Raw genomic sequence first — 144179 nt, 5'->3', positions numbered from 1 at the left:
CTGCCCTGCGCCTGCGCAGGGAGAAGGAAGAAGAAGGGTGCCGCCCCACAAGGCATCGGGTGGCGCCATCTGGGAGGAGGGGCGGCCGTGGAAGCATGGCTGCCGAGAAGGGGAGACCCGAGGGCACTCTGCGCCCATGCCGAGCTTCCTTCAGGGGTGGCGGTGAGTCCGACCAGCCACCCTATTATGGGGGCATCGGAATTAGGCCTACTGCGGCCGCTCCCCTGCCAGGCCAGCAAACCACACTTCAGCCCGAGGGGTGACCGCATTTCCCCCTTCTTTTCAAATAAGGGCCAGGATGGCAGCAGCAACAAGTAGCCGAGGCCCAAGAGGCAGTAAGCAATGAGGGAAGCGGGGCTGAAGAGGGAGGTGAGTATGACGGGGATACAAATGTACAATTTGGGGGGCAGTATCTTGCCATTGCAAGCAAGGGTGGCCAATGTCCAATTCTTGTTGATCTCGGCGGCTATAAGATCCATCTGTTGTTAAAAGTCCAGGATGATAGCGCGTTACAGGTGGTTGATCTCTTCTTGGCGGCGAAGAGCGGTAGAGGCAGACTGTGTGATGGTCTAGAGGATCGCAGCGGTGAGGACAAGTCGCGTCAGGGCACCAGCGACGGTGGTGGCAGCAGCGTCAGGAGTGGTGGAGACATAGGCGAGGGCAACAAGAAGGCCAAAGTCTCCATGGGTGCGAGAGAGGCCGATGTTAACGGGGCGGGCCGACATGGGGCGGCCCAATCTGCAACGCAGTAGGGGTTCAAGCGAAAAAAGGAGGGGGGCGGGGGACGAGAAAGGACGCTTTGGATGGCTGAGAAGAGGAGTGAGGTCGAGACAGGAGGAAGCTCCGCAGAAGTATGGGGAGCTGTTAAAAGCAGAAACGTTATTAGATGCTAGAAAGCAGGCCGCAGGCCGGGGAAAGCAGGTTGCGGGCCGTTTCGCGGGGCTGGAGCTGCTTGAGAGCGATGGCGGCATGGGGGGCCATGGTTACAATCTTCTGGGGTGGTAGTGGCTAGACAGATGGCGGAAAATATTATCAAGAAAGCAAAGGTTATGAGGAAGAAATAGAGTATTAAAGGCTGTGGGGGAAGTGAGAAGATCATTTAGAGGATAGGGTTGAGAATGGTATGTTTAAGACAGAAGCTTTGTGGTTTGTAGGAGACTGCTTTATAAATGAAGGAGAATGAGGGCAGTAAGTATAGTAACGATAGATAGGAAGATGACAGTGAGGAGGAGTCTTTGTTTAAGGTTCCAATCGTCCGGCGCAACAGTGGCTAGGCCGATAGCGAGGGGTGTTGCTAAATAGACAATGGCTGCAAAGACAAAATCATCCTCTGTTTCCTTAAGAATAACTTTTCTTTAAATACTTAGTAGCATGCAATATTAGAAACCGTTTCCTAAAAGCAAGTTGGCAGGGGAGCTTGGTTGCTGTTAATCTTTCCTGTTATAAAATTACCTTTTATTATTATTATCATCAATTCAGTTTTATATATATATATTTAAGAATGACCTTTTGGAATTAGCCATTTAATACCTTAATGTAAACTATTGAAGCTAAATTTTATCTCTACAGAGCACATTCCCTTACGTAAAGTTATCACAATACCTTTTACACTTGCCGCATGCAAATTAAGTTTCAAGAGTTTATGAAAAATTAGCCATCTTACTTTAGGACAAAATACGTCTTTTTGCAAAACTTATTACATTTCCGTTAGCATTTTTACAAACTTTTAACCTTTTTAATATTCATATAAGTTTTACATTCTTTATATTATCCTGTGAAGAAAAATAAGTTATTCATTTTAATCTAGGCAAGAACAACTTTTTATGACGTTGACATTGAACGAACAGACAGACAAACACAGAACAATTACAACACATTAACAGAAATATATAATTTATTTACAGTTGACTCATAACTCTTACTTTCTTGGTATAGCTGCTTTTAAATCCTTTTTTATATAGCATATCATAGATTATACCCTTCAAGATTTCTTCTGGACTTCATGTTGCCTATAATATGCCAGGAGGGAATCTTTTACCTTCCTGCTCCACAGCAAAAGTGACCCTATCTATAAGGCGAGTATAGGTGTCCGGGTCCCAAAGCTGACACGTGGTAAGCCACGGATTAAAGGGGAGAAGAAGGTCCCAATATACTTGAAGCTGTTTGAAAGAGATCTTACACCGGTGAGTGTCTAGGAGACCGGCGAGGGCCTGAACTTGTGGGGCTTGCTTAGCAGATAGGATGTTACCCATTGCTAATGGCCTTTTGGAGCCGATAAGAAAAGGGGCCCTTACCTTGAGAGCGTGGCGATGGGAGCCGAGGTGTGCGGTGAGACGAGGGGTCGGAGCCGGTGGGGCTCCAACGGTGGTCGCGGGCCAAGAGAAGGCCCCGACGAGGGGAGGGCGGGACGACGAGCAGTGGAGCAAGGCAAAGGGGAGCAAGCGCAGAAGGGAGGAGGCAGAGGTGAAGGCAGGGGTGGAGGTGCTCAGGCACGCACTCCTGAGAGTTTTATTGGCACCTCTTAATCATAGCGGGTCGGTATAAGCCCCCGACATGGAAGGAGAAAGCCATCCAGCGATTCTCCAAGACTGCCGTGGATCATATGAGGTCACCAAGGTTCAGGAGCAGCAATGCAGAGCGAAAAGATAGGGGTGAGAAGAGAGGAGAGTGTAGGGCTATGGTAGGGTTACTTCAGACGTGCAAGCGCGTGCTCCCAAGAAATCCAAGGCTCCTCTTAATCATAGCGGGTCGGTATAAGCCCCCGACATGGAAGGAGAAAGCCATCCAGTGATTCTCCCAGACCGCCGTGGATCGTATGAGGTAGCCAAGGCTCAGGTAGCAGCAATGTTGCACGAGAGAAGTCCCAAGGTGAGAAGAGAGGAGGGCGTAGGGCTGTGGTAGGATTACTTCAGACGTGCAAGCGCGCGCTCCCGAGAAATCCAAGGCTCCTCTTAATCATAGCGGGTCGGTATAAACCCCCAACATGGAAGGAGAAAGCCATTCAGTGATTCTCCCAGACCGCCGTGGATCATATGAGGTAGCCAAGGCTCAGGTAGCAGCAATGTTGCACGAGAGAAGTCCCAAGGTGAGAAGAGAGATGGGGGGGCTGCCAGGTTATGGAGTGAGGCTGTGGTGGGGTTGCCTTGCCCCACGTTGGGCGCCAGCTGCGGCGGCTTGCTCAGTCGGTGGCGGTGGGGGTGCTCTGCCCCACGTTGGGCGCCAACTGCGGCGGCTTGCTCAGTCGGTGGCGGTGGGGGTGCTCTGCCCCATGTTGGGCGCCAGCTGCGGCAGCTTGCTCAGTCGGTAGAGGTGGGGTCTGGCTGCGGACGAGGGGTCGGTCCAGCTCTGGACGAGGGGTCGGTCCCGCTTGGGACGAGGGGTCAGTCCCACTTGGGACGAGGGTTCGGTCCGGCAGCAGACGAGGGATCGGTCTCATAAGGGGTTGCGCGGTTCGGCTGACGGGGTCGCCCGGCGAAGCCGGCGACGAAGGGGTCGCCCGGCGAAGCCGGCGACGAAGGGGTCGCCCGGCGAAGCCGGCGACGAAGGGGTCGCCCGGAGAAGCAGGCGACGAACTGGGGACAAGGGAGGCCAGGCCCTTGTCGGGGGCTCTCAGGACTGGAGGGCGCACGGCAGAAGAACTACCGCGGAGACAAGGTAAACACGCAAGTCCACTTTACTGAGGGAGAGGCAACAGTTTTATAGGGGCTGGGGAAGGCTGATTGGTCGAAGCCACGCCCTGTTCTGATTGGTTGCCGGCGAAAGGTCAGTGGGCGGTACTGGACGGGGGAGGGGTGGTGGTTAGGGATTGGCTGTCGCTGTTGCTGGGGGAAGGGGCAGGGTTTAGGGATTGGTGGCTGCTGTTGCTGGGGTGGAGGGCAGACTTGAGTTTCCCGCCCACGCCTGGCTGTTGCTGCTGTCGGGGGAAGGGAAAAGGGCGGGCTGGATTTTTCTGCCCACACCTGGCTGTTGCTGCTGTCGGGGGAGGGGAAAAGGGCGGGCTGGATTTTTCCGCCCACGCCTGGCTGTTGCTGCTGTCGGGGGAGGGGAAAAGGGCAGACTGGAATTTTCTGCCCTGCGCCTGCGCAGGGAGAAGGAAGAAGAAGGGTGCCACCCCACAAGGCATCGGGTGGCACCATCTGGGAGGAGGGGCGGCCGTGGAAGCATGGCTGCCGAGAAGGGGAGACCCGAGGGCACTCTGCGCCCATGCCGAGCTTCCTTCAGGGGTGGCGGTGAGTCCGACCAGCCACCCTATTATGGGGGCAGCGGAATTAGGCCTACCGCGGCCGCTCCCCTGCCAGGCCAGCAAACCACACTTCAGCCCGAGGGGTGACCGCACAACAAGAGATATCTGTCAGTGGTATAAGATTCTATAAGAGTCTCTCATGCAGCCATGGGGATACACAAGTCCAGGTTCTACAGGCAGGCTGCAACCAGGGGCTGTGAAGAAAGTCCAATGAAGGTTCTTGATGAGTCCTGGGAGATATTGGATGTCCAAACATGAGCTGGAAAATTCTCTCTCAATGCTGGAATCAATTCCCCTTTTAAGGTATTCAACTGATTGGGTTAAGCATCACTCATTGCTGATGGCAATCTCCCTGACTGATGTCATTATAACCAGCTATCCATGATTTATCACTGCAGTAAAGTCAGTGGTGACTAAAGTCCATAAATGCCCTTGTATTACAGTTATCCCAGTGCTTGCTTGACCAAACAACTGTGAAGGAATTAATGACTTGTTGGCTGAAAAAAATAAGATGTGGTATAACCTAGGAAACAGAACAAGAAAAGAATGTTCTTTGATGAGACTCCCTTAGCCAACAGGACAGGAATGTCTCTGGTTAAGAGCTATTAGGTCAACAGGCCAGATTAGAAAAAAGAACAAAGTTGCCTTAAAAAGTTAAAATAAAAACAGCCTGTTCCTGTTTATAATGATAAGATAACAACAGCAAATCTGTTTCTACTTTGTGGGTTTTTAGTACACAAGCTTTCTCTATAAATATGCAGCTGAATGGAAATAAACTCATCTGTGGGCATTGAATCACAGGTCCCCGTACCCTGTCTCTCTTGTTATTCATTCCTGATACACTTCAGGCTTGGTGCAACATCTGGCATCCAATGTGGGGTCTGAAGAAATGTCTTCCGTACAGTATTGAGGAACTAGTGGAAAGGATTCCCATGAGGGTCATGAGCATCATCCACTAAGTTTTTGACTCAAGTGTTATGGTAAGTAACATTTCTGTGGATCATCAAGGTAATGGGTAATCAACTGGGACATTTGGAAGAATATTCTCAGGTCTTAAAAACCTTACTAACAACTACTGGGGTGCCTGTAAAAACTTCAGAATTGCTAGAGCTCTTTGCACTGGTTCAGAAACATTGTTATTGGTTCCAGCCACATTATCATAACATTTTAAATTTGAAACAGTGGAATGTGTAATGAAAGCTTTACATAGAGCATATCAAAAGGGAGAATCTATTCCATTATCAGTATGGGCTTTGTGTCATCACATAGCAGCAGCTCTAGACCCTTTACAGTCAGAAGAAGATGAGGAAGAGGAAATTACTATATTCTCTAAACCAATGAATAAATCAAAGCAGAAAGGAAGTGAATCTGAACAGAAGCAGGAGCCTGAGGATGATGAGCCTGTTTTTTTTTTTAACCTCATCCTGACACCAATCCCTTTCTTGACAAAAAAATCAATGATGTCTCCTAATGACATGTCATATATGTATCCAGTACAACCCACTGCACCCACTGAGTTACTGTCTATCCCTGAGCCTGAATTAGGAGTGTTTTCAGATGCCACCGATGCTTTGCCTTCTGTTAATAAGATTGTTGTTCCCAACCCAGGTCCTCAAATGCCTATGAGATGTGCTGTTTATTGCAAGGGTCTCAACAAGAGGACCCTGAGGCAATGCAATTGTTATCAGCTTTTCCAGTTATATTACAGCCAGCCCCACCAGATGCTCCTAATCCTCAGGGTGGAATTGAGTTCCAGCATGAGCCCACTCCATTTAAGTTATTGAAGGACCTCAAACAGGCTTGTGCTCAATATGGGGGTTAACTCCCCTTATACGTTTGGGTTAGTTCAAGGAATGGTGCAAGTAGACAAATTCCCTGGGACTGGGAAATGTTAGCCCACACTGTCCTTAGTCCTGCTGAATTTTTGCAATTTAAAACCTGGTGGACTGATGAGGCTAACATGACACATGGTGAAATGCTAATCAGAATCCTCCCATGCTCATATCTGCAGAACAATTATTGGGAATAGGAGTTTGGGCAGGAGTGCAAAGACAAATGCAGTATGATGACATAGCAATAGTTCAAGTTAGAATGTCTTGTTTAGTGGCATGGAGAATAATTTCATCTCCCAGAAAACCCATACAGTCTTTTGCTAAAGTTATGCAAGGAGTAAATGAGTCATATGTAGAGTTTGTAGCTAGGCTATCGGATATTAGTCAAAAAACTACAGAAATCCCAGAAGCTAGAGATTTAGTCTTACTGACTCTTGCATTTGATCAAGCAAACAGTGAGTGCAAAAAAGTGATAAGACCTATTAATGCTGCTGGAGGGTCAGTACAAAACTATATTAAAGCTTGCCAGGACATAGGTTCCACCACACATCAGATGGCAGTATTGGCTGTGGCCATGAAAAGCACTTGAATTAAGTTGCCAGAAAAGGAGGAAAACATTGCAATATTGGTGTTCTGTTTCGTTTCCATTCTAATTCTGATTTGGCCTATTTAACCAAAATAAAATTAGTACAAAATTTTTTATCAAGGTGTTAAAAAGAATTTTTGGTTTTAAATTAATAGTTTACTCCTGAGCTTCAAGTCTCAATGTAGTCTTAAAAAGTAGTAATCTAAAAATTTTTTGTTAACCATCTGTCTAAACTGCTAAATAAAAGGCTTAACTACATTTATGCTGCTCAAATTGTCTTAACTGGTTGCTGATAACTAATAAGTGTTTCCAAGCACAAGCTTGCATGTTACAGGCAACTTGGATTCCAGAAAAAATCTTAAAAACAGTAAAATCTAAGTTGTGAAATAATGGAGAACTTGAAATTAACTATACTGAAAATGTAAGAAAGTAAAAATTATGAGTCAAATTGTAAACTTTATGCTTCTATGGGTGTGTTGTACGTGTTTTGTGTTTTGTCTGTTTGTTCAATGTTGGTGTATATTTTGATACCTCTGGATGGTGATATAAATTAATAAATAAAAATTTCTAAAAGAGCTCTATTCAAATGGCCAAAAATTAAATAACCACTTATATTAATACTTAAGTTTAAATGTTAATAAGATATCTACAATGATAAAAATTGTAAGTCTTGATTAACAATATTACTGTGAGTCCTTTCATAAAAAATAGTTCTTGCCTAAATTAAAATGATTTATTTTTCTGCACTAAAGAATGTAAATTTTAAATGAATGTTTAAAAGGTAAAAGTTTGTGGGAATGCTGACTGAAATTTAAAAAATTTGTTCAAAACCATTACTCAAATTGAAACTGCTAATATCTCTCTAACTGATGAGCTTTCTCAGATGTTCCTGCAATTGCAGGCCCTCATTCATCAATGAGTAAATTCTCTGTACATTACCCATATTCAATCACATTCTGCTTTACATGGTCCCTTGTCCACACGTAATGCACAAACAGATATTCTAGTAGGGCCTGTACAGGATGCTGCCAAATATCATGATCTAACTCATATCAATACTAAGGGATTGTGACATAAATTTCCATCTTTAACAAAATTGCAAGCACAAGATATAAGACATTGTTCTACCTGTGGCCCTATCATGTCAGCACTGTTTGATAAAGGCACTAATTCCTGAGGGCTGGCTCCAAATCAGATCTGGCAGATAGATGTCACACATGTTCCAACATTTGGTAAATGTTCATGTTTGTACTGACACTTATTCTCATTTCCTCTGCAATATAGTGCATAGTGGGGAAAGATTTTGTCATGTTCATTCACATTTGTGGTCTGCCTTTGCAATCATGGGATGCCCTGCACAAATCGAAACTGATAATGGTCTGGCTTATTCTAGCAAACAATTTGCAACATTTTGCTCTAAATATTCCATTGTTTATGTCACAGGAATTCCTTATAATCCTACAAGTCAAGCTATAGTTGAATGGTCACTTCATACCTTTAAGCAAATGTCATTAAAACAAAAAGGGGGAGATGAAGGTATTATAGCACCAAAGGGCAAATTGGCAAAAGCTCTATTTACTTTAAACTTTCTCAGTGTTTATGACTCAATGACACCTGCTGAATGGCATTATGCTTTGAAAAAAGAAAAGGCATCGTGTGCTCCAGCTGAATATCAGCCAATATACTGGAAAGATGCCTTGACTAACACTTGGAAAAAAGGAAAGGTTAAAGTATGGGGGCGAGGATATGCTCTTGTCATTACAGAAAATGGGGAACAGACTTGGCTGCCAGCTTGACAGATTAAACCACGAACAGAAGAAAAGGAAGAGGGTTTTGATGGTGATTCTTCTCTTGATCATATTGATGGTAACCCTGAGTCATGCGGGTGAAAACCATACTTAACCATACTTATTGGGCTTACATTCCTAATCTACCTCTAATACATGCTCTAACATGGAGGGCTCCTTCATTTCCTATATTTTTGAATAAAACAAACATGTTTCCTGGACCTATAGATGATAGACTACCTTTAAAACCTGATGAAGAAGGGAAGAAAACATATAATCTTACCCTTCCTTTTGATCATAGACCATTGTGTATAGGAATAAGTCCTCCCTGTATTGCAAAAAACAAAACTGTACTATGATAATTATGAAAGCTAATGGTACCAAATTGTTTATAACGATATTTCCTTCATATAATTCTTCTCCAAACGTGTCACAAAATTATAATTGCCACCCCCTGAAAACCTGGAGAGAAAGAGAGATGGCAAGAATGCCATACAGAAAGAGGATCTGTCATTTTTGATGATTCCCATGGAATAGTTTGGGATAGTGCTCCAATGGGGACTCCCAGTAAGAGCAATGGCAGATTTTCTTGGTATGGACTTAACAATAAAAGTCAGGTAATCAGTAATATGCAACATCTTTTTTCATGGTCTGTGAGTGAATGAAATATATTTACTAATAAATGTATTGTGTGGAAATACAAAGGAAAATGGATACTGGTCCTTTGGGCTAATGACACTTTTAGTCATAATATACAGAAGAATGTGTGGAAAATATTTCTTGGAATTACCCCTACATATGAATGGTGGGGAAATAAAAATAATACAGTGCAGTATTTGACCATTAATCAAACATATTATTTTAAAGTCTGTGTTAGAGATCCATTTGTTTTCATAACTGGTAAAATAAGTTTTAAGAATGACTCACTGTTTTATGAAAATGGTACTTTGTATACTTGTCTATCAGAAAGTGTGTTACAAGATGGAGAAACAATAATGATGGCAAGAAGAAGAAGAAGAGGCATTTGGATACCCGTGAGGATGACATGATCTTGGCAATCATCCCCTGAAAGTCAATTACTGCTGCATATGGCACAGGAGTTCTTGAAGCAAATGAAACAATTTATTGGACTTCTTATCATAAGCAGTTTAGGACTAATTGGAATAATTATAGCCACTGCTACTGCTGTCATAGTTGTGCATGAAACAGTACAAACAGAACAATATGTATGTGATTGGCATAAAAATGCTAGTGCTTAGTGGCATAGTCAAGAGCATATAGATGAAAAGTTAAATAATCAAGTAAATGATTTGGAATCAGCTGTGCTGCATATTGGAAATCAATTGTATAATTTAAATCTGTTAAGGAGATTGAGGTGTGATTGGAATGAGAGTAATTTCTGTATAACTCCACTTGCATATAATTCTTCACATATAGAGTGGGAGAAGGTAAAAAATCATTTAATAGGCCATAAGAGTAACATTTCTCTAGAAATAATTGAATTATGACAGAAAATATTGGAGACGTCTCACAATCACATACATGTGGCTAATGATAAAGATGTTTTTTTTGGAAATGATTTCACATATTACAAAATTTAATCCAGGTACTTGGTGGAAATCACAGCATTTTGTATCATCCTTAGGAATAGGGATCACTGTTTTAGTAATACTTCTTATTATAATGGCCTTTTTAAAATGATATGTTACACAGAGATTACAGAGCTCTGACCAGATAGGATGAGCCAACAACCTTGTTCTTGGAAGAGCATTGCAAAAAACCCTCTAAATATCATGCCAGAAGATCTTGGCTGGTAGTCAGTGACAAGTAAGACTCTTAAATTGTGATAAAACAAAAAGAGAGATATGAAGGGAGTAATGACTTGTTGCCTAAAGAAATAAGATGTGGTGTAACCTAGGAAACAGAACAAGAAAAGAATGTTCTTTGATGAGACTCTCTTAGTCAACAGGACAGGAATGTCTCTGGTTAAGAGCTATTAGATCAACAGGCCAGATTAGAAAAAAGAACAAAGTTGCCTTAAAAAGTTAAAATAAAAATGACCTGTCCCTGTTTCTAATGATAAGATAACAACAGCAAATCTGTCTCTGCTTTGTGGGCTTTTAATATGCAAGCTTTCTCTATAAACATACAGCTGAATGGAAATAAACTTGTCTGTGGGCATTGACTCACAGATCCCCTGATCCCTTCTCTCTTGTTATTCATTCCAGATACCCTTCGGGCTGGATGCAACACAACTGGGCACAATTACCTGGCCAAGCTGGCACAATAGCCTAACCATCACACATGCCCCAAATGAGCAATGATGTACAGCATCTTTTCATGTGTTTAAAGGCCATTTGCATATCTTTAGAAAAATGTCTACTCAATCCTACTAATTGCTTTTCTGATCAAAAGCAATATATATCCTTTTAAATTGCCATTTTTCTTTACATCCAATATGAAAACACACTCTGTTAGTATGAAATAATACTAGGACCTTAACATGTAGAACACGGCAAAGAAGCATATCCGTCTTAAATAATGGGGTACCACTACTCAATATGTTAAATGACTAGTCATTTGTGATCATGATATATCTAAAGGCACAAAGAATATTTATTTATTGATTGATTTATTTATACACAGGATGTTATATGAAAATACTATTCCTCATGCAAAGATGCAGACACAGTTCTGAATAAATCATCTGTTAATTGCAAAATCAGTGGTTTTCACTCTTCTTCACTGCCCCTGAAGGCAAGGTGTAGCTTTCTCTCATGGTTTTTCAGTGACACCATGTGCCTACCAACATGCCAGATGCAACTGGTATCCCAGCAGCACCATGGTCCCTGCTAAATAAAAATCAAATCTGAAGACTTGGAACTGATAGTATACTTTAGGGAAGTTTAATTCACATGCATTTCAGGGACTTTAAGTCAGTCAATTTTTACCATTTGTAGCCTCTTTGTACGCAGTAATAGGTTGGGTGGAGAAAAAATACACTAATAAAAGGGCTAAAAGGGGAAAAAGTTGATGTGCCTTCTTAGGTGTTTTGATGTGTACTACTCAGAGAGAATCAGATCCTCACTGGTTAGTACTAGGAAAGGATACAATTAAGTATTGAGTTGCAAGGATGAAATTATGAGAAAGCAGGGAGTTAAAAGTGAAGGAAGAAATCAGACCTCAGGGATACAAGAATGGGTAGTTGAGATCCAGCACCAATGCTGTACAGTAATTATACATGTTTTATTTTCAGCCCAGATAAGTTTTACCTTTTTCTGAGTAATAGAATATGAAAGTATATCCTTTAATACTTTTTTTGTTTGGCTTTTCTTCATTCCATTATTATATAAACAACCCACTTATATGGTTAATGTGTAGACATACTTTTTCTCATTTTCTTTGCTGTATATGTTTCCATTATATGGATACACAATTAATTAAATTTATTATTGATTGAAATTTCCATTATTTCCTTTCATATCTATTATTCATAAAGTTTCCATGAGAATACTGTATAGTCATATGATAATTTGGGTTTCAATTTGTATTTCTTTGATGACTAAAGTTGTTGAAATTTAATTTTAAAATGATGGAAGGGAATAAAATTCAGCAGAATCATTATCTGAATCAAATTAAGTATTATATAATATCATGCAATTTAATATTTAAGGAATATCATTTAAAATGTAATTTTTTTTTTGCTGGCTTCACCATTGTTTTCATAGAAATGGACTATATAACTTATTCAGCCATTTCTCAGACATTCCTTTATACCAATCTGATTTTTCTCTCTTTCCTCTTTAGTATTGGAGATTTTTTTCATAATCAAGATTCAAGTTGATACCAGTGACACTTGTTCTTATCATTATGTTCTTTCACAAAGTAGAAGAGAAAAATTACAAACATAAAACAACAGACACCAATTTTTAGGGACCAAATAATTTCACATTTTAATGATGTTGTTCTCTATGCAGTTGTGGAGATGATAAGACATACTTCCTCCCCAACAACCAGAGTATTTTAAAGCATTGGGAGGTTACAGGAAGTCAATTTGTACTTGTTATCAAGATTTAAATTGTTTGTATGGATTAAAACAAAGATTTTCATAAAAATTAAATATCTAAAAATTAGGTCATATAATTGAAAAGATTGATTATTTACATATTAATAATCACTATAATAGTATAAATTTACTTCAAGTAATAGGTTATATAAATACACTTGTTATACATAGGTAAAATAGCATTATGATGTGAGAAAATTTATTTTCTAAGAAATTTTACTGACAATGTTTATTTGTCTTTCCCTAAATTTCAACCTAATAAAGGGCCTTTTCACAGTTAATTTACTTTAAGTTATTCCTGGGAACATGTCTGGGAACTGAGAGGAGTGAAACAATACGATAGGAAGTAATAAAAGCACTAAGAAAATTATTGATCTGGTTAGGCTGTGGGTAGCTGAAACAAGATATAAGACTAATATAATAAAAAGCAAATTGATTTCCATGAAAATACATCAAAATTTAGAAGGAAATTAGGATTAAATTTAAATTGAGCAAAAGTAAAATCAAGGTTAGAAGACTAGGACATTTAAATTTAAAGAATTACATTTAAATTTAGAACAAGTTGAAAGTAGATTTAATTTATTAGTCAATTTGTTTTAATTTATTTTATTTATGTAAAAGTTAAAAGATGGAAATACAAAATCTGATTATGAAAGAAAGGTGGGTTTTTCATAATGCTGTTTCTTAAAATGTCATCATAATATACTCTTAGTTAATGTGTAATGACACCTACACTATTTGACTCCTAAAACTGTCATTATGTAATTAGATGATGGGGAACTTCTGCTAGAAATATATTATGGCCATAAATTATCTCAAATACTATCTGAAAGTAATATTTTCAAGGCCACAGTAGAGGAACTAATGTTTTTATAAAACTTAGCTCTCATAGCATATAAAAACACTCAACAATATAAAAAGTGAAAGAGAAAAAGCAATCTCAGACTTAGAATATTCATTTTCATTTTAATTGCTGCAAGAATAAAATGGGGAAAACACTCTTAGCTATTGAAATAAAATATGTTAACTTTGAAGCTATTATAAATTGTCCCAGGTAAGAAAGAGATTGGTGTTTGTGAAGATCAGTGGGAATTGAACAATAATCCCCAAACCTGTGGCCTGTTGATAAGAACATAATAAACCTTTGAAATTTACCAGTGGTTTGGAGGTTGCCAAGATTCTCATAGAAATTCAGATGCATTTAACATTATAAAATGTGGAATCACATGTAGCAGCAACAATGGAATCATAGACACAAAATGATTTTAAAATAAATGAGTATATACAAATAATTAGATATGCTATAGTAGTTAATGGAGTCATGGATATTTTACACATTTAAATCTTTGAGGCCATTATTTCACCAAACATTTTGACCAAGGCCTTTTTTATGTCCCTGTTTCTCAGACTGTAAATGACAGGATTCAGGGTGGGAGGTAGTAGAGAATATAACACAGACATAATAAGGTTCAGGAATGATGGGGATTTTGAGGTGGACCCTAAGTATGCAATGAATCCAGAGGACATGGATAAGGTCACTACAGTGAGGTGGGCATACATGTGGGGAAAGTTTTAAACCTGCCTTGAGCAGATGGAATCCTAAGAACAGTGGAGAAAATGTGAACATAAGAAACAATCATTAAAATAAAACATACAAAATCAAAACAACAGCTAGCAATAATAAATGCGTATTCTAAAGTATTTTCTACAAAATAGGTAAGTATAAGCAATGATAGAATATCACAGAAAAACTGATGCACTATGTTGGAGCCATAGAAACTGACAGAGAATGTACCTGCTATGTGAATGGAGCCATTGACACACCCACTGAACCACGATGCTGTCACCATCTGAACATAAGAGCATCTATTCATAATGGCCTCACAGTGCAGAGGATGGCAGATGCCATCATAGTGACCATAGGACATCACTATAAGAAGGGCATATTCTGTGCCAGCAAAAACAAAAAGAAAAAGAAAAACCTGTGAAGCACATCCTTGGAAGGAGATGGAATATCTGTTTGTGAACAAGTTCATGATGGATTTGGGAACAGTGAGAGAGAGAGAGCAGATTTCAATGAAGGACAAATTTTTCATGAAGAAATACATGGGAACTTGGAGATGCTGGTCAATGGTAGTGAGGGTGATAATGAGGAGATTCCCCATCAGTGCTGCCAGGTAAATGAGGAAGAGGAGTGGGGCATAGAGTTTCTGTAGCAACCAGTCATCAGGGAATCCCACGAGCAAGAATTCTGTTATGAGGGTCATGTTGGTAAATTTCTCAGGCATGCTGATTCTTGGCTATGAACTGTAAGAAAAGTGATGTTTTTCTCATTCAGTTACATTCTTAGAATCTTTCTCTTTCTGTTCATTCTACACAATTGGTCTTTTTTATACTGAGGAACATTTTCAAAATCATCAGAGGAGCCCTCTCCATACCCCAGAAAAAATCTTATGTTGCAAACTGTAAATTCATTATTCCTGTAAAGTAAATTTTATTAAGCCATAGGAATAATGTAGAATAATTTACAACAGAGTAGTCTGCAATTTATGCCTAAAATGAAAAAAAAAATTACCTCATCAGTACCTAAATGAGGGATTCTTCTTCATTTTAATAGCTGGAATGTAGTAGGAATACTTAATAGAATAGAGAAGTTAGTTATTGTTAATGATATTTTGGTTCAGCTTTAGTTCCCATGAACTGTTTTATTGATACATTTGGAGAAGCAATATTAAGAATTTCAGCTATCATTTCTTTTTCTACTTTAGTCTATTAGAAGAGAAGTAAGTGGAGTTAGCTGTGGAGGGTGCTGACATAGATTCATTCTGAAAACTTTTTCTGAGAGAATGATAGTGCCTATGACAATTAAATATAGCTTCTACTTATTCTAGATCATAACTAGATCACTGACATTTTAAAAGAAACTTCAAGCTAATCAGATGATATATTAACTGACTTTGAATACTTTGAATACTGACAAATATCACATATTCTGATTTAATTGTTCAGAAACAATTGGATTTGAAAAAAATTTTTTCTTCTATAGGGTCTGAGACTGCCATGGATCTAAAAATAAAATAAAATAAATAAGCATCATTTTATTTTTCTTAAAGAAAATGGAATTGAGCAAGTGAAATAAATTTATCTACTTAGACATTTCAAGAGACCTAGTCTGAACAGGGTAGTAGCAAAGAGAAACTTAAACTGGGATATGTATAGGTTTGGGGAAATTTGCTTACCTAAGAAAAACCCAAACTCTCTAATTTCAGAGGTGCACTCAGTAAATTGTTGTGGAACTTAATGGCAATGAGGCTGATAAAGGTCTCTTTCCCCAAAAGGAATAAAGCCTTGGAGATATGGGTCACTAGTCCCACAGGCTGAATGTGTCTTCTATAGCTCTGGCTGCCTCTTGCAGTCTGTTGCAACTTTGCTAAGTAACTTCTTCTCTTCTACTGGAAAGCAGAGATTGAAAGGATAATTTTGAGGTCTTGAATTTTGTGTGAGGGTACAAACTGTCCAATTAAATGAGAGTTAATTAAGTATATTGGCAAAGAATACTGAAAGGGAGCTCACTTCCTTGAAAATGATGTCATCCTGTACACTGAGGGTTTGAAGTGCTAATAATTAGGTCATAGATAATTTGTCTATCCCTTAGGTTTCCAGCCATAAGTCCGATCTCATCAATAATATTTTGTCTATTTTTATTATAGGCATCCGAGTGGATTTGAAGTGGTATCTCATTGTGAGGTTTTTTCCTTATTTTTCTTTCTTTTTTCCTTTTTATTGGAGAAGTTATGAGCTTACAAAACAATCATGCATAATATGTAGAATTCCCATACATCACCCCACCACAAATACTTTGAATTATTATTGAACATCTGTTATTGAGTCTTTTCCCTCAATTGTTTTTTGTGAAACTTTACTTATCAAGAAATAGAACAAATTAAATTCATGAAAGTATATCTAGAAAAATCTGATCAGATATGTGATAGTTTTAATACTTATTAAAATTTTTTTTTAATCAGAAGAAGAATGATTCCTTCTACCATCAAAACAAAACAAAACAAAACAAAGCAAAGCAAAACAAAACATACCAGAAGATGCAGAAGGACAAATTTCCTCTTTTGGTCTCCTAAATGAATTTTCCTATCCAGGGAGAAATTATTAAATATTTTTCTTTGTTTTCTTTATGTCATTTCACTATGGAGTTTTGACATATAAGAACAAAAACCATATTTTGACATAACTGAGGTCCTACAATACTATGCTTAATTTTTGCTTAAAATGTTAATCACAAATTTTTGAATAAAGTTAGATATGCTTAATACTTGCTGTTTAGTATTTGCATATTAGTCACATTGTTTCTTTTTTCTTTTTAAAAAGGTTTTAGATTATATAAATGATACCACAAAAATATAAGGTTTTTCTCATATACCCCAACCTGTTCCCTTCCAACCCTTTTCCTCCTTAACATCTTTGATTAGTGTGGTACATTTGTTACTATTTATGAACACATATTGAAGTATGCTATTGGTTACAATCAATAGTTTACATTATAGTTTATACTTTCAACCACCCATTTTTATAGGTTTTAATGCAATGTATAATGGCTGTATCCATCATTGCAATGTAATTCAGAACAATTCCAATTTCCCAAAAGTGCCCCCATGTTATACCTATTCTTAACTCTCCCTCCCCTCAGAAATTCTGGCCACTCCATTTATATCAATGTTATATATTCCTCCAATGCTAGAAAAATAATAAGTATACTTTACTCCATACTTCCCTTCCCCCTTATGTTTGTTCATTCCTCAATATTGAGGATTTTAGGACGGTGATGCCTGCTCTGCTTTTGATTGAGAGGGGGCTTAGCTTCCATGATGCAGAAAGATGGAACTGTCTGGCCTGCAGTTGTAGATACTCTCTGTTGTGCATCTTCCTTCTTTTGTAAGTTGTCCTGGCCAAAGCTGATGAAATGTAGACTGGGTGTTGTAACTCTGTTGAGATTCAGGGCTCAACCAGAATATTAAAAGACCAGACTGAAGTCTTTTGAAATATATTTAATTATTATAACATTAATTACAGTTTCAAATAAAAGGGGCAGAAAAGCCATGTCAAGGGAAATTTAAAATGAGTATAACTCTGTTACACTGGGGAACATATATTCCAAATTAAGGTCCACTGATAGGGTACCTAATTCCTGAGATGATCTGCCCTGCCTATAGTGTCTAGATGCCTCTAGAGCACACAGGAGTCCCTCCACTTGAGGTACTGTTTTCAATGACATTCAATAAGATCCTCCTGAGACATGCATAAGCATTACCTCTGGTATGACCTCCTCTCTGGTATGGCCATAAAACCTCATTTATATTTAATATTTCCCTGTTTTGGTCAAGGTTTATTTCCAAATACATCACTAGTCTGTGCTTGGTAATAACCCCTCAGTGCCAGGGAAGCTCATTCCCAAGAATCATTTCCCATGCCAGGTGGAAGACACTGAGTTTATATGATGAGTTTGTCTTAGAGAGGAATGACATTTGGGCAACAAGGAGGCTTTCAGGAAGTAACTCAGGCAATATATAATACTAAGATAAGCTTCAATTTCACACGGACAAGGTTTATAAGTACAACTATCAATGTCAGAGACTTGGTACATTGTCTGACTTCAGTAGACAAATCCTTGCACTCAGGGGATTCTTGCCACACTATTAGAGAATGTGGTGCTACTTCCCAGAATGGGAATTCAATATTCTTTCATTTATTGTGTAGGTCTCCACTTACCAAGACAACACCCCACGACCACTTGAACTTATTAATATTCTGTAAATTCATGCCCAACGTGGATCATTCTTTACTGGCTTCTGGTGTTTGATGTGGGGCATCTGGCTCAGGGTGCACCTAAGGCAGGCATCTAGGGTGTGTGTGAGTGCTCATCTTGTCATAATGTTATATCAGTGGGTGGATACTCATACAGTGAGTGGGAAGGTGTACCCCCATCCTGGGGAGGCCTGGTGTTCTCAAACAGAGAAGGGAGGTTGTCTCTTGAGGGTGTGGGTGACTCCCAATAGGGGAGGACAGACTATGGCAGGGGAGGAGCACTGGTGTGGGGTGTCATTGATGGGGGATGCATGGGTGGGTGGGAGTTCACCAAGGCATGCATATAGGGTATAGAGTTATGTCTGGATGTTTGTTGTATATTAACATAGTGGCTAGATTTTCACACAACAACTGAGGGAGTGCTGAATTCCCATCCTGGGGACATTGTCATATCCCCTAATGGAACAGCAAAAATCTCACAAGTGCAAGGGCAAAGACCAGTGAAGAAGGGTGGTCCAGTGATGCACCCTTGATACTGATGACAATGCTTATGAGCCTGTATGCTGGAAACTTCAACTAGGCATAGAGCTGCAGGATGACTAAGAGTTACCTCCCGAGAGACTATGGCCACTCTCTAAGCCAAACTCAGCATATAAATGCATCACCTTCCCCTCAGCATGGGGCATGATTCCTGGGGATGAACCTCCCTGGCCCCGATGGATTATTACCAAGCACTGACTGGTGATGCAACTAGAAAAATACCTTGAATAAAAGGGGGAAATGGTAAAGACAAATGAATTTATATGGCTAGGAGAGTACAAAATGAGTTGGGAAAACATCGGAAGGGTTGCTCTTATGCACATCTCAGCAGGATCTCAGAGACAGCCAAAGTAGCTACAACCCCAGGTAGTGGTGCTACTGAGGACTACGGAGACACTCAGGTCCTACAGTCATGGCAGATGGGTCTGGAATTCAGGGCCTTGCCAGTGGGCCCTACTTTGGAATTTGTGCACCTGAGTGTGATGGAGATAGACTCAGATGTTACTTCTCTACACATGCTTCTTCTATAACTTTTATTGAACCTGTGGTTGGTGCTGAAGTTGGTGTATATTCAGGAGATTTGAATCTCTGGACTGTCCATGTGCCAGCTGGTCTCTGAGCCTAGACAGGGTTGCAACACCTACTTTCCAGTTTGTTGGACTTACCAAGGTGGGCTAACAAGGAGGTGAGGATGGTCAAACACCACACTAAGGAACTGAGAAAATCTACAACTGCCAGCAGGAAAATCCTGTGGGATATAAGCTCTCTCTTGATTTAGAGGTGGAGTGGACATCACCAGACCAGAGTCCTCAGGGTGGAAGAATAAATTATGTATTAGAGTGGATTTACATGTATTCTACTATGGAATTATTATGACTCTGGCATTGGAAGAAACGATATCATTGATGTGGAGACAGTGGCCATAGGAGTTGCTGAAGTCAGGGAGAGGGAAAAAGAGGTGTGATGTAGGGGCATTTTCTGGACCTGAAATTGTCCTGAATGACACTTCAGGGACAGATGCAGGACATTATATATCTTGCCATAACCCATTGAATGGAATGGATAAATAAACTATAGTCCATTCTGTGTAGCAGTGCTCCAAAAAGTATTCATCAAATGCAATGAATTTACCACACTAATGAAAGAAGCTGTTGATGTGGGAGGAGTGGGGATATGTGGAGTGGGGTAAATGGGAACCTCTTATATTTTTTAATGTAACATTTTGTATGATCTAAGTATATTTTAAAAATAAATAATTAAAATGGTGAAAAGAGAAAAAGAAAAGAAAATACAGGATATTCCCCAATACCCCACCCCCACTGCATTTCACATTTTCCCCTATTGATAATATCTTTTGTCAATATGGTACATTTGTTACAATCGTTGAACAAATATTGAAGCATTGCTACTAGCCAAAGTCAATTGTTTACATTATGGATTATATTTCACCCTATACACTTTTACATGTTTTGACAAAATTCATAATGGCCTGTATCAGTCATAGCTAAGAAAATGCAAAACAATTTCAATGCCCTAAATATGCCCTATGTTCCATCTGTTCTGTTCTTCCCTCTCCCTTTCTGCTTGACATTCTAGTCTGTTATCTTTTATTAGGCACTGCATTTGTTCATTGAGAGATTTTTCCCCTCTAATTGAGAACATACCAAGAGTCCCCAAATAGGCATTCAATATTTTCTTGTTTATTGTGTGGGTCTCCACCTACCAAGATAACACACAGTGACAATATAATATTTTTCATTCCATAAATGCATGCCCCAGTTCCACCCTATCCCACATATCCCCCAGCCCTGACACCATTCACCAGTAAACTCTCCCCTGAATTATTTCATAAAAGACTATTCCCATCATTGTAATTTTAATCACATATATACAAATCCCAAGAGTTCACCTGCTCCTTCCTCCAACCCTCAGTTCCATGGATAAGCCAACCTAATCTCCTCAATCTACTCCCCCTCACATTCCAGCACTGTCACCTCCCCTCATATTCCTGCACCAACATCACCCCTGTCCACTGCCCAACCACCCTCTTCTACCTTATTTTAGGTTTTGTCTTTATTTGAGCATTAGCTCACTACATTTTATTCCCTTTCTGTCTCATGTTAACATATCTTCCAGACCCTAGTTTTGTGAGTCTGCTCAATTTCTTAAGTCATATGAGTGAGGTAATGTATTTATCCTTCAGTGGCTGGTTTACTTTATTCAATGTAAGATCTTCAAGATTCATCCGTGTTGTCCTGTTTGTTAATACTGCATTCCTTCTTACAGCTGAGTAATATTCCAATGTATGCATATACCACAATTTGCTTTTCCATTCATCTGTTGATGGGCACTTCTCTTTGAGACCCTGTTTCCAATTCTTCTGGATATATAACCAGTAGTGGGATTGTTGGATCATATGGCACTCAGATAGTTTCCTGAGGAACCGCCAAACTCTCATGCATAATGGCTGCACCATTCTACATTCCACCAGTGGTGGGTGTGTGTTCCCATTCCTCCACATCCTTTTCAACATTTGTAGTTCTCTGTTTTTTTAAATAGCCACCAGTCTAATAGGTGTAAGATGATATCTCATGGCAGTTTTAATATGCATTTCCTTAATAGCTAGTGATGCTGAGCATCTTTTCATGTACTTTTTAGCCATTTTTATTTCTTCTTTGAAAAATGTCTATCAAAGTCTCTTGCCCACTTTTTAAATGGGTTGTCTTTCTTTATATTTTTGAGATGTAGCATTTCTTTACATATGCTGAATATTAGACTCTTCTCAGATAAATGATTACCAAATATTTTCTACCATTGAGTAGGCTGTCTTTTCACTTTCTTAACCATCTTCTTTGAGTCACAAAATATTTTTTAAAAATTCGAAATGGTTCCATTTGTTATTTTTCTTTCATTGCTTGCACTTTGTGTATAAAATCTATGAAACTATATCCTACTACTGTACCTCATAGATGCTTCCCTAAATTATCTTCTAGGAGCTTTTTGATCTTGGCACTTGTATTAATATCTTTACTACATCTTGAATTTTCATATATGGCATGAGATGGTGATCCTCTGTCATTCTTTTGGATGTGTATATCCAGTTATCCAAGCACCATTTGTTGATAGGCCATTCTGTCTCAGAATAGTGGGCTTGGTGGCCTTATCACATATTAGTGACCATATATATGAGAATCTAGTTCAAAACTCTCAGTTTGGTTCTATTTGCCAGTATGTGTATCTTTGGAGGAATACCTGACTGTTTTGACCACTGTAACTTTGTAGTATGCTTTAAAGTCAGGTAACATGATTTCTCCAATTTTATTTTTCTTTTTCAGTATGTTTTTGGTTATACAGGACCCTTGTCATTTCAAATAAATTTCATATTTAGCTTTTCAAATTTAGCAAAAAATGTTGCTGTAATTTTTATTGGTATTGAGATAAATCTGTAAATCAATTTGTGTAGAACACACGTCTTAATGATTTTTAGCCTTCTCATCAGTGAGCATGGAATATTTTTCAATTTATTTAGGTCTTCTTTGATTTCCTTTAATAATGCTGTGTAATTTTCTGTGTACAAGTCCTTTACGTCTTTAGCTAAGTTTATTACTAGATATTTGATTCTTTTTGTTGCTATTGTAAGTGGAATTTTTTCCTTAATTTCCTCCTCAGTTTGCTCATTATTGGTGTATAGAAATGCTAATGATTTTTGCTTGTTGATCTTATATCCTGACATTTTATTGAACTTGTTCATCAGGTCTAGAAGCTTTGTTGTAGATTGTTCAGGGCTTTTTCAGATGAGATCATGTTATCTGAAAATAGTGAGATTTTGTCTTCTTTTCCAATTTGGAAGACTGTTATTACTTTTCCTTGCCAAAGTGCTCCAACAAGTACTACTAATACACAGTTAAATAAGAGTGATGAGAGTGGGCATTCTAGTCTTATTCCAGATGTTAGAGGGAAAGTCTTTAACCTTTTACCATTAAGAAGTTACCTGTGTGTTTTTCATATATGTCCCTTATAATTTTGAGAAGTTTTCCTTCTAATCCTATGTTTTGAAGTGTTTTATTTTAATCAAGAAATATTACATGATTTTCTCAAATACTTTTTCTGCTTCAATAGATGTGATTTTTTTTCTTTTGATCTGTTACTGTGGTATATCCCACTAATTGATTTTCCTATATTAAAACATCCTTGCATAATTCATTCAATGGGTTGTTGGGTATGATTAGCAAGTATTTTGTTGAGAATTTTAGCATCCAGGTTCATTGGAGAGATCAGTCTGTAGTTTTCTTTTCTTGTGGCATCTTTATGTGGCTTTGGTGTTAGGGTGATGTTTGCATAATAGGATGAGTTAAGTATGTTCTCGCCACTTACATTTTTTGGAAGAGTTTAAGCAGAATTGGTGTTAATTCTTTCCCAAATGACAGGTTCAATTCACCTGTGAAGACATCTGTTCCTGGGCTTTTCATATTTGGGAAGTTTTTCATGACTAATTCAATCTCATTAATTGTGATTGGTCTATTGAGTTCATCAATTTCTTCTTTCATTAATGTAGGCTGCTAGATTGTTTCTAGAAATTTGTCCATATCATCTAAGTTTTCCATCTTGTTCACATATAATTTTTCAAAGTAATCTCTTAAGATACTCATTATTTCTATATATTAACAGCTTTCTCTTTGTTATTCTATGGACTTTTCAATTTTATTAATCTTCTCAAAGAATCAGATTTTGCTTTGTTAATTTTTTCTAGAGACTTTTGTTTCAGTTTCATTTAGTACTGCTCTCTTCTTTATTATCTCCTTTTTTCTGCTTGTTTAGGATTAATTTTTTTCTTCTAGCTCTTCTAGGTGTACAATTAGGTCTATTATTTTAGCTTTTTCTTTCTTTTTTTTTTACACTTGATCCTAGCCAACAGGCCAAGAAGAAACCTTTCTTCTATTTAATATAATTATGGCTATAAATTCCACTCCCTGCACTGTTTTTGCTGCATCCCATTGGTTTTGATATGCTGCATTCTCATTTTCATTCATTTCTATGTAGCTACTAATTTCTTTTGCAATTTCCTCCTTGACCCACTGATTATCTACAAGTGTGTTGATTTATCTCCATACATTTGTGCCTATTCTGGTTCTCTGCCTTTATTAATTTCCAGCTTCATTTCATTATGGTCTGAAAAGTTACTTTACATAATTTCAATCCTTGTTATGTGGCCTAGCAAGAAGTTTCTTGGAGAATAATCTATGTGTGCTTGAGAATAATGTATATCCTGCTGTATTTGGGTATAATATTCTGTATATGTCTTTTAAGTCTAGCTCCTCTAATATATTATTCAAGGTCTCTTTATTGACCCTCTCTTGAGAGGTTCTGACTAATGGTGATAATTCTTTAGTTCCACACTATGATCATAGATGCATTTATTTATCCACTTAGTTTTTCCAATGATTGTCTCATGAATTTTGGCACACACTGTTTAGGTGCATATATATTTATGATTCTTCTTTCTTCTTGACAGATTAACCTTTATATTAATATATAACATCCTTCTTTGTCTCAGAAATTTTGCATTTCATTTTATTTTGTCCTATATTATTATATGTACTCCCACACTTTTTGGTTATTCTTTGCGTGTAAAATCATTTCCAACCATTCACTTGCAACTTCTTTGTGACCTTGGGTATAAGGTGAGTTTCTTGTATACAGCATATAGATGAATCATATTTTCTTATCCATTTTGCCAATTTGTGCTTATTGACTAGAGATTTTAATACATTAACATTCAATGTTATTACTTGAAGGCAGTATTTACATTAGCCATTTTTTTCTTTAGGTTTGTGTATGTCATATTTTATTTTATTTCCCTTTTAATCTTTTTATTCTTATTAGTAACTTTACTTTCTAAACTCTCCTCCAACCTTCTTTCTCCTGTTTCATCCTTTCAACTTGCATAACTCCTTTTAATATTTCTTGAAGGACACTTTTCTTGTTGAGAAACTCTCTCAATTTCTGTTTATCTGTGAATATTTTGAACTACTCCTCCTTTTTGAATGCCAGCTTAGCTGAATATAGAATTCTTGGCTGGCAGTTATTTCTCTTAGCATCTTAACTTTTTCATACCGCTGCCTTCTCACCTCCATGGTTTCAGATGAGGAATTAATCTTATCTATCATCCCTTGTATGTGGTTAATCTCTTATATATTGCTGCTTTCAATATTCTCTCTTTGTCATGCACATTTTACATTTTAATAACTGTATCTCTTGTGGTAGGTCTCTTAGGATTTATACTGCACTTCTTGGACTTATACATACAAGTTTCACAAGAGTTGGGACATTTTCAGCCATTATTTCTTCAGTATTCCTTTCTGCCACCTTTCCCTTCTCTTCTCCCTCTGGAAGGCCTTTAATGCATATTTACATGTCTCTCATGTTGTCATTCAATTCCCTAAGTCCATGCTGAATTTTTCCTATCTTTTTATCTATCTGTTCTACTAACTGTGTGATTTCAGATGTGTTATATTCAATGTCACTAGTTCTTTCCTCTGCCTCTTCAAATCTGCTGTTATGTGCTTCCAATATGTATTTTTAAATTTTTTTATTGAAGTATATCATTCATACATGGACACACATAAGCAATAAATGTATAGTAAAGATTGTGAGATTACAAGATAAACATACATAACATCACACAGGGGTCTCATACATCACCCCTCCACCAACTCTTTGCATTGGTGTGAAACATTTGTTACAGACTATACAAGAGCATCATCAAAATATTACTACAAACTATATTCCTTATCTTGCATTTGGTGTATTTCCCCCCCAACCCACACTGTTTTTTAACGTACTTTGTTATAGATATTGTGAACTTGCAAAACAATCATACAGATGTGTAGATTTCCCATAACACATCACACCCTGGCATAACATGTGTTACAGATTATGAGATAATATCATCAGACTATTACCACCAATCATGGTCCATAGCATACATTAGGTGCACTTTTTCCATACACCTCCATTATCAACACTGTATACCTTGGCATTAGTGCAAGAATATTATAGTATTGCTGTTAACCACAGTCTATAGGTCACACCAATTGTAGTTTTCTCATGTTTGTCCATATTCCCATCACCCTGCTATCGTGATGTACATCTGCTCTAGCTAACAGAAGGACTCTCTTGCATTTGTACCCTTAACCACAATTCTCAACCACCTCTGGGTTCACTGTATTATTCAGTCCCTAGATTATTCTTTAGCTTTCTTTCTATTGATATTTACTTCCCCAGACTACCTTTTTCAGTCACAATCCCATTTAAAAACCAGTTGTTACTCACTATAATGCATTTCTATCAACTCTATCCATCTCCACACTTTTACAGTCAAGTTAATTAAAACTTCTATGTACATTAAGCATCCATAGTTCTTTTCAGCCCTCCTCTTACCTCCTTATAACCTATACTCTAGGTTCTAATTCCATGTGTTTATTATTTCTATTTAGTTCATATTAATGAGACCATGCAATATTTTCCTTTTTTGTCTGGCTTACTTCATTTAGTATAATGTCTTCAAGACTTATCCATGTTATTACATATGTCCCAATTTCATTTCTTCTTATTGCAGCATAGTATTCCATCATATGTATATACCAATTTTGTTTATCCATTCATTGGTGGATGGACACTTGGGCATCTTTTGGCAATTGTGAACAATGCCGTTATCAACACTGGTGTGCAGATGTCTGTTCATGTTCTTTTGGATATATTCCTAGTAGAGGAATTGCTGGAACATATGACAGTTCTATATTTAGCTTCCTGAGGAACTGCCAAACTGTCTTCAACAGAGACTGCACCATTTTACACTCTTACCAACAGTGAAGGAGAGTTCCTGTTTCTCCACATCCTCTCCAGCACTTATTGTTGTCTGTTTTTTTAATAATGGCCATTCTATGTGGTGTTAGATGATATCTCATTGTTGTTTTAATTTGCATTTCCCTAATAGCTACTGATATGGAACATTTTTTTCATGTGCTTTTTGGCCATTTGTATTTCCTCTTTGGAGAAATGTCTATTTAAATCTTTTGCCCATTTTTTAATTGGATTGCTTGCTCTTTTATTGTTGAGTTGTATGATCTCTTTATATAGAATGGAAATCAAACCCTTATCAGATAAATAGTTTCCAAATCTTTTCTCCCATTGACTGGGCTGCCTTTTCACCTTCTTGATGAAGGCCTTTGAATCACAGAAATGTTTAAGTTTGCAGAGGCCCCATTTATCCATGTTTTCTTTTGTTGCTTGTCCTTTTGGTGTAAGATTTAAGAACCCACCACCAACCACCAGGTCTTGAAGATGTTTCCCTACATTTTCTTCTAGGAGCTTTATTGTATTTCCTTTTATATTTAGGTCTTTGATTCATTTTGAGTTAATTTTTGTATAAGGTGTGAGGTAGGGTTCTTCTTTCTTTTTTTTGTCTATGAATATCCAGTCCTCCCATCACCATTTGTTGAATAAACTGTTCTGCCCCAACTGAGAGGGCTTGACAGGCTTGTCAAAAATCACTTGGCCATAGCTGTGAGGGTTTGTTTCTGAATCATCATTGGTCTATGCATCTATCTTTATGACAATACCATGCTGTTTTTTCCACTGTAGCTAGGTAATATGATTTGAAGTCTGGAAGTGAGAGTCCTCCAACTTCACTTTTCTTTTTTAAGCTATTTCTGGCTATTTGGGGCCTCTTACCCTTCAAGATAAATTTCATAATTATGTTTTCCATTTGCTCTAAAATGCTGGTGCAATTTTTATTGGGATTACATTGAATCTGTATATTAGTTTGGGTAGAATTGATATCTTAATGATATTTAGTCTTCCAATCCATGAGCATGGAATGTTCTTCCAATTATTTAGGTATTTTTTGATTTCTTTTAGCAATGCATTATAGTTTTCTGAATACTATTGCTTTGTATCCTTGGTTAAGTTTATTCCTAAATATATGATTCTTTTAGTTGCTATTGTAAATGGAATTTTTTCCTGACTTCCTCCTCAGACTGTGCATTATTAGTGTAGAAACACCACTGATTTTTGCATATTGATCTTGTATCCTGACACTCTACTGAAATCATTTATAAGCTCTAGCAGCTTTGTTGTAGATTTTTCAGGATTTTCTATATATGCAATCATATAATCTGTGAATAGTGAAAGTTTTAGTTCTTCCTTTCCAATTTGGATGCCTTTTATTTCTTTTTCTTGTCTGATTGCTCTAGCTAGAACTTCTAGCACTATATTGAACAACAGTGGTGACAGTGGACATTCTTGTCTTGTCCCTGATCTCAACAGGAAAGCTTTTAGATTTTCCCCATTGAGTACAATGTTAGCTGTGGGTTTTTCATATATGGCCTTTATCATGTTGAGAAAATTTCCTTCAATTCTGAATTTGTAGTATTTTTATCAAATACTACAGGATGCTGTATTTTGTCAAATGCCTTTTTTGTGTCAATTGATCAGATCATGTGATTTTTCTTCTTTGATTTATTAATGTGGTGTGTTATGCTGATTGATTTTCTTGTATTGAACCAGGCTTGCATGCCTGGTTTAAAACCTACTTGATCATGATGGATAATTCTTTTAATGTGCTCTTGGATTTGATTAGCAAGTATTTTATTGAGGATTTTTGCATCTGTATTCATTAGAGAAATGGATTTGTAATTTTCTTTTTTTGAATATCTTTATCTGGTTTTAGTACTAAGGTGATATTGGCTTCATAGAATGTGTTTGATAGCATTCCTTCTTGTTGAATTTTTTTGGAAGAGCTTAAGTAAGATTGGTACTAAATCTTCTTTGAATGCTTAGTAGAATGCACCTGTGAAATCATCTGGTCCTGGGCTTTTCATTTTGGGTAGCTGTTTGATAACCATTTCAATTTCTTCACTTGTGATTGAGTTGTTGAGGTCTTCTATTTCTTCTAGTGTCAGTGAAAATTGTACATTCCTAGGAAGTTTTCCATTTCATCTACATTGTCTAGTTTTTTAGCATAAAGTTGTTCATAATATCCTCTTATGATCTCCCTTATTTCTGTGGGGTCAGTGGTAAAATTCCCCTTTTCATTTTTTATTTCATTCATTTGCATCTTCTCTCTTTTTTTTTTTTCAATCTAGCTAAGGGTTTGTCAATTTTGTTAATCTTCTCAAAGAACCAACTTTTGGTTTTGTTAATTTTCTATATCGTTTTTTTTTTTGTTGTTGTTCTCAATTTCATTTACTTCTGCTCTGATCTTTGTTATTTCATTCCTTCTACTTGCTTTATGATTAGTTTGCTGTTCTTTTTCTAGTTCCTCTAGCTGTATAGTTAGGTCATTTATTTTAGATTTTCTTTTTTAATGTAAACATTGAGGGCTATAAATTTTCCTCTCAACACTGCTTTCACAGCATCCCATAGGTTCTGATATTTTGCATACTCATTGATATTTGTCTCAAGATGTTTACTGATTTCTCTTGAAATTTCTTCTTTGACCCACTGGTTATATAATAGTGTGTTGTTTAATCTCCATATGCATGAATTTTCCCTTTATTTGCCACTTGTTGATTTCCAGCTTTACTCCATTATGATCAGAGAAAGTGCTTTGTATGATTTCAATTTTGTTGAATTTATTGAGATCTACTTTGTTTCCCAACGTATGGTCTACCCTGGAGAAAGATCCACAAACACTTGAAAAGAATGTATATCCTGCTGTTTTGGGGTGCAATGTTCTGTATATGTCTATTAAGTTTAGTCCATTTATCATATTATTCAAGTTCTCTGTTTCTTTATTGATCTTCTGTCCAGATGTTCTATCCAATGCTAAGAGTGGTGTATTGAAGTCTCCAAATATTATTGTAGAGATATCTATTTCTTCCTTCAGTTTTGCCAGTGTTTGCCTCATGTATTGGTTAGGTGCATGTATATTTATGATTGTTATTTCTTCCTGGTGAAACATCCCTTTTATTAATATGCAATGTCCTTTCTTGTCTCTAATAACAGTTTTCTTTTTAAAGTTTGTGTCATCTGATATAAGTATAGCTACCCTAGGTTTTTTTCATTGTTTTTTTTTTTTTTTTTTTGGTTCCTGCATGATGGAATATCTTTTTCCAACCTTTCATTTTCAATTTACTGGTATCCTTGGGTCTAAGGTGAGTCTTTTGCAGACAGCATATAGATATATTTTTTTCATCCATTCTGCCAGTCTGTGTCTTTTGATTGGGGAGTTCAATCCATTAGCATTCAATTTTATTACTGTAAAGGCAGTTCTTATTTCATCCATTTTGAGTTTTGCATTTTTTCTGTCATTTTTATATTTGACACTTTTAGTTACTATTATTGATACAGTTGTCATTTCTAAACTCTCTTCCAGGCCTCTCTCCTGTCTTTCCTTTTCAGGTTATAACACTCCCTTTAGTATTTCATGCAAAGCTGGTCTTTTGTTATAAACTCCCTCAGTTTCTGTTTATCTGTAAATATTCTAATCTTACTCTCAGTTTTAAAAATTAATCTTGCTGGGTTTAAAATTCTTGGCTGGAAGTATTTCTCCTGCAGTATCGTAAATATATCACACCACTGTCTTCTTGCCTCTATGGTTTCTGATGAGAAATTGGCAATTCACCTTATTGGGTATCCCTTATATGTTAAGCATTGCTTCTCTCTTGCTGCTCTCAGAATTTTCCCATCTCTGACATTTGACATTCTGATTAGTATGTGTCTTGGAGTTGGTCTATTTGGACTTATTCAGATGGGAGTATGTTGTGCTTGTTGGACATGGATATCTATGTCCTTCACTAGGTTTGGGAAATTTTCCACCATTATTTCTTCAAATATTTTTTCTGCCTCTTGTTTTGTTTTCTTTTTTTTAATTTTTTAATTCATTTTTTAAAAATATTACATTAAAAAAAATGAGGTCCCATTCAACCCCACCGCCCCCACCCACCCCACCTCTCCCCCTATAGCAACACTCTCCCATCATCATGACACATCCATTGCATTTGGTAAGTACATCTCTGGGCATCACTGTACCTCATGGTCAATGGTCCACATCATAGCCCATACTCTCCCACGTTCCATCCAGTGGGCCCTGGGAGGATCTACAATGTCCAGTAATTGTCCCTGAAGCACCACCCAGGACAACTCCAAGTCCCGAAAACGCCTCCACATCTCATCTCTTTCTCCCATTCCCTGCACCCAGCAGTCACCATGGCCACTTTTCCCACACCAATGCCACATTTTCCCTGTGGACCTTGGATTGGTTGTGTCCATTGCACATCTATGTCAAGAGGAGGCTTAGATTCCACATGGATACTCCTGCATGCATGAGGATTGCATCCTCCTGCTTTCAGTGGCAGGCACTCTAGGCTCCATGGTGTGGTGGTTGACATTCTTCAACTCCATCTTAGCTGAGTGGGGTAAGTCCAATAAATCAGAGTGTAGGAGCTGACGTCTGTTGAGGCTCAGGGCCTGGCTATCATATTGTCAGTCCAGAGATTCAAATCCCCTAGATATATCTTAAACCCCAGCACCAACTACAATTCCAGTAAAGTAGCATGAAAGCCTTGTGAAAAGAGATCTCATCTGTGTCCAGCTCCATCACACAGAAACACCAGCTCCTAAGAAGGGCCAACTGGCATGGCAGTGAACCCCATTTGCCATGACCATAGAACCTGTGGGTCTCTTTAGCCCTCAAAAGAACCAATACCTGGGGTTGTATCTACTTTATCTGTCTCTGAGACTCTGCTCAGGTGTGCATAAGGGCAATCCTTCTGACAACCTCCAGACTCTTTTTTAGAAACTCATAGCCATATAAACTCATTTCTCCTTTCCATTTCCCCCTTACATTAGGTCAAACAGCATTTTAAACTCCTGTTATTATATGTAGACAGGGATATTCTGCTGGTCCACATTGAACCTTTAATTCAAGGTCATTTTCTAGTTGCATCATCAGTTGGTATTTGGTAGTGATCCCTCGGTGCCAGGGAGGCTCATCCCCAGGTGTCATGTCCCACACTGGGGGGAAGGCATTGCATTTGCATGCTGAGTTTGGCTTTGAGACTGGCTACATTTGAGTAACATGAAGGCTGTCAGGAGGAAGCTCCCACGCACAGTGCTGCTCTAGGCCTTGTTCTTATTTTAGGTGTATAGGCTCACAAACATAGTCATTAGTATCAGGGGCTCACTGTAGGACCCTCATTCCTTCCTGGTCCTTACCGTTGCACCTGGGGGACTGCCGCTGCTCCCCTAGGGACCACGACAGAGCACCCCTAGCCAGGAACCCAGTACCCCCCCAGCTGTTGTTTTTAATTGTTTCCACTATGTATATCCAAACATTACCATGCACCCTGGACATATGCCCTGTATAACTCCCTGTCAACCATATATCACCTGTCAATAACATCCTATACCAGTATTCCTCCACTGCCATTTTTGAACCACTCTGTGATCCATAACTTCCTGAAAAATGAAGCCCAATATAATGTCAGGATCCCTTACTAGTAAAATGGAATATAGCGATGGGTTTAAAGGTTAGATCTAGAATACGTATTGATTTGGAAAAATTCTACATACTATCTTTTTCTTTTCTTTTTTCCTAATTATTGAGCTTCTCTTCACAAGAGCCTTAGATCACAGTAATTCATATATACAATATATAGTACTCCCACACATCCACCATAAAACCTTTCCCTTCCAAAGCAATATTCTTATAACTTATTCATATCATATTTACTTAAACTGATGTACAGACTCTGAGACAATAGCTTTCAAACAAGGTGACATCTGTGCTTACATTGTGGTCCATACTTTAGGATATACAGTTTTCTAAATTCTTAGTTATCCTATGTTTTACATTATGGTTTGCATTATTAGTCTGTCATCCCCTATATGTTTTTGGTGTAATATTACATGTTTTATATCCATCCTTGTGTACTCTCGCGAAACTCCTCTGTTACCCCCACATTTACCTTGGTTCCATCCATTCAACATCCATTTTCCCCTCTCCTTGGGGCCCACAGTGACAGCCAATCTCCATTTCCCAAGGAGCCAAATTCAGAGATACTTGCAACAGTGCTCAGGGCCTGACTTGCTCAACTACACTAATGCCCTGGGAGCCATCCTTTCTCTCAAGAGATACAGTTCCCTCTTTCTTGATGGCATTAGTCCTCCCCAGGATGTGGGTCCACCCCCACTCTCACTACTTGGGTCTCTATCAAATGGTACAACCCATCCTGGCAAAAAGAGCATTCAGACATTCCCCAGGAGTCCGTGCCGTGTCAGACCATCCCCTCTGAGCATCCTAAACAGGTAACCCTTTTAATTATATTTTGATATGGTTTTCTCAGCATTTTACTCTCAACAAACATCTGACACTCTCCTATGTTCGTATTTTGCCCCTCCCTTCCCCCAATTTTTCGGGCACTATTACCCATCCACCCATCCGCAACCCCCCTCAAACCCGCAAAGCTCCAACCAAAGGCAACTCCTTGCCCCCATTTTATCTCTTCTTTGTGCTCATACTTACCACCAGCTCATCATAGATTCCACCCCTGCAGACGTTGGCTCACATCCTTCCTCCACCCCCCGATTTCCTGTAAGCCTATCTTCCAGTCTCTAGCTCTCTGAGGCAGCTTGCTTATTTCATATCATTGAGGTCATGTAGTATTTGTCCTTCAATGCCTGGGTTGCTTCACTCAACATAAGGATCTCAAGATTCATCCATGTTATCATGTGTGTTTGTAGTGTATTTGTTCTTACAGCTGAGTAGTATTCCATTGTATGTATATACCACATTTTATTGATCCACTCATCTGTTGATGGGCACTTGGGTCAATTCCAACTTTTGGCGATAGTGAACAATGCTGCTATGAACATTGGTGTGCATATATCGGTTTGTGTCCTTCTTTTCAGTTCTGCTGGGTATATACCAAGCAGTGGTATTGCTGGGTCATATGGCAAATCTATGGTTAGTTTTTTGAGAAACCGCCAAACTGTCCTCTAGAATGGTTGGATCCTTCTGCATTCCCACCAGCAGTGGATGAGTGTTCCCATCTCTTCACATCCTCTCCAGCATTTGTATTCTTCTGTTTTTTTCATAGCTGCCAATCTTATGGGAGTAAGATGGTAACTCATTGTAGTTTTGATTTGCATTTCTCTGATAGCTAGAGATTTGGAGCATTTTTTTCATGTGTTTTTTAGCCATTTGTTTTTCTTCTTTGGAGAAGTGTCTGTTTAAGTCTTTTTCCCATTTTTTAAATGGGTTGTTTATCCTTTTATTTTCAAGATATGAGTTCTTTATATATGCAAGTTATAAGTCTCTTATCAGATATATGGTTGTCAAATATTTTCTCCCATTGTGTGGGTTCCCTTTTTACTTTCTTGACAAACTCCTTTGAGGTGCAGAAGGCTTTAATTTTGAGGAAGTCCCATTTATCTATTAGTTCTTTTTGCTGATCGTGCTTTTGGTGTGCTATTCATGAAGCCATTTCCTATTACAAGGTCCTGTAGATGTTTCCCTACACTGCTTTCCAAGGTCTTTATGGTCTTGGCTCTTATATTTAAGTCTTTGATCCATCTTCAGTTGATCTTTGTATAAGGTATGAGATGGTAATCCTCTTTCATTCTTCTACATATGGCTATCCAGTTCTCCAGGCACCATTTGTTGAATAGGCCATTCTCTCCCAGTTGAGAGGGTTTGGTGGCTTTATTGAATATCATATGGCTATATATATGAGGTTCTATATCAGAACTTTCAATTCGATTCCATTGGTCTGTGTGTCTCTCCTCATGCCAATACCATGCTGTTTTCACTACTGTAGCTTTGTAGTACGTTTTGAAGTCCGGTAGTGTGATTCCTCCAATTTTGTTTTTCTTTTTCAATATGTCTTTGGCTATTCGGGGCCTCTTTCCTTTCCAAATAAATTTCATAGTTAGTTTTTCTAGTTCCTTAAAGAATGCTGTGTTCATTTTTATTGGTATTGCATTGAATGTGTAGATCAGTTTTGGTAGGATAGACATCTTAATAATATTCAGTCTTCCTATCCATGAACAAGGAATATTCTTCCATTTATTTAGGTCTTCTTTGATTTCCTTGAACAGTCTTGTATAGTTCTCAGTGTATAAGTTTTTTACATCTTTAGTTAAATTTATTCCTAGATATTTGATTTTTAAATTTACTATTGTGAATGGTATTTGTTTCTTGATTTCCTCCTGATCTTGCTCATTATTGGTGTACAGAAATGCTACTGATTTTTGCGCATTGATCTTATAACCTGCGACTTTACTAAACTCATTTATGAGTTCTAGAAGCTTTGTTGTAGACCTCTCAGGGTTTTCTATGTATAGGATCATGTCATCTGCAAATAATGACATTTTGACTTCTTCCTTTCCAATTTGAATGCCTTTTATATCTGGTTCTTGCCTCAGTGCTCGAGCAAGTACTTCTAAGACAATGTTAAATAGAAGGGGAGAGAGTGGGCATCCTTGTCTTGTTCCTGACTTTAGAGGGAAGGATTTTAGGATTTCTCCATTGTAAACAATGTTGGCTGTAGGTTTTTCATATATCCTCTTTATCATGTTCAAAAAATTTCCTTGTATTCCAATCTTTTGGAGTGTTTTTATCAAGAAAGGGTACTGTGTCTTGTCAAATGCTTTTTCTGCATCTATAGATATAATCATGTGATTTTTTTCCTTCAATCTGTTTATATGGTGTATTACATCGATTGATTTTCTTATGTTGAACCATCCTTGCATAACTGGAATAAATCCCACTTGGTCATGGTGTATAATTTGTTTAATGTGTTGTTGAATACGATTAGCAAGTATTTTGTTAAGTATTTTTGCATCTACGTTCATTAGAGAAATTGGTCTGTAATTTTCCTTTCTTGTGGTGTCTTTATTTGGCTTTGGTACTAGGGTAATGTTGGCATCATAGAGGGAGTTAGGCAATATTCCCTCTGTTTCGATTTTTTGGAAGAGTTTCAGCAGGATTGGTGTTAGTTCTTTCCAGAATGTTTTGTAGAATTCACCTGTGAAGCCATCTGGCCCTGGGCTCTTCTTAGTTGGGAGGTTTTTAATGACTGATTCTATCTCTTTACTTGTGATTGGTTTGTTGAGATCATCAACTTCTTCTTTCATCAATATGGGCTGCTTATGTGTTTCTGCGAATTTGTCCATTTCCTCTGAATTGTCATTTTTGTTGGAATATAGTTTTTCAAAGTATCCTCTTATGATAGTCTTTATTTCTGTGGGGTCAGTGGTGACATCACCTATCTCATTTCTTATTTTGTGTATTTGCATCTTCTCTCTTTTTTTCTTTGTTAGTCTCACTAAAGGTTTGTCAATTTTGTTGATCTTCTCAAAAAACCAGCTCTTGGTCTTGTTCATCTTTTCAAGTGCTTTCTTATTTTCTATTTCATTTAGTTCTGCTCTTATCTTTGTTATTTTCTTTCTTCTTCTTCCTGTTGGATTACTTTGTTGTTTTTTTTTCTAATTCCTCCAAATGTGCAGTTAGTTCTTCAATTTCTGCTCTTTCTTCTATTTTGGTAAATGAATTTATGGCTATAAATTCGTCTCTCAGTACTGCTTTTGTTGCATCTCATAAATTTTGGTATGTTGTGTTATCATTATCATTTGCTTCAAGGTAGTCATTGATTTCTTTTGAGATTTCCTCTTTGATCCACTGTTTTTCTAAGAGTGTGTTGTTTAATTTCCATATCTTGGTGTGAAATCTGGGCCTCTGTCCCTTGCAAATTTCCAGCTTGACTCCACTGTGGTCAGAGATATTGTTTTGTATGATTTAAATCTTTCTGAATTCATTAAGCCTTTCTACTTTGGAGAATGATCCATGTGCAGTTGAGAAAAATGTATATCCTGCTGTGTTTGGGTGTAATGATCTATATATGTCTATTAGATCCAGCTCCTCTAATATACTGTTCAAATGTTTTGTTTCTTTAGTGATTCTCTTTTGAGATGTTCTGTCCAGAGTTGATAGTGGTGTATTAAAATCCCCCACTATAATTGTAGATGCATCTATTTTTTCACTTAGTTTTTCTAGCGTTTGCCTCATGTATTTAGAGGCACCCTTGTTAGGAGCATACATATTTATGGTTGTTCGATCTTCTTGACAGATTGTCCCTTTCACTAAAATGTAGTATCCTTCTTTGTCTCTCACAATTTTTTGCATTTAAAGTCTGTTTTGTCTGATATTAATATAGCTACTCCTGCCTTTTTTTGGTTATTGTTTGCTTGTATGAATGTTTTCCAGCCATTCACTTTCAACCTCCATGAGTTTCTGGGTCTAAGATGTGTCTCTTGTAGACAGAATATAGATGGGTCATATTTCCTTATCCAGTGTCCCAGTCTGAATCTTTTGACAGGTGAGTTTAATCCGTTGACATTCAGTGTTATTACTTTCAAGGAATTATTTGTGTTAGCCATATTTTGATTGGACTTGTGTTTGTCATATTTTGTTTGCTTTTTTTCCCCCCTTCTCTTTTTGTCTTTTTTGTTGCTCTTACACTCTCTTCCAACTCTGCCTGTCCTGTTTTTTCCTTTCTTCCTGCAGAACTCCCTTTAGAATTTCTTGAAGGGGAGGTTTCTTGTTGGCATATTCTTTCAGTTTCTGTTTATCTGTGAATATTTTGAACTCTCCATCATTTTTGAATGCTGGTTTAGCTGGATAGAGTATTCTTGGTTGGAAATTTTTTTCTTTTAGTACCTTGACTATATCATACCACTGCCTTCTTGCCTCCATGGTTTCAGATGAGAAATCAGCACTTAATCTTATGGAGCTCCCTTGTATGTGATGGTTTTCTTTTCTCTCACTGCTTTTAGAATTTTTTCTTTGTCTTGAGCATTGGATAATTTGACAAGTATATGTCTTGGGGTGGGCCTGTTGGGGGTTATGACGAGTGCGGTGCACTGTGCTTCTTGGATATATACATCTGTCTCTTTCAGTAGATTTTGGAAGATTTCAGCCATTATTTCCTGCAACACTCCTTCTGACCCCTTTCCCTTCTCTTCTCCTTCTGGGATGCCTATAATACATATGTTTGAGCGTTTTGCATTATCATTCAGGTCCCTAAGTCCTAGCTGGATTTTTTGTATCTTTTTATTGGCCAATTCTACTATCTGTTTGATTTCCGATGTACTGTCTTCCACATCACTAATTCTCTGCTCTGCCTCTTCTAGTCTGCTGATATTTGCTGCAAGTGTATTTTTGATTTCTTGAACTGTGGTGTTCATTTCCATCATATCTCTTATCTTTTTGTGTATGTCTGCAATTTCTCCTCCAAGTGTTGTCTTTATGTTGTTAACCTCTTCCTTTACTTCATTAAATTTGTCAGCGATAAATGTTCTGAGATCTTTCATCACTTGTGCGAAGTTCTGCTCCCCTTCCTGATTTTTAGTTTGTTCATTGGATTCAGCCATATTTTCCTGATTACTGGTTTTGTTTGTAGATTTTTGTTCCTGTCTGGTCATCATTTTATCTTGATGGGTTTAATCAGTTCCTTAGCGTCTTTGTCTAGTCTTGGAGATTAATCAGCTGTTGTTTTTGTGTAAGTGCTATATCTTCTCTTTGTCACTTTGTTCTTCTTATTCTAATTTCTTATTGCTGGTTGAGCTCACTTTAAAGGAAAGTATTAGGTCCAGGGAAAGGCAATTGTGTAAGCAAGGAAAAAGTGTAAAGTAGTATTGGTGATATATGTTAACAGAACAACAATATGAGATCTGGGAGGATGGATGTTAGATTCATGTATGTTGTGTAGAGTTATAGCAGTAGGTAGAGTACCTATAATGACGTAGTCGACTGAATATGGGAAGAATATCGTATGAATTGAAAAGCTATTGTTTTCGTGATAGAGGGAAAGAGAAAAGAAAGGCAATAGTTTCAAGAGTGGATAACAGACAGAAAAAAAAACAAAGGTATTAGAAATTAAGAGTTAGACACTTTGTGGATCAAAGAAAGGGAGGTGGAATATAGGAGAGACAGTAGATGATGGAGGATATCAAGATGTAGGCGAAAGGGGATAGTGTAGGTAGCCAAAATCTATTTACACAGAAATGAGGCAGTGGAGGATGAGGAAACCCAGCAAATGTGAGGTGTTCCCTGCAGCACCTATTGTATAATTAAGATAAAATAAAATAAGAAGAAAATAAGGGATGAGAGAGAGAAAAACCAAAAAAAAAAAAAAAAAAAGAAGAAAGGAAGAAAGAAAAAGGGGGTGGGTTAAAGGGCAGGGAACAGGTAGGGAAAAGAAAAAAAAGATATACACCAACCACAACAGCAACAACAACAACAAAACTAAATTACTGAAAAAAAAAGACTTTGGGGGATACGCTGGGAGAAAAGACTAGGGGATAATGCAATGTTAGGAATCAGGACATTAAAAAAATAAAAAATAAGACAAAATAAATATAAAAAAACAAAACAAAAGAGAAAAGAGAAAATGCAAACGTTGAGGGCTAGGACATTCAAGGACCTCAGATGGACTTCAGGGCGTGATGGATTCAGGGATGGAAAGTCTGAGATATTGAAGACTCAAGAGGTGTGAGTCTCTGGGGTGTGGGCCACCAGGGTTTAGGGGACTCAGACCTGGCAACCGCGAGTCTGGTTAACAGGGAACCTGGGAGCACTGCAGTGCAACACAGCCTTCAGGGATCCCCACAGCTGGGTGCCAGCCCTATGGGTGAGATCACCTCCGCAAACTCTATCCTGTGTGTCTGAACTCCACAATTCACTCACTCACTGGGGTTTATTCTGTGGATGTATCACCAATTCAACTTCAGGACCCTTCCCACCCTGAAAACCCCCAGGACAGCCAGCTGGTGGCGCCTCTACACTGCAGGCAATTTAATGATGCAGATCAATAGCCAGGCCCGGTGGTGGGGCTCCAGCCAGAAACACTGATATCAGAGTCCAAAACCGAAATTCCCACGCTTCGCAAAATATTCCCCTAATCAGCTTCCAGACATCTCCCACCCTGCCAGACCCTGGTGGCATCTCTTTATTGCTATCAATTTAAGTCCATTGCAGATTGACAGCCGGGCTTGGGCTGAGCGGGGCTCTAGGCAGAAGCACTATTATTTGTGTCCGCAATCAAAAATTCCCCTGCTTTGCAATAAAACTCCCGTTTGTCTCCCTAAATTGGTCTGCAAAGGCCTCCTATCCTTTTAACCCCCCAATAGGCCGCTCAGGGCTTATGAATTCCCCAGTACTGCAGAGCCTCCAGATATTGCTGCCACAGTGCCAGTGCCATGGCTCTGCCCACCCCAGGAGGGGGCATGCCACATGCAACCCTGACCTCTGTGTAATAGAGTCTCAATTATATTTTATAGATGAGTCTTCTCTGTTACCTTCCCACCAAATTGATGTCCAGACACCTCCTGCTCTGCAAATATCCTGAAACAGCCTGGTCCCGAAGAACCTCCAATGCTGCCCAGCCGCTTCTTTGCCTTGCTTGTCTTTACATCGTTGAATTGTATGATCTCTTTATATGACATGGATATCAAAACCTTGTTGGATATGGGATTTTCAATATTTTTCAATAATTTCTCCCATTGAGTAGGCTGCCTGTGTATAATATTTTGTGTGTGTGTATAATTTTTAATGTGCCTTTGGATTCTGTTTGGAATTGTTTTTGGAACGTTGCTACATATATATTCATTATAAGTATCGGTCTTTAATTCTATTTTTTGTAGCATCTTTATTTGGTTTTGATATTAGAATGATGTTGGCTTCATAGAATGTGTTTATTTGTGTTCTCTCCTGTTTGATTTTTTGGAACATCTTGAGGAAGATTGGTATTAGATCATCTTTGAACGATCACTTGTTCTATCACGATGCCTCTTTGAGTTTTGGTTCATCTCATTCTCAGGCTTTTAAATTGCCAACCTTATGTAACCAAAACCACACAAGGGATTCACTAATGGGTTACAGATATTTTTTCCCCAGGGTTTTGGGAAAAAGTGACCTAAAAGCAGTTTTTCTCATTGCTGTTTCCCAACTGGCTAGCAGATGGCACTCGCTGGCAAACACTTCCAAGGAAGTGCCATGACCCTCAGGTTAGCCTAGCTTCTGGTCTGGCTCTGCTGGTCAAATTCACAGAAGAGAAACCACTCTATCCTCTGCCACACCCTCCCTCTTCCCAAGGAGGGAGATGGTTGTTCCCCTCTCAGTCAGCTGCACTTAGCCATGGGTTTTATCAGGCTTCATGCCTTGAGAATGGGCGCTGGGAGCCCTTTCCTCCTGCCGAGGGTGTTTAGTACCTCACAGTTGACATTTTGGGCTCTTTGGCTCTCTGTCCCTTGCCCTCCTGGGCCCTGAGCAGTACTGTCTGGGGTTACCTAACCCCCAACACAAGTCCCTCAGACATCTCCTGCCCTTCTCCATTGCTTGTGTGAGAGTTGAGCCCTGCTTGTGTACTCTGATGTCATCTTCCCCAAAGTCTCTAAGCTTTGCTCTTTGATGCATCCCATAGGCTGTGAAATGGTGTGCTATATTTTAGATCAGATTAAGGTATTTAGCAATTTCCTTGTAATGTCTTCATTGACCCATGTGGTATTCCAATGGTCATTAATTAACCTCCAAATATCAGGAGGTTTTCCGGACTCTTTTCAATTATTGATTCTAATTTCATTCCATTTCCAATGGAGAAAATACTTTTCATAATTTTAAAGTTATACAGACTTTAGGATTTTGCTTTGTTGTTTTTTCCATTTGAACAGCAGAGTTTCTATTCTGGAGAACATTTCCTGTGTACTTAAAAGGAATGTATATACTGCTGCCAATGGATGGAATGTTTTGTTCATGTCCGTTAGGTAGAGTTGTTGGAAAATGTTGTACAAATCTTCTATATCTTGCTGAATTTATGACTAGTTCTATATTAGTTCTATCAATTATTGGGAGTGGGTATGGAAACCTTAGACTATGATAGTTCAATGATCTCTTTCTCCTTTGAAATCTCTCAGCTTATTTCTTCAGGCATTTGAAGTGTCTGTTGCTAGGCATGAACATATGTTACAATTGTCATGTCTTTAAGATGTAATATCATTTTTAAAAATTTATTTAATTCACCCCCACTCCCCGTGTTGTCTGTTCTCTGTGTCTATTTGCTGTGTCTTGTTTCTTTGTCCGCTTCTGTTGTCATCAGCGGCAGGGCACGGGAAGTGTGGGCGGTGCCATTCTTGGGCAGGCTGCACTTTCGCGCTGGGTGGCTCTCCTTATGGGGTGCACTCCTTGCGCGTGGGGCTCCCCTAAGTGGGGGACACTCCTGCGTGGCAGGGCACTCCTTGCATGCATCAGCACTGTGCATGGGCCAGCTCCACACGGGTCAAGGAGACCCGGGGTTTGAACTGCGGACCTCCCATGTGGTAGATGGACACCCTAACCACTGGGCCAAGTCCGTTTCCCCTGTAATAACATTTTAATCATTATGAAATATTTCTCTTTGTCTTTATAAAATGTATTGCCCTAAAGCACATTGTCTTAAGTTTGCTAAATCTGCCAATACAAAGTTACTAGGAATGGGTTAATTTTTACAAAGGGACTTTAAATGCCCAAATCAAGGCACCAGCAGAGTTGTTTACTCAACAAATGTCATCTGCTGCCAGATCCTGGAGTCTTCCCACGTGGCAAGGCAAGATGGCAGCTGATCACTGCCATTCCTGAAGTCTTCTCTCTCATGTGGCATGCTCAAAGTGGTGGTTTCTTTCTGAGTATCTCTTCTTTCAGTTCTCAGTTTAAATAAAACCCAACAAATGGGTAGAGACCCAACCTGGGTCACGCTGCACTGATGTAGCCCAATCAAATGGCCCCACACTCATGGGAATGGATGGGTTCAAGAACATAACCTTTCCTAGCCTTCACAATATTTAAACATTTGCACTTAGTATATCGGAAAGCAATAGACACTCCACAACTTTTATGATTGCTGTCACATGATAATCCATTACATCCTTTTACTTTCCCCCTATTTCTTCCTTGAATCTAAGGCATGCCTTTGCAGATTACACTTTTAAGGATCTGGCCACTTTATCGAATGTATCAATCAGACCAATGCCTATTCAAATAGACACAGTTCTCCATTTATTCTGAATATGAAGTTTTCTTCCCTGAAATCATCAACCCGACAAAACTACCATCTGTGGACTTACAGAACATCTTATCCTTCATCTTGATATTCCACACAGCTTTGCTTCTGATCATGGTTAATGAAATGCAGTACTGGGCATATGCTAATGGAATTCCCTTATCTTACATTATCAAACTGGAGCAGCTGAATTGACACATCAGTGGATTGACCTTTGGAAGATTCAATTATGGAGTTAGCTGGGTGGCCATACATTGCAGGTCTAGATAAATGTCCTCCAGGAAGCTGTATGTACACTCAATTACAATCTAGTATATGGTTCTGCTTCTCCCAAAGCCATGATCTGTGAGTCCAGAAATCAAGGGATGGCAATGGAGATAACTCACTAGTGATCCTCTACCAAGTGTTTTGCTTCTTATCACCAAAATGTAAGATTTTCCTCCCGGAAAGTTAAAAATGATTTCATCGAAGTGGAAGTCAAAATTCCTGTGGACCACTTTGGTTTCCTCATGCCTCTGAATCAACAAGTAAAGACAGGATTGAATGTACTAGCTGAGGTTATTGCTCCCAGTTACCTAGGGGAAATTAGACTGCTACTTCAAAATGGAAGGAAGAGAATTACAGAATACAGTATATTCCTTAGGATATCTACTTGTATTTCCATTCCCTGTGATTAAAGTCAAAGGAGAACTCTAACAATCAATTTGCACAGGACTACTAATAGCCCATACCATTCATTAAAAAGGTATGGGTTACTGCATTAGGGAAAGAACCATAACCAGCTACTTCGTTTGTTGAGGGGAAATGAATTATGCATGTGTAATAGAAGTAGGTGTTTGTAATTACCAGTTATGATCATATGGCCATTTACCACAAAAAGGACTATAATAGCTATTAATTTTTATTTTGTTAGAAGCATTTTTGCATATGAATATGTTTGTGTATAAACAAACGTCTTTCTTTTCATCCCTCTCCTATCCCCGTATAAGATTAGTTGTATTAGCTTTGCATCATAGTACTTATGTTACAGGATAGCAAGGGTAAGAGTGAATATTGGTCACTCAAGTGCTTCCATACTATTTTGAGGAAACATTAGTGAACTTTCAGTAGTACACAGGATAGTTGTATCATGTCAGATGTAAATATGGTTTTGTTATTGTCTTTATTTGGAGATAAAGTATAGTTTATCTGAGATGTCAGTGGGTGTCCAAATGGCACTGGATAGACAGTTATGATTAGTTTTATGTGTCAACATGTCTAATTTGTGTTCAGTTGCTTTTCTCAAGCTGCCCTAATTGTTTCTACAAAGTTACTTCATAGATGGGATTAGTGCCTAAAATGATTTGACTCTAAGTGAAGAAAGTTACGATGAACAATACGATTGGGACTAATGCAATCAGTGAAAGGTCTCAGAAGGGAGAAGTGTATATTCCAGATATCATAAGGAGTACTTCCACAAGACTACACCTTCCACTGCCTCCTCTAGTTCCAGCATAAGGAATACAGACAGAAGATTTCAACTACCCTCATACTGGAATTTCCAGGCTCTGCACCCTCCTTTAATCAAATGAATCATTTCCTTAAAAGGAATCTCTTCCTCTATATATATTTCTGTCACTGGTGACCCCTGATTGACCCTGATTCTCTATAGAGCTTCCAAAGAAGAGGATGGGACCATGGAACTCTCTTTATTTTTCCATTTTTAAAACAATTTATTGAAGTATATCATTCGTACATGAACATACATAAGCAGCAAGTGTATAGTAAATTCGTGGACTTAAAAAACAAATATGCATAACATGACACAGGACTCCCATAGGTCATGTATCACAAACACGTTGCATTGTTGTGAAATGTAATACATTATGTAAGAGTGTGGTCTAATTAAAATTATACTAAGTATACTTTAAGTATAATTATAGTAAGTATAATTTGGAAGACTTTTCAGTGGTATAATAACCGAAGGAAGAGAAGATATTTGAATAGTGTTGAACTAGTTTTGGGAGGAGATCCAAGTTTTGGTCACATATTTGAAAAATAGTGCAATTTTAGTTTCCCAGCTACTAAAAAAATATCATTCAGTGGAACGGCTTCAACAGTGGAAACTTACTGGATCATGGATCTCAGGCTCGAAGTCAAAAATTGAGGTGTTAGCAAGGTGATGCTCTCTCATAAAGACCTTTGCCTTCTAAGGCTGGCTGCCAGGGCCTCTTGTTCATTGGCTTATCTGTCACATGACAATGCAAAGCACATCATCTTCCCTTTTGTTTTCTAAATTCAACTGACTTGCAGCTTCTGGCTGTTGACCATGGCTATTTTTTTTTGTCCATTTTCCTTTGCTTGTAAGGTCTTCGGCTATTTTGGAATAAGGCCCACCCACATTCACTTTGTATTCCATTTGGGCATACCTTTACTCATACCATCTTCAAATATACTAATTACAAATGGGTCCCCACCCATGGGACCAGGGGTTTGGACCTGAAGTTGCCATTTCTGGGGCACATGATTCAGTCCCCAATACCTTCCTTGAGAAGGAAGTTTCCATCCCATATGGACAATAATTCTATGGGAACCTGTGATAAGCAGAATTTTAGGATATCCCCAAGAATTCCCATCCTCTGGTGTATAGTATGTGCCTAAGCCCAAGCTCTGTGGATGAGATGAACTTTATTCACTTGATTATGCAGTGGATCACAACAAGGAACCAGGGACTCAAGGCTCCTAGAGGAATTGCTAAACCCCTGTGTGGTCAGCTTGTATCTTTGTTTTTTTTTTTTTTTTTTGTTTGAGCTCTTTCAGAATAAATTTTTTTTTTAATTTTTTTATTTTTTATTGACTTTGTAATAATATTACATTAAAAATATATATGTGAGGTCCCATTCAACACCCCCCACCCCCCCTCTCCCCCCCCCCCCCCAACAACACTCGTTCCCATCATCATGACACATCCATTGGATTTGGTAAGTACATCTTTGGGCACCTCTGCACCTCATATACATTGGTTCACATCATGGCCCATACTCTCCTCTATTCCATCATGTAGGCCCTGTGAGGATTTACAATGTCCGGTGATTACCTCTGAAGCACCATCCAGGGCAGCTCCATGTCCCGAAGACGCCTCCACCTCTCATCTCTTCCTGCCTTTCCCCATACCCTTTGTCCATTATGTCCACTTTTCCCAATCCAATGCCACCTCTTCTATGTGGACACTGGATTGGTTGTGTCCATTGCACCTTTATGTCAAGAGGAGGCTCAGATTCCACCTGGATGCTGGATGCAATCCTCCCATTTTCAGTTGTAATCACTCTAGGCTCCATGGTGTGGTGGTTGTCCTTCTTCACCTCCATCTTAGCTGAGCAGCTTGTATCTTTGTATCTGCTCCATAATAAATGCATAATGCAAGCTCTCTTTGGAAAAAAATGCCACCTGCTATAAAATCAGCCCATTCTGAACTTGTGGTAGTTTGGTCAGTAGGACAGAGAATCTTACAGAGGGATTTTCCTGGGATCCCATGACCATCAAAACTACCTGTGTTCTGAGATGGTTCAGCTAATCATGGAAATATGAAGAGATGCAATGAGGACACTTGTGTCATTGCCAATGACTTTACCTGTCCTTTTGTAATTGCCAATGACTTTGCAGCTTTTGTCAGCCTTCATGGTGAAGAGGCTGTGAAAGGGATATTGTAACACTGATTGCAAGCTGACTCCACCACCAAAGAGTTATACTCAAAAAGCCAGTGGCAGGGACCTTGAATGTTTCCTTTAATAGGTTTATTCTCTTACCAGAGCTGCCCCAGCCCCAACAATCCCCAACGTACAGCAGATCGTCAGAGTGACCAACACCATGGCTTTCCTTGAAAACTGATGGGGCATTCTGACTTCAAGATCCACCTTTAGAGTCCTGAATATCAACAAATATAAAAACATAAAACTTTTATTTTCAATTTGTTGAGTGCATTAAGCACTTCAGCCTTCCTTCCTAAATAAGTGATAAAGTACATATAGAACATGAAGTATATTATATATATTCCTTAAAAATTATGCTGAAGTTTTTGAAACAATTCACACTTTGTATTATTTAATCATTTGGATGGGTTGCATTGGTGTTATGTGGTTTGTTTGTATTTCCTGTTGACTTAAAATATAGCTCTCCTGTTTAATGTAGAGCATTGGTGGTCAGCTGTGTTTTCCCTACTCTTTCCCCAATACACATATGTCACTCCCACCTGTACCACTCATTGATAGTTGTAGTGATTCATTTGTTGTTGTTGTTGTTGTTGTGTCATCTTGCTGCATCAGCTCTCCGTGTCTGCGGCACCATTCCTGGGCAGGCTGAGCTTTCTTTTGCACTTGGTGGCTCTACTAATGAGGCACACTTCTTGCATGTGGGGCTCTTCTTCACAGTGGACAACTCTGCATGGCACGGCACTCCCTGTGGGCATCAACACTCTGCATGGGCCAGCTCCACATAGGTCAAGGAGGCTGGGGGTTCTAACTGTGGCCCTCCTGTGTGGTAGATGGATGCCCTATCCACCGGGCCAAGTCTACTTTCCAAGAAAATTATTTAAGATGTCTATGAGAAGTGTTATGTTACACCTTCCTTCAGCAGAAGGGAAAAGTAAGTGCAAAGTGCATGATATTGGAAAAGAAACTTTTAGATCAGTGATATGCTTGTACAACTATCCTGCCTCCTGTTGTTTTCTACTATTTATTCCTTAGTTTAAGTTCTGCCTTTTGAAGAAATACTGAGCAGCCAAACTCTCACTTTTTCGTATGACAGCCTTCAGAATATTTGAACTTCCTCATTTAGCTTAAGTTTAAACATTCTCTACTTCATTTATTCTGTATGTGCTCAATATGTATTGTTTCTTTTTTTAAAGTTTTTTTGAAGATACATAGATCACACAAAATGTTACATTAAAAAGTAGGTTCCCATATACCCCATTCCCCACAACCCCCACTTGTCCCACATTGACAACTTCTTTCATTAATGTGGTACACTTATTGCAGTTGATGAGTACATTTTGGAGCACAGCTACACAGCATGGATTATAGTTTATGTTGTAGTTTATGCTCTCTCCCAGTCCATTCATTGGGTTTTGGCAGGATATATAATGTTCTGCATCTGACCCTGCAAAATGATCAAGGACAAATCCAAGTCCCCAAAATGCCCCAATATCACACCTCTTTTCCCACTCCCTGCCTTCAGCAACTCCCATGGCCACTGTCTCCACATCAGTGATATAATTTCCATTGCTAGAGTCACAATAGTTCTGTAGTAGAATATAGTAGAACAGTTCTCTGTTATGAATTAAGCAAATCAAACTGTCTGAGAGAGTTTGAGGCTGGAAGATAGGCTTACAGGAAATAGTTGGTGAGTGAAAGGTTGTGAATTGTCACCCATATGGGGGAAACCTATGATAAATTAGAGGTAAGTAGTTGTGCGTGAAGGGATCCAACAGGGGCATAGGGATACTAACGGGTTCGGCTTTGCATGGTTGAGGTGAGGATGGGTCAGATGGTCCAAGGAATTGGGGGTGGGTGGGTGGATCAGGTGAACAGAGGAGATTGTCAGGTAGTGGTTGAAACTGTAATTTTGAGAAAACTCTTTAGAAAATATAATAAGGAAGGGTTACCGGTTTAAGGTGTTTGATGTGTCTTCTGGCACAGGGTGCCCCTGGGTCAGGCTTCTAGGGAGTTTGTAAGTGCTCATCATGTCATAGTGTGTTGTATATGTGAGTGGAGCCCCATACAATGAGTGGGAAGGTGTTATAACCCCATCCTGGGGAGGCCTGATATTCTCCCACAGAGGGGAGGCTGTCTCTTAAGAGCATAGGTGGCTCCCGGTGGGGGACAGATTAGTGTGTCAAGCCCTCAGCATTTTTGCAAGTATCTACAAATCTTGTCCTTCAAGAAGTGAAGTTTGGGTGTCAGTGTGGGCTCTAAGGGCAGGAGGATAGAGGAATAGAATAGTTGGAAAAGGGGGTCCTTTGGGGGCAAAGGGAAGTGTTCTGCATTATCCTAAAATGATAGATAGATACAGGGCATGTTAGATATCATCAAAAATTTATAAAGGTATATAGCTTAAAATGTAAAACATAATGTAAACCATAATAGAACCATGGTTGGTACCTAATGTTTCAACATATGTAATTGTATTTAAAAAAAAAAAAGGAGCACCCTATTGATGTATGCAACAGCCTAGATTTAACTTAAGAGCTTTATGCTGAGTGAAAGAATACTTAAGTTCTATAACTGTATATTTACATACAATTCTAGGGTAAACAATTGCAAGAGTTGTTTACTATGAAATATAATCCCTGGGGAGGACACTGATGGTATATAATGAGGTGGCTGTGGACAGTGGAATGTGTGTGATGTGTGGATGGGGTGTGTGTGAATTTCTGAACGTCAAGCAGACATGAGGGCAGCAAATTGGACTTCTCCTCCAAAGGCTCCCTCCATTCCTGACCATCTTGGAAGAATATTCAACACTTCAAGTCACAAACTCTGCCCTTCCATATGTTCCCAAAGAAGAGATAGAAACCAGGGGAAGAAGTAACAATTCAGTGGAATGAATGCCTAGTATGTGCCAACTCTTTTAGTGGGCTTTGGCACATGGTTGTCAGATGGTGGTCAATGAGGAAGTTCAGGCAGAATGGCCCTCCAGGCAGTTCTCACTCTGCAGGCTCATGGACATATTTTAGTGATTGGGCATGGAACAGTGTTTGGACAACACCAGAATCTCCCACCTGCTGTCAACTCTTCAACCAAAACAAGGATGGGAGATGGAGATGACACCCAGGTATGTGAAAACATGAGAGCAAAGCCAAAAAGCCCTGGACTAAATGTGATGATGAATTCCATCCCTGACTGAGAAGAGAGACCACAGGAGAGTTGAACTAGTTTCTTACAAGCAGGATTCATTTACTATTTCAAACATCCTGAGCTGAACTATGTTACATCCATTTTCCAATAAAGAACTTGGAATGGAAAGGACTTGGTGACTTTCCCAAAGTCTTACAGCAGTGAATGGTGGAGCCAGGACTCTGTTGTTCCCTCAATATATTTCATTTAATAATCTATCTGGTCACTGATTTAAACACCAGGAACAAGCAGTATGGGAACACACGATGAGGATGCTCTACCCAAGTGGACCCTGCATGACATGGTGCTTAGGAATCTTCTAGACATTAGGTGCTTGGTGCCCACCCCTTGTCATACTGCCTCTGGAACATACAGCCTATGAGTCCCACATCATTTTGCTGAGGTGCAGCTTGGAACAGAGAGAGGGCATCAGCTGGAGAAAGCATGGCCAAGTATAAAATTCCATTACAGAAAGGACAGTAGAGGGTAGACAGCCCCTGGATGCTGCTCACTTTGGAAAAAGAAGTAAAGGTGAAGGAGAAATTGTGGACAGAATTGTGGGTAATATGTGAAGATGACAAGAGGAGAGGGTCCTGATATGTGACTTTCTATCCCAAGCTCTTTGCCAGCAGGGAGCATGGGTGCCAGGAAACCTTGGTGAAAGGGCAGCCTTATCGCTATTTTGCCTACCTGATGCGACACCACCCTGCAATGCAACCTCAGCTGTGTGTGCTGATCTGTTGCAGAGGACACACTCTGGGAGTCATGGATTGCCTGAAACCACAAAGTCGATGGGGAAGGAATCAGAACATAGAACTTAGAGAAGGCAGCACTGGCCAGTAACAAGTGTGAGTGTCAGGTAATCTCAATGTCTGTTAGGGCTGACAGGATGAGTCGAGAGACTGGACCATGGACACCTCAATTTGAGAGGTTAGTTAGAGATTGGAGGGTGACAAAAAAAATTTCAGTACAAAGTGGGTGTGCACTGTGTCTCCTGGATCTCAGGTTTTTTCTTGATTGTATCCTCATATGAAACTTAACATCTTAATTCAGGTCCAGAACATGCCCACCCAGTGCTCAACTAAACTCTCCACACCCCCCAGAATCAAATCCTAGTCACTAAATCCCACATCCTCAGGCTGTCTAACTGTTCTAACCATGGGCCTCGACAAGAGCGCAGGTAGGGGGACGATTGAGTGTCTCAGCACTTCTCCACCTTCATCCCAAATTAAATATACCCTGCACATGCAGGGCAGCCTGTGGCATGCTAAAGAAATCGAAACATTTATTTTTCTGTTTGCTTTTTTTTTTTACCATGAAGTTGGTTTGAATTTCATTGGAAAGAATCAATTTTAGACATGAATATAATTTTCTACCTGTGTTCCATAAAAAAATTTCAGTCATTATTTAGGGAGGAGAGGGAGCAGTGCTTGTGGAGTGATCCTCAGAAGAGACCAAAAGTTCCTGAGGCCAGTCCCCTTGGCCACAAAAATTAATCCCTCCCCAGCTACTTGGACTCTTTCCTGCACCGAAATACACAAAGTGACTTCATATCCTCCGTCCCTATATCATATTGCATACAGAGAAATTTTGATGGACTTCTGTATCCTCTTTTACCCCACATTCTTTTCCTGTCCATATTAGCATTAAGAAATAGGCCAACTCTAATTACACATTTAGTAATCCTGAGTCTTAATATGCTATCTCCTCTATAGAGGTGGAAATACACAGATTCATGCCCCTGGGAAGCAGGCCTTGGGGTGTCTACTCAAACCAACCATGCAACACATGACCTGCATGTGCTAAGGACCATGGAAGCTCCAATGTCTACATCCTGTAGGTAAGGAAAGCAGAAGAACACTCGGGGAAGGTGTTGACTCACATATCAGTTATAGAAAATTAGCTGATATTCCAGAAACCAAAAATGTAGAAGAACAACTTTCCATGAGGAAAGTATTAGGAGATACAGATAATATCCTGATGGCCATCCAATGATGGCCACCCACAATGGAGCCAGGCCTTGTGAGAAGGCATAAGGAAAGAGACCAATGGGGACTTGTCACTAAACAGGAAGACCATGGCATTTCTATTTTCCCAGGAGCAGGCTGAAAGAATATAGACTGAAGCAGGACAGAACTAGGTCAGTCACCTTTGGATCCACCGAGACTGCAGCCATCCGTATCCCTCCACCTTCAACATCCCACCATCCCTGAAGTAGCGATATTGGACATATATAATATTGCAGAATGGAGAGCATTTTAAATCAAAACTAACTTTATATACATTTTCAATAAAACTCCCAAAACTACCACTCCTCAACCCCTACCAAAGGTATCATATTCACATTAGAAACTCTTTGAAGGCCCTCACTGTCCTCCCCACATTCTCTAGAACTGCCAAGGAATAACAGTAGGACCAGGAAGCAGAACGTAGACTCATTTTGTTAAAGCAAGAGGAAATCTACAGTGGGGGGGGGGGCCACAATGGAATGTCTGGTATGTGGAGAGTTTGGAACCCTGCTCCCTACTCTCCACACCAGGGCTTCTTCTTTCTAGGATCCAAAAGTTGGTCACATCTTCTTTTTTGAGATGAAGAGGATTGTCTTGCACCCAGCACCAACATTTGCCTCCCAGAGGCCCCAAAGTCAGCTATGAGGTGGGATTTTCTTCCAGCAGAAGGACCATCAACTAAAGTTGTGTTTGGAGACTTGGCATCAGGATGAGTAGTTTGATTTTGACCTCTTTTCAGAGACGATACAGACAGGGATTCTCCACGTGCTCTCTTGATTCCAGAGGTGTGATACACTCTTCACAAGTCCCCATGGCTGCAGTTGATGTGATGGCTTCAAGGGAATGCAAGGCTGGGGAGCTCCTCATCTCCTCCTCTTCATTGGACCCATCTGCGGGCTTGGATTTGGTACTTATAGGAAAGGTTTCTTGCAGAGGCACCTCATCTCTGCTTCCGAATCTAAGGGAAGAGTGTCTTTGGTGTTGGTGGTGATAAGACATTTATTTCTTTATGATTTGTAGATTGTCTTGACTCCTTGGACAGACAGCATTGTCTTTAAGGAGGTCCAGGCTGTTGTCTGCTCTGCCATCCCAGTGTAGGGCACTAGTACTGACTTGAATCCCTAGAAGTTGGCCATGCTCAGCTTTACTCTCTGCACCATTGCTAGACTTACATGTGGAAGTACATCCAGTTCAGATGTATCATAACTTGGAGGTGCTTCCATACCCTCTACATCTTTCAAGGACAGCAGACGCTTCTCAGCCAGCTGTGGTCAAGGAAATAGACAATTAATGACTGCAGATGTTTCTCACATGAGGTGGCTGAATGTGTGGCGAAGATGACTGCACTGGGCCAGAAGGCAGGTAGGTTTTGTATACATATATTATAGCTTATTCTGCCCATCTTCCTATGCACGATTCCCAAACTTGCAGTCCTAACCACACCTACCCCGTACCTCTCCATAATTTCCTCCCTACTGGTTCTCCATTTGCCCCTACACCTCCCCCTATTTTTCTCCAGATGCCATGCCACCCAAGACAAAGTATGTTAGACAAGGTCATGTAGATTACATGATGTGAGGCCCTCCCACACTTGGTTTACCTGGGTGGGCGTGAGTCCTTCCTCTTGCTGCAGCTCCTCTGTTAGGGACAGAAAGTCTACATGTGCTCCTGGGGAAAGCAATTCTGCCAGAAATTGTGGGTGAATGACAGCCTCCACCTGGGAAGAGTAATAAAAGGGGATTGAGCACACTTGAGAAAGAGTCACCTGTCGGTTTTGGAAGCAGGAGGGAAAGCATTGACCCGGCACCCCAATCTGCAATCTGTGGATGTTTGGGATGATGACCTCCAACAGCTACACATATACACACTAACACATGCACACACACACAAAGACTCAAATACACATACCTGTACCCACTCCACACTGCTCAGGAGATACGGAATAGACCCAAGTTTCAACAGACTGGGAAAGAAGCACAGACCTGAACATGCTGACAGTGCTAAAACTAAGGACTCTGCTAGACACCTCACCTAAAATCCACCCACCTTGGTGATGAAGTCTTCCTCTGCACACAGCTGGTGGATGTAGTTGAGGAGATCCGGGTCTGCATAGATTCCATCACCTTCCTGCTGTCCATGTCCTTCCTCTTCCGATTTTCCATCTTCCCCCTCGGAGGCTGAGTGCAAAGGCCCCACCAGCCCATCCATGAGGTCAGTGTACTCTTTTACGGCTTCAGGTGGGATCTCCTTGGGGGCCTTTGTCTTCAGAGCCTGCTGCTGTCTGCGTTGCCTCTGGCTGGAAACCTTGGCCTTGGGCCCTGACTTTTTTGGATTGGACATTAAAGGTAGGGACAGAGGTCAAGAAGTAAAAGTGGAATGAATCTCCAGCTTTTATTTTCCAACCATATCTTGGTGAGAGTAATATTTTAGGGATAGAAAATGCTTCCACTTGGTTCATGCTAATCTGAAACTACATGAACATTTATAGGATAAAATTTAAAAGATGAATGATCTTAGAGAAGTTTCTGTTCAAGAAAAAGAGGAACTTGTGATATTGGAAGCTATCCCTTCCCCCATCCCCTAATCATCAGGAATATTATATAAATGTGTCCCTTTTGACAGTCAAGATGAGAGTGCAGTTATGACAGCTGACAAAATTGACCTAGCCCATGACAAAGGGTAACTGAGAAACTAGGTTCTCGATGGGTTTCTCCTTTGGAAATACAGAAGGCAAATCTTGAAAGGAATGTAGCTCATGAGTCCTTTTGCCTTCTTTCAGTCCCCTTTGCACCTAGTCTTCTGTTGGAATGTGATGAGCCATACCTGGCTTCTGGCCTTCCATAGTGCCTGGGGACACCTGTGGATGAAGATTTGGAGGGACTGGTTGTGGAGGGCACTGGAAACCTTTCCTCTCCTCCAACATCTGAATCTGCCTCTCTTCTTCAATTTCAAACTCCTTGAACCTAGCATGGGAGGAAGGCACAAGCAGTGTTGACAAGATGGCCTGGCCCACTGTGATGCCTACAAAAAGAGATCAGCACCAACAATAGGGGAAACTAAGTGTCTTGGGAGGGATATCAAGGTCTTGGATAAGTGCTTTTCCAAGAGGCATTTTACTCCTGGCAGTACAACCACAGTTTGGAGGTACTTCTTGAGGTCCCCACAACATCCATTCACCTACAGCAAAACTCATCATCACTTAAGGGGAATGTGAAAGAAATGAATCAATTTGGTACTTGGCAGATTTCAAAGTTGAGACTACAAGTTGTAATTTCTTGACTATACACTGTTTTAACTAGTATCTAGTGGGCTTCAACAAAATTGGTATAGGTTCTCGAATTAAATTAGTCCGTGTGATACATGACAGGATCATAAAGGTGGCCATCATCCCCAATTCAAGGATGTCATAGCAAAAACTAGACAGATGAGCTAACAGTAATCACACGCTGGGATCTGAGTTGTTAATATTATAAATAAAGGAGGGATCAGTGCCCAGATCTAAGAATCCTAGAGCCTTGTCTGTAAACTGAATGAAGACATAGGGTGAAGAAATGCTTGGAAAGAAAGTAGAAGGAAACATTATGGAGGGGATTCAATTTCCAATGCTGTCCTTTTTATTTTATTTTTTGTCATTGCTTTGTGTTTTAGCCAAGAGTTTAACATGCAGTTGAACAAATTGTTCACAGGATATCTGAGATCCTGGCTTCCCCTAACCAACCTCCTCCACCTCTAATTATCTGGGATGACAGGGAGCCATTTGGACATTATCTCATGAGGAGAGGTGGGCCCAAAGTTCTATGCCAATAGGCTCCAGCTGCCCAGAACCCAGAGAGGCAGAAACATGCCTTGTCAAGCATATCACCCCTGCAAAGTACCTACAACCTAGAAGCTTAAAGCCATCAGGATCTGTAGGAATTACCCTCAACCCCATCCTAAGACCTTCAATTTCATGACATCTGCAGACCCAATATCAGAGAAGGGTTGATCATCCTATGGAAGAAAGGTGAAAAACTGTCCAGTACTAAAGGTGAAAGTGACTGCACAGAGGAGTTGGTCCTTCAATATCCAGGGAATAGTGACCTAGTTGACACCCCCTCTACAAGTATCCCTTCTATTGACCAGCAACAAAGCAAGACCCCTGCCTGGCTTCATCCTCCCCAATAACACCCAGCCACAAAACCTTGCAAATTAACAAGGATCCTTGGACTCACTTTGCTGCCATCTTGTAGTAGATCATCCGATCAAAGTTGCTTGTGTGCCGCCAGTCCTGCACGGCCCTCTGCAGTCCCTTGTCCAGGCTCATGGTAGGCTTCTGATGGGCCAGTGACCTAAGCACTGGGCAAAAATTCCCCATGTCAGTAATATTCTACATGCACCTTCTCCTACGCCTGTATGATACTACCCAGCCAACATCACCTGAACCCCATCACATCTATCCACCTTCATGATGCCCTTTCTGTGTGTACCCTGTGATTTTAAGTGCATCTCCCTTGTACAATCCCTGACTGAATATTGAATATCAATAAAAGAATAATTTCTAGAAGTCCAGCTCAATGAAATGATTCTTTGGAATCTCTGACTTCCCTTTGTATCTTCAATGGTACTGTGTAGTGAATGAACTGGGAGAACAGTTTAAAAGGAGATTCCGGGGCTATTCCCAGGGGTCAAAAGCTAAGTAAACAACTTCCCAGGTGACTATTAGGTGATTAGTGCTTTGGAAAACAGAGCATCAGAATACGAAGAGGAGTTAATATGCAAAGCCAAGGGTTGTTAAAGCCCACGTCCATGGACAGCCATGGGCTGCCTCAAGATACAGAAGGTCATGCTGCTGCCTGCATTTGAGAGTGCTCCAAGAGTGTTCAAGAATGTGGGAGATCAGCTAACATGGAGTTGAAGAATGTCAACCACCACACCATGGAGCCTAGAGTGCCTGCAACTGGAAGTGGGGGGGGGGGGGTTGCATCCAATATCCATGTGGAATCTGAGCCTCCTCTTGACATAGATGTGCAATGAACACAACCAATCCAAAGTCCAGAGAGAAAATGTGGCATTGGTGTGGGAAAAGTGGCCATGGTGGCTGCTGGGTGCAGGGAATGGGAGGAAGAGATGAGATGTGGAGGCGTTTTCGGGACTTGGAGTTGTCCTGGGTGGTGCTTCAGGGACAATTACTGGACATTGTAGATCCTCCCATGCCCCACTGGATGGAACGTGGGAGAGTATGGGCTATGATGTGGACCATTGACCATGAGGTGCAGCGATGCCCAGAGATGTACTCACCAAATGCAATGGATGTGTCATGATGATGGGGGAGAGTGCTGCTGTGGGGGGAGTGGTGGGGTAGGGGTGGTGGGGGTGAGTGGGGACCTCATATTTTTTGAATGTAATATTTTTAAAAAATGAATAAAAAATATTGAAAAAAATATATGAAAACAAGGAAAAAAATAAACATACTACAAATCTACAGTGGCGGAAACTGCATGGTATTAGCACAAAGACACACTGATCAATGTAACTGTACTGAGAGTTCTAATATAGATCCTTCCATATACACTCATCTGATATTCAACAAGGTCACCAAGCCCACTCAATTGGGAGAGAATGGCCTCTTCCACAAATGGTACTTGGAGAACTGGGTTTCCATATTCAAAAGAATGAGACTGGAACACCATCTCACATATTATACAAAAATCAAGACAAGATCGATCAAAGATCCAAAAATAAGAGCCATCGCCATAAAGACCTTGGAAGATAATGTAGGAAAGCCTCTAAAGGATCTTGTATTAGGAAATGGTTTTATGAACTTCACAGCCAAAGCACAAGCAAGGAAGAAAAAATAGATAAATGGGACCTCTTCAACATTATAAACTTTTGCACCTCAAAGGAGTTTGTCAAGAAAGTGAAAAGGCAACCTTCCTACTGGGAGAATAAAATTCAGAAACCATATATCTTATAGGAGCCTAATATGCAGCATAGATCAAGAAATCCTACACTTTGAAAATGAAAAGGCAAAAAACCCATTTCACAAATGGGCAAGTGCTTTGGATAGATACTTCTCCAAAAAACAAATACAAATGACTGAAAAGCACACGAAAAGATGCTCAACATCACTAGTTATTAGGGAAATGAACATCAAAACTACAACAAGATGTTATCTTATACCCATTAGACTTGCAACCATAGATGAAAAAAAAAAACAGAAGACGACAAGTATTGGGGAGGATGTGGGGGAATGGGAACCCTCATCCACTACTGGTGGGAATGTAGAATGATGCAGTCATTTGGATGATAGTTCAACAATTTCTCAAAAAACTAACTAGAGGTCTGCCACATGATACAGCAAATCCACTACTGAATACATACCCAGAAGAACTGAAAGCAAGGACACATCAGATACATACACAGCAATGTTCATTGTGGCATTATTTACTATTGCCAAAAGTTGAAATCAACCCAAATGCCCATCAAGAGATAAATGGATAAAAAGAATGTGGAACATACATACATTGGAATATTGCTCAGCTGGAAGAAAGATTATAGCACTGACACAATGGATAATACAACATGGATGAATCTTGAGGATCTTATGTTGAGTGAAGCAAGTCAGGCTTTGAAGGACAAATACTTCATGACCTGACTGATATAAATTAAGCAATTTGAGCTGACTCACAGAACAAGCGTCTGGAAGATAGGTGTACAGGAAATAGAAATGGATAAGAAGATTGTCAGCCAAAACCTATATGGGTGAAGTCTATGATGACGTGGAAATGTGTAGCTGTGCAGTGAAATGACATGGCACGGGTGTAGTGATACTATTGGGTTTGGTGCAGATCTGACAGGGGGTAGGATGGGGAGGGAGAGGTAGACAGTCCTTGGAACTGGGGGATGGCTGAAGAAGGTAGCAGGTAAACACTGGGGACTGGCAGGGATGTGATTAAAAGTACGATGTTGGGAATGCTCTTTTGTCAATTTTACAAGGAAGAGTTACTAATTTAGTGTGTTGGATGGAAGGGCATTTGGGGCAAGGTATACCTGGGACGGGCTTTTCAGGAGTGTTCAAGAGATCATTTTTATGGGTAAAGATCCACAGGATGTTGTTGGATTCCCATCGCGGGGAGGCCTGCTATGTTTTCAAACAGATGGGTGGGAGTCCCTTGAGAGTATGGGTGGTGCCTTATAGGGAAGGACAGACCAATGTGTCAAATCCTCAGTGTTATTGCAAGTTACTGAATCTTGTCCTTCAAGAAGTAAAGCCTGGTTTCCCCCATGGTCCTCAAGGGAAGGGGAGGAAAGAATAGAAGAAACGGGGCATTTGGGGAGCAATGGAAATGCTCTACATGATATTGCAATGATGGATACAGGTCATGTTTAATTCCATCAAATATTTATAAAATGTATGGTCCAAAATGTAAACCATAATGTAAACCATGGACCACCCTTAGTAGCTATATTTCAATATTGGTACATCAGGTGTAAAATATGTACCATCCACATATAAAAATGTTAGTCATATGGGAAGGGGTAAAGGGGGAAAGATGATGGTTATATGGGAGTCCCCTGTTGTAGTAGTTTGAAATAATTGATGGATTCCAAAAAGAAATATTGGATTATGCTTGGAATCTGATCTGTACATGGGCATGATTGAATTATCATTAGGGCATTGAGTCCCTACCACTTGGTGGGTGGGGAATCACAGATAAAAGGAATGGTGAAGAACAGAGTTCGAGATTTCTGATGTTAGAGTTTGATGCTGAAGACCTGGGAAGTCATTACCCAGAGGAAAGGGAAGCCAGCACCAGGAGGGAACCTTGAACCCAGAGAAAAGCAAGCCCAGGAACATAGGAAACTCAGAAGCCAAAACCCTCACAGACATTGTGAGACTTCTTGCTGCAATAGACTTCAGTGAGGGAAGTAACTTATACTTTATGGTCTGGTATCTGTAAACTCCTACCCCAAAATAAATACCCGTTATACTTCCCAGCAGATTTCCAGTATTTTGCATCAGCACCTCCTTCGCTGACTAATACACCTATATTCTGTATGTGACTTTACTGTGACCTAAAACTTCTTTGAAGACCAAAAAAAAAAAAAAAGACACTGGAGTAATGGAAGAAAATAAGATCACTGTACATGCAGGAAGATATATATTACAGTGATGAAAGGAAAAACACACAAAAGTTTTTAAAAATTATTTTTCAGTATATTTTTAAAATCCCAATTTTAAAATTTTAATTTCTCTAAATTATTATGTATTTTCTTTCTTACATTTAAACCTATCATTATTTCATTCTCCTGTTAATTATAGTTGGTGATATCCTTGGTTTCATTTTAAAGGAAGTTTTGGGTCACAGAAGGGTTTCAACTATGGTAGGGTAGGATCATTGTTGTGGGGTGTCAGTGTGGGGGATATATGGGAGGAAGCTCACCTGGGCATGCATATAAGGCATAAAATGTATTTTAGTGTTCATGGGGCATTTTTACAGTGAGTGAGATTCACACAATAAAGAAAGAATATCAAATTCCCATTGTGGGGAGCTCTGCCACTTTCTGTAATGGAACGGCAAGAATCCCCCAAGTACAGAGGCAATGACTAGTGAAGGAGGATGGTCCATTGATGGGCCCTTGATATTGATGGCTATGCTTGTGAGCCTTCACTCTTGAAATTGAAACTTAGCCTACTATTGTAGGGTGCCTAAGAGTTAGCTGGTGGGAACCACCCTGTGCTCAAAGGTGGCCTCTCTCTAAGCCAAACTCAGCATATAAATGCAATAGCTTCCCCCCCAGCATGCTTTATGACTCCCAGGGATGAGTAAACTCGTGGAAATAAACTCTGGAGTATGGGTTACTAAGAAATGGAATGAGGGTTGAGAATGAGAGCTGATGATTGATGTATGTAGTGATATAATTTGGTTAACTGTAATAGAGTGGAAATGAATAGGGTTGAGAGTAACACGTGTAACATATTATAGTAATGCTCAGAGGGAACATTATTGCTTAAATGCTCAAATCAGAAAATAAGAACCTCAAATCAGTAAGTTAAACTTCATCTTAAGATAGTAGAAAAAAGCAAACTAAGTCCAAAGCAAAGAGAAGAAATGAAATAATAAACATCAGAAAGGAAATCAATGAAAGACCAGGAAACCAATAAAAAGCAATATTATGTTGAAAAGATCAATAAAATAGTCAAATCTTGAGCTCAACTGAAGTAAAAGAGGGTTAAATTACCAAAACCAGGAGTAAGGATGGGAACATCACTACTAAGATTATGGAAGCAAAAAGCTTATGAGCAAAAATTGTCTCAGTGGGTCACTAGGGGTAAGAGCAAGTGGTGCCACTCCCATTTCCACCCCTTGACTCCTGGGATCCATGGATTCTGGTTGTGGCAGAAACAGCACCATAAAGTGGATGCTGATTTAAAGCATACACAGCCTCCTGGAGAACATTGCCCCAGCCGTGCAAGGTATTGCCACCTAGTTGGCACTGTTAATGAGTCTTTGACAGGCTACTCCACCATTCTATCAATCTAGCTGCTTCGGGGAACATGGTAAGACCAGGGAATTCCATAGGCATGTGCCCATTCCCGCACATCATTTGCTGGGAAATTAGTTCCTTGAGCAGAAGCAATGCTGTGTGCAATGCCAGGGCGGTAGATAAGACATTCGGTAAGTCCATGGATGGTACATTTGGAAGAGCCATTGCATGTAGGAAATGCAAACTCATGTACAGAGTATGTGTCTATTCCAGTTAAAACAAATCACTGCCCCTTGCATGGTGGAAGTAGTCCAGTATAGTCAACCTGCCACCAGGTGTCAGGCTGGTCACCTCAAGGAATGTTGCCATATTGGGGGCTGAGTGTGGGTCTCTGCTGCTGGCAGACTGGGCACTCAGCAGTGGATGTAGCCAAGTCAGCCTTGGTAAGAGGAAGTGCGTGTTGCTGAGCCCATGCATAACTTCCATCCCTTCCTCCATGGCCACTTTTTCCATGAGCCCATTGGGCAATGACAGGAGTGGCTGGGGAAAGAGGCTGAGCATTAGCCACAGAGTGGGTCATGTTTTCCACTTGATTATTAAAATCTTCCTCTGCTAAAGTTACCCGCTGGTGAGCATTAACATGGGACAAAAAGTTTTCATGTTTTTTGCCCACTGAAAAAGGTCAATTCACATAACTGTTCCCCAGACCTCCTTCTCACCAATTTTCCCATCATGTTTCTTCCAAGTCCCTGACCATCCAACCAAGCCATTGGCAACATTTCATGAACCAGTGTACAAATGCACCTCTGGCTGTTTCTCCTTCCAAGCAAAATGAAAAAGGTGCACTGCTCAAAGTTCTGCCCACTGGGAGGATTTGCCTCACCACTGCCCTTCAGCGATGTCCCAGAAAGGGGCTGCAATGCTGCAGCTGTCCACTTTTGGGCGGTAGCTGCATATCATGCAGAACCATCTGTAAACCAGGCCTGAGGTTTCTCTTCCTCAGTCAAATGATTGTAAGGGACTCCCCAAGAGGCCAAAGCTGTGGGCTGGGAAGGAGAAAATAGCATGGCAGTGGTGGTGATCATGGGCATTTGGGCTATTTCACCATAGACCTTTCTCATGCCTTCACGACCTGCTCAAGCCTTTCTCATATATACCACTTCCACTTTATTATGGAGTGCTATTGTGCCCTCCTGACTTTATGGTTTGGTAGGTCAGACAATACCCAGCTCATGATAGGCAACTCAGGTCTCATGGCACCTTGATGGCCCATAGTTAAGCATTCAGTCTCTACTAAGGCCCAGCAGGAGGCCAAAAGCTGTTTCTCAAAAGGGGAGGAGTTATCTGCAGAGGATGGCAGGGTTTTGCTCCAAAATCCTAAGGTCAGTGTTGTGATTCACTTATAAGGGTCTGCCAAAGACACCGGACAAAATGATGATGAAGGACAAGTGCCATGTGAAACAGAGTGTCTACAAATGCAAGCAAAACAGCCCTTTCCATCTGTCCCATAAGATCTAAACCGCTTCTGAATCTGAGACAGAGTGAGCATTAAAAACCCCCAAAATGTACGGTTTAGGGAAGAACCAACTTAAGGTGGTCAGCAACCATGGACAAAGTAAACATTAATGTTGTAACAATGGAAGAACATGTAACACTGATGCAAAGATAGTGCTTAGCAGAGGTTCTGAGGGGAGGGGCTGGGGATACTAGGTAGAAAATAGGGCATTTTTAAGGCACTGGAATTAAGTGTAAACTGCAGTGTAAACTGTTGGCCTTGGTTAGTAGTAATGCTTTAATGTTTTATTCATCAATTGTAACAAATGTACCACACAATTGTATGATGCTACTCAGAGGGAAACTTGTAGGAGTGCGAGGGGTCAGTTATATGCAGATCCCTTATACGCTTGATGAAATTTTTAAAAATATTATCCTTACAGAACACTCATCCAAAACAAAATGTTCATGAAAACACAAACAGATGAAAATAGCATGTGGTAACAGTTTCCACTTATTATCAATAGACCTTCCACAACCTAAAAGAAATACATCCAACAGAAATTAGAGCAAACATTACAGGTACCAGCGGCATGCTAGCACCATATCCCTAACATTAGGAAAAAGACAAAGAAGAGCAGTCATTACCATTTCTATTCAACAGTGCAATGCAGGTCTTTACAAGTGCAATTAAAAAGTTAAAAAAAGAAATGTGTTTTAAAGCTTGGAAATCATGTGCACAATCATCATATAGCCAAAGAAACCCTCCGGAATCTACCAGTGAATTATGAGAATCAATGAGGGGGTAAGTCTGTCTGTTAAAACATCAATCAACCAAAATCCTTTGCATGCATAAAAGGTAATTTAGTATGAGGCTATTTCAGTGTATGGAATATTTCTGTGATTTAGCCTCTGGGTTTTGGCATATTTTGACCAAAACGTACTCAAATTCATTAAATGTTCTTCGTATCGTGAATCAAAATTCAAAACACAATAATAAATATTTTTCTGTTTTCTAAAGTCTTCTACTATTTAGTACCCTAAATGTCCAGAGTCTCCCATTATACAAGATCAGGCAGAACAATTCTAATGCCCTAAAACTGTCCTGTGTTCCTTCTATTTGTTCTTTCTTCCCCCACCCGCAGCACCTATGGTACCCACTGTTTCACTTTCTGAAGAGTATGACTCATAATTACTTGCAATAATATCGAGTACTTGACATAATTGTCTCTTTTCTTTTTATTAGACACTGCCTATGTTCTCGAGAGACTCTTGCCACTCTATTTGAGAACATAGCATGACTCCCCCGGACTGGGATTTAATATTTTCTTGCTTATTGTGTGGGTCTCCACCCACTGAGATAACACATAATGACAAGATGAGCACTTACATATTCCAGAGAAACCTGCCCCAGGTACAACCTCTCCTGTATGCCACTCCCATCCAATACCTACACCAGTAATCTTCCCCTGCCATATTTGCTAAAACAATATTCCCAACACTGTAGTTTTAACCACACATCTACAAATCCCCAGAGTTCATCTGTTCCTGCCCATGACCCTCCTCCCAGCCCATGGATAGTCCGACGCCCCCACTCTACCCAACTCACAGAGCAGCACTGCTCATCTCAATATCATCACTGCACCACTGTCATCCTCATCCACTGCACAACTACACCCTTCCACCTTATCATACTTACTGCACATATGGGCATAGACTCACAAACCCTATTCCCTTTGTGTCCCCTGGAGACACTCGCTCCATGAGGCTGCTCAAACTGCTTAATTCAAAACAGTGAGGTCATGCAATATTTGCCCTTCAGTGCCTGGCCCACTTCACTTAACATGAGGTCTTCAAGATTCATCCAGGTTATCCTGTGTGCTAATACTGCGTTGCTTCTTATACCTCAGGAATGGTCCATGGTATGTATATACCACTCTTTGCTTATCCATCCTTCTATTCATGTGCACTTGGGTTGATTCTATCTTTTGGCAATAGCGAATAACGCTGCTATGAGCATTGGTGTGCACAGATCCATTTGTGCCCCTGCTTTCAATTCTTCCTGTTCTATACCCAGAAGTGGGATTGCTGGAGCAAATGGCAGTTCTATAGTTAGCTAGCTGAGGAAGTGCCAAACTGTCCTCCACAAGGGCTCCACCATTCTCCACTCACACCATCAGTTAATGAGAGATCCCTTTCCTCCACATGCACTCTAACTTATAGTAAAGCAGTTTTCAGAAAAACATATTTCACTTCTATTTATATAGTGGGGAATTATACATTGATAATACTTATTTTTAAAATGAGTCAATTGTGTTAATACATATGAACACATCATTCAATTAATCCAAAACATACAATCAGTGCTATTTGATACAATTACAAAGTTGTACAGTCATCACTTCGATCATTCTTAGAGCATTTCCATTATTTCAATGGTAATAATATTAAACAAAAAAGACACCCCGTGGCAGCAACTACATAGCAACCATCTACCCACAATCTGCAGACACACAAACCGCAGTCCCAAAACAACCAGACACATGCAAGACTTTCCCTTGCCTAATGGATATACATGGTAAGAATCACAAAAATGCACGGAAGCCTGAAGAATCTCTGACACTAATTATATATTTGCCAGACTTCCAATGTACACTCGGAGTCCCTTGTACAAAAAAATATGAGTTTATGTGGGTATGAGTCTCCAAAACAGAGTCAGGAGATCAACAGAGGGGTCACTCTTATGCATGCCTCAGCAGGGTCCCAGAGACAGCCAGGGCAGATACAACCCCAGGTATTGGTTCTTCTGAGGCCTCCAGAGACCTAGAGGTTCTATGGTCGTGGCAGATGGAGTTCAGTGCCATGTCTGTTGGCCCTACCTTGGAGTTGGTGTTCCTGAGTGGGATGGAGTTGAACTCAGATATGATCTTTTTTCGGAAGCCAATCCTGTTACTTTTACCTGACCTGTGGTTGGCACTGGGGCTTAGTGTATACTCAGGGGACCTGAATCTCTGGACTGTCCATGTGATAGCCAGGCCCTGAGCCTCAATAGACCTGCAGCTCCTACCCTCTCTTTTAATGAACTTACTCCAGCCAGCAAACAGGGAGGTGAAGAAGGTCAACCACCACACCAGGGAGCCAAGAGGGCCTACAACTGCAAGCAGGAGAATTGCATCCATCAACCATGTGGAACTAAGTCCCCTCTCGATATAGAGGTGGAGTGGACATAACCATCCCAGGGTCCACAGGATGGAGGAATAGAGTATGCATTAGAGTGGACTTACTGATATTCTATTCTGGAACTCTTGTGATTAGTAATGGAGGAAAATGTAGCATTAATGTGGAGGAAGTGGCCATGGTAGCTGCTGAGGGTAGGGAGAGGGAAGAAGAGATATGATGTGGGGGCAGTTTCCCTGGGTGGTACTGCATGGACAGTTGCTGGACACTGTAGGTCCTGCCATGGCCCACTGGGTGGACTGTGGGAGAGTGTAAACTACTATGTAAACCACTGTCCATGTGGTGCAGCAGTGCTCCAAAAAGTATTCACCAAGTGCAGTGAATGTGCCATGACGATGAAAGAGGTTGTTGATGTGGGAGGAGGGGGGTGAGGGGGTGGGGACTATATGGGAACCCCATATATTTTGAATGTAACTTTAAAAATATATTTATATAAACCCCAGAATTCCCAGTAAAAATTAATCTTTAGTACAAAAACACAATCTCTAAACATCCATGGACAGACAAGCACTTAGTAGTAAACATATCCTCGTATCCCATAAAAAATACACCAAAACTCACAAAACCCCCAAATCAATCCCATAGACTCTGACAACAACCAAATGCATTCAAGACAAACTCGGATATTACCAAGTACTTAAGGAACAGTCAGTCTCCCAAGCCCTGTGAACACACACCTACGTACGATGCCGCAGAACCTGAAGACGAAGAGCAACTTTTCCACATGCTCCTAAATCTCACACACGACACCCCGTCTTTCAACCAAATGGACACAATAACCTCACACCCCAAATACAAACTCACACAAGCCTCCATCTTGAGAAACTATGAACAGAATGTGCCCATAGGCCCTGATACGTTCAACTTCACAAACCCAGCCCCCCCACACAAAATCCAGTCACTCCTCTCCAAATTTGGTCCACACCAAAAACAAATGCCCTGAACTCCCACCCAGGCAGTGTGAGCACATATTAATGCCTATGCTCTGAATAGACACAGACCCAATTCACACCTCACAAAGAGACACATATACGATATCTCCCTTTACCCTCCAAATAAACAGAACCACCCAAAAACACACATATGCAAAAGTTTCCAAAGTGGTCCACAGTGTTGCTAGGCAGAATATTTGCTGTTCCTTTCTGCAGTGACTTTGATGAGAAAATTCTACAACCTCCTCCCTGATGAACCCAGAGGTGGCCATTGGACTTGCTTTGTTCCGTGAATACCCACAAATTACTAATGGCCAGTCTTCCAATGCATGCATTAGAAGGGTAAACATAGCCTTGTGAATTAACACACACTCCAGAGTTCACCTGAACTGCCTACATTCTCCAAACCTGTAGAATCTACCTACAAACTCCCTGAATTTTCACATAAATTGTCCACAGCCCTAGGACACCCAGCCCACAAGGCTTCATGTATATATAGAAACCTCCAACACCACCCCATACATGTATTTACCATCTAAGAATCTCCCATTTCCGTAAACACACCAGCATCTCACACAACCTGGAGAACACACACACACACTCAGAATGCATGGAGGTGTGGGCTGGTGTAATTGAGAACCTCTTATATTTTTAAATGTAATATTATTCATAATATATGTATCCTCAAGAAAATACAATAAAAAAATAAAGCATATAAAGAAATGGCTCCGAGCCTAAAAAAGGATGAGTTTTGTGAAGAGTGTCAAGGGCCACAGATCTCTCTGCATCTGCACGGAAGGCCTCCAGTCTCTAGTAGATGGGAATGTAGGTGGGAGACAGCCTAGATGGCAGCACCTGCAGAGATTGTCAGGACAAGGAGCCACTTTCTCCAGGTCTCGCCCTTTCCCAGGAGGCTCATAATCCATTCCTGATGGAAGCATGTGAGAAACGTCTGCATAACTCAGTTCAACTGAGGAAATGGCAGACTTTCTAGAGCCACAGTCCACCTGGCCAGCTGAGACAGTTTTGGGGTCTATGTAACAATTCGACTACTCCCTCTGCCCATACGCATTTACCTATCTTTTTATAGAGGTTCTTTACTAACCATCTTGTTCAATAACCTCTGAATTCCTGATTACATTTTAGAGATTCAAACAGATATAACCCATTTCTTCATTCAACAATTATTTATGGAGCATCAATGTCATGGTAAAGATGCCTCATGCAGGTCTTACATAATAGTGCAGGAAACCAGATATACACAAATATCTAGTCTGGACTCACATGCAGACTGAGTTTCTGAAATGTACACTCAGAAATGAGATTTAGTGCTATAATCCTAGTGGACTCTGCAGATAGAAACTGGGGAATGAAAATAAGGTTGAGTGTTAACAAAAAGCCCTTGATTGAAAATGTAAGAGAAGAATTGAATGCTCAAGGAGAGAGTCAATTTCCTCCCATAAAATATTTACCCTACACTGGAATCCTCTTCCTGGGATATCTGCACCTGGGCACTGAGGTTCAAGATATTTTCCAGGTATACCACTCATCCATTGCCACAATAGTGCAGATAAACAAACTACTGCAAAGCTCAATTGATTACAGCCATAGGTGTAGATTTCCCTCAGGTGTCTGAGGGTGGGAGTTTGCAGCTTGGCTCTTCTGGAAGTTCTCCTCTGATCTAGGCTCCTTCACATGTCAGGGTTGACTATAGAAAAGCAGTCTGGTCCACATCTCACCCTCAGGAGGAGAGCATGAGCGCATGTACCTGTCACTGACTGATGTGCAAGGGCAAGTCCCAGAACCAGGTCCCAGAGACAGAGCGGGAGGCGCTGCAGTGTGACAAGGGGAAGGGCAAGGAGGCCTGGAGGGAAGCACTCTGTCATTTTGCCTTCTGCCACAGGTAGCTGTGATTTCTAACTCACCAAGGTGTACACTTGGGGAAGAGACTGTTACTGCATCTTACTGCACTCTTACCCTGGAAGGCAGCTAAAAACACATTCTCAGGTCATCTAATCCTTATTCAGCAAACGATTCTTTGAGGCGTCCTTTGTGCAAACACTGTGAAGGCTGCTGTGCAGATTTCAGAGCTGAATGGGTCAGGTCCCAGTGCTAGAGGATCGAAATCACATAGAGGGTTTTGTAATTAATTTTGTTTGGAATCAGAGTGGAGTGCATTAGGGGACTGGGCAGTTGTGTTCTACCTAGGAAAAGTAAGAAGGAACATTTTTATGAGAACTCACAATATGCCAATCACAGCTCCTAAAAATCTAATCTACTAAGTACAATATTTACAGCTCTACAGAGCTAGCAGTGTTATCCTCATTTCACAAAAAAGTGAGACCTGGCTCAGGGGGGGAGACTATTGAAACAGTCACAAAGGGCATGGAATCCACATGTGGGAACCAAACTGGATCCAGGCTTTCTGGAAGCAGAGGCTCTGCTCTAGCCCTGACCCCAGGCTCCCTCTTGATTGTGTTCCCTGAAGCTGGGGAAGGACAGGATGCAGAGAAGTCACCCACTACAGGAAGGACACCTCACGTACCTCCCTGGGATGGAGCTACCTCCAACAATGCTGGCCTTCAAAGGTCAGGACCTCTCCATCAAGGCCTTTTCCAGGTGACCCCTCTCAACAGGGGCAGCAGTTTCCTCACCCAGAGGATTCTCTGATCTCCTGCTGCTGCTTCCCCTGATGCCATGGCTACTTCATGCTAGGGCTGCCTCCAGCCACATCTGTCCCAATGTTTGAGCAGGTTTCTGAACTTTATGGTGTCTAGACACCCAATGATGGGATACTGGGCTTGCTTTAATACCCACTTCTCATCTGGGGCCATCATATTAAGACATATTTGCTGATGGAAGGACGCGTAAGCAGGGAACTTGGCCTGCAGCCAGAACCTAGACTGGTAAGCTCCGGGCTGATGATACCACAGGGCTTCCTGCCTGAGGAAGCAGCAGCCAGAAGGTGAGGCTGGGAAAAGGGGAGGTGTGCGTGTCTTTAGGCTTGGGGTTGGGGGTCATCTCATCACTCACATGCTCTCTCCACCTCCTACTGCAGAGCCAAACCTTGTTCTGACCTCACCCCTGATTCCTGGCCTCCATCAGCGCTTGTCTGGGCTCCAAGTAGCATGCTCTGCTTTCCACATCTGCAGGTCCTAGGCCTCCTTCATTGGCTCTTGAAACACAACCTCCACCTTCAGTCCCACATTCCTGCAGCAGAAATCAGAAAGACTTCCTTTTAGGAGCAGTTTCCCAGTGGTGGCAAAATAACCTTCAGAGTCTCCTCAGACCTTACCAATGCGTTACTGCAGGGCCCGTGTGACCCCATGCCCTGGTGCAGAATTTGAAGGGAAAAGGGCCTGTCACCAGGCTTTGGAGAGTAGAAGAGTCTGGGACATCAGGGAGCCTGGCCATAAGGGCCACTCAGTGAAGACCTGAGATGGGAAGAGGAGGGTAAGACTTGTCCTGCCCCCAGGTTGAGGGCTGTTGCCTCCAGGCCTCTATCTGCACAGCCAACATGGGGGCAGCAATGCCAGGCTGGGGTCTGCAGCTTTCAGTACATGCTCCATCCTTCCAGGTCAAGGCACACCCTCTGTCTCTCCCCACATTGTGTCTCTGTGGTTGTTATGTGGGGGTTTTAGATACCCCCACTCCCACAACTCGAAATTTTAGACCTACTTCCAATACATACAATCACCCCACTGTGGCAGATTGAATTAGGTACTGCAATTTAGGCCTGTGTTTAATCTTAATCCATTTTCCTCTGGCTGTCAACCCAGTCTTAACAGGATTTCCTCTGGTTTTCATTTTCAGGTCATGCGTGGCCCATCTAAAATTGTGGGTGGGTCCTGCTCCTCGTCACTGTAGGCCTTAGGAAGAGAAGCAAGAAGTCACAGAAACTAGGAAGGAAAGGATATCACCAACTGGCCAGAGACTGAGAAACAATCCAAGGAGCTGCAAGGATTCCCCGAAGGTGCATCAGAATGTTACAGGCTTTCAGAGGAAGCAAGGTTTCCCCACACTTTGACCTGGACTTCCAGTCTCAAAGGAGAGACCAACAGATGCTGTTTAAGCAAAACCGTGGTGTGGGATTTGTGAGATCAGCTCAAGCACACTAAGGTGTTCACTTCCATGTATAAACACACAGCCCCACCATTCAATGAGATATATATACTCATACTAAGTGACCACAAGACATACTAAAATCTCTCTACTGAAAGCTTCAATAAATACTGGGAAATATACATCCAAATCACTGTGACCCAGAATACACGCTCATTACACATAAAATGTACCACATGCCTCAATTTTACCCACAATTCCCCTAGACAATACAAATATGAACAAATACCACCCTGTATCACCAAATACAGATACAGCTCCTGCATTTACTTAGTCCCTACACTTGCTAATGATCATCAAAATATCTCCAGGTTCTTCCAGAACAGGCACATGAAACACAACAATCCTTCCATCTGAACATACACATCTGCCAGCTTCATACACTATTATACAGTTTCCCTTCAACACCAAAATATCTACACACAACTCCTGAAAGTCACCCAAATATACATCACCACTCAACGTACCCTGAGTACATTTCAGGGATCCCACACATCCAACCGATATACAGAAGATACAGCGTCCCTATCAACTAATATACTGACATGTTCCCTATCACTGCCCATGTCCATATGCAGAGGCAATTCCAAACTTAAACACACAAAAATCCCAAAGAGTCATGGGGAAAGCCCTCACAACATATAATGTTTCCATAGCCTCAAACTGCAAATACATAACACCAATTCCTTGATATACATGCACTGCATCTGACAGGATGCAAGAACCCAAAGCCTCAGACTCACTGAAGAAATAGTCAGGTCCTCCACTTAACACCAAATATCCACACAGACACCACTGATTCACAGATTTCAAGGTATCTATCACATTCCAACCAGCCTACGAAATGCAAATACGAGTGTCAAACTTTCAATTCATATGAACACAGTTCCAAAATACATGCACAATAGAGCTCACACTCCCTGAATTTCTACAGTCCATAAGAGGCCCACCAATACATGGGTAGACTATCACAATTTTCAGATACACAATCAACCTCTTCTCTGCATACCCACAATCAGGTTCAAAACATCTTTCATTCCTCAAATACACTAACTGACCTGCTAACAACTCCACGAAACACACTTCCACCCGGAGGAACTCAGCTCCTGGATACAATCACAAAAGTAATTAAAGCCCCAGTTATGAATGTAGTGGTATGTAGCCAGGTTTAACACTGTGAACCAACTCTCTCTAAAATAATTGTGTGGGTATATATATAAACATAGAGAATACATTTCAATCATTTAATAGCATACTGTATGTGCAGCACAAATTTTACAAATAGTTAGAAAATATACATTATCTTTTGTAAATTGCACTTGGTCATTTGATTCTCACAAACTTTTGTCCATTTTTGCCCAAATCTTATACCTATTATATATATCCTGTGCCTGAAAATCCATCACAATTGACACCAGACCTTGAAAAACGGTTTATTATTCCATGAAGCAAAGACTCTCATGTTCGTCATAAAATAATGCTTTCATCCTGAACACTGGTTAATATTTCTACCTTAAAAAGTAATATAGTGAAATAACCAAGAGATGCTGGAATTGCCCTTACTTTTTAGTGTTCCCTCTTTCCTCAATAGAATGTATTTTATATACTGAAATATTTTCCCTCATTTTTTGTATTATCACAATGTAGCGGATACAGACTTAGGTCACATTATTAACACTTTAAAGTTAATTTAACTCTATACCATCTAGTTGAACAAATGCAGCTGGTCTGGTCTGCAGCGCTCCTCCCTCCCGCAGTACAGGTGCTCCCCCCACAGTGGAAGGGACAAGTGAGCGCAGGGCCACAGGCTTAGGGAGCAGCTCCTGATTCACAGGAGCACACACAGCGCTGAGCCCAGAGACACCACTAGGAAGCCATGGGTTGGCGCACCCTTCACCTTTACTTTTTACACAACTGACATAGAAAAGCAGGTGGAAGTGGTGGGACTAGGGTGATGGGACAACCCCTCCCCCCAGACCCTGGGGTTCACAGTTATGGACTGGCCCTCCTCCCTGTGCGCATGCGTTTCCCTTCTGGAACCGGTTCCCAACTGACATCAGGGGCGGTTGGAGGACCAGAGAACACGTGACAGAGCCCCACCCCCACAGCCACGTGCACAAGCGCCAAGCTGCCAGGTCCTGCAGGGACCAGGTCCTGGGAGGGGCATGGAGGAGAGGCTGGAGGTGGAGACTCATAAGGCTCTGTCAGGGGTGTTCAGGCCATGCCTCCTCTGCAGGAACCCGAACAGCCTTCCCTGCCTCTGGGAGAAAGCATGTGGGAAAGGACCACTCACAATTTTGGACTGACAGATGTGGAGGACAGTCCCATGCACTGAGATAGGGTCCTCCGTGAAGTATTTTAGAAGAGGTCTAGCCTAGGACAGTGTCCTCAGATTGGAAGGATTGCTCATGCATGCCTTGGCTGCATTTGTTTTCTTCTGGTTCATGGCCTTTCAAAGAATTTGCCCTTTATCCTATTCAGAGGCAAGGTTCCTTATAGAACAATCCTGGCAAAGTATTTGGGTTCTGGAAACTCCTTCAAAGCTATGCTTCCTCTGAACTCCATTGCTGGTTGTGTCCTAGGACTTTTCCCATATTAGGAGATTTTTTTGTGAGCTTATTTAATATATACAGCCAATGTGGACCCAGTAAGATTTTGTTTGAAGGTGATGTTTCTGATAGCTTTCATCAGGACATTTGATCATCTGAGTCCAGAAACTAGTTCACGGCTATCTTGAGCCCTTAAACTTGAGGCAAAATTCTTAGCAGGCTTCTTAGCAATGAGGTAGAATAAAACTCCAGACTTTGTAATACTTGCTGTGACTGTTCTCTTATTCAGTGGAAATATAAAAATCGTGTGTTTGGGTGGAGCATAGATACAAATTCAGTTGTCTTTACTGTAGGTTCAGTGCTTTCTTTTTCTTTATGGGGTAACCATTAACAACGTAATGGGTTCCAGTTCTTATGTAGCATTGCCAGATGAAATAGAGGACACCAAGTTAAACTTAAATCTCATAAAAACAATGTGTATTAGCATATATGTCATATACAATTTGAGACATACTTATGCTAGAATATAATTCATTGTTTACTGAATTTCACAATTTACTGCGGTTTATTTTTTTATTTGCTAAAACTGGGAATATTATTCTTAGGGATATTTTAGAGGTTTTATTAATTGAAGAACTTCTCCTTGTAGCATATGCCAAAGAAAGAAGAGTTGAAAACAAGCTACCAGCCAAAAGACAGTAATTGCAGTAAAACTGACACTAGATAACATATATATACCCTTGTATATACTGTTTATAATCAGAAATAAACATAAAATGTTTATAACGAATTTACAACGTGTTTGCTTTTAGTTGCATGATATTTTCCTGGAAAGATGCGAAAGGAGCAAAAACATAAGTGTCCTCTGGTGATGTGGACTGGGATGCCAGGGGAAGTGGGTGGGTGGAAGGCTTCTCACTACATTTTCCATTGTGCAAAATTTGACTTTCACACCATGCAATGTTTACCTGTTAAAAACAATCAAAATCATTGAAATATTGTAAATTTTAAATACTTAACAACCGATTAATGAGAAAAAAGCATCGATTTCTCCTGTCAGCCTACAAGCGTGGAGTTCTTTGATGTGGAGGGGCTTTCCAGCACAAACCAATGTTTTTTTATAAATAATTTAAGTATAGACCTAGGAAGAAGTCTTTGTGCTATGAATTAGGAAGAATCAATAAATTGCACTAACAGAGTCCATCATAATTGTGCTGTCCCATTATACTTTGAAGGGACCACCTGCAATTTCCCCTGTCAGAGTCCTGGATGACGTTCTACCCTCCCCCACTTCAAGCCCACCTGCCCTCTGCCCCTCCCCCCTGTAGAATGTCTGAGTGCTCCGTTCTAGTCCTGTTGAGATTCAAACTTCCCCACCTTTTCCGTGGATTCCTGAGAATCTGTTGGCAGCGGTTCACTCTCAGGGCGTAGAATTGAATCTCTGCTAGAGGTTGTCAGATAGCGGTGGTCAGTGTCCAAGTGTACCAAGGTAACTTCAAAAGGTAAGCACTTAGGATAAGGTGCTGTGTTATCAGGGTCCCTGATATCCCTCAAATCCATAGAAATTCAAATTTGACCCATCTTCTTGGAACAAGATTTGAGATGAATCTAGAGGAAGGAGAAATCACTGGACTCCACCAAGAACCTCTCACCTGGGAGTTGGTGGGGTAGGTTGGAAAGCCAAGACTTAGAGTTGAGGAAGGGATCTCCTTAGAGGTAGATCTAGATATGTGAGAGGGCTACAATAGGTATGAGAAAGTTTGGATGCAGGAAGAGTTTCTCTCTAGAAAAAAGCCACATAACAAGTGTATTAAATGGTAGCGTGTTTACGTGGTGTGGTAGTGTAGAGAGGCTTGTCTCCACCCTTTGTCATTACTTCAGGCACCTGGGAATTTATGATTTTCTGGGAAGAATATGACCTGGAGGAAATGACATCCTGTGGGGACAGTTAGAAGCAATGGTCTAACGCAAAAAAACTTTTCGGTAGAGTTCATCGTGGCCAAGTCAGCAGTGAAATATCCTGTCTGTGAGGCCGCCTGGAAGTTACTCTAACTGTCCCAGCCCAGAGCCTCTAAGCTCCTACCAGCCCAGAGGCCTTTTGCTTTCACTCCTGGCAAATGTTTTCTCTGACTCAATGTTTCCAGGGCACTTGTGGTAACTTCAGCTAGTTTTAGAGATTGGGTTTACCTGGATTTTATGACGTTTCCTTAAACTATGTAAACTCAGATGTTCAACCAATTCATCTTCTCTAATTACTCACGGTGAACCCTCGGCTCTTCATTTTAAAGTTGAGGTGAAGATGTTGCTCATAGTCCGTAAATACTTCATGGTCATGGAATAGATAGTGGCTGGTATTTGTTTTCAGTAAAACACTCAATGAAGGGTGGTTTCTTTCTGAAGAGGGGAAGGAGAAGAGATACAATTAGGTCTATTTTACTCTATCACTAATAGTACTAGAAGTAATAGTATTGGTAACGGTCTGAAGAGGCGATGCAGAACGTAATCTTAAGAATTTACCACCTTCATAACGCCCTTGTGCTGCCTAGAACTTACCCAAAAGAACATCCCTTATCTGCTCGTGAGCATGCTGAGGGACATTTTTTCCAAAGCATTCCTTGACACCAGCTCTTTGGTCAAGAGGCAGACTGAATGCCTTCACCAAATATTGAGTCTGGCTGAATTTCTGGTAGTGATTTCCTCAGAGAGGGGCTGTCCTGATAGCACGTGCTTCTTTCTCCTTAGCACTCAGAGGTCTGGGAGCCTCACTGAATGGGATCAAGTTCTCTTATGAGAAAACCCTGATCTGGAGTTCTAGAACTTAAAATCACTAGAGGGACAGGTGCTATTCTGAATTTCCTCCACCTATGTGCCTGCTCACTTTTTGAAATTCATAGCTCCGATCCTCGTGACGTATGCATGGCCATTCCAACAGAACGGCATGCCTGTTCCAGCACCACAAAGGAGAAACACGTCTCTCAGTGAGAAGGTGATGTATTGCAAATGCACAAGCAAGGAACTGGGAGAATCTTCCCAAAACCAGATGAAAGTGAGAATGGGAACTTGAATTTGTATAGGGAAAAAACCAGGGGAGAGGTGTAAAGAAAAGCAAGTCAAAAACAAGAAGCAAGTGATGACTTTAGGACTTCCAGGGGTCTTGTGAGGAGGATAACTGCAATTTCCCAGTCCTCAAGCACGTTAAACTCATAACCGTTGTTCCGGTTTTAGTGATTTATCAGTGACAGTTTAGATTCAGATATTGGTGCTTCTGATGCTATTCTCTGGTTTTGCCTTCAGTCGATATTTTATTCTTCTTATTCCTGTATGCAGAACTGGGAAGGTCTGGTTGATGTCCTTTTGGGAGCTAAGAACAAAGAGTAACTATTAAGATTGGATTAAGAGAAAACTATCTTAGTTATGTCTGGTTAGTTCCAGAGCTGCGTAGGTGAAGAAATTTTTAATAAGCATTTTTCCAGCTCTCAATTTCCTAAGGAGTAAAGGACAGCTCCTGAGAGCCTCAAGAGTGTTGCCATTGTGGCCTCTAAATCCACCCATTTCCTTGTCTCTACAGCCTCTCCAGTGCTGGGACCGGACAAGACCATGAACTCTGGAGTCTCCCTGTATCCTGGCACTGCCCTGCCAATCCCTTCACCCATTCCTGGCCCACCACCCCCACCTCCCTGGGGGCAGCACCTACCCCCATCTTTCCTTCCTGGCAGCTCTCTGCAGCCGCCTGCTTTCCCCAGGCCACAGTTGGTGACAGGAAAGGGGGGCCTTGTCCCCAGTGGGACTGGAGCTGAGAAGATCATTATTCAAATCAGAAAACTAGGGGGACCAGCAGAGACCCCTCCTACTCACCCCTTTGTCCTTCCTCAGATGCCCCACACTTCAAGTGACCCAAGGAACCTCCGTGGGGGTGCTCAGCATGCCCCTCCTGGGACCTTGAGGGCCTCTGCTCTGGAGCCCTTGATCCCAGCCTCAGCTGTGGGGTGCATCCAGTCTGCTGAGGGAGGCTGGACCCCAGGCCTTCCTCCTCAAGCTCCACCACCAGCTGCCCAGTTGGCCCCCAGGATCCCTCCAGGGAATGCTTTCTTCAGGCCACAGGGGGCCTCCATGGAGAGAGGTCCTCCCTCCACCCAGTCCAAGGATGACTCCTGGAACCCCAAGAGTGTTTACCAGAACTTCCGATGTTGGCAGTGCTTCAAGTCCCTGGCCCGGAGGCACATTCCCCTAAGTCCTGATGCTGAAGCTCTTTCCTGCTTTCTCATGTGAGTGGCCTCCTCTTGGAGACACATTTGACTGTTTTGCACCATTCGGATACAGAGGACTAGGGATGGATACCCCAGGTTAATGTCTCCAGAGTTTCTTGACAGTAGGTCATGATGAGAGAAGATCTATCCCTGGTTTATGACTGATTTTCAGGTGTCTTATCTCAAGTGATACCTCCCTCTGTTGGGGGTCCAGCCATTCTCTACTTTGGTATCATTATCCTAGTAACCATTGACATAAAAACTAACAATCAGAGAGTTGTCCTGTGATCGAGTGAGGAGCCATGATTTGAATTGAGGTGTGACTACAAACACCACACTCTTCCCCTTGCACTCTACCTTCCAGCACTAGATTTGAGCATGTGTTGTCCAGAGAAAGCAAAATCCACAGAGATCAGGCAAATAACTCTAGTTTTGCCCCCACACACATTGTTCTGGAGATTTCCAGTTAGAACTGGGAGGTGGCAAAAACTGTAGAGTTGTGAAGCACTTGGCTCCAACTCGATTTGTAATCCTGGAGAGATTACCTCACTTGGTAACCTTACCTGTAAGGGTTTATTCCATTTATTTCAGAGTATTGCTGAGACGGTTACATGAGCTAATAGACAAAGTACTTCATAGACACAACTTCTCATGCTTTCCTACATTACATGATAACTAGTCTTTTTCCTTATTATTATAATTCTTAGTTTTTAAAATTGTTATATTATCATTGTAAGATTTTGAAAGGACAAGAAGAGCAAAAGAGCTCACAAAAGGCAAAACTACCCTAACTAAAGAGTGTGAATGAATGATTAGCAATGTGGCCCAAGACCATGGGCTGTTGTGACTGTGAGACAGAAACCGTGATGATATTATTTTCACACCCTGAACTGCCAGCTGTCTCTGCTCTGCACTGCCCCCAGTAAAATTATGTGTCAATGGCAATAGAGCCTATATCAAATAACAGGACACTTATTTTTTATTTACACAATGCTTTTCAATTTTTGAACTCCCAAAAATATCTCCTGCCCCAGGAAAGAAATTCAAGGAAGTCCCCCAAATTTCCAGCTTAAGAGTCTTAATGATTCTCCCACATTCTTGAGCACTCTTGGAGCAAACTCTCCAATGCAGGCAGCAGCATGACCTTCTGTATCTTGAGGCAGCCCATGGCTGTCCATGGGCATGGGCTTTAACAACCCTTGGCTTTGCATATTAACTCCTCTTCGTATTCTGATGCTCTGTTTTCCAAAGCACTAATCACCTAATAGTCACCTGGGAAGTTGTTTACTTAGCTTTTGACCCCTGGGAATAGGCCCGGAATCTCCTTTTAACGTGTTCTCCCAGTGCATTCACTACACAGTGCCATTGAAGCTACAAAGGGAAGTCAGAGATTCCAAAACAATCATTTCACTGAGCTGGACTTTCAGAAATGAATCCTTGTATTGATATTCAATATTCAGTCAGGGATCGTAAACGGCAGATGCACTTAAAATCACAGGGTACACATAGAAAGGAGATCATGAAGGGACAAATGGTGGATAGATGTGATGGGGTTCAGGTGATGCTGGCTGGGTAGTATCAGGAAGGGGTGGGAGAAGGTGCATGTAGAATGTTACTGACACGGGGAATTTTAGCCCAGTGCTTCGGTCACTGGCCCGTCGGAAGCCTACCATGAGCCTGGACGAGGGACTGCAGAGAGCCGTGCAGGAGTGGCAGCAAACAAGCAACTTTGATCGGATGATCTACTACGAGATGGCAGCAAAGTGAGTCCAAGGATCCTTGTTAAATTGCGAGGTTTTGTGGCTGGGTGTGATTGGGGAGGACAAAGCCAGGCAGGGGTCTTGCTTTGTTGCTGGTCAATAGAAGGGATACTTAGAGAGGGGGTGTCAACTAGGTCACTATTCCCTGGATACTGATGGACCAACTCCTCTGTGCCGTCACTTTCACCTTTAGTACTGGGCAGGTTTTCACCTTTCTTTCATAGGATGCTCAACCCTTCTCTGATATTGGGTCTGCAGATGTCATGAAATTGAAGGTCTTAGGATGGGGTTGAGGGTAATTCCTACAGATCCTCTAGGATTGTAGGCTGTAGCCTCTAGGTTGTAGGTACTTTGCAGGGGTGACATGCTTGATAAGGCATGTTTCTACCTGTCTGGGTGTCTGGGCAGCAGGAGCCTATTGGCACAGGACTTTGGGCCCACCTCTCCTCATGAGATAATGTCCAAGTGGTTCTCTGTCATTCCAGATGAGTTAGAGGTGGAGGAGGTTGGTTAGGGGAAGCCAGGATCTCAGATATCCTGTGAACAAGTTGTTCAACTGCATGTTAAACTCTTGGCTAAAACACAAAGCAATGACAAAAAATAAAATAAAAAGGACAGCATTGGAAATTGAATCCCTTCCATAATGTTTCCTTCTACTTTCTTTCCAAGCATTTCTGCACCCCATGTCTTCATTTGGTTTACTGTTCCAAGGCTCTAGGATTCTTAGATCTGGGCACTGATCCCTCCTTTACTTATAATATTAACATCCCAGATCCCAGCATGCAATCACTGTCAGCTCATCTGTCTAGTTTTTGCTATGACATCCTTGACTTGGGGATGATGGCCACCTTTGTCATCCTGTCATGGAACACACTGACTAATTTAATTCAAGAACCTACATCAAGATTGTTGAAGCCCACTAGATCCTAGTTAAGACAGTGTATAGTCTAGCAATTACAACCTGTACACTCAACTTTCAAAATCTGCCCAGAACCAAATTGATTCATTTCTTTCACATTCCCCTTAAGTGATGATGAGTTTTGCTGTAGGTGAATGGGTGATGTGGGGACCTCATGAAGTACCCCCAAACTGTGGTTGTACTGCCAGGAGCAAAACCCCTCTTGGAAAAGCACTTATCCAAGACCTTGATATCCCTCCCAAGACACTTAGTTTCCCCTATTGTTGCTGCTGATCTCCTTTTGTAGGCAATCAGTGGGCCAGGCTATGCTGTCAACACTGCTTGTGCCTTCCTCCCATGCTAGGTTCAAGGAGTTTGAAATTGAAGAAGACAGGCAGATTCAGATGTTGGAGGAGAAGAATGGTTTCCAGTGCCCTCCACCTCCAGCCCCTCCAAATCTTCATCCACAGGTGCCCCCAGGCACTATGGAAGGCCAGAAGCCAGGTATGGCTCATCACATTCCAACAGAAGACTAGGTGCAAAGGGGACTGAGAGAAGGCAATAGAACTCATGAGCTGCATTCCTTTCAAGATTTGCCTTCTGTGTTTCCAAAGGAGAAACCCATCGAGAACCTAGTTTCTCAGTTACCCTTTGTCATGGGCTAGGTCAATTTTGTCAGCTGTCATAACTGCACTCTCATCTTGAATGTCAAAAGGGACACATTTATATAATATTCCTGATGATTAGGGGGTGGAGGAAGGGATAGCTTTCAGGATCACAAGTTCCTCTTTTTCTTGAACAGAAACTTTATCTAAGGTCATTCATCTTTTAAACTTTATCCTATAAATGTTCATGTAGTTTCAGATTAGCCTGAACCAAGTGGAAGCATTTTCTATACCTAAAATATTACTCTCACCAAGATATGGTTGGAAAATAAAAGCTGGAGATTCATTCCACTCTTACTTCTTGACCTCTGCCTCTACCTTTAGTGTCCAATCCAAAAAAGTCAGGGCCCAAGGCCAAGGTTTCCAGGCAGAGGCAACGCAGACAGCAGCGGGCTCTGAAGACAAAGGCCCCCAAGGAGATCCCACCTGAAGCCGTAAAAGAGTACACTGACCTCATGGATGGGCTGGTGGGGCCTTTGCACTCAGCCTCCGAGGGGGAAGATGGAAAATCGGAAGAGGAAGGACATGGACAGCAGGAATGTGATGGAATCTATGCAGACCCGGATCTCCTCAACTACATCCACCAGCTGTGTGCAGAGGAAGACTTCATCACCAAGGTGGGTGGATTTTAGGTGAGGTGTCTAGCAGAGTCCTTAGTTTTAGCACTGTCAGCATTTCAGGTCTGTGCTTCTTTCCCAATCTGTTGAAACTTGTGTCTATTCCTTATCTCCTGAGCAGTGTGGAGTGGGTACATGTATGTGTATTTAAGTCTTTGTGTGTGCGTGCATGTGTGAGTGTCTCTATGTGTAGCTGGTTGTGCTCATCATCCCAAGCATCCACAGATTGCAGATTGGGGTGCCGTGTCAATGCTTTCCCTCCTGCTTCCAAAACCGACAGGTGGCTCTTTCTCTAGGGTGCTCAATCTCCTTTTATTACTGTTCCCAGGTGGAGGCTGTCATTCACCCTCGATTCCTAGCAGAATTGCTTTCCCCAGGAGCACATGTAGACTTCTTGTCCCTAACAGAGGAGCTGCAGCAAGAGGAAGGACTCACGCCCACCCAGGTAAACCAAGGGTGGGAGGGCCTCACAACATGTAATCCACATGACCTTGTCTAACATGCTGTCTTGGGTGGCATGGCTCCTGGAGAAAAACTGCGGAAGGTGTGGGGGTAAATGGAGAACCAGTAGGAAGGAAATTATGGAGAGGTACGGGGTAGGTGTGGGTAGGACTGCAAGTTTGGGAATTGTGCATAGGAAGATGGGCAGAATAAGCTATAATATATGTATACAAAACCTACCTGCCTTCTGGCCAAGTGCAGTCATCTTTGCCACACATTCAGCCACCTCATGTGAGAAACATCTGCAGTCATTAATTCTCTATTTCCTTGACCACAGCTGGCTGAGAAGCGTCTGCTGCCCTTGAAAGATGTAGAGGTTTTGGAAGCACCTCCAAGTTATGATAAACCTGAACTGGACAGAGTTCCTTCCACATGCAAGTCTAGCAATGGTGCAGAGAGTAAAGCTGAGCATGGCCAACTTCTAGGGATTCAAGTTAGTACTGGTGCCCTACACTGGGATGGCAGAGCAGACAACAGCCTGGATCCCCCTAAAGACATTGCTGTCTCTCCAAGGAGTCAAGACGATCCACAAATCATAAAGAAACAAATGTCTTACCATCACCAACACCAAAGACACTCTTCCCTTAGATTCGGAAGCAGAGATGAGGTGCCTCTGCAAGAAACCTTTCCTATAAGTACCAAATCCAAGCCCACAGATGGGTCCAATGAAGAGGAGGATGAGGAGCTCCCCAGCCTTGCATTCTTCTTGAAACTGCCACATCAGCTGCTGCCATGGGGACTTGTCAAGAGTCCCCTCGCTCACTCAGGCCATCACACCTCTGGAATCAGGAGAGCACATGGAGAATCCCTGTCTGTATCGTCTCTGAAAAGAGGTCACAGTCAAACTCCTCATCCTGATGCCAAGTCTCCAAACACGGCTTTAGTTGAAGGTCCATCTTCTGCTGGAAGAAAATCCCACCTCATAGATGACTTTGGGGCTCCTGGCAGGCAAATGTTGGTGCTGGGTGCAAGCCAATCCTCTCAGTCTCGAAAAAGAAGGTGTGACCAACATCTGGATCCTAGAAAGAAGAAGCCCCGCTGTGGAGTATAGGGAGCAGTGGGACCAATCTCTCCACAAAGAAGACCTGCCATTGTGGACCCCCACAGTAGATTTCCTCTTGCTTTAACCAAATGACTCTACATGCAGCTTCCTGGTCCTACTGTTACTCCTTGGAAGTTCTAGAGACTGTGGGGAGGACAGTGAGGGCCTTCAAAGGCTTTCCAAAATTAATATGATACCCTTGGTAGGGGAGGAGGAGTGGTAGTTTTGGGCGTTTTATTGAAAATGTATATAAAGTTAGTTTTGATTTAAAATGCTCTCCGTTCTGCAATATTGTATTTGTCCAACATTGCTACTTCAGGGATGGTGGGATGTTGAAGGTGGAGGGATACGGATGGCTGCAGTCTTGGTGGATCCACAGGTGACTGACCTAGTTCTGTCCTCCTGCTTCAGTCTATATTCTTTCAGCCTGCTCCTGGGAAAAGAGAAATGTCACGGTCTTCCTGTTAAGTGACAAGTGCCCATTAGTGTCTTTCCTTATGCCTTCTCACAAGGCCTGGCTCCATTGTGGGTGGCCATCATTGGATGGCCACCAGGATATTATCTGTAACTCCTAATACTTTCCTCATGGAAAGTTGCTCTTCTACAGTTTTGGTTTCTGGAATATCAGCTAATTTTCTATAATTGATATGTGAGTCAACACCTTCCCCGAGTGTTCCTGTGCTTTCCTTACCTAAGGATGTAGACATTGGAGCTTCCATGGTCCTCAGCAAGTGCAGGCCATGTGTTGTGGTTGGTTTGAGTAGACACCCCCGAGCCTGCTTCCTAGGGCCATGAATCTGTATATTTCCGCCTCTATAGAGGAGATAGCACATTAAGACTCAGGATTACTAAATGTATAATTAGAGTTGGCCTATTTCTTAATGCTAATAAGGACAGAAAAAGGATGTGGGCCAAAAGAAGATTCACAAGTCCATCAAAATATATATGCATGCAATACGATATAGGGACGGAGGATATGAAGTCGCTTTGTGTATTTCGGTGCAGGAATGAGTCTTGTCCAAGTAGCTGGGGAGGGATTCACTTTGTGGCCAAGGGGGCTGACCTCAGGAACCTTTGTGCTCTTCCAAGGATCGCTCCACAAGCACTGCTCCCTCTCCTCCCTAAATAATGACTGAAATTTTTATATGGAACACAGGTAGAAAATTACACTCATGTCTAAAATTGTTTCTTTCCAAAGAAAGTCAAACCAACTTCATTGTAAAAAAAACAGAGAAAAATAAATGGTTTGATTTGTTTAGCATGCCGTGGGCTGCCCTTCATGTGCAAGGGATATTTAAGCTGGGAAGAAGGTGGAGAAGGGCTGAGGCCCTCAATCAAGCCCGTACCTGGGCTCTTGTCCAGGCCCATGGTTAGAGTAGTTAGACAGCGTTGGGATGTGGGATTTAGTGACTAGGATTTGATTCTGGGGGGTTTGGAGAGTTTAATTGAGCACTGGGTGGACATCTTCTGGACCTGAATTAAGAGGTAAGTGTCCTATGAGGATACAATCAAGAAAAAAACCCAAGATCAAGGAGATACAGTGCACACCCTCTTTGTATTGAAAGTTTTTTTTGTCACCCTCCAACCTCTAATTAACCTCTCAAATTGAGGTGTTCATGGTCCAGTCTCTCGACTCATCCTGTCAGCCCTAACAGACACTGAGATTCCCTGACACACACCCTTGTTGTTGGCCAGTGCTGCCTTCTCTAAGTTCTAAGTTCTGATTCCTTCCGCATTGACTTTGTGGTTTCAGGCAATCCATTACTCCCAGAGTGTGTCCTCGGCAACAGCTCAGCACACACAGCTGGGGTTGCATTGCAGCGTGGTGTCCCATCATATAGGCAAAATGACGATAAGGCTGCCCTTTCACCAAGGTTTCCTGGCACCCATGCTTCCTGCTGGCAGAGTTTGGGATAGAAAGTCACATATCAGGACCCTCTCCTCTTGTCATCTTCACATATTACCCACAATTCTGTCCACAATTTCTCCTTCACCTCTACTTCTTGTTCCAAAGTGAGCAGCATCCAGGGGCTGTCTGCCCTCTACTGTCCTTTCTGTAATGGAATTTTGTACTTGGCCATGCTTTCCACAGCTGATGTCCTCTCTCCGTTCCAAGCTGGACCTCACCGGAGTGATGTGGGACTCATAGGCTGTATGTCACAGAGGCAGTATGACAAGGGTTGGGCACCAAGCAACAAATGTCTAGAAGATTCCTAAGCACCATGTCATGCAGGCTCCACTTGGGTAGAGCATCCTCATCATGTGTTCCCATACTGCTTCTTCCTGGTGTTGAAATCAGTGAACACACCAGTCATTAATTGATAATATATTGAGGGAACAAAAGAGCCCATGCTCCACCATTCACTGCTGTATGACTTTGGGAAAGTCACCAAGTCCTTTTCATTCCAAGTTCTTTATTGGAAAATGGATGTAACATATTTCAGCTCAGGACGTTTGAAATAGTAAATGAATCCTGCTTGTAAGAAACTAGTTTAACTCTCCTGTGGTCTCTCTTTTCAGTCAGGGACGGATTTCATCATCACTTTAGTCCAGGGCTTTTTGGCTTTGCTCTCATGTTTTCGCATACCTGGGTGTCATCTCCAACTCCCATCCTTGTTTTGGTTGAAGAGTTGACAGCAGGTGGGAGATTCTGGTGTTGTTCAAACACTGTTCCGTGCCCAATCCCGAAAATATGTCCATGAGCCTACAGAGAGAGAATTGCCTGGAGGGCCATTCTGCCTGAACTTCCTCATTGATCACCATCTGACAACCATGTGCCAAAGCCCACCAGAAGTGTTGGCACATACTAGGCATTCATTCCACTGAATTGTTACTTCTTTCCTTGGTTTCTATCTCTTCTTTGGGAACATAGGAAATGGCAGAGTTTGTGACCTGAAGTGTTGAATATCCTTCCAAGATAGTCAGGAATGGAGGAAGCCTTTGGAGGAGAAGTCCAATTCCTGCCCTCATGTCTGCTTGACGTTCAGAAATTCACACACACCCCAAACACACATCTTTTTTTTTTATTGACTTTGTAATAATATTACATTAAAAATATATATGTGAGGTCCCATTCAACCCCACCCCCCCAACCCCCCTCTCCCCCCCCAACAACACTCGTTCACATCATCATGACACATCCATTGGATTTGGTAAGTACATCTTTGGGCATCTCTGCACCTCATAGACAATGGTCCACATCATGGCCCATACTCTCCTCCATTCCATCCAGTGGGCCCTGTGAGGATTTACAATGTCCGGTGATTACCTCTGAAGCACCATCCAGGGCAGCTCCATGTCCCAAAGACGCCTCCACCTCTCATCTCTTCCTGCCTTTCCCCATACCCATCGTCCACCATGTCCACTTTTCCCAATCCAATGCCACCTCTTCTATGTGGACATTGGATTGGTTGTGTCCATTGCACCTCTAAGTCAAGAGGAGGCTCAGATTCCACATGGATGCTGGATGCAATCCTCCCATTTTCAGTTGTAATCACTCTAGGCTCCATGGTGTGGTGGTTGTCCTTCTTCAACTCCATCTTAGCTGAGTGTGGTAAGTCCAATAAATCAGATTGTAGGTGCTGGAGTCTCCAAACACACATCTTCACACACACACATTCCACTGCCCACCGCCACCTCACTATATACTATCAATGTCCTCCCCAGGGTTTATATTTCATAGTAAACAACTCTTGCAATTCTTTACTCCAGAATTGTATGAAAATATACAGGTATAGAAATAAATTTTTTTTTTCACTCAGGATAAATCCCTTAAGGAACATCCAAACTATTGCATACATCAATAGTGTGCTCCTTTTTTTTTTTTTTTAGAATCCACTTACATATGTTGAAAGACTAGTTACCAGCCATGGTTCCAATATGAGTTACATTATGGTTTACATTTTAGTCTATAAACCTTTTATAAATTTTTGGTGATATCTAACATGGCCTGTATCCATCACTTCAGGATCATGCAGAACACCTCCCTTGCCTCTCAGTGATCCCCTCTCCAAATTATTGTATTCATCTCTCCCCCTGCCCTCAGGGCCCACACTGACACCCAAGCTTCACTTCTTGAAGGACAAGATTTGTAGATACATGCAAGAATGCTGAGGGCTTGACACACTAGTCTGTCCTCCCCCACTGGGAGCCACCTATGCTCTTGTCCCTCTGTGGGAGAATATCAGGCCTCCCCAGGATGGGGTCATAACACCTTCCCACTCACTGTATGGGTCTACACTCCCTCATATAACACACTATGACATGATGAGCACTTACAAACTCCCTAGAAGCCTGACCCAGGTGCACCCTGTGCCAGAAGATGCACCAAACACCTTAAACCGGTAACCCTTCCTTATTATATTTTCTAAAGAGGTTTCTCATGATTACAGTTTCAACCACTACCTGACAATCTCTTCTGTTCTCCTGCTCCGCCTAACACTCCCCCCAATTTCTTGGACCATCTCACCCATCCTCACCTCAAGCATGCAAAGCCGAACCCAGTAGTGTCCCTATATCCCTGTTGTATCCCTTCACGCACAACTACTTACCTCTAATTTATCATAGGTTTCCCCCATGTGGGTGTCAACTCACAACCTTTCACTCACCAACTATTTCCTGTAAGCCTATCTTCCAGTCCCTAACTCTCTGAGACAGTTTGATTTGCTTAACTCATAACAGAGAGGTATTCTACTGTATTCTACTACAGAATTATTGTGACTCTAGCAATGGAAATTATAGCATTGATATAATTGATATAATTGATATATCAGTGGCCATGGGAGTTGCTGAAGGCAGGGAGAGGGAAAAAGAGGTGTGATATTGGGGCATTTTGGGGACTTGGAGTTGTCCTTGATGATTTTGCAGGGACAGATGCAGGAAATTATATATCCTGTCAAAACCCAGTGAATGGACTGAGAGAGAGTGTAAACTACAACATAAACTATAATCCATGCTGTGTAGCTGTGCTCCCAAATGTACTCACCAACTGCAATGAGTGTAACACATTAATGAAAGAAGTTGTCAATGTGGGACGAGTGGGGGTTGTGGGGAATGGGGTATATGGGAACCTATTTTTTAATGTAACATTTTGTGTGATCTCTGTATCTTCAAAAAACTTTACAAAAAGGAACAATACTTTTTGAGCACATACAGAGTAAATGAAGTAGAGAATATTTACACTTAAGCTAAATGAGGAAGTTCAAATATTCTGAAGGCTGTCATACAAAAAGTGGGAGTTTGGCTGTTCAGTATTTCTTCAAAAGGCAGAACTTAATCTAAGGAATAAATAGTAGCAAACAACAGGATAGCAGGATAGTTGTGCAAGCATATCACTGATCTAAGAGTTTCTTTTCCAATATCATGCACCTTGTACTTACTTTTCCCTTCTGCTGAAGAGTGGTGGAACTTAACACTTCTAGACATCTTAAATAATTTTTTGGGAAGCGGACTTGGCCCAGTGGATACGGCATCCATCTCCACATGGGAGGTCCACGGTTTGAACCCATGGCCTCCTTGGCCCCTGTGGAGCTGGCCCATGCAGAGTGCTGATGCCCGCAAGGAGTGCTGTGCCACGCAGAGTTTTCCCCCGCATAGGGGAGCCCCACACAAAGGAGTGTGTCCCGTTAGTAGAGCCGCCAAATGCAAAAGAAAGTTCAGCCTGCCCAGGAGTGGGGCCGCAGACACGGAGAGCTGACGCAGCAAGATGACACAACAACAAATAAGAAATGCAGATTTGAGAGACAGACAGACCAATGGAATCGAATTGAAAGTTCTGATATAGAACCTCATATATATAGCCATGTAATATTCAATAAAGCCACCAAACCCTCTCAACTGGGAGAGAATGGCCATTTCAACAAATGGTGCCTGGAGAACTGGATAGCCATAAGTAGAAGAATGAAAGAGGATTACCATCTCACACCTTATACAAAGATCAACTCAAGATGGATCAAAGACCTAAATATAAGAGCCAAGACCATAAAGATCTTGGAAAGCAGTGTAGGGAAACATCTACAGGACCTTGTAATAGGAAATGGCTTCATGAATATCACACCAAAAGCACGAGTAGCAAAAGAATTAATAGATAAATGGGACTTCCTCAAAATTAAAGCCTTCTGCACCTCAAAGGAGTTTGTCAAGAAAGTAAAAAGGGAACCCACACAATGGGAGAAAATATTTGGCAACCATATATCTGATAAGAGACTTATAACTTGCATATATAAAGAACTCCTATACCTTGAAAATAAAAAGATAAACAACCCATTTAAAAAATGGGAAAAAGATTTAAACAGACACTTCTCCAAAGAAGAAATACAAATGGCTAAAAAGCACATGAAAAAATGCTCCAAATCTCTAGCTATCAGGGAAATGCAAATCAAAACTACAATGAGATACCATCTTACTCCCATAAGATTGGCAGCTATGAAAAAAACAGAAGAATACAAATGCTGGAGAGGATGTGAAGAAAGGGAAACACTCATCCATTGCTGGTGGGAATGGAGAAGGATCCAACCATTCTGGAGGACAGTTTGGCGATTTCTCAAAAAACTAGCCATAGATTTGCCATATGACCCAGCAATACCACTGCTGGGTATATACCCATCAGAACTGAAAACAAGGACACAAACCGATATATGTACACCAATGTTCATAGCAGCATTGTTCACTATCGCCAAAAGTTGGAATCAATCCAAATGCCCATCAACAGACGAGTGGATCAATAAAATGTGGTACATACACACAATGGAATACTACTCGGCTGTAAGAATAAATACACTACAAACACACGTGATAACATGGATGAATCTTGAGAACCTTATGTTGAGTGAACCAACCCAGGCATTGAAGGACAAATACTACATGACCTCAATGATATGAAATAAGCAACCTGCCTCAGAGAGCTAGAGACTGGAAAAGAGGCTTACAGGAAATCGGGGGATGGAGGAAGGATGTGAGCGACGTCTGCAGGGGTGGAATCTATGATGAGCTGACAGTAAGTATGAGCACAAAGAAGGGACAAAATGAGGGCAAGGGGTTGCCTTCGGGTGGGGCTTTGCGGGTTTGAGGGGGGCTGGGGATGGGCGGAGGGGTAATATTGTCCAAAAATTGGGGGGAGGGAGGGGCAACATACGAACGTAGGAGAGTGTCAGGTGTTCGTTGAGAGTAACATGTTGAGAAAATCGTATCAAAATATAATTAGGAGGGTTACCTGTTTAGGATGCTCAGGGCGGGTAGTCTGATGCGGACAGACTCCGGGGGAATAGCTGAAAGCTCATTTTGCCAGGGTGGGTTGTACCATTGGGAAGAGACCCAAGAAGTGAGAGTTGGGGTGGACCCACATCCTGGGGAGGACTAATGCCATCAAATAGAGAGAACTGTATCTCTCATGAGAAAGGGTGGCTCCCAGGACATTAGGGCAGTTGAGAAAGTCAGGCCCTGAACACTGCGGCAAGTATCTCTGGACGTGGCTTCTCGGGAAATGGAGATTGGCTGGCGCTGTGGGCCCCAAGGGGAGGGGAAAATGGATGTTGAATGGATGGAACCAAGGTAAATGTGGGGGCAAGAGAGGAGTTTTGCGAGAGTACACAAGGATGAATATAAAACATGTAATATTACACCAAAAACATATAGGGGATGACAGACTAATAATGTAAACCATAAGGCAAAACATAGGATAACTAAAAAATTTAGAAAACTGTACATCCTAAAGTATGGACCACATTGTAAGCACAGATATCACCTTGTTTGAAAGCTATTGTTTCGGAATCTGTACATCAGTTTCAGGAAATATGATATGAATAAGTTAAAAGATTATCACTGTGGAAGGGAAAAGGTTTTATGGTGGATCTGTGGGAGTACTGTATATTGTATATATGAATTACTGTGATCTAAGACTCTTGTGAAGAGAAGCTCAATAATTAGAAAAGAAAAGAAAAAGATAGGATGTAGAAATTTTTCCAAATCAATATGTACTCTAGATCTAACCTTTAAACTCATCGCTATATTCCACTTTACTAGTAAGGGAAACTGACATTATATTGGGATTCACTTTACAGGAAGTTTTGGATCACAGAGTGGTTCAACAATGATGGCGGAGGAATACTGATATGGGATGTTATTGACAGGCTATATATGGTTGACAGGGAGTTATACACGGCATATGTCCAGGGTACATGGCAATGTTTAGATATACTAATAGTGGAAACAATTAAAAACAACAGCTGGGGGGGGTACTGGGTTACTGGCTGGGGGGTCTCTGTCTTGGTCCCTGGGGGAGCAGCAGCAGTCCCCCAGGTGCAACGGTAAGAACCAGGAAGGAATGAGAGCCCAACGGTGGGCTCCTGATACTAATGGCTATGCTTGTGAGCCTATACACCTGCAATAAGAACAAGGCCTAGAGTAGCATTGTGCCTGGGAGTTTCCTCCTGACAGCCTTCATGTTACTCAAATGTGGCCACTCTCAAAGCCAAACTCAGCATGTAGATGCAGTGCATTCCCCCCAGCGTGGGACATGACACCCGGGGATGAGCCTCCCTGGCACCGAGGGATCACTACCACATACCAGCTGAAGATGCAACTAGAAAATGACCTTGAATTGAAGGTTCAATGCGGATCAGCAGAATATCCCTGTCTACATATAATAACATGACTTTAAAATGCTGTTTGACCTAATGTAAGGGGGAAATGGAAAGGAGAAATGAGTTAATATGGCTATGAGTCTCTAAAAAAGAGTCTGGAGGCTGTCAGAAGGAATGCCCTTATGCACAACTGAGCAGAGTCTAAGAGACAGATAAAGTAGATACAACCCCAGGTATTCATTCCTTTGAGGGCTAAAGAGACCCACGGGTTCTATGGTCATGGCAGATGGGGTTCACTGCCATGTCAGATGGCTCTTCTTTGGAGCTGGTGTTTCTGCGTGATGAAATCGGACTTAGATGGGATCTCTTTTCACAAGACTTTCATGCTACTTTACTGGAATTGTAGATGGTATTGGGGTTTAAGATATATTTAGGGGATTTGAATCTCTGGACTGACAATATGATAGGCAGGCCCTGAGCCTCAACAGACTTCAGCTCCTACAATCTGATTTATTGGACTCACCTCACTCAGCCAAGATGGAGTTGAAGAAGGACAACCACCACACCATGGAGCCTAGAGTGCCTACAACTGAAAGCGGGAGGATTACATCCAGTATCCATGTGGAATCTGAGCCTCCTCTTGACATAGAGGTGCAACGGACACAACCAATCCAAGGTCCACAGAGAAAAGGTGGCATTGGAATGGGAAAAGTGGACATGGTGGCTGATGAGTATGGGGAATGGCAGGAAGAGATGAGAGGTCGAGGTGCCTTTGGGACTTAGAGTTGCCCTAGATGGTGCTTCAGGGGCAATCACCGGACATTGTAAATCCTCCCAGGACCCACTGGATGGAATGTGGGAGAGTATGGGCCATGATATGGACCATTGACCATGAGGGGCAGAGGTGCCCAGAGATGTACTTACCAAATGCAATGGATGTGTCATGATGATGGGAGTGAGTGTTGCTGGGGGGGGAGTGGTGGGGTGGGGGTGGTGGGGTTGAATGGGACCTCATATTTTTTTTTAATGTAATATTTTTACAAAATCAATTAAAAAAAATCAAAGAGCAACAGTAACACACAGCCTCCTGCCACTAAATCCCAGCAAAAGACAAAGAAATTGAGCATCTGAGTAAACTACATACTAATCAGATGCCTAGACATCAGCAAAAAATTTATAAGCCAGAATAAGAAAATAGAAGACACAGCCCAGGAAAAGGAATATATCAAAGTCCCAGAAGACATGCAGGATTTGAGACAACTAATTAACGAGATGCATACCAATTTCCAAAATTAAATTCATGAGTTGAAAGACAGTATGGCTAAAGAGATGAATGATGTCAAAAGACATTGAGCAAGCAAAAACAGAATTTGAAATGTGGAACAGAAAAGCAACAGAGCTCATGGGAATGAAAGACACAATAGGTGACATCAAAAACACACTAAAGGTATACAACAATTTCAAGCAGCCTTGAAAGTACAGAAGAAAGAATAAGTAATACCAAAGACAGAACAGCTAAAATCGGAGAGAGAAAAGAAAAGAGGGAGGAAAAAAATGGAAAAAAAATGAGCAGAGGCTCAGGGAGATGAAAGACAACAGAAAACACAACAACATACATGTCATGGGAGTTCCAGAAGAAGAAGGGAAAAAGGGTTAAAAAGAATATTTAAGGGAATAACTAAAATTTTCCCAATGCTCATGAAAGATATGACCCCACATGTCCAAGAAGCCCACTGCAACCTAATCAGAATAAATCCAAATAGACATACTCCAAAACATATAAAAATTCAGAATGTCAAATGTCAAAGACAAAGAGAAAATTCTGAGAGCAGCAAGAGAAGCAAACCATCACATACAAGGGATGTCCAGTAATAGTGCAGATTTCTCATCAGAAACCATGGAGGTGAGAAGAGAGTGGTGTGATGCAATTAGGAGACTGAAAGAGAAAAACTGCCAGCCAAGAATTCTGCACCCAGCAAAACTGTCCTCCAAAAATGAAGGTGAATATAAAATATTCACAAAGAAAAAGAAACTAAGAGACTTGGTAAAAAAGAATCCAAATTGCAGGAAATAATAAGGAAGCCATGGAGCCTGAAAGAAAAAGACAGAAGAGCGAGGCCTGGAGGAGAGTAAAGAAAAAAGAACAGAAAGGATAACCAAGAGAAAAAAGACAGACCAAAATATGATATGACACATGAAAACCAAAGAATAAAATGTTGGAAGTAAATAATGCATTTACAGTACTATCATTGAGTGTGAATGGATTAAATGTACCAAACAAAAGATATAGATCGACAGGATGGATAATAAACACATGAGCCATCCATATGCTGCTTACAAGAGACCCACCTTTGACTCATGGATACAAACCAGCTATAAGTAAAAGGTTGGAAAAAGAGCAGGGATAGCTATACTATTATTGGACAAAACAGACTTGAAGTGAAAAAAAGTTATGAGTCAGACAAGGCCATTATATATTAATAAGAAGGACAATCCACCAGGAATATATATTTATGCACCTAACCAGGGTGTCCCAAAATACATAAGACAAACTCTGTCAAAACTGAAGGGAGAAACAGGCATCTCAACAATAATCACTGGAGGCTCTAATACACCACTCACATCGTGAGACAGAACAACTGGACAGAAGATCAACAAGGAAACAGAGAACTTAAAGAATAATAAATGAGTTAGACCTAACAGACACACAGAATGCTGCTTCCAAACACAGCAGGTTATACATTCTTCTCATGTGCCCATGGATCCTTCACCAGGATACACCACATGTAGGGCACACTGCAGGTCTCAATACATATGAAAAGATCAAAATTATACAAAGCACCTTCTTAGGTCATAATGGAAAGAAATTGGAAATCAAAAATAGACAAGAAAAAGGTAACTTTACAACTGTGTGGAGTCTAAACAACACACTCTAAAATGATCAGTGGATCAAAGAAGAAATTGCAAGTGAAATCAGTAAATGTATAGACAAATGAAAATGAGAACACAAATTACCAAAACTTGCCCCCTTTCAGCCAGCTTCCTTCTCCTTAGCCTGCACGCCGACCCGGCTCCACTATGGCAACCCGCAGCCCCAGTGTCATGATTAGCAAAGATGAACCAGGTTATGACCTAATTCATTTTGTATACCTAATCATTATGCTGAAGATTTGGAAAGGGCATTTATTCCTCATGGACTAATTATGGACAGAACCAAATGGCTTGCTCGAGATGTGATGAAGGAGATGGGAGGCCACCACATCATAGCCCTCTGTGTGCTCAAGGGGGGCTATAAATTCTTTGCCGACTTACTGGATTACATCAAAGCACTGAACAGAAATAGCGATAGATCCATTCCTATGACTGTAGATTTTATCAGACTAAAGAGCTACTGTAAAGACCAGTCAACAGGAGACATAAAAGTGATTGGTGGAGATGATCTCTCAACTTTAACTGGAAAGAATGTCTTGATTGTTGAAGATATAATTGACACTGGCAAAACAATGCAAACCCTGCTTTCCTTGGTCAAGCAGTATAATCCAAAGATGGTCAAGGTTGCAAGCTTACTGGTGAAAAGGACCCCTCGAAGTGTTGGATATAGACCAGACTTTGTTGGGTTTGAAATTCCAGACAAATTTGTTGTAGGATATGCCCTTGACTATAATGAATACCTCAGGGATTTGAATCATGTTTGTGTAATTAGCAAAACCAGAAGAGCAAAATACAAAGCCTGAGATGAGAGTTCAACTTGAGTTTGGAACTACCCCGAGTCTCACTGACATCACCAATAAAATTATGAAATGTCCTAGTGACCATCTGCTTAATAGAGCTTGTGCATGTATTTTTTAAGAATTTTATCTGTTTTGTACATTAGAAATGTCATTTGCTGCAGCGTGAATTCTTTATTTGCACTATAAGCCTATAGACTATCAGTTCCTTTTGGATGGATTGCAGTTTCGCTTGTGAATGGAAAATCTCCTAAACCACACCACTACTGAAGGAAAATATTGAAAATTTATTTGTAAGAAACATTTAAAGAGAATATATATTAGTTTTTTATTGGTATTTTAATTTTTATATATTAATGAAAGAACAGAAGTGGTTGAATATTGTTAATTATACCATCAAGTGTTTAGAAAAGTAGGAAATAGTTTTTGTATCAATGACAGAGATTTTATTGTGTACAGAACCATGTGTCCTGGAATTATTTTAGTAGTGTTTCAGTAGTATTAACTGAATTTTTGCACTTGTTCAGATTATTTCTGGTGAATCTTCATCAACAGTTCCTTTTAAATATAAACAACTATATTCCAAAACACTTTACCACTTTTTTGAATTCTTCACTGTAAAAATCCTGAAAATAAAGACTGTCTCTTTAAAGGAAAAGGAAAAACAAAAACAAAAACAAATTACCAAAACTTATGGGGTGCAGCAAAGCCAGTCTTGAGAAGGAAATTTATAGCCCTAAATGCCTATTTTAAAAAAGAAGAGCTAAACTCAAAGACTTAACTGAACACCTAGACAAATTGGAAAAAGAACAGCAAACCAATCCTCAAAGCAAGCAGAAGGAAAGAAATAATAAAGATTAGAGCAGAAATAAATGAAATTGAGAACAACAGCAGCAAAAAGAAAATTGAGAAAATCAAAACCAAAAGCTGGTTCTTTGAGAAGATCTGTAAAATTGACAAATCGCTAGCAAGATTAGCAAAGGAGAAAAACAGGCAAATAAATACAATCAGAAATGAAAGGAGGGAAGTAATGACTGACCCCACAGAAATAAAAAGAATCAAAAGACAATATTATGAGAAATTGTATGCCAACAATGACAACCTAGAAATGGGTAAATTCCTAGAAAGGCACAACCAACCTACAGTGACACTACAAGAAATACAAGAATTAACAAACCAACCACATTTAAAGGGACTGAATCCATCATCAAACACCTCCCAACAAGGAAAAGCTCAGGACCAGATGACTTCAGAGATGAATTCTACCAAGCATTTAGAAAAGAATTAAAAACAATCCTGTCCAAAGTTTTCCCAAATGATGAAGAGGGAAAATTACCCAACACTTTTTATGAAGCCAACATCACACTAACACCAAAGCCAGATAAAGACATTACGCAGAAAAAAAGTACAGACCGATCTCTTCAATGAGCATAGAGATGTGAAAATATTGACAAATTGAATCCAGCAGCATTACTGAAGACTGACACATCACGACCAAATGAGTTTTATTCCTGGTATGCAAGGCTAGCTCAACATAAGAAAATCAATCAACATAATACACCACATTAATAAATTGAAGGGAAAAAACACATGATGATCACAATAGACACAGAAAAGTCATTTCACAAAATCCAGCATTCTTTCTTGGTAAAAAACAGTTCAAAAGGTATGAATAGAAGGAAAATGCCACAATATGATAAAAGGCATATATGAAAAACCCACAGACACCATGGTACTCAGTGGGGAAATATTGAAAGCTTTCCATCTAAGATTAGGAACAATACAAGGATGCCCACTAACACCATTGCTATTCAACATGGTACTACAAGTTCTACCTAGAGCAATTAGGGAAGAAAAAATAAATAAAGGCATCCAAATAGGAAAAGGGGAAGTAAAACTTGCATAATTGGCAGATGACATGATCCTATATTTAGAAAATTCTGAAATGTATACAACAAAGCTACTTGAGCTAATAAATGAGTTCAGCAAAGTGGCAGAATACAAGATCCACACGCAGAAATCAGTGTTCTTGTACAGTAGTACTGCACAATCTGAGGAGAAATCAGGGGGAAGATTCCATTTACAATAGCAACAAAAGGACTCAAATACGTAGGGATCAACTTAGTCAAAGAAGTACGCGGAAAACTACAAAACAGTGGTAAAAGAAATTTAAAATGACCTAAACAAATGGAATGACATTCCCTGTTCATGTCCTGAAAGATGCAATATCATGAAGATGTCAATCCAACATAAACTGATTTATAGACTGAATGTAATACCAATAAAAATTCCAATAGCCTACTTGACAGAAATAGAAAAGGCAATTACTAAATTCATTTGGAAGGGAAAGTGCACTCAAATAACCAAAAGCATTCTAAAAAAGAGCAACATGGGAGGAATTTCACTGCCAGACCTTGAAACATATTACAAAGCTACAGTGGTCAAAACAGCATGGTACTGGCAAAAAGAGAGACTCATTGATCAGTATAATAGAATTGAGAGTCCAGAAATAAACCCTTACCTCCATGGTCAACTAGTTTTTTTTTTTTTTTTTTTTTTTTTTTTATTGATTTTGTAAAAATATTACATTAAAAAATATGAGGTCCCATTCGACCCCACCACCCCCACCGCACCCCTCACCCCCCCCAGCAACACTCACTCCCATCGTCATGACACATCCATTGCATTTGGTAAGTACATCTCTGGGTATCTCTGCACCTCATGGTCATTGGTCCACATCAACTAGTTTTTGACACACCTACCAAGTCCATGTTAATGGGGAAAAAGTCCCTTCAATAAATGATGCTGGGAGACCTGGATATCTATAACCAAAAGAATGGAATGGAACCCCTATCTTACATCCTATAAAAGAATCAACTCAAAATGGATCAGAGACCTAAATATAAAAGTAAGGACCATAAAACTGCTTGGAGAAAATGAGGGAAACATCTTAAAGACCTTGTGCTTCATGGTGATTTTTTGGACCTTACACCCAAAGCACATGAAACAAAAGAAAAAATAGATAAATGGGACCTCCTCAAAATTAAACACATGTGCACCTCACAGGACTTTATCAAAAGGGTGAAAAGGCAGCTGCCTCAGCAGAAGGAAATACTTGGAAATCACATGACCAATAAGGGATTAATATCCATGATATGTAAAGAGATGTTACAACTCAATAATTAAAAAACTCAATTAAAAAATGGGCAAAAGACATGAATAGACATTTGTCCAAAGAAGAATTACAAATGGCAAGAAAACACGTGAAAAAAGGTTCAATATGAGTAATGACTAGGGAAATGCAAATCACAACTAAGAGATATCATTTCACACCTATCAGAATGGCCACTATTTAAAAGTCAGATGGCAAACTTGGCCCAGTGGTTAGGGCATCTGTCTACCACATGGGAGGTCCGCAGTTCAAACCCTGGGCTTCTTTGACCTGTATGGAGCTGGCCCATGCGCAGTGCTGATGCGTGCAAGGAGTGCCCTGCCATGCAAGGGTGCCCTGGAGGAGGGGAGCTCCATGCACAAGGAGTGGGTCCCATAAGGAGAGCTGCCCCGTGCAAAAGAAAGTGCAGCCTGCCCAGGAATGGTGCCGCACGCACAGAGAACTGACACAACAAGATGACGCAACAAAAAGAAACACAGATTCCCGTGCTGCTCACAACAATAGAAGCAGACAAAGAAGACACAGCAAACAGACACAGAGAATAGACAACCAGGGTGGGGGGGGGGGAGGGGAGAGAAATAAGTAAATAAATCTTTAAAAAAAAAGAGAACTACAAATGTTGGAGAGGATGTGGAATGATAGGAGCACTTACAATTGGTGGGAATGCAGACTAGTACAGCCACTGTGGAGGACTATTGGGCATAAATCAATTTATAGAGGGAAAAAAAAGTATCTGTGCAAGAATAGCCAAAAAGGGGAGCTGTGAACAGTAGGGGAAGCACAGATAGAGAAGTGATGGATTTACTTTTTAAATTATTATTGAAATTTAAAAAATGCTCTAATAAGATTGAGGTGATGAATGCTCAACATGTGATGGTGCCAAATACCACTGATTGTATGGTGAACTGTATGCTTTGTTGATACATATCGATAAAAATTATATGTAAAAAAAAATGACAAATAGCACTTAAAAATGGGAAACTATGTAAATAACACTTTCACCAGAGAAGAAACACTCAATTCTTTTCATCACTAGGGGAGTACAAATTAAAATCTGCTGACTTATCATATAGCCATACTAAAATGACTAAAAGCAAGAAAGGTAATACCAACTGTTAAAGAAGATGTGGAAAACCTGGAGCCCTCATACATTTCCAGTGAGAATGCCACATGGTGCTGCCACTTTGGGAAACATTTTGTCAGTTTCTTAAAAAAAAAAAAAAGAATTTACATCATTGTTCCTAGTTCCACTCTGAGATATCTATCCAAGACAACTTGCTGTACCATGATTCCCACAGCAAGTTCATGGCCTCCAAAACTGGAAAAGAATACAAATGCCTATCACCCAGGGCTTGGATAACAGAAGGTGGCACATGTGTAAACAGTGCTGCAGCTCTAATTAGGTAATTTCATTCAACTAACTTTCACGGAATAAACAAGTTATCCATGTCTGGAAAAATGCCAAAGACCGAAGCAGGCCCCCCTGCCAGGTGGGGTCCGCATTCATACTCAGAGCCGGGCGCAGGCGGGCATCTGAGGAGGGGCCGCGCGCTCTGCCTGAGTGCGGTCACCCCTCGGGCTGAAGTGTGGTTTGCTGGCCTGGCGGGGGAGCGGCTGCGGCAGGCCAAGCCGCTGCCCCCATAATAGGGTGGCTGGTCGGACTCACCGCCACCCCTGAAGGGAGCTCGGCATGGGCGCAGAGTGCCCTCGGGTCTCCCCTTCTCGGCAGCCATGCTTCCGCGGCCGCCCCTCCTCCCGGATGGCGCCACACGATGCCTGTGGGGCGGCACCCTTCTTCTTCTTTCTCCCTGCACAGGCGCAGGGCGGAAAATTCCAGTCTGCCCTTTTCCCCTCCCCCGACAGCAGCAACAGCCAGGTGTGGGCGGAAAAATCCAGCCCGCCCTTTTCCCTTCCCCCGACAGCAGCAACAGCCAGGCGTGGGCGGGAAACTCAAGTCTGCCCTCCACCCCAGCAACAGCAGCCACCAATCCCTAAACCCTGCCCCTTCCCCCAGCAACAGCGACAGCCAATCCCTAACCACCACCCCTCCCCCGTCCAGTACCGCCCACTGACCTTTTGCCGGCAACCAATCAGAACAGGGCGTGGCTTCGACCAATCAGCCTTCCCCAGCCCCTATAAAACTGTTGCCTCTCCCTCAGTAAAGTGGACTTGCATGTTTACCTTGTCTCCGCGGTAGTTCTTCTGCCGTGCGCCCTCCAGTCCTGAGAGCCCCCGACAAGGGCCTGGCCTCCCTTGTCCCCAGTTCGTCGCCTGCTTCTCCGGGCGACCCCTTCGTCGCCTGCTTCTCCGGGCGACCCCTTCGTCGCCGGCTTCGCCGGGCGACCCCGTCAGCCGAACCGCGCAACCCCTTGTGAGACCGATCCCTCGTCTGCTGCCGGACCGACCCCTCGTCCCAGGTGGGACCGACCCCTCGTCCCAAGCGGGACCGACCCCTCGTCCAGAGCTGGACCGACCCCTCGTCCGCAGCCAGACCCCACCTCTACCGACCGAGCAAGCCGTCGCAGCTGGCGCCCAACGTGGGGCAGACCACCCCCACCGCCACCGACTGAGCAAGCCGCCGCAGCTGGCGCCCAACGTGGGGCAAAGCAACCCCACCACAGCACAACGTGGGGCAAGGCAACCCCACCACAGCCTCACTTCATAACCTGGCAGCCCCCCCCTCCTCTCTTCTCACCTTGGGACTTCTCTCGTGCAACATTGCTGCTACCTGAGCCTTGGCTACCTCATACGATCCACGGCGGTCTGGGAGAATCGCTGGATGGCTTTCTCCTTCCATGTCGGGGGCTTATACCGACCCGCTATGATTAAGAGGAGCCTTGGATTTCTCGGGAGCGTGCGCTTGCACGTCTGAAGTAATCCTACCACAGCCCTACCCCCTCCTCTCTTCTCACCTTGGGACTTCTCTCGTGTAACATTGCTGCTACCTGAGCCTTGGCTACCTCATATGATCCACGGCGGTCTGGGAGAATCGCTGGATGGCTTTCTCCTTCCATGTCGGGGGCTTATACCGACCCGCTATGATTAAGAGGAGCCTTGGATTTCTCGGGAGCGCGCGCTTGCACGTCTGAAGTAATCCTACCATAGCCCTACGCTCTCCTCTCTTCTCACCCCTATCTTTTCGCTCTGCATTGCTGCTCCTGAACCTTGGCGACCTCATATGATCCACGGCGGTCTGGGAGAATCGCTGGATGGCTTTCTCCTTCCATGTCGGGGGCTTATACCGACCCGCTATGATTAAGAGGCGCCAATAAAACTCTCAGGAGCACGTGCCTGAGCACCTCCACCCCTGCCTTCACCTCTGCCTCCTCCCCTTCACGCTTGCTCCCCTTTGCCTTGCTCCACTGCTCGTCGTCCCGCCCTCCCCTCGTCGGGGCCTTCTCTTGGCCCGCGACCACCGTCGGAGCCCCACCGGCTCCGACCCCTCGTCTCACCGCGCACCTCGGCTCCCATCGCCGCGCTCTCAAGGTAAGGGCCCCTTTTCTTATCGGCTCCAAAAGGCCATTAGCAATGGGTAACATCCTATCTGCTAAGCAAGCCCCACAAGTTCGGGCTCTCGCCGGTCTCCTAGACACTCACCGGTGTAAGATCTCTTTCAAACAGCTTCAAGTATATTGGGACCTTCTTCTCCCCTTTAATCTGTGGCTTACCACGTGTCAGCTTTGGGACCCGGACACCTATACTCGCCTTATAGATAGGGTCACTTTTGCTGTGGAGCAGGAAGGTAAAAGATTCCCTCCTGGCTTATTACAGGCAACATAAAGTCCAGAAAAAATCTTGAAGGGTATAATCTATGATATGCTATATAAAAAAAGATTTAAAAGCAGCTATACCAAGAAAGTAAGAATTATGAGTCAACTGTAAATAAATTATATATTTCTGTTAATGTGTTGTAATTGTTCTGTGTTTGTCTGTCTGTTCGTTCAATGTCAACGTATATTGTGATACCTCCGGATGGTAAATATAAATTACTAGAAATCTTTAAAAGAGCTCTATTCAAATGGCCAAAAATTAAATAAGCGCTTATATTAATACTTAAGTTTATTATATTAATACATAAGTTTAAATGTTAATAAGATATCTACAGTTAAAAAAAATTGTAAGTCTTAATTAACAAAATTAACTGTACGTCTTCATAAAAAGTTGTTCTTGCCTAGATTAAAATGAATAACTTATTTTTCTTCACAGGATAATATAAAGAATGTAAAACTTATATGAATATTAAAAAGGTTAAAAGTTTGTAAAAATGCTAACGGAAATGTAATAAGTTTTGCAAAAAGACGTATTTTGTCCTAAAGTAAGATGGCTAATTTTTCATAAACTCTTGAAACTTAATTTGCATGCGGCAAGTGTAAAAGGTATTGTGATAACTTTACATAAGGGAATGTGTTCTGTAAAGATAAAATTTATCTTCAATAGTTTACATTAAGGTATTAAATGGCTAATTCCAAAAGGTCATTCTTAAATATATATATATAAAACTAAATTGATGATAATAATAATAAAAGGTAATTTTATAACAGGAAAGATTAACAGCAACCAAGCTCCCCTGCCAACTTGCTTTTAGGAAATGGTTTCTAATATTGCATGCTACTAAGTATTTAAAGAAAAGTTATTCTTAAGGAAACAAAAAATGGTTTTGTCTTTGCAGCCATTGTCTATTTAGCAACACCCCTCGCTATCGGCCTAGCCACTGTTGCGCCGGACGATTGGAACCTTAAACAAAGACTCCTCCTCACTGTCATCTTCCTATCTATCGTTACTATATTTACTGCCCTCATTCTCCTTCGTTTATAAAGCAGTCTCCTACAAACCACAAAGCTTCTGTCTTAAACATACCATTCTCAACCCTATCCTCTAAATGATCTTCTCACTTCCCCCACAGCCTTTAATACTCTATTTCTTTCTCATAACCTTTGCTTTCTTGATAATATTTTCCGCCATCTGTCTAGCCACTACCACCCCAGAAGATTGTAACCACGGCCCCCCATGCCGCCATTGCTCTCAAGCAGCTCCAGCCCTGCTAAACGACCCGCAACCCGCTTTCCCCGGCCTGCGGCCTGCTTTCTAGCATCTAATAACGTTTCTGCTTTTAACAGCTCCCCATACTTCTGCGGAGCTTCCTCCTGTCTCGACCTCACTCCTCTTCTCAGCCTCCAAAGCGTCCTTTCTCGTCCCCCGCCCCCCTCCTTTTTTCGCTTGAACCCCTACTGCGTTGCAGATTGGGCCGCCCCATGTCGGCCCGCCCCATTAACATCGGCCTCTCTCGCACCCGTGAAGACTTTGGCCTTCTTATTGTCCTCGCCTACGTCTCCACCACTCCCGACGCTGCCGCCACCACTGTCGCTGGTGCCCTGACACGACTTGTCCTCACCGCTGCTATCCTCCAGACCATCACACAGTCTGCCTCTACCGCTCTTCGCCGCCAAGAAGAGATCAACTACCTGTAACGCGCTGTCACCCTGGACTTTTAACAAGCAGATGGACCTTATAGCCACCGAGATCAACGAGAATTGGACATTGGCCACCCTTGCTTGCAACGGCAAGATACCGCCCCCCAAATTGTACATTTATATCCCCGGCATACTCACCTCCCTCTTCAGCCCCGCTTCCCTCATTGCTTGCTGCCTCTTGGGCCTTGGCTATTTGCTACTGCTGCCATCCTGGCCTTTATTTGAAAAGAAGGGGGAAATGCGGTCACCCCTCGGGCTGAAGTGTGGTTTGCTGGCCTGGCGGGGGAGCGGCTGCGGCAGGCCAAGCCGCTGCCCCCATAATAGGGTGGCTGGTCGGACTCACCGCCACCCCTGAAGGGAGCTCGGCATGGGCGCAGAGTGCCCTCGGGTCTCCCCTTCTCGGCAGCCATGCTTCCGCGGCCGCCCCTCCTCCCGGATGGCGCCACACGATGCCTGTGGGGCGGCACCCTTCTTCTTCTTTCTCCCTGCACAGGCGCAGGGCGGAAAATTCCAGTCTGCCCTTTTCCCCTCCCCCGACAGCAGCAACAGCCAGGTGTGGGCGGAAAAATCCAGCCCGCCCTTTTCCCTTCCCCCGACAGCAGCAACAGCCAGGCGTGGGCGGGAAACTCAAGTCTGCCCTCCACCCCAGCAACAGCAGCCACCAATCCCTAAACCCTGCCCCTTCCCCCAGCAACAGCGACAGCCAATCCCTAACCACCACCCCTCCCCCGTCCAGTACCGCCCACTGACCTTTTGCCGGCAACCAATCAGAACAGGGCGTGGCTTCGACCAATCAGCCTTCCCCAGCCCCTATAAAACTGTTGCCTCTCCCTCAGTAAAGTGGACTTGCGTGTTTACCTTGTCTCCGCGGTAGTTCTTCTGCCGTGCGCCCTCCAGTCCTGAGAGCCCCCGACAAGGGCCTGGCCTCCCTTGTCCCCAGTTCGTCGCCTGCTTCTCCGGGCGACCCCTTCGTCGCCTGCTTCTCCGGGCGACCCCTTCGTCGCCGGCTTCGCCGGGCGACCCCGTCAGCCGAACCGCGCAACCCCTTGTGAGACCGATCCCTCGTCTGCTGCCGGACCGACCCCTCGTCCCAGGTGGGACCGACCCCTCGTCCCAAGCGGGACCGACCCCTCGTCCAGAGCTGGACCGACCCCTCGTCCGCAGCCAGACCCCACCTCTACCGACCGAGCAAGCCGTCGCAGCTGGCGCCCAACGTGGGGCAGACCACCCCCACCGCCACCGACTGAGCAAGCCGCCGCACCTGAGGGTTCCAGGCCTGGCGCTTGCTGCCTGCCAGCCCGCCGGCCAGACACGGGGAGACCTGCACACGGGGAGCCCTGCGCGGTGCCCTGGCCTGGCCCAAGAACCAGGGCAGCGGCCGGACCCAACACCAGAGGCTCTGAAAGTTGCCGCAGCCGCGCCGCGTGCTGGGTGGGGCCTGGGGGGCGGGGCTGAGCGGCCAGGGGCGGGGCTGAGCGGCCAGGGCCGGGGCTGAGCGGCCAGGGGCGGGGCTGAGCGCTGGGGAAAGCGGCTGTGCTTCCGGGAGCGGGGCTGAGCGCCTGGCCACCCCTTGCCAGGAGACCCACCCCCACCAGGGCCGCAGGCGGCCCGCGCACTCGGGGCTCCTGCGCTCTCCCGACCCACGTGGCTTTGGGGACCCCTACCTGCGACCTCCGGGCAGAGCGTCTCCCCACCCCCAAGGCCCCGTGGCCCCTGGCCACCACGAGGCTCCCCCCAGGCCAGGAGCGGGGACGCCTCCCAGGAAGAGCTGCCAGCCCCCCCCCCCCCTTGTGAGATAAATATTCTTCTACATCACAGAAGACTGAAGCTCAGGGTGCAGCGCAATAAAGGGCAGCAGGAGGTGCGCTGGGTGGGGTGAGCCGGGAGTTACATCGTAAGCAGATGGTTACTGACTCCTTTTCAACTAACAGGTCATGATTCTAGGACCCAAGATGATAAAAATAGTTAAAATGGGCAAATTGTTGTAGTTTCTCAAGATACACAGGAATTTTAAAGCAGAAAATCTTAAAGGGAAATTAAAATCTATGAAATGCTATGGTTATAAGTGAATCAACACTTGGAATATTTTAGAACAATACTTGGGACAAACTGTCAGATTCCTCTTTTAGGACTTGTGTAATCACTCCAAACAGATTATTCCTGTAATGTCAAAAACCTATCATATAAATGGAAACATTTTTTAAAATTTTTATTTAATTGCCCTTTTTTTAAAGCATATGCCCACCTTAGTAAAGTCAAGGTCATCCTCTGAATTAATTTTGATGGCTGATTCAGGATCTTGCAGTATTTGGGCTTCTTGTTATAAAACAGCTATTATCCATCATGCATGCCACCTGAGGACTTCCAAATAACTTCGAGTTTTCCTAGATAAAACACTGCATTATATAGAAGAAAAGTGTGAGACTCAGAAAAAGTAGGTCACTTCAGAGACCCAGCAGATCAAGAGTCACTACTACATTTGTGACGTGGGATCTATAGTCAACTGTCCTTGACCCAAATTCCAGTTATCTGTCCCCTTGATGCTTCCATATCATTGTCATATGTGTTTTTAATACAACATGCCAAAAAGTAATATTCATTACCCTCTCATCTTCTGTATTCACAGGTGTGATCCTTTCCTAGCTTCCCCATCTGATAAAATAATATTTTTAAAAATGGAGGAATCCCTCACCCTTGATACAGCCAATCAACTGACAGTTAATGACATGTCTACATGTATCCACCCTCTGCCACTAACCTAGTCTCAACCACTATGGCTTATCAGACATGATACTATTAAAATCTCTGTTCACACTCTTTACTCCTAACATCCACTCACCACACAGCAGCCCACAGTGTTCTTCTTAAAACACAAATAATGCTTAAAACCTAAATCCAAATTTCTTAAGATGTGCAAAGCACAGGATAATCAGGTTCCAGCTCCTGCCTCTGCAAACTCATGCCACACTCCCCTTTCCGCTCCATTCTCCATCCACTCTGGCCTTCCTTGAGTAACTAGAACATTGCTCTCTCCCATTAGAATGATAACAAGAATAAGCCACCCACACAGCTTAATTTGAAAAATATGAGTGGTCTTCTCCAGTACTAACTACACTTCATCAAAAGCAGTAAGGGCAAAGAGAGTCTTAGCCAATGTGTGTTCCTTAGAATTTTTTTAATACCTCACAGTTTATAAATCTCCTTTCCAGGCTTTATGTTCACTCATTCTTTAGAACAGAAGGTATATAGAAAAGATGTCTTCTTGTTTTAGAGATGAAGAAACTGAAGCTGAAAACAAATAAGAGCCATGTGAAAGGTCATCTAATTGGGGGGTTGGTGGGCTAGAACCCAGCTGATCTCTTTGCTAGTGCAATAACTTTTCCTCCATAAAACATTGTCTTTTAAGTATGTTGATTCATGTTCTACAGGAGTGGGAGCTTAAAGGACTACAGAAGCTAAACAGATGGATGGGTGGATTGTAGATCCTGGGCAGGCAGTATGGTATAGGGGAGAACATTTCATCTACAAGGGAGGAGGGCTTAACAGGTTAGCACTGTACAGGAAGGCAGACCCAGAATTGCCAAAGAAATCTGGGTCTACATGAAATTGACTTCTAAACATTAACAATGATCTTGGTCTATTAAAACAATAGGCAGTATTGACATCTAACTTGCCTGCAGTTGGATTTGTCTCGGGCTGAAAGTGTGGCAGTTTGATAGTAGTGATGAATTCCGAAAAGAAATACTGATTTGTGTTTGTAAACTGCTCTGTTCCTCTGGGCATATTAGATTGTATTAGACTCAGAGGTTTCATGTTTCTGTTATAAGATCAAGATTAGTGCTTGTATTTGTCTACATCATTAGGATGACTCTGCTTAAGTCTGCACCTACAGCTAGCCTACACCTGTGGGCTGTATAAATGGGTGCTCAGTCAAATACAGGGGAGTAAACACACAGAAGAGAACACAGAAGCAGATATGCAGGAAGAAAAAGTGCTTCAGAGACACAGCCCTGGGAAGAGATGAGCCTGAGGGTTTACAGCTTCCCTGAGGAGAGACCAGAGCAACTGAGCCTGGAAAGATATGAGCCCCAGGGACAGAGACAAGCCTTATCCCAGCCCATAGCTGAGATCAGAAGCTGGGACCACAGAACCTTAAGAGGAAGGAGGAAGCCTGAACCCTAGCTGACATCACCCACCATCTTGCATCCATGAATGGCAACAGACTTTGATATCTTGAGTTGGACTCCTTAGGGTCTGGTAATTGTAAGCTTCTACCCCAAATAAAAAAATACCCTTTATAAAAGCCAACAGAGTTCTGGTACTTTGCATCAGCACTGCTTTGGCTGACTAATTCAGAAAGTTTACTACCTCTTGAATGCCAAAATACTATTTATTTCTAAAATTTTAAATGAATGCATTAAGTATTCTGAGCTTTTGGAAACAAAACTGCCTCAATGTGACAAAATGGCTTAAAGAATCAGGATCTAAAAAGAGGTTGTCATGACTTTGTCTTGTATCTGGCACCTAAAATTACACTCCAGGTTGAATATTTGGATTTAATATTGCAGCATGATGTGATTATTGTACTCTGTTTAATGTACAGTCAGTTCTTAGACTTTAGTTAGTTTGGCTGAGAGAAAATAACTATGACTTAGATCTTGGGGCGCTCCACATGACTTCTGGACAACACAGATACTGCTCCTACCTTGACTCTATGTTCCTAATTCTCCTGCTTCTGCAGACAAGCTGTTGAGTAGTTTGCTCTTCAGAAACATTCTAGAGGAGTCAGAAGGAACTCTTTAAAATCACATCCCATTTTCTATTAAAACTATATTTCCCTTAAAATTTGTTTCAGCTTTGGAAGTCTAAAAAAATTAAAACAGTCTGTATGCAATGGGAGGAGGGGAGAGTGGGATATATGGGAATACCAGATATTTTTTACATAACATTTATGTAATCTAAAGTTTATTTTAAAAATTTAAAAAGCATTCTATATGCAGAAAGAGCTGCATGACTTAGACACCATACCATATTAACTAATATTTTAACACTGAAATTTTAGTAAAATATGCCAGTCTTAAGGTAAAATTTGTCACTTTTGTAGAAGTGGTAATGAATTGTATCAACAAATTTATGCATACTTAAGCCTCCCTTTAGGTTGTTTATTTGTTAAAATATATTTGTTGAGCAACTGTAGATGTAAAGAACTCTTTTGGATGTGGTGGATGACAGGAAAATAAAAAGACAAGGAAGGTCCATGTCTCTCAAAACTCATTTTGTAGAAGAGTGAGACAGGAGATAAATTATAATGTAATGTAATATAATATATATTTTATAAATAACATAATACGATAATATAGTGTTATGTTCTGTCATGGGGATAGTGTAATATAATGTAATACAAAGTAATATAATGCAAGATAATATAACATATTATAAAAGGCACTGAAAGTTGTCTGATGAAGAATATCAAGTTCATACAGACAAATCAAATATGCTAATTGTTATCACCAGGTGTGAAGTGAATATTAATTTCTTTCCTGTCCATTGGCAGTAGTAGGTTGTATGTTTTTTAATTATAGCTGTACAACAATTTAACTTAAAATATTAAGTGATTTTGTTACCAAAAGCACAGCTATTTCCAATAAATGGGCCTGCCTGATCCAGCACCTCAAAGGAGAAACATCTCTCAATAAGAAGGTGATTGATTTATGGCACAAACAAGGAACTGGTTTGGGGAAGATTCCTGCACTCGGGATCACCTTCTCCCGAGAGAAATGTTTTTCCTTTTTGGCACCAGATCAGGCAGGACCTTCTATTAGAAACAGCCATGAATTTACAGTAACAATTTAATGTATGGCTCACAACAAGTTTAACCATGTCCTTGCAAACTTCTAAATGATTTACTTAAGATTTAGAGGAATGAAAATAGCTTAGTAAGTGTCTGGGAGTCCAAATACAAAACTAATTTAGGATGACAACAGTTTCACTTTTGAACAGATGAGGAAAATGTTCTGATTTAGAAGGCCAGTAGTATCTTTGATTATAATCTGCTGTCAAGAAAAAAGAGGCTGAAATTAAAATACTTAAAGCTGGTTTGGGAGATTTTATATCTTTTGCACATAAAAGTAGTAAAAGTTGCCTAAACTAATTATTGTTACTACCTGCACCTTTTGAGAATACTTGATATATGCTGTTAGTATATATATATAATTCGAGGAACAAATTCTGTTGATACATTACCTCACAAGTTGAAAATTTAATTTTTAATAGGTGTAGATTACTTCATGTTTGACTTAAAATTTAATCCACTCAGGCTATGATGAAATCACCTAAACTTTCAGTATCTCCGAATTATGACCTTTCCAACTTCTCAATCACTATTTTCCTCCAAGCATGCCTGGCCTTAAATCAATAATGCATGATCTTTCAAAGTGCCATTAAAGTCAATATACTTCTGAGAATAAAAGAGAGAACCTCTTATATTTTTTAATATAACTTTTTGTGATCTATGTATGTTTTTTTAAAAAAAAGACAATTTAATTAAAAAAAAAACATGAAATAAAAATCATTAGAACTTCTTCAGTGCCTTCCATCTTGAAAGTAATTTATAAACATTAATTAACCACTGTACAAGAACAGGACCCTACCATTCAGTTCCAGGAGTAACATGACAAACTTGCAAATATTTCAGTCCAGCATACTTCATAGTCTTGGATGGTGGGGGGGAGGAGAGAATAGGGGCTCCATGATTAACAGTTTAACAATTTATTATACCAGGATTCCTTTCTTTGTCCTTGAGCTGCAACTTGCTACCTGTATTAGTTTGCCAGAGGCTGCTGATGCAGAGTACCAGCAGAGGGTTAACTTTCCTAATGGAACATTTTGGGGGGTAAAGCATATAGATCAAAGGCCTGATTTAACCAACCAAGTCAGGGCACCATCAGATGCTTTCTCAGTGTCTTGCCCCATGGCAGAGAGAAGGCGGCTGACCTCTGCCCTCCCCCAGACCTGCTGTCTCCTGGGCCCAGCTATGGGCAACCAGGCCAGGACACGTCTCCCTCAGGGCCTCCTCTCCCAGTCTCAGCTGCTCTGCTTTCTTCCCGAGGTCACCTGTGAGCTCTCAGGCATCTCCTCATCTCTCCCTGGATCTCTGCTCCTCGAGCCTCGCAGGGCTCCTGTTTCCCTGCAGGCCTCTCTCTCCCATGGCAAGATCAATAGAGTATGGTGGCTCCTATTTCCTGTGAGGCCCAATTTTCATTAGACACAGCAAGGGGGCATGTATTCAACCTGAGCCACCCTCACTGATGTGGACCAGTCAAGTGAGTCTCCCAGACACAGAAGTACATCTGTTCATAACATCACCTTTCCCTTTGTGGTATTCAAAAGGAACTTGAGGCTGTCACACTACCCTTACATTAAGTGTCATCAAGTTGGCTTCTCTCCTGAGCTTTACAAAACAAAGTATTTTCTAAGATATTCCTAACCAGATTTTTTTATTATTGTATTTTTTTGAAGATACATAGAACACAAAAATGTTACATTAAAAAAATATAAGAGGTTCCCATATACCCCACCCCCACCCCCACTCCTCCCATATCAACAACCTTTCATCATTGAGGCACATTCATTGCATTTGGTGAATACATTTTGGAGCACTGTTGCACCACATGGACTATGGTTTACATTGTAGTTTACACTCTCCCCCAGTACATTCAGTGGATTATGGTAGGATATATAATGTACAGCATCTGTCCCTGCAATATCATTTAGGAAAACTCCAAGTCCCAAAAATCCACATCACAGCTCTTCTTCGCTCTCTCAGCAACTTCTGTGGTCACTTTCTCCACATCAATGCTACAGTTTCTTTCATTACTAGTCACAATAGTTCTATAGTAGAATACCAGTAAGCCCACTCTAATTCATATTTTATTCCTCCATCACATGGACCCTGGGATGGCACTACTCTTCAGTTCTTTGGACTTACCCAGATCAGCTGGCAGAGAGGTGAAAATGGTTGACCACTGGACCAGGGAGCCAAGAGTGCCTGCAACTCCAAGCAGGAGAATCACACCCATCAACCATGAGGAATCTGAGCCCCCTCTTGTAATAGAGGTGGAGTGGGCATCACCATACCATCCTAACCAGATTTTATAGTACATGTTTTCAAAACACGAAAACAGTTTAGCATTTCTGAAGCTTTCACAAAAACTGCTATATTTTTTTGTTTGCTCCAAGAATATATTATTTCCCACCAAAACCTATTTAATTTAGCTGATTAATTTAGTCAGGCTTAAAAAAGGAAAATACTTATTTTCCTAAGGAAACTAAGGGAAAACAAATTGCCTCAAAAGTTGGCTATATAAATCAGACCAGAAATCAAGTACATATTTTAAACTTCATTCTCCCCCCGGGACTGTTACAGGCACTGTCAAGAACAGGGATTATTTTACTATGCAGCAACAGGAAAGAAAGCCTAACAGCTACTATATATAATTTCATGGATGAAAGTGATTTTTAATATGGAAAAGTAGAGAGCAAATAATCTCCAAATTTTTTAAAAATTAAAAAATCAGATTTTCATAATTTCCTTTCATCATTATCTTAATTATATTCATGGCTTAATAAAAGTTAGACTAGATGTCTTAGACCTGTGGTCTGATTTATGTATACAAACAATTCTAATGAATTCAGAACTTTGATGTTCAAAGGGCTCCATGGTAGCTCAGTCTTTCCACCCAAACTTTAAGTCAATAGACTTATAAACTTATTAACTTGATGGCACTGAAATGAAAGAGGTACAAAAGAAATGTGACCTATTCAACAGTAGTTTCCAGACTTTTGGTTTTCCAGAAGTTTGTTAAATAATACCAATAATAAACTGTTGGTATAAAGCAACCAACTCTTGTGCAGTGTAAAATAATTAAAATCAGAATGCAAAAATTATCATTCATTCTCACCTTCTTTTCATGGTAGTGTGGATATTTCATGGCAAAAAAATGGAGAGACAAACTATAATTTATTTATTCATTATAATCATTTACTCATTATGAAAATCTTTCCACACTGAATTTTCTCATTTTATCACTGAAAAATGGAAATTTTATTACAGCCTTTCACTAGGGAACCACTGCAATCCACCAGTGCTTCTCAAATTTGTCAGATTCTCTGAGGGTTCTCCTCATTTGAGAAAACACATTCAGATTACCTATTGTTTGAGTAGTATAAACTTCAGTAAAGAAAGCTCAATACATTTAGGAAAACCATGTGGAGTGCATGTGTGTTGTTAAAGGTTATGAAACTCTGTCTTGTATTAAAAGTAATCACATTATGCTGCTTAATACAGGATTGTGGGTGGTGGACTTGGCCCAGTGGTTAGGGTGTCTGTCTACCATATAGGAGGTCCACGGTTCAAACCCTGGGCCTCCCTGACCCATGTGGAACTGGCCCATGCACAGTGCTGATGTGTGCAAGGATTGCCCTGCCACGCAGGGGTGTCTGCTGTGTAGGGGAGCATCACGCACAAGGAGTGCACCCCATAAGGAGAGCCGCCCAGCATGAAAGAAAGTGCAGCCTGCCCAGGAATGGTGCCTCACACATGGAGAGCTGACACAACAAGATGATGCAACAAAAAGAAACACAGATTCCCATGCTGCTGACAACAACAGAAGCAGACAAAGAAGACACAGCAAATAGACACAGAGAACAGACAACTGGGGTGACGGGGAAGGGGAAATAAATAAATAAATATTTTAAAAAATTACAGGATTGTGTGGCACTGAAGGAACTCAGCAAGCTTGCAGTCCCATCTTGTTCTACAGATGAATAAACTGAGAAGAATGTTTATGTATATTATATCAAAAGCTGATGGTATTAGAATTGAATTATATATCACCAAAAAGAATGCTAAGTTCAACAGGGATATGATTACCAAATTCCAGAGTTCTAGAAGAAGGAAGCACTTTAAAGTAAATGTGAAGGTCTACAGCAAAGAAAGTGAGAATTATGGCACACAGCAAGAGTAAACACTTGACATCCCAAGACAGAGTACAGACTTCCAATATAAATAGGCTTTAAAATAGTTGATTCTCCCATGGGGAGAATGACTATGTTGCTGCACTTGGAAGCTAGGTAGGTTCCAGATCCCACACCATTTGCTTTTGATGTTAAAGATAGCAGGCATAGTTTCCTATAAGTCACTCTGTAGTATGTGGTTAAAGAAGAGGGATTAAGTTGGAAGGATTATACTAATCCATTCAGTCAATAAAGGGATTCACTGAAAATCCTTCTTGACTGTCAGAGGAGAAAATGTGCCATACAGAATATTCTCCTGAAATGAAGTGATGGAACTCCCACTGGTTCCATTCTTAGGTGGACTACTTTTTTTTTTCTTGAAGTTTTTTTTTTAATTTGACATATGTACGGCCTGAAACTGCCTTCAGAATGTGTTAGACATTTAAAGAAATACGGTAACTTCTTTCATTAGAGATTTAATTCATGGAAACAGCTCCATTTATTGATGACTTATGGTATTCCCTCCTAAATTAAAGGACATTATGTCCTTTAATCTTGATATTAGTGTTATAGGGGTGTTAAAATATTTTGTCCAAGGTCTCAAGATATTTAGTAGAGAGACTAACCCACTGAGATTCAAAACACATTCTGCTCATTACTAATATCATATTATATCCCTAAACATTTAGTATGAATTTATCTATATAAATGAAAATGCAGATATCATATCTGATCTTGAATAATATGAGCATTAATATTAGAGCAATCAGGGACCAAAGCACATCCTATAAACTTATAAGAGGTACTGTTAAGAACCAAAGGTTTTGGACTCATGCACAAAGTGACCATTATCTAATTCACTTGGTCAAAGGCAATAGAAGGCTCAGCATATATTTAATACTCAGACTCCACTTCGAGGAGGATACACCTCTTGTCTCATACCAAGTTTAAGAAGCCATTATGACCATATACCAGCACTGATATCTCTGATCAAAGCAGGTGTGTTTTGAACAGGCAGCTGTTAACATGAATGTGGTAAACTGTATGTGCCTTTGCTTATTTGTTTTGCTACATGAAAACACAGCCAGATCATATGTACTGGGGAAAATAAGGCTCATTAATTTACACAGTGTGCGCATCACAACAGCCAGGCAAGGGGTTGTTTCTGAACTACAGAAAGCAAATGTCCATCTGCTGCTGCTGATGTTAGGTATTTTAAATAGCTCTAAAATACTTTAGAAATGATAACAATAAAATCCAGTGTTTGATTTGAGGGCCATGAGGTAGTTCATATATTTTCAACAAAGATGTTGCACAACAAAGGCAAATCTAGTGCAACCATTTCTCACCACCTAGTCTTAGCTCTCCTGGACATCAGCCCTGCTTGGCTGGGAGTAGAGGAGACTGACAGTAGGGTTAAGTCCCTAAAGGCTGTTGGTGAAAGAAATGGATGGCTATAGAGGACATTGGCCTGTGCCAACCCAAGAGGTGCAACCACTGCCTGAAATGGGTCTACCCTAGAGAGGAATCAGTCCACAAAAATGTATGCATGCCCTGGAAAATATAAAATTAATTTATAGCTACAGAGAATATTGACAACTATTTTGACCAAAATGTAGTAAACCTGGTTAAAGAGTTCTGTTCCCAGATTTCTTTGTTGTATAAAAGGAAGGCCACAAACATTACTATTGATTTATAATTACCTGAACTTGTTATGCCTCTTTTTCAGTTAGACAGTATAGAATATTTCTGAAAATTGAACTTGTCTATGAAAGATTGCTCACTGTATAGCAGAGTTAGGAGATTATTTTCGGTGGGTGCTCATTTCCCTTCTTTTTGTTTTCTTTACTAAGAATAGCACCTTTGAGCTATTATTTCTACTGAACCTCCTAGAAAAGTGAATTGTGAACAATACCATGTATATTTATATATTATTGGATAAAAACATTATCTCTCCCAACTTGATTCAGAAATATTAAAACACACCATGCTTTGGGGTAACTTACATTATACTTTTTTATTTTTATTTTTTAAGTTTTTAATTTTTATTTTTCTCTCCTTCCCTACCCCCCTAGTTGTCTGCTCTCTGTGTCCATTCACTATGTGTTCCTCTGTGCCTGCTTGTATTCTTGTCAGTGGTGCCCAGAATCTGTGTCTTGTTTTGTATGCGGTACCACTCCTGGGCAGGCTGCACTTATTTTGCACTGGGTGGCATTCCTTATGGGGCACACTCCTTGCATGTGGGGCTCCCCTATGCAGGGGGACACCCCTGTGTGGCATGGCACTCCTTGCATGCATCAGCACTGCACATGGGTCAGCTCATCACATGGGTCAGGAGGCCCTGGGTTTGAACCTTGGACCTTCCATATGGTAGAAATATGCCCTATCCATTGGGTCAAATTGGCTTCCCAGGGGTAACTTACATTTTAAAGAATCAAACCTATAAGTAATTACTTTTTATTCCCACATAGGGTAAAAATTTTTAATACTGAAGTAACTTGCCTGCAACACTTAGAAATGCACATCTCTGATACGGTAACTGCAAACCTATTTCACATTTATCATCATCAAGGGGAATTATTTACATTTCCATTTAAGTTACTTAAAAGACATAGCAGTGAGAAGCAGACTTAGCCCAATGGATAGGATGTTTGTCTACCAAATGGGAGGTTCGTGGTTCAAACCCCGGGCCTCCTTGACCCATGTGGAGCTGGCCCATGCCAAGTGCTGATGCACACAAGGAGTGCCGTGCCATGCAGGGGTGCCCCTGCATAGGGGAGCTGCATGTGCAAGGAGTGCACCCAGTAAGGAGAGCCGCCCAGCAGAAAAGAAAATGCAGCCTGCCCAGGAATGGCACCACATGCACAGAGAACTGATGCAGCAAGATGACACAACAAAGAGACACAGATTCCCATGCCACTGACAACAACAGAAGCAGACAAAGAAGAACACGCAGCAAATGGACACAGAGAACAGACAACTTGGGCGGGGGGGGGAGGAAGAGAAATAATAAATCTTAAAAAAAAGACATAGTAGTTATAAATCCACAGATTTTGCACCATTTGAATGCATGCAACCATATGTGAACTCTAAAACTCAAAAGTGTTTAAAATATTTTTATTTAATGTACCATAGAAATTTGCAAATCTTAGTAATATTTATTTTTTTTCCCTTTCCAAACAAGTCTGTGTTAAGAATGTCTTTTTACTGGCAGCTAGAGAGTTTATTTTTACAGAATGATCTGTTTACAAAACACCCTCAGAGATTTATGGTTTTATTTACTGTATAAATGGTTGAATAGCAAAATAGTAAAAAACCACAGTAACAACTGACAGAAAATTGATGCTAGGTTCTAAGGCTTGAATTCCTCTGGAACTCAAACCTGCAAAATGTAAAAATTTAAAAAATACCTTAAGAAAAAGTGAAATTAGTTGTTAGATTAATTCTTTAAGATCCTAAGACCCTCTTTTAATAGTACATTTTACTACACTTATTTCAGAAAGATTACAGTCAATTTTAGGAAATGTCTTTACCCTTTATTCTAGGACAAAAATGTGAAAGAAAAATGACTAAACTGGACAAATTGATTTAAATGGCAAATTATGACTGGCCAATTTTGGATGTCTGATGAGTATCACTAAGCCGCAGCTTCAGGCAGATGAGTGTGTGATTTTTCTGAAGCAGAAATAGTAAATTATTATTACATGCTGACTTTGTTTGGTGTTAGCTGCTTAGGACATTGGATTCAGAAGCTGTAAATCAGCTGAATGTAACTCAGGTATGAATGTCCTAACAGATCAGCGACGTCTGCCATGAATATGGGAATGAGGTATGTGAACGTGTGCTTGATATCTGCCACTATTGCTCTGAAAGGTACACAGGTATCCATGAAAAAAATTTCTGATTTTTGTGCCAAATGAATGAGTCATGAAATTATGCACCAATGTCATACAGGGCTTTTTCTTTTGAGTTTCAAGTAAAGAAACATAAAACTACGTGTGATGTGTAAGCATGTTGCAAATTTGAGGGATTATTTCAAGAAAAATTGGCTCATCATGTTTTGCTCAAAACTGGTCATGGAAACAGATCTTTTTTAACCCAACATTGATACAAGGGATAGGAAAGTTCTTTAGACTCCCAATTTCAGGGTACATGTATCTAGATTCAAAATCTACAACAGCATTGGTGACTCAACTTACTTGAGGTTTTTTGGAATCCCAATTTCCTCACTGTTGGTTCCATTCCCAGCATCACTGACTGCTTTCATTTCAGTCAAATAATCTTCAGATGGAACTAGAAGTTCAGCTGATATACTGCTTCTTTCCAAAATATGAGTTTTACTTTGTCTGTTTTGCTGGTACAGAATCTGAATAAAATGGTGAATCAAGTTAGAATGGATATGTTGCTTTTGTAAGGTTCCAAAGCTGGTATGAAGCACTTAAAACATATCATTATAAAATGAAATACATATTATATCTTATACCTAGTGGAAATATCCAGGTAATGCCTTTACTTTCAATTTAGTAGTTCTTATTAAGAGAAAAGTTTAAATTTTGAGTAATGCCTCTGAAATAAGAGATTTATCTCTATTAATTAAGTAGTTTGAGGCTATTATCTCCAGTGCTTGCTCTGCAAAGCCTCTGTTTAGTTTGGACCCATTTCAAATATCTGGATATAGGCATCTACCAAAAGGTAATGTCAGTTAACCTGGATGGAAATAATTTGCTCTGGTTACTTGACTACACTCTTTTAAAATTCCTTTTATGTTAGTAAAAGATCACATCTTACTTCAGCCTGAATTTTATAAATTCTATATGAATATATTCCCTAACATCATTCTCATCTCACACCTACTACCCGTATAAATTATCACATTTAGATGGTGAGCGGAGTCACTTGAAGAAAAAAATTACAATGTAGAATTTTATTTCTTGATCTCCATGACATATTGCTGGGTTTGAGAATATAAAATGTTTTCAAATAAGAATGTGAAGGCAAAAATGCTAAATATTTTCAAAAATACTTATAAAAGATTCCTGTGTTTCCATATACATAATATTTTCTTTGTATTTAGATATGACATTTCTGATTCCTTGGCAACCTAACTGATATGATTAAAGGGAAAACTGATACTCACCTTGTAGCCCAACACTTCAGACTCATTTTCCATGGTTTTTACATGCCCCCAAGCATAATTTAAAGTTTGTCAACTTCCAAACAATCTTTGCTGGTGGTTGGCTTGGAGCTTTAAAAAGATAATAATAATATCCATATGAATATTAATCAGTTCATGGTTACTGTATGATCTAGCAACATGAAAAGTAAAAAATAAGACTTGGATGAGTAGCATTAGAAGGAGCTAAAATATTTTCAGAGTCATTTGAAATATCCTATTAATTCTAACCAAGGTAAGCAAAATTCATTCAAATTCTGCTCACTTGGGAATGTTTTCATGACAAGCCTATGAAAGAATAATTGTTTATTGCATGTCCAGTATTAATTTATTAATCACTGCTGATGGGTTTGTTTAATTTACTACATGCAAATAAATGGAGGGCCCTATTATGTAGTATTTGATTTATTATCAATCAACCAGCATATCAAGCAAAATTCAGAATGCAAACCATATATATATAAATACAGATGTGTTTATTTTATTTTTTAAAGATTTTATTTATTTCTCTCTCCTTCCCCCCAACCCCTCACCCTGGTAGTCTGTTCTCTGTGTCTATTTGCTGTGTCTTCTTTGTCCACTTCAGTTGTTGTCAGTGGCACAGGAATCTGTGTCTCTTTTGGTTGCGTCATCTTGTTGTGTCAGCTCTCTGTGTGTGCTGCACCATTCCTGGGCAGGCTGCACTTTCTTTTCACACTGGGTGGCTCCCCTTATGGGGCACACTCCTTGCATGTGGGGTTACCCCACGCGGGGACACCCCTGCATGGCAGGGCACTCCTTGCGTGCATCAGCACTGCACATGGGCCAGCTCCACATGGGTCAAGGAGGCCCGAGGTTTGAACCGCGGACCTCCCATGTGGTAGACGGACGCCCTAACCATTGGACCAAGTCCACCACCCAGATGTGTTTATTTTAAATTATCTTTTTCCTTTTTAACCATGTATTAGTTAGAATGCTTTAGCTATAAGTAACACCAACTCATGATAACTTAAGTAAAATAGATTTTCAAAGACATAGGGGAGGGAGTCTCTTAGAACTTAGGGCAGAATGCAGCAGAACCTCAGGAGGGACAAAAGAAAAATGTAAAAACCATAAGAATTCCCACTCTCTGCTTGTCACAGCAGTGCTTGCTCTATGCTTACCTTGTTATAACCACCTTTTTTTTCCTTTTTAAAATTTTTTAAAAAGATATTTAGATTACATAAATGTTACATAGACAATATAGGGAACTCCCATATGCCCCACTCCCCACACTGCCTACATTTACCCACATTAACAACATCTTTCATTAGTGTGGTACATTCATTGCGATTGATGAACACATTTTTGGAGCACTGCCATTAAGCATGGATTCGAGTTTACATTTTAGTTTCTACTCTCTTCCTCACAATTCTGTAGGTTATGGCAAGATATATAATGGCTTGTATCTGTTATTGCAATGTCATTCAGGACAATTCCCATGGCCCAAAAATGTTCCCCATATTACACCTGTTTTCCCTCCCTCTGACCTCAGACACTCCAGTGGCCACTGCCTCCACATCCATGATATAAGTTCTTCCATTCTTCAAGAAGATCACTAAAACTGACAAATCCTTAGCTAGACTAGCACAATTAGACCACCTTTTTGTCATTCTCAGTGTATCTGGTAGAAAGCAGGACTGTCCACATTATACTGAGATTTAAAAACCCCTCCAGTTCAGAGAAAGTCTAGGCTAGAATTCCCAGGAGAACTCTGATGCCTGGATTAAGTTGGTCATATGTCTTCCTTTGCCCAATCAACTGTGTTTGAAGAGTGTGAATGGGGCATGCCATTCAGCATAACTGTTGGGAACCCAAGAAAGGGGAAATCATTACCAACTGGGAGAACATCCCAAAAGGTGTCTATTCCAAACTGACATTTTGTTCCTAATGTCAATGTTGCCTGGGAGGGAGGTGGTATGAACTAAGGAATAAGGGGTTTAGAATCAGCCTTTTAAAATAATGGATCTAGTCCAACTTGAGAATTTTTCATACATGGAAACTGGAGACCAGATTGGGGAGACATATATCCAAAAGCATACAGCTAATAAATGGCTGAGACAATTAGAATCTTTGCTGATTTCCAACTGAGTATTTCTCCATGTCATCATGCTGCTTCTTAAAGATTTGAGCCCATATGATTATTTTTGATAGTTAAGAAACTGGAGAGATTAAAAGGAATTCATCTGGAAAGTAGAGACATGGATGAAACTGTCTAACGAGAAGTTTTAGCATCTTATTTAAATTGGTGGGGTTTGAATAAGCACACCATTTCACTCATTATTACACCAATGAAATAGAAATGATTTCTTCCAAAATCAACTTAATCTCTTTCATGTCACTGGATGATGATTCACATCTTGTTGAATCCAGAGTGTCTTGCATTGCATTACCATACATTTCCTGGCCTACCCAAACTCACTGTGATATTGTTATTGTTCACCCAGCCATTTACATCATAGTTGGGACATGGCAGAGAGAATAATGTCTCCCTGTAGGCTCCCATAGGGTTGAATTCATACTTTATGATGAATTTATCCTATCAAATTATAGCTATTCTTGGCTATGTGTGTGTCTGTGTTCTTTGTGTGTATGGTCTCTGCCCAAGTCAGCTCTTCATTACCAATCTCTAGCACAGTGCTTAGCACATGAAAAGCATACAATTCATAATTGTTGAATAAATGACCAGGCAAACTAGTATGGCTGAAGAAAAACTGCTCAGGATCTTGCATTATTTTCAGATCATATTGATTGTATATTGGGCTGCAGGCAGACCCATGGGTGACACAATGTGGCCACTCCATTTAGTGTACTGTCTAACGATAAAAGCCAATTGTCATGCCCAAACCCATAGCAATCCATATGGATTTTAAGATGGACAGGAGGGTGGTGGACTTGGCTCAGTGGTTAGGGCGTCTGTCTACCACATGGGAGGTCTGCGGTTCAAACCCTGGGCCTCCTTGAGCCATGTGGAGCTGGCCCATGTGAAGTGCTGTTGCGCGCAAGGAGTGCCCTGCCACGCAGGGGTGTCCCCAGCATAGGGGAGCCCCATACACAAGGAGTGCACCCTGTAAGGAGAGCTGCCCAGCATGAAAGTGCAGCCTGCCCAGGAATGGTGCCACACACACACGGAGAACTGACACAACAAGATGACACAACAAAAAGAAACAGATTTCTGTGCTGCTGACAACAACCGAAGCGGACAAAGAAGACACAGCAAATAGACACAGAGAACAGACAACCAGGGTGGGGGCGGAGGGGAGAGAAATAAATAAATAAATCTTAAAAAAAAAAGATGGACAGGACAGTTGGATTGACTATGCCCTACCATATTTCTTGACAATATGAACCCAACCATAATTAAAGGATAGTCAGTTTTGTACTTAGTAAGCACTTGAAGCATGCTTGTTAATAAATGCATTTCTTAAGGACTGGGTGGAAACAATAATGGTTTGTAACTATTCTCCCTCAGCTTATCCCAAAGTGCCTTTTCTAATCTTTTTCCTAGCTGTACAAGAGATATTATCAGTATTTTCATGAGATGCCAAGATTTTAATAACTAGTGTACATTTTGGACACATTATTTTATCTCTGTTTCTAAAACCAAGTACTAACATTAGCAACATCATATAATACACAGTAAATATAAATTCTCTCCTTGGCTGTCACTGGCAATGATGGATTCTGAAGGTTTCATCTATTTCATGTATATTGTGTCTTCTTTCTTTCCTTTCCCTCCCTCCCTCCCTCCCTTCCTTCCTTCCTCCCTTCCTTCCTTCCTCCCTCCATCCCTTTCTTCCTTACTTCATTTCTTAGCAAAAATGTACTGTTTTCAACAATACAAGTCCATTGATTAAGCACCAGGTTAGGAGAAAAGACTGACTTCTTTCACCTGTGTGGACAAGGAGTTTGTGACCTCTATTCTTACCATTTTAATGTTTGTATTTGTTTCCTCATCTACCAAAGCAGCAGTAAAACATTTCATGGATGTATAAAAACTCTACCAAGAATTAAAATTTCACTATCTTTGGAGGAATAACAGATTTTATGCTTTGCCTCCTTTGCTAGCTGACTTTGACTACTTCACTCAAGTTTAAGGGAGAGGGGTAGAAAGAGTTGGTCTTTGATGTCAAAGAGACTTGAATCTGTATCCAGTCTCTTCTAAAAGTCATGGTTTCCTCATCTTTAAAATGTGATGAATAGCACATAGTTATATGGGATTTTTAACATATAAAATAAAGTATGAAATATTTCTCACTTGGTTTGTGGTACATATTAAAAACCCAGGTCAGCTAACAGGGAGGTGAGGATGGTCTATCCCCACACCAGGGAACTGCAAAAGTCTATAACTGCAAGCAGGAGAATCACATCCATCAGCCATGTGGGATCTAAGGCCCCTCTCGATTTAGAGGTGGAGTGTACATCACTATCCCAGGGTCTACAGGATGGAGGAATAAAATATGTATTAGAGTAGACTTCCTGGTATTCTACTATAGAACCATTGTGACTCTAACAATGGAAGAAACTGTATCATTGATGTGGAGACAGTGGCCATGGGAGTTGCTGAAGGCGGGATAGGGAAAAGGAAGTGTGATATGGGGCATTTTGGGACTTGGAGTTTTCCTGAATATTTTGCAGGAATGGATGCTGGACATTATATATCCTGCCAGAACCCACAGCATGGATTGGGAGAGTGTAAACTACAATGTAAACTATAATCCATGCAGTGCTCCAAAATGTACTCATCAAACTCAGTGAATGTACCACACTAATGAACGAAGTTGCTGATGTGGAAAAAGGGGTGTGTGTGTGTGGAGAGTGGGGTATATGGGGACCTCTTGTATTTTTTAATGTAACATTTTGTGTGATCTATGTATCTTTAAAAATAAATAAAAAAATATTTTTAAAATGCTGCATTGTTCCAGCCTGTATTTTATTTTGCCTTTGGCCAGCTCCCCCATTGCCTGCTTTGCTGTACCTCTGTTTTCTGTGTGTTTAACTGGTAAAATGCTAAACAAGTTGAGATATTTACCTGTTTATGATTAAAATGTAAAATGATCTGCTTAGTTCTGTCCTAAATTAATATCTGCTTTAAATGTCACAGCATCTTCATAAAATGTTGCACCAGGGACACTAATTTCCTAGGTATTAAAGCACTGCCCTGTGCCACTTGAGCAACAGCCTGGGAACATGCCTGCCCCCCCCCCCCCCGTTTACAGCTCATTGACAGCCCTGAGCTAGAATCAGAAAAGTCAATCTATTGGGAAGCAGATGTAGCTCAACAGATAGAGCATCTGCCTACCATATAGGAGGCCCAAGTTCATAACCCACGACCTCCTGGCTCATGTGGTGAACTGGCACACATGCAGTGCTCCTGAGCACAAGGCATGTAGCTCATGTAGGGATGCCCCCCTGTAAGGGTGTCCACCATGCAAGGAGTGATCCCTGTGCAAGAAGAGCCACCCTGCACGAAACCGCAACCTGCCCAGGAGTGGTGCCACACACACAGAGAGTTGACACATCAAGATGATGCACCAAAAAGAGACAGATACCCAGTGCTGCCTAATAAGAATACAAGCAGACACAGAAGAAGAACACACAGTGAATGGACAGAGAGAGCAGACAATGGGGGGGGGGCGGGGGAGAAGGGGAGAAAAAGAAAAATAAATAAATCTTAAAAAAAAAGAAAAGTCAGTCTATCATAAAAAGCTGGTACAAGCACATATCAAACCAGTCTGGCACAAAATGTTAATTAGTCCAGTATCAATATAATAAAAGTCCTGCAAATTGGAACAATTGATAGGTTTAGGGCCCAATGAATCAGTCTGAGGGCACTGAGTTGGGGTCCTGGTGACACAGCTGCCAGGTGAGTGCTACACCTGCATGCTGCCAGCAGAGGTCACCACCCCAATGGGCTTGCCCAGGCACAAGACCCACCCACCCCTGCCCCATGGCCTCTTGGGCACTGTTCCTGCCCACTGCTCTGTGAAATCAGGCAGCACATTCAGGAAGAGCAGTGCTCCTCTGCAACGAATGGGAATCAACCAACAGCCCACCAGACAGACAGACACAAAGATACACAGCTACATCCTTGGGGCCCACTGGCTAGCAAGATTAGGATCCCAACACCAGGAAATAAAACATGTTAGATAACACATTTTAGCATCTCTAGATTCTGATTTTTACCTGTGACAGTTGTTACTGTTCCTGCTGGTGCTGTTGCTGTATTTATTTCTTAGTCCATTTATTTATTTGTTTGGAAACTTGGGATAAACTTATGAATCCTCTCTCTTCTGTATCATATATCTGTGGATGTCTCTGGTGTATGTGAGTGTGTGCCTACATATATTCACACACATACACATATATGCATAAACACACACTTATGTAATATACTTTGTACAGGATATATTGTATAGTCTTTGATGGCTTCCTATGGGTTATAACTCTCTCTGTGTAGCTTAACAGTCAGCTAATAATTAGACAATGCTTGTGCTCAATAACATTGAGCTATTAAGGCTTCAATCCTCTGCTCATATGTATGAGAGACTTGCAAAAGTCGCCCAAATTGGGAAGCAGACTTAGCCCAATGGATAGGGCATCCGCCTACCACATGGGAGGTCCACAGTTCAAACCCTGGGCCTCTGTGACCCATGTGGAGCTGGTCCACGTGCAGTGCTAATGTGCACAAGGAGTGCTGTGCCATGCAGGGGTGTCCCCCATGTAGGGGAGTCCCCCGCATAGGGGAGCCCCATGTGCAAGGAGTGCACACTGTAAGGAGAGCTGCCCAGTGCAAAAGAAAGTGCAGCCTGCCCAGGATTGGCTCCACACACACAGAGAGCTGACACAACAAGATGACACAACAAAAAGAGACAGAGATTCCTGATGCTGCTGATAAGGATGGAAGTGGTCACAGAAGACACACAGCAAATGGACACAGAGAACAGACAACTGTGGAGGGGGTGAGGAATATAATTACCACTGAATTGTATATTTCAAAGTGGTTAAAATGGAAAATTTTAGTTTGTATATTACCAAATACAAATTTCAAACACCACAGAACTGTACAATACAGTGAATCCTAATGTAAACTATGGGATACAGTTAACAGTATAATTCTAATAATATTTTTCATCAATTATAACAAAAATACCACATTAATGTGACAGGGCTATATGGAACTCTAGTTTATGCATGATTTTTCTGGAAACCTAAAACTTCTCTAATTAAATATTTAAAAGAATAAATTGTAATTAAGATGCAAAGTAACATGCAACATTAATTCACAAGAAAAAAACACTGTGATTATGATGCCATTTATTGCAGATAAACCATGTGACAAAATCCAATACCTTTCCATGATGAAATACAACAAAGCAAACTGGCCAATAAAATGAGGACTACATAGTGTCATACTCAATAGTAAAAGACTGTGAGTTTTCCCCATTAGTATCAGGGAGAAATCAGAGATGCTGTTTTTGCCACTGCTATTAATCACTGTTTAGGATATGCTAGCCAGAGCAATTTTTCAACAAAAAGTAAGAAAAGGCATCTAAGTTGCAAAGGAAGAAAGAAAACTATTTGCAGATGACATGATTTATAAAGGAAAAAACCCTCTAGAATTTGCAAAATACTGTTCCAGCTAATAAACAATGTCAGAAACTTGCACAAGTCTATTGTATTTCTATATCATAGTAACAACCTGAAATGAAAATTAACAAATCAATATCTTTTACAACAGTATTAGAAAGAACAAAATACTTAAGAAGAAACTTAACCAAGGAAATACAAGGTTTGTAGTGTGAAAACTACAAAACTTGGATGAAGCACTCAAGGAGGGGACCTGGGGAAGACATTTTTGGAAGCTAAAATTAATGGAAACATTGAATGAAGTTTTTCACTCACATGGACAGACCCAGAGCTGTCCCAGGGCCACTGGCAATTCCCAGGTCAATCCTGCATGAGGAAGCTCTTGTCCGTGTAGGTCATGGTGCCAAAGTTTCAGGGCCCAATGGGGAGGCCTTCTCCACTTGGCCTGAGATTATCTGAGTCAAAAACCTGGCTCAGGCACCTCTCCTGGCAGCCAGGGTGCAGCATAGGAAGCTTGGTGCTCACAGGTGAGCTGTGGACATGCACCTCCTTCAAGCCATAATCATAATCTCTGAAATTAAATTTTCATATTATTCAGTGCCATAAATGTGCAAGTCCAAAGGAAATGGAGCTATCACGTGACTTGATGAGATGGCATGGAGATAAGAAGCAGCAAAGATGAGGTAAATATACACAAGTCAGTTGATTTCCCCTTCTGTACAATGAACAATGAAGTAAAAGACAAACAAATGCATTTATAATAGTAAACATGCAATGTATTCCTTTGGTTAACCTAAGAAAATATCTTACTTCATAAAGTATGAAAAACCTGAAAGAAATAAAAAGTTAAATAAATGAAGAAATGTTCCTTATACATGGTGGGTAGACTCACTATATTTAAGATCTCATTCAAAATCCCAGGAAGATAGTTTGTGGATATTGAGTGTTTCTACTCCTAGAATAGCATGCAAAATGCTTGAGGAGAAGAAAATTGGAGAACCCATGCTACCTGTTTCCAACCCTTATTATAAAGCTATATTTATTAATAGAGTGTGACTTTGGCACACAGAAAAATGGAAAATAATAATAGAATCCATATGTTGACCCATGAAAATATAGTCAAGCAAACATAATTCTTTCAACAAATGGCAATGGAACAACTGAATAGCCATACAGGGGGAAAAAAAAAGACATAAACTTTGCATCTTACACAGAAACTTATCCAAAATAGTTTATAGGCTTATGTGTAAGATGCAACATGATAAAAATTTAAGAATTCAACAGAAGAGAGAACCTGCATGACCTTATGTTTGCTGATGAATTTTTTAGATGCAGCATCTAAAGAAATGGTCATGAAAGGAAAAAAATGGTAATAGGACTTTATTTTAAAAATTAATTCTACTCTGTGGAAGACACTGTTAACTGAATAAAAATACCTCAACCCTGTACTAGAAGCAAGTTTTGTGAAAGATATACATCTAAAAAGGACTTGTAGCAAAATAGATATAAGGCCTATAAAGCTCAATAAAAAGACAACAAACCACACAATTAAAAATTGCAAAATGGACACTTCACCAAATTAAGTATACAACTGGCAAATAAGCCCACATAAAGATACTTAACATCCTTGTTGTTACAGAAAAGCAACTTAAAACAATAACGAAAGTCACTAACCCCCCTCCCCACATTGGAATTGTGTAGTGAAGTTCCATGAATTTTTTTTTCACTTTTTATTCTGGTTGAGACCTACTTCACACATCCAAGTTCCTAGATTCAATTCCCAGTATGTCCTAAAAAACAAAAAATGTATTATGTTACCATATATACAATCTAACATGTCCCCTTTAAATCACATTCACATCTATATTTCAGTGCTATTAATTATGTTCAGATATGGCCATCACTATCATCAATTACCAAAACATTTCCATCCTTACAAATAGGAACCCTGTACATTTTAAGCCTTAAATTCTCATTCCATATACTCACCCCACCTCCTTGTAATGAATACTCCACATTCTGACTATTGAGCTTGCTTATTCCAACTATTTTTAAAAAGTGAAATTATGCAAAATTTATCCTTTTGTGTCTGGTTTATTTTACTCACAGGATGTCTTCAAGCTTCATCCACATTGTCACATGTATCATGAGTTCATTCTTTTTTCAGCTCCATAACATTCCATTGCATGTTTATACTACATTTTATTTATCCATTCATCCACTGATGGGTACTTGCATTGCTTCCATCTTTTGGCAATTGTGACTACTGCTGCTATGAACATCAGTGTCCAGATACCTGTTCAAGGCCAAGCTATCAATTTTTTGGGTATATATCCAGTAGTGCGGTTGCCAGATCATATAATTCTACACTTCTCTTTCTGAGGAACTGTCAACCTGTCTTCCAGTGGGTGCACCATTTTCCATGCCCTATTCCTCCACATCCTCTCCAACACTTGCTTTTTTTCCACGTGGTTTAATGAAATAAAAGGTGTCAAATTCAGTTGTAAAGAAGGACCACTCCCACTGTAGAGGCTCACTTCTGCCAGAATAGTCATGGGCTCACTTCTGCCAATTGAATAACTCCATTTCATTGAATCTCATTGATTTAGATAATTAAATAGTTTGAATTGAAAAAGCGTTTAGCAATAGATTTGTTTATGATAATATAAATGTATTTTATAGAAAACAAAAACAAAACTCACAATAAAACTAGGTAAGCAAACAAAAAAGACCAGTGCCATTTTCCACTCCTAAAAATTATACAGAATGATCTAAAGATTATTTGTGAATATATCTAACATGGCTGCTTCAAATATTACACTTTATTAATGACCGTGTAACACACACAACTTAGGAATATGCAGTCTCTCTCTTAGAGATAGTGTCAGTCTCTAACTTTGAGCCCTTGTGTGAATACGAGGTCTAAGTCCAGCCCAAGAGTAGTCCTGAAAGATCATGATGATAAATCTTGACTGTTTTGCTCTTAGTTGCTACACAATCTGGAAGGTTATACAATGAAGAACACTGAAAAACTGTCATTATGGGAAATCATGGCCACCCTGAAGATGTTTTATCCCAAGCAGTCCTAAATAAAAGCAAGAAAATATGGACATTGTTCCACCCAAGTATAAGAAAGAATTAAAATCATCATTATGTCTGCTAATAAAGGATGGGGTGTGTACTGTAGATATAAGATGAAGTGATCTTCAGGCTGAGACCTGAAGGATGATAAGCAGGCAGCCATGGAAAGTGCTAAGGAAGGAGTCTTTCTGGCAGTAGTCACAGGAAGGGCAAATGCTCAGAAGAGTGGAAAGGAGTTCATGAGTTCAAGGAACAGAACAGCGAGTTAGGGAAATGTGGTTGAGGACAGAATTAGAGAGGATGGAGGCAGACCACATGGGGCCATCTTTGGACATGGTAAGTTTGGATTTTATTCACAGAACCTCTATACTGAAAAGGGGTTGGGGTATAATTTTGTGCCAGGGTAGGAGCTGGGCAGAAGCAGCAGGATGAGCCTCCTGGAGAGCGTAATCATGGTGGAATCACATGGAGATGGAGCTGAAGACCATGATTCAGGCTACATTCTGAAGGACATCATTGTGTTTTACTTTTATGCCCTGTAAGCAATAGCGCATTGGTGATTATACAAGTCAGGAATAAATTGAATGAATTAAATAATTGGAGGAGCACCTATGAATGTTTAACCTCCTGTGGTAGGATAAACACAGACAGGTTAGAAATGAACTCTATCTAATTTATTCAATCTCTCCTAAATATTGTGTCTTAGGGTAATGCTCCAAAAGATGGAAACTAGACTATGAGTAAGAAAATATTGCTGGCCTATTTCAGTAGAACCTTGGCTGTGTCATGTCTGTCCTGCCTCAACATCCTTGTTAATCCCATTATTTGTCACCCTCTCCCTGTCTCTGGCTTCCACTTGGCACATAAGCATATGCTTCTCTTTCCTTATGTCTCATCCATCATTAAGACAACAGCTTCCCTGAAGGTCCCCACCACTCCATGTACTGCCCTCCTCTTGCTCTCCTTTCATCTCTAAGCTGCTTAGAAATAGTCATATGCAGGCCCTCTCCCCACTTATTCATCTCTATATCAATCTTCTGTGATCTTGAACTTGCTAAACCCTAGCCAACCTGCCAATGAAACCACTCTTGTACAGATATTCCAAATACATTCAAATTCTTATATGCAATGGCCACTTTCCTTCCTTTACAATTCTGGATTTTTCCTCCCTGATATTGCAACATTGTTTATAGATTTGGTTATATTCATCCCCTTCTGCCATCTTGGCTTCACCATATTTTCCTGGTGCGTCTCCCTCTTAATATTCTCTTTCTTATACCTCATTGTCCTCTTCTTCTGTTAACCCCTTATTTGTTGATGTTCCTCAAGGTTCATTCTTCTTCCCACTTTACTTATTCATTATATTCTATTTGATTGACCATGTCCAAACCTATGGTTTCAAATCAATCAATATATCAGTGACATATCAATAAATATGCCAGTGCAAAAAAAAAGACATTTTAGCTTTTTTTTAGGGTTATTGAATTAATTTTGTGTTTTTGGTTGTGTGAAGTTGCCCTTAACAACTAAGGAGTATGAAGATTTTTTTCACAGATTTAGACACATCTAGGATCCTTTTATCAGGGCAGATATGCTCATCATTCTCCTGCCTTCATCCCACCATTTCCAAACACTCAGTTACACATAAGTTAACATTTTTAAAATGATCACTCAACATTGTATTTAAGGATGGGATTTCATCTCTGTGACAGAACTCAGAAATTAACTCCTACATACATAATGCTGCTTTATTGAAGATATTAAAAACACCCTTCAGTTTTGAGACCATGTGTAAAGTTTAACCACATGGTACAATATCAATTATGTATTAGAAATAGCTAGTTGAGAGCCTATACTTTTCAAAACTCATGTAGTTATGCACACAAACTCAGTTTCTATATGTGAAGCTGGTTAGTCTTCTTGTGTTACTCCAAAATAAAGGCAATGATTTTTTTTTTCAGTGTCAATACAATATGAGTTAGCCACTCAAGATGGGTATCTTATATTTTAAGGCTGGAATGAGCAGCAGTCCTATGGAAACCAGACAAGGCATTAGACTTTAAAAACAAATCATTTTCTTTGGGAACTAGTGTTAGAATAGTTAATATTCATCCCATAAACCATTATGTGTACAATACTGTTGCTAATGTAGAGATTTTATATATTTTAAAGCCAGCTTCTATTGTGAGAAAATCTTTAGTCAGTTTGGGTTTTATGAGTCCTATTATACTCAGCCTTGGAACAGCTTTCTCATATCTCAGGTTTGTAGTTGAAAATTTTAATGTAAAAATAAAATTAAAACCAAAAAAATGTGTTGTTTCTACAGAGCAAATTTCTTGAAGTGTGTTTTAAAAAATAAACATAAAGCTTTTGTATCTACTTCATCTAAACACCCTAGCTGGGTTGTTTGAAGTTGAAAACCATCACCGCTAATAAGTTAGAAACCAAAATGACTGGGAAGACAGATTTTAATCTGATGAAAATAGACCGGGAAGTGGACTTGGCCCAGTGGTTAGGGCATCCATCTACCACATGGGAGGTTCACGGTTCAAACCCCGGGCCTCCTTGACCCATGTGCAGCTGGCCCACATGCAGCGTTGATGCATGCAAGGAGTGCCCTGCCACACAGGGGTGTCCTCCATGTAGGGGAGCCCCATGTGCAAGGAGTGCACCCCATAAGGAGAGCCGCCCAGCACTAAAGAAAGTGCAGCCTGCCCAGGAATGGCACTGCACACACAGAGAGCTGACACAGCAAGATGACACAACAAAAAGTAACATAGATTCCTGTGCCGCTGGCAACAACAGAAGTGGACAAAGAAAAACACGCAGCAAATAGACGCAGAGAACAGACAACTGGGCCAGGGGTGGGGAAGGGGAGAGAAATAAATAAATAAAATCTTTTTAAATAAAAGAAAGAAATTTAGAGCAACTAATGGAAAGAGAAAAAATAAGTGAAGAGATCCACAGTCAACTATCAAATCATCAGTCATTTGCATTGTATCTTGGGGCATGACATAATTGTTAAATGGTAATTGCCTAGTCACTATTTCTCAGTGACATTCTAGGAGCAAATGAGAAATACAAATAAAGTAAAAAATTTTGAGAAAAAATGCAAATTTAAATCTGTTGTGATATAAATCCCATTCACTACTATTCTTGAGTATAGCTTGTTGGGTTGCCCTACATAAAACTGCCAACTCTTATTCTTATAGTCAAAATCCTCTAAATGGACTCTGAGGAACCCCTACTAATCCCTACTAATTTACGAACTGAATTTCTGACTTTTGAATGTAACATCTGAAGCAAGTAATTCTACCACATCAATTAAAACATTTCATGTACAGGAATAAAATTTTGCAAGCAACCATAAAGTCCCATATTTTAAATCAACATTTTATATTCTTAGAACTCTATTCCAAAATAATTTTCCATAAATCTCTTGACTACAGCCAAAACCTAGAGTTTACCAGAGGAAAAAAATATTGTGAATATTTCACTTTTGGAAAAACTTGAAGTGCATTTTTAAAAAAATGTAGAATAAAAAGACCTCAAAGTTAATTTTGGGTTTCTCTTTTTTGCTTTGTTTTAGGGGGTAATTATAATATTTTACTTTTCTCAGCAAAACATAACTTTATAAATAACAGGACTATTTTAAGCCTTAAAATGTTGTTTAATCAATGAGTTTTCTTGCATTCTTTACTTTCATAAAGATTTTCAGAAAATGCCAGTATTAGTTAATGTAAAGAAAAAAGAGTGATAATATCTTTCACTATATATGAAAAAAGAATAACTGAGAAGTATTTAAAAAGACTAAATTCATTTACAAAACCTAAAACATTAGAAAGATCTACTAGATCTTCTATTCTTTCAATCCCCAAATACACACCAATTCAATAAACCTCATTCACCAAATATGTGAATCTATGTAAAAGATACACCAGATTATTATATGGATAAAAATATCCACAAAAAAATCATTCATAAAGACCGATTTATTTTTAAAAACTGACTTAAAAAGGAAGGAAATATGGGTTCTGAACTGGTAAGGCAATAATTATCCACTTAATTCATAAAGTTTAGTTTCAACAAATAAATAGGCTACTAGTTAAAACTTCTTTACTTTCTGACTTGCAATAATTATGGAAAGGGCCAGTTATCTATCTTCTCTTATACATACCAGTACTGCATACCATTATAGTTATCCACTTTAAACTTCACAGATAAAACCCAAAGAGATTTAAAAAACAAAAACAAAAAAACTTTGGTATGGTTTCATGTAATAATATTAGCCACCAGTTACAGAATGGTTTCTATGTGTTAGACACTATGCTAATTACTTGACACATGTAATCTCAGTTTATCCTATAGAGAAGGAAAATGTGATTTAGAGAAATGTAGTGATTTCCTAAGGATGCACCGTGTAACCTCAAGGGGCTGGAATTCAAAATGAGGTTTTGAATTTTCAAAGCTCCCTGCTCTTAACCACTCACTATGCTTTAAAAAGTTGCTTACAAAAACCCAAAGTCAGTCAGCAATTGCTTCCACCTCATTAAAACAGATTATTCATAATTGGACTTGTTCAACATTTATTTAGCACTTGCTATATGTCTCACATCCTGCAAGATTCTACAGATCTGACGGCTACCATCGGGAGGCTCAGAGTCTATCTGGAAAGATAGGAAATAGAAATGCTTTGCTTTGTTTATTGAAGGAAGTAGAATAAGATGACATAAAAATAATTTCAGTGCATTTTAACAAATAGTTTTCAAATCTGTTATACCTTGGAGGCTTTTCTTAACTGTCAGATATAATGACTGAAATGAGTTTATGAAGTCTTTCACTCTATACACAGGTTCATGGAGGAATTGTGCATGTGAATATTAAAATAAATGAAGCCAAGAGTTTCCAAAGAATTGAGCAAGTGGAGGACCAAGAATAGAAGAAAATATAAATTTAGGTTACCATGTTTATTATTAAAGGTTTAATAGCTTTAATTTAGATGTTTCCCTAAGCATTTATTTCATCTGAATTCCTCAGTCACATTTGTGGTTATAATAAAGTAAATCATATGTTGTTTCCTCAAGGGAGTCATCCGGATTCCCAGCATGAAATAGAGCAACTGTATTTGCACAGCAGGATGTCCCAGAATACTTTAAAACTCACTGAGGAGAGCTAGGCCTTTTTAACTATGTAATGTCTGCACCACCAATTAACATTTTCACCCTGAAAGGACCACAAAATAAGAAAGGTCTCCTTTAACAAATTTTTTTAGTCTTATTTCTCTGACTTCTTGGCATTTGAAACCAATTTAAAGTATTATGATATATTCCTGAATATTTTACAGAAGCCTTACAATTTTGACTCTTTTCTGACTCAATTTTGAAACTTTCTAATAAGCTCTAATGAGCTTTGTATTACTACAGTGGTATGTGTAAATCCACACTTTCCTGGGTCTAGGATGCTAGCTGAAAGTAGAAAGCCAGCTGTTAAATGTCATGCCCTGAACCCTTGTGTGTGATATGGAAACCAGGATCAGCATGTTCTGGAAAAGTACTAGAGCTGCCACAAAATTGTAGCCTCAAAGAAAATCATAGTTTGGCTACCTTAACTTTTGGCCAGTTTGCAATAAAATGGTGTCATATTTTCTCTGTTAAGAAAGCTGCAGATGCTGTATCCTGGCTACAGGACTTACTACAACTCATTTTCAGTCAATTACGTGTAACTGGTTGCTTTCATCTGTGGAGTTGACTCCACCCGAGGAAAACACCTCCATTTCCAGGACACCAGATTTGTAGACCACCTTCACTTTGTAGGGGGCCCAGTGTGTCCTCTCAGGGCTCACCCCAACCCTCCATGGTGCTGTCCGGCTCCTCACTGGACAAGGCCTGGAACCTGGAGCCTCCCGCTCCCAAGGCACCTTCCTCCTCATCTGCGTGGCCCAGGAGCTGGGGGACCCAGGAGCCAGGGGGCTCTGCTGACTTCCCTTGCAGAAGGTGAAGATCGCGAAGCCACCAGAGGGCGCAGCAGAACCCAAAGATGCGCACTGAGCTCTCCAGGCCCCGAGGGGGCGCTGCAGGGCGAGGCCAAGCAGGCGCCCTTCTGGAGGAGCCGAGCAGCTCTGCGGGGCTGCATGACCACCTGGGCCATGAGGACCGGCCTCTGTGCAGGACCAGGAGCCCAGGACGGCATCCTCTGCAGCCAGGAAAGCAGCTGCGGCGCTGCCAGTGGCCGGTGTGGCCCAGGACCGCAACCACCCCAGGGAGCAGAGGCTTTGGGGACCAGTCCAGGTGCTCCCAGGCACCTGCTGGCAGCCAGGGCTCCTCCCTCAGCCACCCTGTGCTCCAGGGCAACTGCTTTCCCTGCACCCTTACCTTCCCGCAGCCCCCCTCCCCACCTACAGCCCTCCCCTCCAGGAGCCCCTGAGTCTCTGACCCACCTCTGACCCTTGGAGACATGTACCGCCCAGGAAGACCCCCCTACTCTGTCATCCTTGCCTGCCTATGCTGGACCCTACAGTTCCTGTCCCCCCTTCACGGTGATTTATCACCCTCATGATGTCCTACATACCTTACCTCCTTTCATCACCGAGGAAAGTTTAAGCCTTTGCAGAAAAACACCATTGTTCCCGAAGATAATTTCTAAAGAACAGATACAGAGAATAGTTACAAGTCACAAGACAATCATTCATTTCATTACCAAATTACCAATTTAATGCAAACCTAAAGCTGATTCCATGAGCGTCTATCCAAAGTACCATCTTATTCTTAGACTTCTACATAGAACAGTCTCAAATAATGCCCATGTTGGAGTCAACAGACAAAAGGATTCTGCTTTCCACCATTCTTTCTTCTGTTTGATAAACCACAAATCAAAGCAGAAATACAGCTCCGTAAAAATTACAACATTGACTTTTTTTTGGAAATCTTAGTGCTCAGGAAGTGCCAAAAAGTTTTATGTATTTCACCGCATGTATTTGTTAGTTCAATACAAATATATGATCTCTCAGACTATACTCAAATGCCCATCTTTCAAAAAGGACCTGATTTTCTGGATTATTTAGACAATTCACTGCCTTCTTCAGGTACGGAGATGGAAAAGAGATGACTCCCTTCTGAGCTCCAGGAAAGTCACCTTCCTGTGGTTTATAAAGGATGGCTAGCATAGCCGGCAAAATGTATTCAGTCTATAACTACAAACTTGTGCACACAAACGTACATACACACACACACACACACAAACATACAGAGTTAACACTCTCATCAACACTTCACAAAGCAGAAAGCCTAAACACATTCAAAATTGAATTCTTAAGGAAAAATGACTTGAATCTAATTTTTAAAAACTTAAGCATTTAATATTGAATTTACTCCATAAGATCATATTTCCATTTAAAAAGTAGAAAAGTTAACTCAAACAGAAATGAAACAGAATAACGTGGTGTTTTAGTTTGACATAGAGCTCCCAACACTAAGTACCAGAAATGGCTTGGCTTTTACAGTGCATTTATTAGGGCAAAATCTTACAGTTCTGTGGTGTGAAATAGCCAAATCAAGGCACCATCAGAGATGCTTTCTCACCAAATTCAGCTACTGGTGACCCTGGCGCCCTGCCACGTGGAGGGACAAGACAGCAGCAGATCTCTGCCTGGTCCCTGCCTTCGCTCAAGGCTCGCTGTTTCCCAGAACTTGGCTGTGGGTGATCAGGCATGTGGCTCATCTCTTCAGCCTTGAGCTGCTCCATGAGCCCAGCTTCTTGGGGGATTCGGGCTTCAGCTTCAGCTGCTAGTGATCCTCGAGTCCTCTCTCCCATGGCAGGGCCAAAATGGTGACTTCCCTTCTCTAAGTCTCCTCTCTGTGTCTCCATTTATGTAAGGCCCAGGAAGAGGGGGGAAACCAAGCCTGGGTCATGCCTCACTGATCGAGTCCCATCAAAATGAACTGATCAAGTGATTTATTTAGGGTGAGAACCAAATCAAAGGCAATCAAAGGTTCTCACCACCTTTTGAATTAAAAAACATACATTTTGGGGGAGAGTCACCAAATTCAAGCTGTCACATTTGGACATCACTTCACTAAATAGGTTTACAAAAAACTAGAGAAAGCATATATAGGGAAAATAAGCCAAGAAGGAAAAGTCCTACATTCATGGGGCTGCTCAGCACACTATTATTTCTAATTAATAGCTCTTGGAAACAATGCAGTGTCCAGGACTAGAAATCTCTCCAAAAGGTAGACTTCCACATAGCCCCTTGTTTTAAGTGGCATCTTACTGCACACAGGGGCGAATGGTCCTTAATCCAGGGCTTCACTGAATCTGCATCTCTGGAAAGTAAACCCCAGTCTTCTGCAGTGGGCAGGAGCTACGGGCTGCTGACCACTCTGTCCAGACTCCCACTCTCCTGACCTACATTTCTCCCCACCTGTTCCACCACAGGGTCCCTGATGTCTGCAGTGCCGAGCCCTGCAGGGATCAGAGCATAAATGAGCAGGCCTGTCCTTCTGCCACTGCTGCCTCAGGTTAGGGTTCTCTACTTTTGCCAACAAGTTACTAGTCCTAAGTCCACATTGTACTTTCAGTATTTTATTATTCTGTTTTCCTTGTCTCTCTGTTGATCCTTGTGGTTCAATCCTTTAATCACTTTATCATCATTTAAGGTATGTGAGAAAACAGAGGTAAATGTCAATGTCATTTCTCACTGATTATTGGGAAGTGTTTCATAAACTTCTTACATTAATGTTCATATCCTTTTGAATCTAATGTTCTAGAACACTTAGAGGATAATACTGTGTGTAGGTGTTGTGTATTGAGGAAAGAGCACTGGACTTACATTCCTAGTGGAGCCTAAATTTTATGCTTGTAAAATATTTTGTAATCCCATATACAATTTTCCTTATTCCTTTGCCCTCATATTTAAATTTAGTTAAGGTGAATTATTATTTTAACAAGTTTATTTAGTGTTGAAAGTAATTGTATGTTTTAAGAAGTTTGCTTGGAGACAGTCTCCAAAATCGTTTTGGTAACTTATATAAGATGTATAAGACAAAATGATTGGTTTTTAAGAAAGAGTAAAATGTGGGACAAAACCTGAATGAATACAGAAAGTGCAGAAGGTTTGTGGAAAAGGAATTTTTATAGTTAAAGTTGAGTAAGATTTGATGGGTCTATCTATAAAGTTTTTAAAACTTTAATAGTATACTAATACAAAGTTAAATTTTGTTATTTCTCAAAGTTTTTGAAGTCATTAGTCTGTTTTAGTAAAAGTTTTCAAAGAGTTTTTCTCCTGAAAAAATAAAAAATAAAAAATAAATTTAGTTAAGGGAAGAGATGTGGCTCAGGCAACTGAGCTCCTGCCTACCACATGGGAGGTCTGTGATTTGAGTCCCAGTGCATCCTAAAGAGGACAGCGAGCTGGTAGGATGGGCAGGGGCAGTAACCTGATGCAACAAGATGACACAAGAGATCAAGAAGAAAAAACATGAGAGACACAACAGGGCAGGGCACACAGGGGGCTTAAGTGATTACACATCTCCCTCCCATATCAGCGGTCCTGGGCTCAGTTCCCAGTGCCTCCTAAAAACAGCACATGGCAAGTGCAAACAACGAGGGGGTGGGGAGAAATAAACCTTTAAAAACATAAATAAAAATTAAATTTGCTTAACTTTTAAGATCTTTCTTTTGCAAGTATTAAATTTTTGTCAAACCAAGTGTACTTTCAAGGAATGAATAGAACCAGCCTTAACTAAACTTAAAAAATGATTTTTCCACATACAGTAGAAGTATATCTTCTTTTTGTCAAACATAGTTGTGCCCCACCTGCATACTAAAATAAAAGTAAACCTTCAAAATTAAAAGCAAACCTTCAGCCACTGCAGGAACTCACTCTCCATGAGGGAAGGCAAGAAGCAGAAGGATGGCCCAGGGAGGTGGGAGAGGGGAGTCACTGTGACAGGAGCTGCGTGGATCACAGCAAGGGCACCCTGAGGGAAGAGCAGCAGCAGGTGGGTTCCGTCAGGCAGAGGCTCTCCTGGAGGGAGAAGCCTCAGTGTCCCCTCACCAGGGAGAGGACCCCCGGGGCAGCCTCCTGGTGACTGGGGGCTGAGCAGCCTGCAGCCCCTGCTCTCTCCAGGCCCGGGTCGGCCCCTCTTTCCACCTGGAGGACTGGGGGAGGTGGGAGCACAGGCTCTTTGGAGGACAGGACACAAAAGCAGCTTGGGGAAGAACATGCACGACTCTGGAGAACAGGATAGCATTTGGTGCAGGGGGGTCACCAGCACCCCTCACCCTCATCTCTGAATCCTAGAGCAGCTGTTGGCCCCTCCTGCTCAGATCTGCACCAGGCCAGGTGCACAGATACCCAGGCATGGGCCCCAGGGTCCTGAGGTGAGGGACAGGCCACGAAATGGTTTGCTTGAGGAGAAGGAGGGAGGAGAGGGTAGAAGCCCAAGTGGGCTTTGCAAGGGCTAACAGGGAATCCTGTCACCAGGGCAGGCCCCCAGGGATGCAGTGTCCACTTCCTGCTTGGAGCTGGAGAAAAAGGGGACCTCTGAGTTTTATTTTTTATTATTATGCATATTATTGTCCTTTAGAGGGAGCCCCCTGTGCTGTCAGTTTTGTGAGAGAGCCCTGTTGCATCTTCCCCTCCTCTACTTCCTTGGACCACTGTAGAGGACAGGGTGGGAGAGGGAATTTCTGGGCAGAGAAAGAACTGAGAGACCCCAAAACCTCTGTAAGCATCAGGCCCCGGAGGGGAGGAATTTTGCCAATGACACCCAGCCTCCCTGTGTTCACCCTGCGGAAGTCACCCATTCTCCTAAATAAGGACCTACCAGGGGAAGCCAAATGAGTTCCCCAAGCAGTCACATAAGATGCCTCTCAGGTGGCCTCCCCCAGCTTCATTGCCCACCACCTGCATCGGGAGCCCCCCTGAGCCTTCTCGCTGCTCACTGTGATGCTTCCCATGCTCCTGCCTACCTGGGGGGGTCTCTGCCCAAACTAGAGATCAAGCTTTGAATAAACAGACTCTGCTCTCATTTGAATTCTCTTTATTTCTCCAGAATGAACTGTACACTCCTACAAAGAGGAAAAAATGGAGAAGGTAGGAGAGGGGTGCAGGGCCCCAGGGGACACAGGCCAGTCCAGTCTCTGCATCAGCGTAGGTGGGTGAGTGGCCCCCTGGCAGCGAGGCTCTGCAGGCCACTCCTCTGGTCCCCCAGATGGTTCCCTTCACCTTTGGAAGCTGAAGCCCCTGGATCTTAGGAGACGATGCTTGGAAGGCCTTGTGGATGAGGATCTCCTCTGCAGGTGGACCCACTGAGACCCACCCAGCACTGCAGACCTCCGTCCTACACTGCCCTAAGCCCTCTAGCACACGTGGCACTCATGCCCAGCAGCTAAAACTTTTGTTCAGGTCCAACTACAGCTGTTATGTCCAGTACCTGCTCATCTCCCCCACTGTCCTTTCAGGCTCCGTGTGGTGCATGCTCTTGTTCCTCCACAGAAAGTCTAGTGAGAGCAGCCTGGACTCTTCCCAAGGTTCCCATTTTGGTCACTGCCTCTGCTTCTCACCACCAGAGGTGGGAACATCTCCATGTGCTTTTTACTTTCAGGTTCACAACAGATTTATTTTGCTGCCATCTCCCAGACTCACACCAGCACCAGGAATCAAAGACAGCTCAAGCACAGCTGGCTGCAGCCCCTCAGGCTCTCTGGACTGGGCCCCACAGATGCTCAATGGAGAGACCAAGAACCAGGAACCCTGCATTATGGCCTCATGGCCTTATCACACCACAGCAGCACAGATGGAGTCCAAAAACAAAACATCTTCCCAAGCTAAGGCAAAGAGAGCTCTGTCCACTTAGGGCAGCTCCCACAGCAAGGCACCTAGGGAAATTCTCCCTGCATTGGGTCCCCAGCCTCTTGTTCTAGCAAGAGCCAGGCCAGAACACACCCAAAAGGAACCTGTTCAGGTTAAATGAAGATATGAGCAGGTCAAGTTTGACAGAAGGAGGTCATTGAACCTTAGCAAATACTGAGGGGAGAAACCAAGGTCCACTCAGTAGACTTACCATGGAGGACAGAGACCAGGAGCCCCTTGGAGCCCACAGAGGAGATACAGGAGACAATCACCAGCAGACACGAGTGGGACCTCAACAGCCAAAACACGCTGCTGTGGTGTGTGTCACACGGGGCTGGGGGATGTACATAGGGCAAGATGGGGGTGTGCAGAGGCCATGGTGGACTCGCAGTGGGGGCCCACTTAGGAGGATCTCAGCACACCCATGGCATGCAGGACATTACCAGTAACTAAGGAGCTTCTGCTTTATCCGGCTCCCAGGAGATGTGGGGTCAAGGGGTAGCCCCTGGGCCTTACCACCAGCCTGGGAGAAGGACAGGAGAGGGGAGCAGGCCCAGGGCACAACCAGTGCAGCCTCTGGGGTTCTGCCTGGAGTGTGGGCAGTGGTCGCCTGGGCAGTGAGGGCCTGCACCCCTTCCCTGGTCTCCCAGTGGGCGCCTGGGAGTGCTTTAAACCTGAAGCAGCTTTGTTAGTCTGGGTGCATTGTCTCTAAAGGCCCCGGAGCTCCCAGACACCCTTTTGACCTGCATCCTGTGGAGCCCCCACCATGGCACCCTGCACACCTCCACCCTCCACTGGAGGAAGTCCTCCTGGCCCAGCATGCCACACATGCACAGCAGCCCTTGGCACCCTGTTAGGTCCCACTCACAGCCAAGTACATCAAGCACCCAGCAGATCTCCCCCATTATCTCATGTAGCTCCAGGGAGCTCATGACCTTCATCCTCCACTCTGGGTCCCATGACTGTGGCAGGGCATGCCCCCTGAGGGCCCACTTGGTTGTTCCTTCCCTGGTGCTGCTCCTTGCAGGTGCACCCTAGGCACAGGTGATGCTTCAGGAAAGTCCAGAATCGCCTCCAGGTGCTTGGCTGGCCCTGGCTGTTGGCAGGGGGGGGAGGCAGGCCTCCCCCTGCAGGGCAAGTTCTGCTACTCACCCCTGACTTGGGGTGTTCCCCTGGGAATGGCTTCACCCATGCCAACAGTGGACAGAGAGGTGCTTCCTTGAGGGCCTCCATCCCTGCCGCAGATGATATGGGAGGAGGCGGTGACCACAGGGCCAAGCAGGGGACCCTCCTGATGATGCTCCTTGGGGCAGGGCCTGGGGGCCTGGCTGGGCTTCACCCAGGCCATCTGGGACTGCTGGTGCACATGAGGGAGGGCCAGGGGCCCTGTGGGGGAAGCCGATGTCTTGGAGGCTCTTGTCTCTGGTGTGCACTGCTTCTCCCGGCCCTCGTCCATGAAGGCCTGGCTGAGGCTGGTCCTCTGCAGGAGAAGAGAGCTGCCAGGTGGACCAGGGCAGGGGGCAGGCTCTGGTGGGAGGGCACAAAGGTGGGCTTCTCCCACTCTTGGCCTGGCAGGGGGCTGAGTCTGGGGGGTGCTGGTGGAGGTCTCCTGCTCCCATCTGCTGTGGCCCAGCAAGAGATAGATGGCCATTATTTCATCATGTTTGCCATCTCTCAAACACCTGTATCTCCTCCTCTTTGTAGCCCATGGTAACCACTGCTGCTATCTGGTGGGGGTCCTGGCAAGCTGGGAGGGGCTCCACATACAGCTTCAATTCTGTGTGCTCATTGCCTGTATTGACCCACAGGTCAGTCATTAGGTCTGGGAGGCTTGGCCTCTTACAGGGATCCACTGTCAGGCACTTTTTGAGGAGATTCCTACAGTCCACAGACAGGTGGTCTGGGATGCAAAGCTCCCCACTAAATACCTGCTCCCACAGGTGCTTGAAGGTCTGTGCAACAAAAGGGACCTTCCCGCTGACCATGGTGTAGAGAATCATTCCTAGGCTCCAGGCGTCCATGGCCGGCCCATAGTATGTGTACCCCTTAGGCATTTCGAGAGCAGTATAACAGGGAGTGCCGCACAGGGTTTTCAGCTTCTGGCTGATGTCAAATGTGTTACT

The 144179-nt window shown here is 41.4% G+C and overlaps 2 protein-coding genes and 2 pseudogenes across 10 annotated transcripts; 3 read left to right on the top strand and 1 right to left on the bottom strand.

The window, feature by feature from the left end:
• The first annotated feature begins 46329 nt into the window (after window positions 1-46329).
• LOC101418543 (COP9 signalosome complex subunit 8 pseudogene) lies at window positions 46330-46833 on the top strand (annotated as a pseudogene).
• Window positions 46834-52694: 5861 nt separating this feature from the next.
• Window positions 52695-127898, bottom strand: LOC131276066 (NUT family member 1-like). Of its 9 annotated transcripts, none has more exons than XM_071212265.1 (15): window positions 127437-127898; window positions 119478-119585; window positions 118540-118706; window positions 106572-106722; window positions 84068-84189; window positions 76525-77007; window positions 75834-76040; window positions 75024-75254; window positions 70058-70185; window positions 68953-69087; window positions 56056-56179; window positions 54668-54807; window positions 53891-54166; window positions 53445-53561; window positions 52695-53109 (listed from the first exon to the last, which is right to left on the bottom strand). In XM_071212265.1, the coding sequence occupies exons 13-15, from the start codon at window positions 54050-54052 to the stop codon at window positions 52966-52968; spliced, it is 423 nt and encodes a 140-aa protein (XP_071068366.1). In that variant the 5' UTR covers window positions 54053-54166; window positions 54668-54807; window positions 56056-56179; window positions 68953-69087; window positions 70058-70185; window positions 75024-75254; window positions 75834-76040; window positions 76525-77007; window positions 84068-84189; window positions 106572-106722; window positions 118540-118706; window positions 119478-119585; window positions 127437-127898; the 3' UTR covers window positions 52695-52965. The 9 variants fall into 9 exon arrangements, 6 of the variants coding, with proteins under 6 accessions (XP_071068366.1, XP_071068368.1, XP_071068367.1 ...); XM_071212267.1 differs by having other exon boundaries at window positions 75907-76040; XM_071212266.1 differs by lacking the exon at window positions 76525-77007.
• On the top strand, window positions 79565-83385 carry LOC131276124 (NUT family member 2G-like). The gene is made up of 5 exons (XM_071212270.1): window positions 79565-79656; window positions 80916-81055; window positions 81541-81833; window positions 82162-82278; window positions 82612-83385. The coding sequence occupies exons 1-5, from the start codon at window positions 79565-79567 to the stop codon at window positions 83383-83385; spliced, it is 1416 nt and encodes a 471-aa protein (XP_071068371.1).
• Window positions 95034-95689, top strand: LOC131276065 (hypoxanthine-guanine phosphoribosyltransferase pseudogene; annotated as a pseudogene).
• Window positions 127899-144179: the final 16281 nt, after the last annotated feature.

The sequence above is a fragment of the Dasypus novemcinctus genome, chromosome 26, assembly GCF_030445035.2.
Source record: "Dasypus novemcinctus isolate mDasNov1 chromosome 26, mDasNov1.1.hap2, whole genome shotgun sequence".
Lineage (NCBI taxonomy): Eukaryota > Metazoa > Chordata > Mammalia > Cingulata > Dasypodidae > Dasypus > Dasypus novemcinctus.
This window is presented reverse-complemented; position numbering and strand designations above follow the sequence as displayed.

Excerpts from the sequence above, each read along its gene's own strand:
- LOC131276124 (XM_071212270.1), top strand. The coding sequence starts at position 79,565 with ATGAGCCTGGACGAGGGACTGCAGAGAGCCGTGCAGGAGTGGCAGCAA. Across the intron at positions 81,834-82,161 it reads AGGAAGACTTCATCACCAAG|GTGGAGGCTGTCATTCACCC; the intron begins GTGGGTGGATTT and ends TACTGTTCCCAG. Across the intron at positions 82,279-82,611 it reads AAGGACTCACGCCCACCCAG|CTGGCTGAGAAGCGTCTGCT; the intron begins GTAAACCAAGGG and ends CCTTGACCACAG.
- LOC131276066 (XM_058288219.1), bottom strand. The coding sequence starts at position 54,184 with ATGTCCAATCCAAAAAAGTCAGGGCCCAAGGCCAAGGTTTCCAGCCAG. Across the intron at positions 53,562-53,890 it reads AGGAAGACTTCATCACCAAG|GTGGAGGCTGTCATTCACCC; the intron begins GTGGGTGGATTT and ends TACTCTTCCCAG. Across the intron at positions 53,110-53,444 it reads AAGGACTCACGCCCACCCAG|CTGGCTGAGAAGCGTCTGCT; the intron begins GTAAACCAAGTG and ends CCTTGACCACAG.